Below are 144,179 nucleotides of genomic sequence, written 5' to 3' on the forward strand. Positions count from 1 at the left end.
GAGGCTTCTAAGTCGGTTTTGTAAGCGAAGACCCCATTGAGTGCCAGGTGACAAGGGGGATGGTGGTCAGAACCTACTTCCTTAGGGGCTTCGGGACTGGTCAATCCCTTCCTGCTGGTGCAGGGTCGAGGCAGCGAAGGCGTCCCTGACCTGGGTTCCAACCTCCTCCCTCATACTCCCCTCCCCCACCGCACTCCCACCCCCCGCACCCAGCTCTCACTATCTCCCAGTCGCCCAGCCTCGACCGGATCTCGCGAGATCCGGGCAACTGAGCGCTCGGGGCCTTTTCAAATCGGGATCCGTTACCGCTTCCCCGGCCGCCGCCATTGTCGCGCTCGGAGCCCCTCAGCGCAGGCGGCCGAGGCGGAGCCAGCGGCGGCGGGATGGCGGACGCTGACAAGCCCGAGGTGGTCGGGGCCGCTGGCGACGACAGCCCTCATCAGCTGCCCGCAGAGTCTCAGGGCGAACCGCGGCGAGAATCGCTCCCCCCGGAGCCGGAGAAGCAGCCTCCTCAGCACAGCAGTAGCTCCAATGGCGTTAAAATGTATTGTCTTTTCCTCCGGGGGCCGGGGCGAGGTGGGGGGCGGGGAGGCGGCCTGGGGGCCCGGAGCCGAACTGGGCCTGGATGGGGAACACCCGCCCTCCGGCCCCGGTCCGCCCCTGGGCCGTCGGCGGCGCGAGGAGCAGGTGCAGCGGGCCGCTCCTAGGCCCTTCGCTGCCTGCCGGGCCCCGCGGTTCGCGGCCCGGGAGTCGAGATGGGGGCCGCGGCTCGCGCCCCTGCCGGGTTTGTTTGCCCTAACTTCGCCTGGAAAACCGTTGAGCAAAGCTCGGTGACCGCCATGGTTTGCAGGAAAATGATCCCCCTATTAAAGGCCAGTAGTTAGTGTTCATCACTAGGGAGTATCTAGGGATGACATCATCGGACATTTCCTCTTAACCACATACGACAAATTTAAAAGGAATATCTCCTCTCTCCGGCCCCATCCCGAGTTTTTCAAGTGTACTGACTGTCGTTGTTTTCAGAAGTGTATATTCATTTCTGAAATGTTTTGTACCGAGAGGAAGTTTAATAATGTGTAGTTATTGACTCCATTGTGTTAACATGGAGTTGACTCGAGGTGCTTTAAAGGGGAAATGTGCTTCCCTGCCCACCTGGTGATGTTTGTCAGTTGTGCAGGCTATTTTAAAAAAACCTCAGTGTTTGGTGGCCTTAATTTTGGTAAATAAACAATGGTAAAATAAGATTTTTTTTAAATTGAAGAAAACCCACTACTATAAGGTTGAGTCTATCATTAGTATCTGTAAAGAATTGAGTTGACTCAACTCCACCACAGTTTCAGTTTATAAGAATGATACAGAGGCATGTTATGCTCCCCTCTTGTCATGTGGGGTGATATGAAGTTAAGCATTTATTTTCATATGCCTAGCTCTTTAAATCTGAAGTTGTAAGTACGCTAATAATTTAATGAAAACGCCCTTTTCCTTCTCTCAGATTGCACATATAAGGTAAATTCTGACTTTTTTCTTTTGTATGAAAATGTTTGAAATAGTATGATCCTACCTGGGCCAATCTGTGTTGGGGTTGATTGCAGATTAGATGGGATAGGTTTCTCCAGCTTCATTATTACAGCCTGGCTCTTAAGTGGGTTTGAATAGGCAGTATCTTCTGGACAGAATAGAGATGGCAGGTGTAAGAGATTGCAACTTTTGAATTTGTTTCTGCAAAGAAAGAAGGCAGGCACCTTGAGATATCAAGAAGTGAGTGAATCTCTTTCTCCACGTCTGCCTAAGTGTGGACTGTCAGGTGCTTGCATTAAAAATAGAATTGAAAAACAATAAACAGTAAACTTAACAAGTTGGCACCCAATATTTTTGGGTTCTGCCTTCATACATTTAACCAATGGTGAATTGAAAATATTACTCTCCTCCACAGAAATGTTTTGTCTGTATTGAACATATAACTTTTCTGGACATTATTCTTTGGACATTATTCCCTGAACAGTATACATCCTATACAACTGTTTACATTATATTAGGTATTTTAAGTAATCTAGAGATGATTTAAAGTATATGGGAGGTTTGTATAACTTACATACAATACAGTGCCATTTTATATAAGAGACTTGAGCAGCTCTGGACTTTTTAATCTCTTGGGGTAGAGTCAGGTCCTAGATCCAGGCCCACTTGGATACTGACGAATGACAGCTTAACATGGGTGTGCTACCCTTTTCTTCTTAAAAAACAAAACAACAACAACAACAACAACAACAAAAAACCCTTGAATTACAGAGAGTAGCACTAAAAATAGAATTGAAAAAAATCTTACACTTGGGTAAGATTAGTGTAGTGTTGGTACCAGTGAAGCTGACTTCTAAATCTCCATTAGATAAAGAACTCTAATCCTTTTTAAAGTCTATTGAAGGATAGGAAAAGAGAGGGGAGAGGTGGGAAAAAGAAGCTTTTTCTAATTTAGGAAGAGGAATAAAATAAGATAAAGTACAGGAAGTACAGGCCAATTTGTTCTATTTCTTTATTTTGTCGTGTTGGAAATTGAACTCGGAGCTCTCAACATGTTAGACAAGTTCTCTTCTACCGAGCCACATCCCCAATGCACTCTAAGGGATTTCTTGTAGTGTCTATTCCATAAGAAGGTATGATGGTCCAGCATGAATCATTCACACTTAACAACCAGAGATCTCAATCTCTGAACCAGTAGGATTTGTTAACAACCCACTACCATGTTTTTAATGATAGAATTTCTTATGTTGTTGATAAAAATGACCAATATTGCCTTATATCTGTTTAGAAAGGAGAGTGCCATTTGTCATCAGGATTTAAATGACTTTTGCTTCAGTTAATTCATGGTCATTGAGGGTAGAGACTATGTCTTATATACCTATGTACCTCAAAATCTTACATTTGGAAAGTTCCAGTGAATATTTGTTGAAGAAATGCAGAAATGAACCTTTACGATCATGGAACTCATAGAGAGGATTTAAATGGCATGTTTACATCTTTAAAGAAGAATTTGAAGTTATGTTTCCCTAGATTTATTCTTTTCCTTTATGCCAAATGATGCAAGCTTTTTTTTTTCTTAAAAGTGAATGGAAGGTAAACACTGATATTGTTAACATTGATTGTTATAACTCTTTATTATGTATATATTATTAATAAAACCTGGAAGTATATGGAGATTTGAGAGTTATTAAAGAACTTATAAAATATTAGGCATTAGGGCAAAGTGAAGTGTTTGCCAGTAGAATAACAATTTTTATCATATTAGGATTAAAGATTAGAACTGGGATTAGTTTTTTCTACCTTTATTTAAATATAATTGAAAAAATAAAAATTGTATTTAATGATGTTTTGATATACTATGAATACATTGTAAAATGGTTACCACAAATTAACATATCCATTACCTCATATAGTTAGCATTGTGTGTGTGTGTGGAGGGGATAAGAAAACATATAATCTACTCAGCAAATTTCAAGTGTATAGCAAATATATTATTATTAGCTATTATCACTCTATACTAGGTCTCCAGAATTTATTTATTTATCTTATAACTGAAAGTTTGTATCCTTAGACCAACATGTCTTATTTTCACCCATCCCCTGATGTCTGGAAACCATCCCTTTACTCTCTATTTCTATGAGTTAAGGTTTTTAGATTGCACATATAAGTGACGGTCATGCAGTATTTGTCTTTCTGTGTCTGGATTAATATCATTTAGCATAATGTCCTCCAGGACATAATATTCATCGAGATTGTTGCCAATGACAAAATTTTCTTTTTAAAGCCTGAATAATTCATTTGTGTGTGTATATGTGTGTGTTTACACACACATTCTTTAGCCATTCATTCATTAGAAATACAACACTTTGGGCTGGGGATGTGGCTCAAGCGGTAGCGCACTCGCCTGGCATGCGTGCGGCCTAGGTTCGATCCTCAGCACCACATACAAACAAGGATGTTGTGTCCGCCGATAACTAAAAAATAGATATTGAAATTCTCTCTCTCTCTCCCTCTCTTAAAAAAACAAAACAAAACAAAACAAAACAAAACACAACACTTAGGTTGTTTCCAAATCTGGCTATTGTGAATAGTGTAGTGAACATGAAAGTGCAGATAACTCTTCAAGGCAGTGATTTTTTTTTTTTTTCTGTGTATAGGGTTACTGGGTATTGAACTTAGGGGGACACAACCACTGTGCTACATCCCCAGCTCTATTTTGTATTTTATGTAGAGACAGGGTCTTACTGAGTTGCTTAGTGCCTTGTTGTTGCTAAGACTGGCTTTGAACTCTTGTTTCAGCCTCCTGAGCCTCTGGGATTATAGGCGGGCGCCATCTAAGGCTAAGACAGTGATTTTTATTTTCTTTGGATAAATACTCTGACATGTATGTAATTGCTAGGTCATCTGATAGTTTTATTGCTTACTTTTTGAGAAACTTTCATACCGTTTTTTCCATAATGATTTTACCAGTACACATTCCCACCAGTAGTGTATAACTTTCTCTCTTCCCATCCTTGCCAGTATGCATCATCTTTTGACATCTTAATAATAGTCTTCCTAACAGGTTATGTGATGCCTCATTGTGGTTTTGAATTGTATTCCCCTGATCATTAGTGTTGTTGAGCACCTTTTCATATACCTTTTAGTCATTTGCATGTCATCTTTGGAAGATTAATCTGTTTAGGTTCTTTATCCACTTTTTAATTAGGTTGTTTTTTGACGTTTATGTTTTGCTATTGAGTTGTATGAGCTCCTTATGTTTTTGATACTGCTCTTTAATAAATGGTTTGTGAATACTTTTTCCCATTCAGTAGATTGCCTTTTTGTTTTGTTGATTGTTTCCTTTGCTGGTCAGAAACTTTTTTGTTTGATGTAGTCCACTTGTTTATTTTTGCCTTTATTGCCTGGACTTTTGGTGTCATACCCAGAAAAGTCATTGTTAAGGCCAGTGTTATGGAGTGTTTTTCCCCTCTGTATTTTCTTGAGTTACATGGTTTCAGCTGTTATGTTTAAGTTTTCAATCTAGTTGGTTTGATGATTTTCATGTTTGTTCTAAGATAAGGATTCAGTTCCATTTCATTGAATACGGATATCGTCTTTTCTTAGCACTATTTATCGAAGAGACTCTCTTTTCCTCAGTGTCAAGTATTAGTTGACTGTATGTTTGCATATATTTCTGAGCTTTCTATAATCTTCCATTGATTTGTATGTATGTTTTTATGTCAGTATCTTATTGTTTTGATTACTCTGGCTTCATAATATAATTTAAATTAGGAAGTGTGATGTCTCCAGTTTTGTTGTTGTTCAAGATTGCTTTAGCTACTTAGGATCTTTTGTAGTTCCATATACATTTGAGATATTTTTTTCTATTTCTGTGAAAAATAGCGTTAGAATTTTAATAGGATTGCATTGAATTGATAGGTCATTTTGGATAATATGGACATATTTCTAACATCAGTTCTTCTGGTCCATGAACACAGAGTATCTATCCATTTATTAGTGTTGTCTTCAGTTTCTTTCATCATTGTTTTATGGTTTTCAGTGTCTTTCATTGCCTTGGTTAAATTTATTCCTAGGTGTTTTTTTGTTTTTCGGTGCTATTATAAATGGGATGTGCTGTTAATTTTTTGATAGTTTATTGTTGATGTATAGAGAGGCACATTCATTTTGGTATGTCGGTCTTGTATCCTATAATTTTACTGAATTAATTTTGGTGGACCCCTATTAATACATATTAATTATACAAGTTAATAGGTTTCACTGTGACATTTCCATACATGCATGCATCATACATTCATATGTCCACTCTCCCTTTTCCCCTGACTCCCTAACTGGTCCCTTTCCCATTGCCTAATAGTTTCTCTTCTACTTTTAGCATCTTTTTTCTTTTCTTTTTTCAAGGGCCACCGGGGATTGAACTCAGGGGCACACAACCACTGAGCCACATTCCCAGCCCTATTTTGTATTTTATGTAGAGACAGGGTTGCTTAGCACCTCGCTGTTGCTGAGGCTGGCTTTGAACTCGGAATCTTCCTGTCTCAGCCACCTGATCACTAGGATTACGGGTGTGCCCCACGATGCCCAGCTCTTTTTTCTTTCTTTTTGGTGAACTCTTTAATGGTTTTCTGTATATAAGATCACATTATTAGCAAACAGAGATAATTTTGTTTTTTACTTTCCAATTTGGATGCCTTTTGTTTTTCTTGCCTAATTGCTCTGGCCAGGACTTTTAATAATAAAAAGTTGAATAGTAGTGGTGAGAGCAGGCATCTTTTTCCTATTCCTGGTTTTAGAGGAAAGTTTGAAATTTGTAAAGTTCTTTTCCCAGATCTATTGAGGTGATCATTTTTTTTTTTTACCTTCACTTTGTTAATGTGTTATACCATGCTTACTGATTTGCATATGTTTATCCAGTCTTACATCCTTCTAATGTGCTATTGAATTCAGTTTGCTAGCATTTTGTTCAGGATTTTTGCACCTGTGTTCATCAGGGATATTGGCCTATAATTCTCTTTGTCTGACTTTGGTACACAGTAATGTTGGCCTTATAAAATGATTTGAAAGAGTTCTCTCATTCTGGTTTTTTGAAATAGTTTTTTTTAGTGTTTGGTAGAATTTTCCCATGAAGCTCTCATGTCCTAGACTTTTCACCGATGGGAGATTTTGAGTACTGATTCAGTCTCCCAGTCTTCCTTCTTTTTATTGGTGGATTGGGATGTCTGTTTCTTCAAGATTTGTTTTTGGTAAGTTGTCTGTTTCTAGGAATTTATTCATTCTAGATTTCCTCGTGGATAATTGGTCATAATAGGTTTGTATTGTCCTTTGTAGTTCTATGTGGTCAGTTGTAATTTCTCTTCTGTTTGATGTTGATTCTTCTCTTTTTTCGTTAGTGTCTGACTTAATATTTGTCAGTTTATCTTTTTTTAAAAAATAACTTTTAGTTTTGTTGATCTTCTATTTTTCTAATATATTTATTTATGCTTTGATGTTTGTTATTTCCTTCCTTTTATTAACTCTGTGGTTAGTTAATTTTTAATTCCTTAGGTGAAGTTAGATTGTTTTGAGATCTTTCTTTTTTTCTGTATATAGGCTTTTATCATTATGAATTTCCCTCTGGTGTTTGTCCTAGAACTGGGATTAATTCTGGATCTCATTATAGCATTATGCTTTTAAAATCACATATTAGTACTATGTTTCTACATTCAGTGTTAGATATTAAATTTTTTCAGAAATTTGTTATTATTTGGGAAGGAATAATTTAGTCTTAAAGAGCAGATAAATTTTTGTTTATTCTGGAGTCTTTTAATTATATTAAGAAGGAGGGGCTTGCAAAAGTGAATAGCTTGAGAATTAGAACATGGAATTCTGGAAATATTCTGGTAGCATCATTTCACTTTTTTTTTTTTAACTGTCTTTCTGTAGTGTATTTATGGCATAAAATTCAGGACTGGTATAATTATGGCTTAGTTTCTTAATCAAATCATCGTTCTAGCCCCTAAACTGGTATGCCTTCCATAGATAATTTATGTGTTGCAGATGAACAGCTTAGAGGTATTTTAAAGATGCTACAAATTGGGGGGAAATTACCGAAATTGCTCTCTTTGGCCATCCTTTAAGTAAATATTTTAAAGAAGAGATATAATATTACTACTTTTAAAATGGAATTGTTAGATTATTGTAAGCAAATGTTTACCACATTTATTAACCTCCACCTAGAACAGAACATTATATATCAGAACTTCATGCATTTTCACAATTGATTTCCTTCAGGAAGAAAATAGGGGGAGGGATATTTATCTAGAGATTTTATGGATAACTGCTCTCCTGAACAGAAATTTAATTATTTTAAAAACATACATTGAATTCAGCCTAAGCCTGTTGTGTAATTGGTCCTTTGGGGGATTAAAATGAAGGGGTTGTTGTTTCTTCTGTACCCAGGAACCAGAGAATAGACTTTTAACCTCTCACTATCATTTTCAGAATGCCACTGTGTTCTGACAGGGAGGTACTTTTCTGGAGTTGAACAGTTAAGAAGACCTTCTAAGTATTGCCATTGCTTACCCCCCCCCCCCCATTTTTACTGTCGAATTATAGTTGTACATAATGGTGGGATTTATTGTTATAAATTTGTACACACATACAATTGTATTATAATTCAGCCAATATTATTTCCCCCTCCCACCTTTCTTTTTCTTATTCTTCTCTATCATCTACATATGAGAGAAAAGATATGTAGGTCATGCTATTTCTGATGAGGGAATATGTTTGACAGTGAAGATATCCCTATCAAGGTCTGAAAAGGTGTCAAAATATGTTTGGTACTAATGTGTCTTTTTTGATTTTAGCAACTTTTCTGGTAGACCATTTGTGGTGGATTTTTTTTCCAGTACTGGGGGATTGAACCCCGAGATGCTTTACCACTGAGGTACACTCCTGGCTCTCCCCCACCCCCCCCCATTTTGAGACAGGGTCTCACTAATTGGTGAGGATGGCCTCAAACTTGCCAACCTTCTTTCTCAGTCTTCTGAGTTGCTGGGATTACAGGTGTGCGCCATCATACGTGGTTCTTGGAAATTTTTATTAGTATGTTTATAAAAAGTGCTTTAAAATTGATGTTTTGTTAATTAAATTATTTTAAATTCATCAGAGTAATGCCTTAAAAGAAATTTATTGTATTGTAACTTCTGTAAAAAAGATCCTTTTGAAAAGTAAATTGCATTTTAAAATATAAATCCAGATTTATATCTATAGGGTTTGTCTTAAGTATAAACCTATATGTTAAGTTTGATATGTAGCATCATAATAGTTGCATTGTGATTATAATCTCATAAATGAAATGCTTTTCCAGGTAGGCCTCATGAAAAAGATTTATCAGTCTCGCACATTTTGCATTCAGTGACTGCCTCTTTCCTCTACCCTATGCCCTCATCGTAGGTAATCTTACTAATAAAAAAAATAATTCTATGAAGTGCCTATTCTATTTTATTGCTTAAAACCCAGAAAAATTTTTAACATGAAGATATTAGGATACTTTATAAATTTTCTGCTTATCAGAGTTGGGAATAGAAAAATTTTGAATCTCAAGTGAATGTATAATATGTATATGTGTAGATATATAGCATAGCTATACATTTAGAGGAAGGTGAAATGGGAAGAAATTGTTAACCTTTAAGAGGTAAACTTTTCCAGTATCAATTTTAGAGTTTTTAACGAAGGCAGAAAGTTAATTTTTTATTAAAAGTGGCAGTTTTATATACTGTAGAATCACCCCCCCCACAGTGTCCAATAACACTTTATTAAGTATAAGTACATGGAGAGGAAAACTGAGTGATTTGAATGATTGTAGCTATTTACTGTGTGCCAAACCCTTGCTTTGAAAAGTCTTGGGTAATATCAAAGCTGTCAGGCTCACTTTCTAGTTGCTTTGCTAAGGTCTAGCTTAGTGGAAAGTTTTATGAAATGATAAATATGAATTATTTAATATAGACTTCCATTCTTAGAAGCACAAATGAGGGTGTTTTTTGTTTTGTTTTGTTTTTAAAATTCTTAGGGAGAATGATGAATCAGTGAAAGAAGAAAAATCTGACTTAAAAGAAAAATCTTCAGGAAATAAGAAGGCCAATAGATTTCATCCTTATTCAAAAGACAAGAATTTGGGCACTGGAGAAAAGAAGGGTCCAAATCGTAACAGAGTTTTCATTAGCAACATCCCGTATGACATGAAATGGCAAGCTATTAAAGATCTAATGAGAGAAAAAGGTAATTATCTCTGAAATAACCCACTGCTGGATGATCTTCATGTAGGAAGGGGAAGAAACTATGCAAAACTTTTTTATTCCTCTTAGCCACACAGACTCAAAAAAATTGATTTTTATTTCTTGATGTATGAATTAATCTTTTCCTCTTCTTTCACTTGACACAATTTCATTACACGATAGTATGGATAAAAGTATTTTTTTTTTTTTTGATATTTTAGTGGGATAGTAGTGAGCCAGCATTTGCATGCCATCAAGAATTTTGTTAAAGCGATTGCTTTGTCTAGTTGAAGTTTTTATAGATTTTTAAAGGATTATTGCATTAGTTAAGTAATACATTTAGAGTGTTAATGTATGAATAATAAGGTCTGATTATTTTTTTTCCAAAAGCTGTTTTGTTATTATCTTGATGGAGTCTGGAATCTGGCTGTGGAATTCATTTTGTTTGCATTGTCACGACTGCCATGATGCTGTCTTTGCAGTTCTATATTAAAATTGCGTTACTGCTGTTGCAGTTTTGTTTTCAGAATAATCTGAAAACCTTCATCTTATATACATGGTTGATTTTGGGGAAAAATAACTTTAATACTTGATCTTGTAAAAGATAGTTCTGTTATCTCTTGAAAAATTGAGTTTCAACAGTCCTGCAAATTATGTACTTGGCTTTGAGGCTGATCTCTTTAATAAATTAAAAAAAAATTGCATTGGTGTATTATCTGTTGTAAGGTGACAACTATTTGATTGGTTTTATTCATTGACTTTATTTAGAAAGTGTGTGGCTTGCTGTGAAGCATGACTTGTAAATTTAGTTTACTGATGGCAAACATGATTGAAGACATTCAGGTAGAAAGTCACCTTAAAACAGTTGTTGTGTGTAGGCTGATCAAAGTTATTTGAAAAGTGCCAATGTTGATGTTTTTTTTTAATATGATAGGCTAAGGGGCCATTTGTATGTATATGTGCATTTGTTCACCAACTATATCATGCTGGCCAAAATATGATCTGTAGTATGAATTAGGTTAATATGGTTGTTAGCTTTTTTTAGAGAATGTGGATGATGTACATTTCTGAAAATCAGTCAAATTTACATAGCCATTTGAGGAGGTATGTTGGTCTGGTTTTGATTGTTGGTGAATAATAGGTGCTTTTCTGTAGAGTTGTGCACAGGTGTGCAGTAAAGCAAGATATTGGTGTTTAAATGTATTGTTTCTTGGTATCTTCCTTTTGTATGTCTTATGTAGTTGGTGAGGTTACATACGTGGAGCTCTTTAAGGATGCGGAAGGAAAATCAAGGGTAAGTGCTGTGGGCAATATCTGCTTGAGGTGTAAAAGTTCCTCAGCAGTTTACTTTTTGTATAATACTTGTACCAGTTTTTGGAAACTTAAGTTTCATTTTGTTTTACTTTATTATGCAAGATTTGAGGCTTTATACTAGCAAGTTTGACACCTGTACCAACCAAACTAGCTGCCTGGAAGGGATGGGTTTTGTAAATGCTCATAAAGGGCATTCACTTTTCTAATGCTCTTAAGGTAATGCTTCTTCCTAGTCAATAAGATTTTAATATAGGATTTTTTTGTTGTATTTTGATGTCTTCAAGGATCTTTTAAAACTCACTGAATTGATAATATTCCCTAAGAGATTTATGAGAGACCTATAGCTAAAAGGTGTTAATTCAGAATGTATTTTTGAAACTTATTGAAAAGCTTAACTTGGTAGCCTACAGGACTATATAAGAGGCAGTGTTCTGCCAATCAGTATGAATGCTGTTGATGATTAAATCGATAGAGAAGGATTTGGTTGATAGTAGATTTTGATTTTTAGCAACAAGAGTGCAATGTATAGAAGAATACAGTGAAAAGTCCTTAACAGTGTTTAACTATATTAGCATAAACCAGTTTGAATACATGAGAAATAAAAACTTTGTCATTACAATCAAATGGAATTTTGAACAGTAATGACAAGGAATTGTTTTTAAAAAAAATGATTCTCTTCAGCATAGGTGATTTTTAAAAAAATATTTATAACTGGTTACTATTGTGTACAGCCAGTTTTAATCTAATAGAGAACTTTACTAAAATTATTATTTATTTTCGATTTTGATGTGATTAGATTTGAAAAATATATTATGCCCAGTGTTTCTATTGAAAATATTTGTGACTATGTCAGGTCATATACATGGGAAACTGGAGTTCCTCAAATTACTGTTGATTAATTTGTACAGGGATACTAGTTTTAACTTTTAAGAAAAGTCCTCTGGAAGTAAAAATGTACTCCAAGTTTTTACATGTATTCTGTTATTTCAATAGTTAGACTTAAAAATTTACAGAAAATTTATGATCACTTGCCTGGTGGTTAAAAAGATGAAAAGTGATTGCATTATTGATTATTTTTGGTAACTTAAATGTTAGAATCTGCTATTAACTTCATCTACTGATTGAAAACTTTTTTTCTTTTGCATATATTGACAAATCTACCTGGATATAGGGTTGTGGGTAAGAATTTTTTTTTTTTTTAAGTATCTTAAGTCAAATTAAACTTCTTATTGGAAGCAAATCTTAGTACATAAACATTTCTTATAATTTTTTTCCCCATTAAGTGTTGTTGAATTCAAAGATGAAGAATTTGTAAAGAAAGCACTAGAAACTATGAACAAATATGATCTTAGTGGAAGACCCCTTAATATTAAAGAGGTAAGATTCCTTATATTTGAAATTTGAACATTTGACTATATGATCATGCTTTCTTTGAATTTTCATTTTTGATAATGTATTTGTAATGTAAGCATAAATGCTTATTAAAGCATTATCTGTTAATAGTAGTCTTACTTGTATATGACTTCTTTTTGCCCTTAAGTAGGTACCTGTATTTGATTTATTCCAAGTTGTTACAGAGGTGCATAATTTTAGAAGAATTAAAGACTCACAAATTTAAGCATGACAGACTTTAGGTGCTGACTTTAATTGATTTAGATATTTTCAGTTTTTAGATTCTGTTGTTTGAGAAATAGAATAGATATTTTTGTAGTTGACAGTGAAATCTTGCTTAATAATGCATACATTATGGATTTGAATAAAATTGTTATTCACTTTTTAAAATGTTTTTATTAGTGCATTATAGATATACATAATAGTGAGGATCATTTGACATAATCACATATATGTATAGTGTAATTTGCTCCATTTTGGTTTCCAAACACTCCTTCCTCTACTCCACTGGCCTTCCCCACATCTATTTATTGTTTTTATAAATTAGTACTTTATAGATATATGTAAAGGTGAAATTCATTGTGTTACATTCACATATGTGCACAACCTTATTGTGCTGTTCTTTTTTTTTTTTTTTTCGTAAAAGGGATTGAGCTCAGGGGTTAACGACTACTGAGCCATATCCCAAGCCCTGTTTTGTATTTTATTTAGAGTCAGGGTCTCACTAAGTTGCTTAGGGCCTCACTAAGTTGCTGAGGTTGGCTTTGAACTCACAATCCTTCTGCCTCAGCCTCCTAAGCCGCTGGGATTACAGGTGCACCATCGTTCCAGCATGGTATTCATTTTAATAAATTTATTTAGAGATTTAAATTCAAGAGGAGTTATAATTCTATTATTGAAACCTGAACTACAACCCTAAAGTGGAAGTGTTCTTTTGTATAGAATTTAGCAGTATAAGTAAGTTGAGGAAAGAGTAAGCAAAAGATACATTAAAATACTACTTAGTTAGATGTAAGTGACCTTGAGAATAATTAGCTCCAACAATTAATATATGTAAATTATTTAATTAATATTAGCTATTTCTTATACTTGTGATATTATTATATAAAGCCCTTAATGCAGTGTTCAGAATACTTAACTATCTCATAAATATTAGCTGTAAAATTAATGATTGTTATTAATCCCGTCCAGGACTCATTGTTCTCTTTTTTTGTTTTCTGTTTTTGGTTTCCTGTTCTTGAGTATGATCATAGATTGAAATTAAAGGCCATGCTATCAACTATATGTGTATCTCATGTCCCTTTATTGGAATTAGCTTCAATATTCTGAAACTGTTTAAGCCTAAGGGTTATTATTTAATTTTTTTTTTTTTTTGGACAGGGATGTGGACAATTGATAGAGAAGGTTTAGATTTTGTAGTTTGTGCCAGCCATTTATTTGGTGGCTCTTTTGCATAAGTCAGTCTCAGTGCTTCAGAATTGTTAGCATCCTAAATAATTTTCCTCAATTTGGTGTTTGATTTTTCACTATCTCTTCTGGAGACAAATACTGGAATCTCGGTGTCTTCTGCTTTTAATTGGAAAAAAAAAGTATTTTGAATGCTAAAGTGAGACCATATTATTGTGTTCTTATAAATTTTAGCATATTGTAGATCCTCTATATTTCAGATCCCAAAATAGAATTATATGGTCCAAGTTGATGTAGAATGCCTTTATTTTTAAATATTTTTCAGAGGAAAAAATGGTCAAATTTGGCCTCACTAAGTGATGGGGGATTTATTTAATTAAATTTTTTTGGATTAAAATCACTAAAGGCAATCCCTTTTCTGGGAATATCTAATTTACCATGGGTGCTTGGGGTAAGTGATTAGAATTACTACTGGAATGGAAGTCCAAGAAAAGTATATATCCATGCTCCTTAAAAAAATCTAAAAATTACTTTTTTCCATTTAATTAAATAGAGATTAGTTGCAGTTGTAAATGTATTTATAGACCCTCTATTAGGTAGACAATAGCAATTAGTGATCGGCAGGAGGACAACAAGAGGAAAAGAGGAATAAAAACCAAGTTATAAATAGTAGGTGATTTGTTTTATATATACACCTATATATAAAAGACAAAATATAGCCATATGTTTTATTTATGTTAAGCCCAAGCAACCTAACTGTAATAGTTCAAGAAGCATCTTCCTTCCTGTTTTTTTATCCCATATAAATAACCACTATTTTAAGTTTTGTTTTTGTGTATATTTTTGCATCTTCAAACCTGAAACATTTTCTAACTTAAGTCTTATTAGCATTGTTTGATAACATATCTTTACTTTTGTAATCTTTTTTTATTTTTTAGTAGTGAAGTAGTTTATTGTAAGCCAGGAAAATTTTATTCTTGCATTTACTTTCTGGCCATCTTAGGGAATTTGTTAAAGTCATCCAACTTTGTTTTTATTAATATTTTCAGAGTGAGGCCAGCAGAGTAGAATTGATGGTCGTTTAACATAATTATTTGTCATTGCAGATGGTTATCTATCAGTGTGTTCATGTGTTTTTTTTGTTTTTTTTTTTGTTTGTTTTTTTGTTTGTTTGGGGTATGTATTGTTTGCATCCTACCTAGAGGGATGAGTGAGAAGTATTTTTAAACTTCTTGTTTTGTTTTACAATGGATATTACTCTTATAAAATTAATGAATTTAAAGAAAAGTTTTCTATCATTCTTCACTGGACACTAGCCTTCTTTTACCTCTCCCTTGCTCCTGTCTCAGATCATAATTGTTGTTGAGGAAGATAAGAGGTTAGAAGGTGGATACTTGTATTTTGTTCAGTAATGAAATTTGTCAGTTATAATACTCTCCCACCCTGAGTTTTGTTCTGTTACACTACTGAAAGTCTTGTTTTGTAAGTCTGTTCCACTACTGAAAGTTTTGGATTGTCAATTTGACATTCCATTGGTCATCCAGTGGTGAGACTTCACCATGATTGCAGTTTGGAAAGAAAAGAATCATAGTAAGTATTTTGCTTCTCTTTGAGTTATGTGCATTTATGTGTATGATGTGTATATGTCATACTTGTACACTAGAATGAGGACAAAATTAAACTAATTTCAAGTTCTTAAGTGACTTTAGTGCTTGGAAAGAAGTATTTAATTGCCATTCCTGGAGACTGAAATCTTTTGTCTGTCCACAGGTTTTTATGGGACTCAGTTCTCTGGATGAGAAAACAAAACAAAAATCTCACTTCTCAAGAGGGTCAATAATTTGAGGGTTAGCTAATGTCAAATTTGAAGTTGTTATTTTAATTCTGTAGATTTACTGATATATTTAGTGGCATTTAACATTCAATGTGTGTTATAGGATCCTGATGGAGAAAATGCTCGTAGGGCATTGCAACGAACAGGAGGATCATTTCCAGGAGGACATGTCCCTGATATGGGATCGGGGTTGATGAATTTACCACCTTCCATTCTCAATAATCCAAACATTCCTCCTGAGGTTATCAGTAATTTGCAGGCTGGTAGACTTGGTTCTACAATTTTTGTTGCTAATGTAAGTTTTAGTCTAAAATTTTATTGTTCAGATGCATAGTTCCATTTATGAAATTGTTTAATTAGATGAGTGGTTTATAGAACATTTTGCTTATTTTTAACTAAAGTAAATGAAGTTAATTATTTTAAGCTCAAATCCAGTTTAAGTCTACATGTGTGTGATTAGTCTAAATACAATTTAGAGTTTTTTACACAGAGAACTGTGGAATTTATAATCATTTGAGCATTTCTTGAAATTATGTACTTTAATTATATGCCTTTTTATTCATATTGGTAAATGGATTTCATTCTTTTGGCCTTGATATTTGTGAATGTGCATGTCACAGTTGGTTTTTTGTTATAAGCTCTTGAAAGTCAGTGACATGGACAATAATTCCCAAATCTGAATTTCTCCTGGTAAAAGTAGATGTGCAAGTTCATATGTAGAAAGCAGGATTGAGCAGTTGAGAGACAATTTTGGGAATTAAAATAATAAGAATATGGAATAATGTAGATGTGACTGAACTGATTTTTAAGCAACTCGTGTTTTATTTGAACATTATTGGTCTACTATTGAATGTGAATTATAGTTATTTATAGTTTGGAGAGTTTAGAAAAGATTATTTTGTATATATAAATGGGGAAAGAGATTTATTAGGTGTGTAACTTTATACAATTTTATGTTAAGCTTGACTTCAAAGTTGGTTGGAAGAAGCTAAAGGAAGTGTTCAGCATAGCTGGAACTGTAAAACGGGCAGATATTAAAGAAGACAAAGATGGAAAGAGCAGAGGAATGGGCACTGTCACTTTTGAGCAAGCAATTGAAGCAGTTCAAGCAATTTGTATCCTGATTTATACTTAGCATTGTTTAATGAAGTTGGAGAAGCTTGATACTGTTTTGTGGGGGTTATGGAATTTAAGGTTGTTTAGCTTAGAAATTTGTTAGACTTTAGTCTCCAGCTCATAAAATATTTACTATGTCCAACTACTAAAGTCACTCTTAAAACTTGAATTAGCCATATTGTACAGGACTGGTGTGAACTTTTTTCTGCTTTCCCTTTCTACCAACTAATTGTATGTATATACACATGCTTTTGACAGTTATGTACTACATTGTACATTAATGCAGTTGATTTAGATGAAGCCTTATTAATTTTCTTTTTCAATTAAAAGAATATATTATTTATAAAAATAAAAGAATTAGAGTTTTCTTTGTGTGGAAGAGACTAGTATGAATAAATATTAAAGACATTAAAACGTTAGAGCTAGTTGGAGACTCCTTTAATAATATAATTAGTTTGTATTTAAGAATAATTTTACAGTCATCTGTCTTTCCTTGACTGAACCAACAGCTATGTTCAATGGGCAGTTTTTATTTGATAGACCTATGCATGTGAAAATGGTGAGTTCTTATATATCACTTTAAACCTTCAACATTTTAAAATCTTTTATCTGCTATCCTCAACATTACAGTCCTTATTTTGCAATATATTAATCATATAATAAACTTTTTTGCAATTAGGATGACAAGTCTGTCCCTCATGAAGACTACCGTTCACATGATAGTAAAACACCACAATTACCACGTAAGTAAAAGGAATTATTTAGAAACAACATACTCCATTGTTTTTCAGTTTTATTATGTACTAATCAAAACTTGGTTTTGGGGCCTACATCCATATTGTTCCCTTGGGATTAGTTTAGAGTTTTAGAGATTAGTTTGGTGAAATTGAGTAGGAGGACAGAATATAATGTTATGGTCCTTTTTTTTTTTTTCTTATTTGGTAGTGTTTCCTGATAAGCAGTGCATATTAAAATATTTGTTAAGTTTATGCATGTGAAAGAAAAAAACTCTTCTGTAATATTACCATGTTACCACTCAGCCACAAAAATATTACCTTTTTAAAATGTTTTGTTCCACTCTTTCCTTTTTGTGTATATTTTTTTATATAGTCGAACTACTGTATAATTTTTTTGTTGTTTAACAATAAGGTATAAGCATTTTTTCATGAAAATTCTTGCCAAATGTTTTTATTGACTGTTAATCTGTTATATAGATTCTCTATAACTGCTTTACTGTTATATATTTTGTCTGCTTTGGCTTTTATTTCTCTTAATAACTAACAGAGTAGCATGTGCCTTTTTGTATACAGATCTTTGATATGCTTTTGGTTACTTCCTTAAGATAGGTATCTTTTAAGTAAATTTATAGGTGTTTAGTTCAAGACATGCCCATCGATTACTGTTATCCAGTTGTTTTCCAAAGGATTATAAAACAATAGTGTAATGTACTTAACATCTTGTGTCTTAATGCCCTACTTGAACAATGGGGATATTAATGCTGTAGTACTTTCTTCAGGGGGTAGCATAGGTAGCATGTGAGTTAATATATATAAAGCACTTAGAATAGTTTTGATACAAGGTAAGTGCTCAATAAATACTAACTATTGTTCTTATTTTTCACTACACCTTCTATGGTTATTTTTAATATAAAATATTTACAATAAAATTATTCTTGTGACTGTTAGATGCTTTGTGTGTGGTACTGGGGATTGTATCCAGGGCATCGAACATACTAAGCAAGTGCTCTACCACTGAATAACACCCATAGCCCTTGATTTTTTTTTTTTTAAACTAAATAAAATTTTTTAAAGCTTAGAATCTCCCTCCTCCCTAATTTCCTTCCAACATACATCTTGCCCAAAGGAAATAACTTAGGAATGCCATGATTATCATTTAGATTTTTATAATTTGTCTACAAATTTATATATTCATAATGCATAGAATTGTTTTGTTGGATTTAAAATTTAGTGTGATTTTTGGTGCTATTGATACGGAAGACTAAGATAAAATATTGTTTCTTTTTGGTAGTTTTATCAGCTGTATGTATTATTAAACCTGTTTTTTTTTTTGTTTGGAATTGTTTTTGAGATTTTTTTATTAATAGATATAGCTCTAGAGTCTTCACTTTAATTGCTAATACTGCATTTTATACATTTTTCTGCTTTTTAGATTATTCTAATTTTTAATGATTAGAAATAAGAGAGTTGGGGAGTGCTTGCTTTTTTTTTTTCCTGGTAGATTTACCTGTTCTTAGTATTTGCTAGAAATTATGAGTAAAACTTTCTGGCCTTCATATATGTTTGGGGGAAGATTTTTTAACTACAGGTCATATTTTCTGTTTCTTCTTAAGTCAGTTTTGGTAATTTCTATTTTTCTTAGGATTTTTTTCCATTTTAAAGTTTACTGATCTAAAATTGTCTCTTAAAAGTTTTGCTATATCCATAGTTCTGGGTCCTTTTGAATTCTGAAGATTTATAATTTCTCTTTTTCTGTGTCAGTTTTACTAGAAGTTTGTCATTTTCAGTTAGTATTTTTAAAAAGCAGAGTTTTTAGTATGTTTAATTTCTCATCTTAGCTTTATTGTTTCCTTTCTTATAATTTTTAGGGGTTTATTCTTTTATCCTAACTAATTAAGTTGAAGGCTTGATTCAGTAATTTTTAGCCTCTCTTTTCTAATATAAGTAGTTAGAATTATAAATTTAGTTATTGTACCAGTTCTGCGTGGACTATTTTTATAATAGTTCAATTTTTAAAGTATTTAAAAATTAGCACTATGACTTTTGTGGGAGAGGGGTGCCAAAGATCGAATTCAGGGGCACTCAACCACTGAGCCACCTCCTCAGCCCTATTTTGTATTATTTAGAGACAGGGTGTCACTGAGTTGCTTAGCACCTTGGTTTGCTGAGGCTAGCTTTGAACTCACGATTCTCCTGTCTCAGCCTCCAGCTGCTGAGATTACAGGCGTTTGCCACCATGTCCAGTAGTGCAGCACTGTGGCTTCTTGAGTCATTTGAAAATAAGATTTTTGAATTTCCAAATGCATGAGTTCTTTTTTTAAAAAAATCTTATTAATTTATAACCTCAGTGTGGTGAGAGAGCATGGTCTATATGATTGTGATTCTTTGAAATTAATTTGGACTTATATTATGAATGGCCTATCATGTGGCACATTTTTATAAATATTCCAGGTGAGTACAGTGTTCTATGTCCATTAAGTCAAGTTTGTTAATTTAATTGTCTCAAGTCCTTACGGGTAATATTATCTGCTTGTGCTAGCAATTACTGAAAGATGTTTGTCATAAAATTCTCTCATTAGGATGACAGTTGTCTTTTTTTTTTTTTTTTAATGTTTTGAAGCTAATTTAGTAGGTCCTTTCAAGATTAGAACTGATAATATTTTCTTAGTGAATTAATTTATCATTATAGCAATTTTTATCTTTAGTAATTACCTTTAAGTCCTCTAAGGTAAGTACAACAGTTTTGTTACGTATTTGTTATCTTTTTCTTGCTCTTTTATTATTTACTGTGTTAGATATACCCTTTATAAGCAGTATTATATTTAGGATTTGATTTTTTAAAATATTAGTTTGAAAGTCTGTCTATGAAATTGAATAGTTTAAATTATTCACATTCATTTGGATTAATTTTCATTATCTTATTTTGTGTTCTGTTTTACAAATAAGTAATTTTTCTCCTATTTTTTTAAAGTGGTTATTCTAGATATTTTAATGTTATCTATATAAAGCTGAAATTAGTTTAACTATTCTCTAAGTTGTGGAATAACCTTAGAATACTTTATACTTTACTTGTAATCATTTTGCTATTGAATTATATGCTATTGTTGCTCAGTATTTTCATTATATTTCTTTTTTTTCCCCTTAATCCAACAAATTAGACATTTTCCCCCCTATTTTCTTGTCTCCTCATTGCTCTGTTTTCACAGACCCTTTTTCCCTTTGAAGTGTATATTTTACAAGTTCTTTCAGAGAGGATCAGTTGTTACTAAGTCCTCTCAATTTTGATTTGCCTGTAAATGTCTTCCAAGATAGTTGAAGATTGATAGTTATTTTCCCTTAGCACTTTAAAAAATTTTCCAGTCTTGTTTCCATTGCTACTCTTAAGTTAGCTATCTGTTGAATTATCTTTTCTTTTTGGGTGATGTATGCTCTTTATGGAGATGATTTTTAAGATCTTGGTTTTCAGTTGGCAGTTTTACGACATTGTGGGTCTGGATTAGGATTTGTTGGGCTTTCCCAATCACAGCATTAAGTTTTTAAAAAGTAAATTCTGGACAATTCTCAGCCACGTGTCTTTTGAGTATTACCCTTTCTTTATCCCTTTATAGGGCAGTCCTTCCCCCAAGTTTACCTAGTCAGTCAGGTGTCATCTTTTAAGATCCTTGTTTTGTGTAAGGGCTTCCAATTCACTTCTCCATTTTTGGTATTCTTCTATTTGTTTAGATCAAAAATGTCCTATTGTGTTCATACTTTAATATTAAATCTATTCTTTTAGGGACTTAAATTTTTATATACTGTTTTTTATTAATATAATGTGAACTCAGATATTGACAGAATCCCTTTCTTTTCATTAAGCTAATTATTATGAGGGAGGGTACATTCCAGGTTTGTTTTGTCTCTACCTTCCTCTCTTCTACTCTTTCTTTGTTCAAATTACTGTAACTTGGCATGTGGCATCCTCCTCATTTCCCGTGCCTCAGATAGTCTTATTATTATTTTTTAAAATATTTTTTAGTTGTTGATGGACCTTTTTTTTAAAAGAAAAATTTTGTGTATGGTGCTGAAAATTGAACTCGGTGCCTCATGCATGCTAGGCAAGCGTGCTACCACTGAGCCATAACCCCAGCCTCTGGTAGTCTTTACTTTTTGATAAAACAGTTTCCCAGATTCATTCTGATTTTTCTTATTCCAAAGAAATGGGACAGGGCTATCTTTAAGAAGTCCTGGTTCCTTTTAGTGAAGAATGACATTAGAGATGAAAAGATGGTGTGTGGATAGGCATTGATGAGGGTGAGATGTGCTGTTGATTTCAGGTAGACCATTTTTTAGGGATTGAATGGGAAAAGAATAATTTTCCCCATTTTGATCTTTACAATTTAATATGATATGCTTCTGTACTCTAATTTTAAAAAATTAAATAGAGCATATGGTTTTCTCAGACCCCAAGGCTTAGTAATTGCTACTTTTGACTTAGCAAGAATGTTTTAAAACCATATCAAGATTTAGTGGAATAAAGCAATCCCCATCCAAATGTTATTAGTATTGTTGTTTATAAGGTCATCAAATTATACTTCATAAAGTGAATTTTCAATTATTTTAAGAGATGTAGTAGAAAAAATCCTGGATTTAAAGAAAGAAGACTTTAATTCTAGTCTTAGCTTAATCATGTTGCTAAATGAAAATGATAAGTAACTTAAAATTTTAAAAAATTGCTAGTCTGTGGATAATAGATGTAAAAACACTTTAAATACCATGTACACGTAAATAAATATTTATGTTGAAGATAAAACCAGGTAATATTTGCTTTATTCAATATTTTGCTTTCATGGTATTTTACTTTTTTTATTGCTAAGATTTTTAAGTACTTATACAAATTTGGACAAGATGCTCATTTTCAGTATGCCATTTATAAAGTGATATTATTAAAAAATTCTTATGGCATTTTGTTATTCCTATGTTCATAAAATATTTCTCATTAATAAATGATAAATGGCTGGGGATATAGCTCAGTTGGTAGAGTGCTTGCCTCACATGAATCAAGGCCCTGAGTTCAATCCCCAGCAGCACAGAAAATGAATGAATGAATGAATGAATGAATGATATAGTAGTCAAGGCTTCAGTATGCGCTTTTCTAAATGAAACAGAACCAGAGCTCTTATTTACAAATTTGCAAAATTTTAGAAATACTACTATAGGTGTACAGCTGTTTTTGAATTTTGTGTGTGTATGTGTGTACATATGTGTGTATATATGTATATTTATACAGGCACACACACACACATACATATGTATGTAATATTCTTTTCTTTTGGTGGGGGTAGGGTACCAGGGGTTGAACTCAGGGGCACTTAACCACTGAGCCACATCCCCAGCCCTATTTTGTATTTTATTTAGAGACAGGGTCTCACTGAGTTGTTTAATACCTTGTTTTTGCTGAGGCTAGCTTTGAACTACTGATCCTCCTGTGCTGCTGAGACTATAGGAGTGCACTACTCTACCTGGCTTACATGTAATATTCTTATTTGTGTTTTAGGTGGTCTTGGAGGTATTGGAATGGGACTTGGTCCAGGTGGACAGCCTATTAGTGCTAGCCAATTGAACATAGGTGGTGTAATGGGAAATTTAGGTCCAAGTGGTGAGTATTCTTTATTTCTTTTTAAATGATACATTTGCTATATTATAGCTTACATTTACTGGTTTGTCATAATGTTTATAGGACTCCTCTAGAGCTATTTAGGATGTCATTTCAGTGTGAAAAAGAAATGAGACCTTGAGAGCAGTTAACGTGCAAGAGGGTAGGCAAAGTTCAGGAGTGCTTCTCTGGGACTAGTCATGTTATAACTAGCTTTTTAGCACTATGGATATTGAAATATGTTGAAGGCAGAAGGAGAGTTCTCAACATAGTGCTATGTGTATTCTGGGTATCTGGGTATCCTTTTTTTTTGCAAGTGCAGTTTAAATTTGTTTATTTAGTTAGGAAGGTCACCTTTTCAGTAGCTCTTTGATTGCTTTATTTGGGCTAACTTATGTTTGTTTTTAAAGATTGGTCTTCAAATTTTTTGGTATCAGACCCTTTTATGCTTTTAAAATTTGTCAAAACCCCCCAGGTGATTTTGTTTATGTGGTTATGTTTCTCAATATTTACTATAAAACCTAGAAATTATAAAAATTTACATATTTGTTTAAAATAGCAATAATTAACCCTGACTGTAAACTTAACCTTAAAGATTACATTTACTATATATAATACATACAAAAATATAATATAGCACATATTTAACAAACTATTTCCAGTAAAAAAAAAAAAGCGAGAAAAGTGGTATTTTTGTTGTGCATGTTTAGCTTAGTATAAGACAGCCATGCTATTCTATCTACTTCTGCATTGTTTGCTGATATATATCATCTAGTCTCTAGATATTTACACCTATCTTACGCACATGAGAGAATGAGAGTAAAATTAATCAAATGATGTCAGTATTTGATGACTGAAGTGGTTTTGACCTGTTGGACCCTTGGAGGTCCCCATATTATACTTAACAGTATTACTTTTTTATTTGATGGACGTACAATTGCTGTTAAATTCCTACTTTTGATGACATGATAAAATTACACTTTAAATTATAAGGGTAGGTATAATAATCATTCTGATCCAGATTTTCTCCTTTACCCTTAGACTATCATACCCTCACCTTCTTAAATACACACTATTTGTATTCTTTAATTTTTTTACTCTATTAACTATTTTCTTTAGAGGAGTCCTTACTTCCTCACCTGATCTCTAAAGCTATGGTAATATTTCTGTGTTATGAAAAAGTAAATGATTGCTCATTTATGAATAAACTGCATATTGTAGGTGTGATCACTGAATTTTGGTTTCTTGTCTATTGTTCAAAGAGGCCTTTTGGGAGACCTATGATTAGATATCTACTCTGGCATAGCACTTTCCATCTCTTTGTATCAGGCTCCTTCCCTAGAGTTCCATTGTGACTAGACTAGTGATATCTGTTTTGCTATATAATACATTTTGTCACTCTTAGTCATAGAAATAAGATCCACTGAAAGTACATACTGTGTATTTTATTTGAGGTATGGGAATGGATGGTCCAGGTTTTGGAGGAATGAATAGAATTGGAGGAGGTATGTATAAGTATTTGTTTTTTGCATGTTCCCATCACCACTTTTTAGAAACTAGAAACTTTGTTGAGAATTCTAAGAAGAAAAGTCACAATTTATTTTTGGCTCATATCCTAAAGGATGCGAGAAGAAATTGAGTCAGGTGTATACTTAAGAGAAGGCAATCTATTAAATGAAGTAACTAAATGAAGTAGCTATACAAAGTAGGGTGGATAAAGAGCTTATAGGTGAGACTTGACATTTATAAACTGTACCTTTCAGCTATATAACTGACAGTCAAATTTTAGAATTAATCTTTATTTCATAGGAATTGGGTTTGGTGGTCTGGAAGCAATGAATAGCATGGGAGGATTTGGTGGAGTTGGCCGAATGGGAGGTAGGTAAATATATATAGAAGGATGTGTATACTATTTTACTTTTACTTATTATTGAAATCCCCCCCCTCCCTTCTTCACTTAGGAATGGGTGCTATAGATGTCTTCAGAAGGCATATGGGCACTAGGGGATAAGGACAGGCATGACAGGAATGGGGATTGTATGTGTGGTGTGTGAGGTAAGTTGGGTAAATCATAGACTATTTTGTATTTATGACTTTTGCTTTTTTCAGTTTAGTTTAGATATGTTCCTGAATGGTTTGCCATGCATTGATGTTCTTGAAAAAGAGTTAATTTGTTGCACAATCTTTTCAGAGCTATACCGTGGCGCAATGACTAGTAGCATGGAGCGAGATTTTGGACGTGGTGATATTGGAATAAATCGAGGCTTTGGAGATTCCTTTGGTAGACTTGGTAGGGCTGGCTGAATACTTCCTTTTCCTTTTTTCAGGTTATATTTTAAGAAATGGGGGTTCTCTTCATTTTTTGTGAAAAATCAGAAGTTTATAATGTTCCATATAATTTATTGCCTGAAGAAAACACTCTAGGGATTTTAATGTACTAGATCTCTTTTCAGTATCTTACATATTTAGAATCTATTTCTGAAATACTTTTTTATACTTTTCAGTTATTGTGTGTTTTCTGAGAGCTTAGTACCTTATGAATTTTAAAATATGATTATTTAAATTAATTAGTATATTATCTTTCCATCCTTGTTTAGGCAGTGCAATGATTGGAGGGTTTGCAGGAAGAATAGGAGCTTCTAACATGGGTCCAGTAGGATCTGGAATAAGTAGGTTTAAATTTTACTTGAGTGCTTACAAAGAGTTGTGATTATAGTATAGTAATACTTTGTTCTTATGTTTATATGCTGCTTGTAATTTGAGAAACGTTAATAATTAATGAGCTAATAATAAGCCTCTCTGATCACTGTTTGAAATTTGTAAATTAACTGTTTAAATTTTACTTCTTTGATGTCTCCAAATTAACTATAAGCCAGTCCAAGAATCATCTTTACACCTAAGGAATATGAGTTTTTCTCTGATTGTGTATCAGGAGCAGCTTTTGGTTTAGTGACAACCTTATTTGCATTTTATTTTCTGTAGCAGCTATTAGTGACTACCTTATTTTATCTATAAACATCTTGTGTGTTTTGGTAGATGCAGACATAATACTTTTAGAGACCTCCTGGGGTTGAGGGATAAGGTTTAAGGAGTTATTATTTCTTCTTTTCTTAAACCTTTTCCCATGATAGAATCAAGAATTCTAGCAATACTGGAGAATGCTGAATGTCTCCCATCTGTTTAAACTACCATATTTTAGGCCTTATAGTAAGCCTTAACACATGGCACGTGGCTTAGTTTTTGTTGTTTTATTTATTTATTTATTTTTATATGGAATGCTTCACACATTTTTATGTCATTTTTGCATAGGGACCGTACAAATTGTTTTGTTCCAATTTTAGTTTATGTGCTGTCAAAGCATGCACTTTTTTTTTTTTTTTTTTTAAGGTGCTGGGGACCAACCCCAGGGCCTTGTGATTGCTAGGTAATTGATCTACCACAGACACACACCTCAACCTTTATTGTTTGAGATGGGGTTTCACCTAGTTGTCCAGGCTAACCTCCATATTGGGATCCTCCTACCTCAATGTCCTGAGTGCTGGAATTATAGGCATGTACCACTGCACCCAGCAAAGGCTTAGTTTTTTAACTGTATTGCTGCCTGAACCTTCCCTACTTTATTGACTTTCTTTAATTGATTAAATTTCACAAGCAGAAAATACAATTTACTAGACCTATTCTGAGAGAATTCTAAAGACCTGTTAGCTAAACACATTTAATTCATTGTACTTTCTTCTCATTTTATTTATTTTTTTCATCATTTTTGTAGCTTTGGCCCTTTTTCTGTTAATTGTAACATCTTTACCTTCTTCTTTTATCTCAGTCTTTTACTTCTGTTTCCCTAATTTTTATACTTGCTACTAACTGAAAAAAGTAGTCAATTTGAAGGGTGATATTTTTACATCTTTCATGTGTTAGATACAAGAAAGAAAAGATAAGTTTTAAGAATGAATATGAGTAGAATATTCAGTGAATAAAGTCAATGCTTAAAAATGAAGAAGGAATGAACCGGGAGCTAAATTCTCAAGCTTTGGTTAAAAGGAAACAATGCCATTTCTTGTTCTCACCACGTTTTGTATAATAGTGAAATTGAAAGTTTTTCTGTATTGAAATTTGAATTGATATTAAAAGAATGATTATATGGGAAACAGGTGAAGATACTGAGATGAAAAAGTTAAAATTATGTAGGAGAGTATGATAAGACATATGCTGGAATTATAATAATTGAACTTATCTACTTAAATCTTTGTTCTAAGTTGTTATTAGTATGATTGGAAAGTAAAAATAAGGAGTAAGAATAATATCTAATAAAGCAATAGAATATTTACATGATACTTTTATGATCAGAATATAATTTTATAGAGATATATGTAAATATATTTATATGGTAGTTAGAATTAAGATTTCTCAACTAACCAGATATATATACCAAGTTAAATTCTATTTCTTTGAAAATTGTTATATTGTCTGTATGAAAATAATTTTGTATATTATCTAATTATGTAAATGAATTTTTTTCTTCCCTTTTTACTCATAAATGATTCTCTCCTTTTCCCTTCCTTTCTCCTCCTGCTTTTGTTTTTGAAACAAAAACACAAAACTCTTAAATCCTCCCTGCCCTTCTTGAAAATCCAGGTGGTGGAATGGGTGGCATGAACAGTGTGACTGGAGGAATGGGGATGGGACTAGACCGCATGAGTTCCAGCTTTGATAGAATGGGACCAGGTATAGGAGCTATACTGGAAAGGAGCATCGATATGGATCGAGGATTTTTATCGGGGCCAATGGGAAGCGGAATGAGAGACAGAATAGGCTCCAAAGGCAACCAGATATTTGTCAGAAATGTAAGCAAATAAATGTAAAGGATACTTAAAATTCTTTTTTCCCCTGTATATGTGTTACTAATACCTCTTTTCATTCTAGCTGCCTTTTGACTTGACTTGGCAGAAACTCAAAGAGAAATTCAGTCAGTGTGGTAAGTATGCTAATGATGTAGATATGTTGATATTTATTGTGAAGGAAAAAATTGTTTTGAAACTTTTGAACATTGTATTAAGTCCTTTACTTGACCTAGTATCTATTCCTGAATAGTATGGATAGTTAGTATCTATTCCTGAATAGTATGGATAGCTAGTATCTATTCCTGAATAGTATGGATAGTGTGCCAGGTCTAACTTGATTTCAAATAAATGAATTATTTTCCTTTCTTCTGACTTAAACAAGTAAAAATTAGACTGGTAAATACTGAAGTTTAGAGAATAGCCTGTTATCCTGTCAGTAAATCTTTTTTTCTTCTTCTTCTTCTTTTTTTTTTTAGTTACCCAATTTTAAAAAGTTGAATATAGGGGTTGGGGGTTTTAGCTCAGTGGTAGAGTGCTTGCCTCTCATGTGTTAGGCACCGAGTTTAATCCTCAGCACACCTAAAAATAAATAAATAAAGGGAGTGTATCCATCTACAACTAAAAAAAATTTTTAAAAATGTTGAAAATGTATCATTGATTACATTAAAAGTTTTTTCCTCATGAAATATATTAATAAGCAGTGTATTAATTTCCTTCTTTAAGAGTAGAGTCAGAATGACCCACTCAGATGCTGATATCCAGTTGATATGTAGAGATATGTGAGAGCCATTCTGTACACACTATTTCTACAAGACACAAGACACTTAGCTGGTAGTATTGAATCCAGTGCTAGTAATGCTGTAAATACCATATGTTCTGGTGGCTCTTTTGTAAATCATTCTTGGCTATAATGACACTACCTATCCAACCTTAATGTATTCCTTAAGCCTGTAGAAGATTAGATGGCTTATTACTTTTAAAAGAGAGCCTTTTATATACCATACTTATTTTTGCCATCAAATCTTAATTGATAAAATTATCATTTTTTTGTAAATTATGATGAACGAATTAGTGCAGTTGGCAAAAGAAATAGATTTCCTGATGTTACATGGAATCCCAGAATATATAGTCCTAATAGTAAGATATATAGGTAGCAAATAATGATGAAAAGGGCTAAATATTTGAAGTATATCTTTAATTTTTTTAAGGCCACAAAGGGACAAGTTTAGTGTTCTTCCATAAAAATAGCCTTTGTGAGCTACTTTCAGAGATAATAGTATCTACTGGATTCTTGATCTAACTTTTTTACAGCTTTTATTGTTTGTTCACTTTTTTTTCCATTGTAGATGGAGATCTTAAGGGCAAGAACTGTCATCTTTTTATCCTAGCACCTTTCATTGCCTCTGTACATATATTAAGAGTTTATGAAATGTTTTATAAGAAAAGAATTCTGAGAAGATCTTTCACTTATTAATTATTTATTCATTCACTCTTTAAGCCTGAAAATATTATATTTTTGGCAGTCTGCTAGGCACTTTGAAGGTGAACAAAGTCAGATACCCCAGTCCTCAGAACATACAGTGTGAATTGTTTAGGATGTTCGGTTGGCTCCCTTTGTTAGTTGTCCTTTTATTTTGGACTAATTTAAAATTTATGGATGGGAAACTTAATATTTATTTTCATAAAAAAGTTGTTAAGAACAAATCAACTAGTAAATACAGCCAAGAGAAAGCAAAATACTAAAGTTCTTTCAAGGTGTTCATAGTTTTTAGGAGTAAGTACATCTATCAGAATGAGTAAGTAGCATGTGGCCATGAATCCTATAGACCACAGTGACATGAACATATTAGGGCCTTAGTGTTATGAGGAGCAATGGCAGCAGGTATAGGTAATCTCTGTTCTTGTATTTTCAGGAAAAGCAAAACAAAACAAAAAAACTCCAAATAAGACATCTTAAACATAGACATGAGTAATAAGATAAAGAGCAAAGCCAGGCAAAGAAATGACAGTGAAAATGTGAGCAGTATTGAGGTGACTGTTCTTTATCCTTTATAGACACATGTTCTTTTGTTTTAATTTTTTAAAATTTATTTTTATTTTTGCATTACAATTCTTAATACACCATTATACCATAATTTATCATATCTCTGATTATATATAAGGTAACACATGTTCTTTTGATGTCAGGTATAAGCAAGGCTAGGCTTCCAGAAAACTTTAGGGCTTTTGGTGGGCTTCTGGTTGGAGTGGCATTTTTTTTTCTTCCTGTGACCAAAGGTCATAATATATGTTAAAGATGTTTGCTTTTGCTCAAATACATTCAATTAAATATTTATGTATATATGATGTTTGTGTCAGAATAAATTTCTATAATGGTAAACCTTTTGGAAAATAATTGAAAGGGTTGGCAAGGATTTGACCTATGACACTTCCTATCCTTGAACCTAAGGTTGCCTGATTTGGATTTAGAAAAAGCAAAATCATATTACTGTAGGTGGCACAGTACAGAGGAAGAAACAAGGATGGGAAAAATTGATCTACATAATCTTTTTTTTTTTTTAAAGAGAGAGGAGAGAGAGAGAAATTTTTAATATTATTTTTCAGTTTTCAGTGGACACAACATCTTTATTTTATTTTTATGTGGTGCTGAGGATCGAACCCAGGGCCCTGTGCATGCCAGGCGAGCGCATTACCGCTTGAGCCACATCCCCAGCCTGTACATAATCCTTTTATCAAGAATGAGACTAATTTTCTGTGCAGTATTGCAAATTGTTTTGTTATTCTATTATACCACATTAATAGATCAAGGGTATTAGTAATACCTTAATTATTATTTCAGAAAACTTATTAAGTCAATAATAGATAAAGCAGATTTTGTGATGGAGTGGCATTGTTTTGACATGAGGTCAGCAATTGAAAGACATTTCCTGAAAGGACAAACTATCCAAATCTACATTAAAAAATTTTTGTACAGAATTTTGTTTATATAGAATAGTGGTTATAAATGATTATTTTTTATATCATTTTTTAAAACTCTGTTATTTTTTGTTTGTTTGTTTTAATTGTAGATGGACAGCATGCCTTTATTTTGTTTATTTTTTTTATACAGTGGTAAGGTTCAAACCCAGGGCCTCACACATGCTTGACAAGCAACTCTGCCACTAAGCTATAGCTTCAGCCCTTAACTCTATTCTTACATCCCTTTTTTGATTAGTCTGTATGTAAGACTAATGATTTTTACATTTTCAATTCTTTTGTAAAAGCTTCTGACATTTCTATTTTATAGTAAGCTGATACTATACTTATAAATTTCCTATCATCTCCTCTATTTTTAACCTTAAATTGTATTGATAGCAAAGAAAATAAGTTATGATTATGTGGAAACAAATATACAGATACTGACAAATATAGATATTACCCATCTTGTTTGAATTGAACCATCCTTTTTTTTTTTGTTCTTTCTCTTTTTCTTCTTTTATATGAGAAGTTTCTTTTAACTTGCCTCAAGCCAATAATGGCCTTTTTGACATTAAAAGGCAGATTATTTGTTGTTGTTGTTTTCTTGAGTTTTGGGTGAATAAGTTTATACTTTTGCTTGCTTCTGAAAAACAGGTTAGTGGTATTCTATGCATCTCTCCCAAAGAATATCTTCCAGTAAATGAATCTACTGGCAAGCCCCTCTGCTATTAAAATGTCTCTAGTAGTTAATTCTCTTTGATGGAGCAATTATAAAGGCTGAGGAAATATTATATTATGGGTTGTATTACCCTCAATATATAATTTTCTCAGCTTTTATAATTCAGGAAAAGTTTTCAGATCTTATATTTAACAAGAGGAGAAATAAATAAGTATAATGGCTGTTTCCCAGTTCTTCCTCCTAATTCCAGTAAGCCCCTAAAAGGTGATGTTTTTGAGCACAGGCTAGTAAGACACACATTATTTTGTAGTAAAATCTCTTTTTATCCTGCCTTATGTAACATGCATTTAAGGAAATGCATAAGAAAGTGGAGTATATTTAGAGTTGGACCTCACATTAGTTTGGTTTGTGCACATTGTTCAGTTCTTGTTCAGTTAATGAGGTCAAATAGGTAGTTTTTCAAACTTGCTCCTTTGTTGTTTATATGCTTCTTTGGCTCAGTATGATGCAGTACTCTTAAAATTTTAGACTTGCAATACAGGGAAGGCTCATTCTCAATTTTTCTTTCTAGAAACCATGTAAACAAATATAACTTTGTTTTATAGATTTTCATTGTGTAACATTTCTACTATTAGTGTGCTGGTTAACTGCATAGAATGGTGACTTGTGGTAGGTTTTATTGACTACAACATTTACTTTTTTCAGAATGTTAGTGGATTTTGTAAAATAATAGTAATAACAATCCAATAATAGTAAAAATAATAATAAGTAAAGAAAATTCATTGGTGGAAGCACTTTTTTTTGTTGTGAAGAAACACCCAATTCTTTTTTTTTTTTGGTCCCTTATATCGTAATTATGCTTTCTTACAGAAGAATATCTGATTTTGTTGTTTTCTCCTGTGGTTATGTTATAGCTTTATTTATTCAGATTTTGTTGAACTATTTGCTCATTTATAGCTGCTTTAATTTGATCTATATTTAGATATGCTCTTATCAGGAATTCTGAAAGTATACTGACGTTAATAGATTGGGTTAAATAAAGTAGAAGTTTCTTTTAATGTAAGATAAATAATATCTAGAACTACTGTATATAACAGCAATGAGTTTAATCGTGTTATTGATTTCTCTAGGCATACTATTTTGTCCTACACTCTTATTAAAAGTATCAGTTTTATTTTTGTTGAGTCCTTAGAGCATTTAAAAAGTTAGGACTGATTTCAATTGATTATTTGAAAATAATTTTTTCTTTTGAATTAATTAACTTTGGAAAATACCTCAATTAGCATTTTTATAACAGTAGAAAGAAACTTGGAAAACTTAACATTTCTGCTTCTATCTTACTGGGATTTTTTGGGGGTATTCTAAACTGTGACACAAGTATCTGTAGGTCATGCTATATAGCTTTAATATCCAAACTGTAAAAAATTTCAGGTATCTTAGCTGAGGGGTCTTGTCATCTAGAAAGGCTGAAGATCATTATGAGGTCATTGTGTGGTTCCTAAACTTGAGGGACATAGTTTAAGAGAATTGTTTAAAAAGAGTCTTGTCCTGGAGATGGAGAGACAGATTATGCAAAAAATACTACTCATTTTCCTTTGAAGTTTTTAAGATTTCTTCCTTGATTGAACCCTACTATTGCTTAAAAATTTGTGTGAAGTTCTTAGAAAAACCCTTAATTTTTAGATAAAATTAGAATAAAGAAGAACCTTTAATCTTAAAGCCCTTAAATTCTCTACAATCCATTTCAAAATCACTATAAAATACTGCCATTTACCAAGGTGTGCTTCTGTAATTAGACTTGCTTTTTTTCAATTACCAGCTTTCAAGGTGTCATAAGGACTGTGGAAATAGTACTACATCTTAAAGAGATCTTCATATATATGTAGATATATGTTTATTTCAATTTATGTGTGAGTGTATATATATATATGTAGATGTATACATATATCTATTACATTTATCTCCTAGTTTAATTTTGTGTTTACTAGAAAGTGTGGTTACTATTTTTTTTACAATCATTTTTTTTAATTGGTTGTTCACAACATTACAAAGCTCTTGACATATCATATTTTATACATTAGATTGAAGTGGGTTATGAACTCCCAATTTTTACCCCAAATGCAGATTGCAGAATCACGTCGGTTACACATCCACAATTTACATAATGCTCTATTAGTAACTGTTGTAAGAAATTTTTTTTCATGTTATCAGTTGTACAGTAAATATTATTTGGACCTACTTTAACCATTAAAACATGATTTCTCTAGATAGTAGTTTTGTTTTATCAAAACTTTGAGGGCACATTAAGAATTATCTGACCTGTGTTATGGTTTTAGCTTGGTGTAACAATTATCATTTGTTACATATCTATCATCATAGACCATTTAATTAGTGCCAAGAAGATGAGCAACTGACAACCAGTGGTTTTAAAAGGAAATGCAATAATATGGGGTAGATAAAAAAAACAACAACAAAAGTAAAAAAGTAATTCAGGATGCTACAGATAGGAGATAATTCAGATCAAGATTTCAACAAGAAAATAGTCTTAACCATGTATTAAGATTAAAAATTGATTCTCTCATCTAAAAAGGGATCATGCAAGTGTTTGACAGGCCTTTTTTTAAAAAACAAAAACAAAAAAAACCCTTTACTCTTCTTTAATTTTTGCCCCTTTTTAGAGCTAAATTTATCTGGCTGTATGTTTTTTTGCCAGATTAAAATTAACTCATTCTGACCTACCAGGTATAATATTTGAAGTCCCCTAGTTTGATTTGTTTTGACATATGCATCTTGAGAGGAGGGAAATATTATTGTAGTCACATCCTAAATTTAAGACCTGTTTGGATTGGGTCATCATGACTCCCAAGTTTGCCTCAATATAGTCTTACTTTACATTTTTTATTTATGTATAGTTATTAATAATTCAGTATTCTGGTTTCAATTACAGATTTCATGTTTGCTTTGTATTTGGATAAAGGATATGAATTTATTTCAAATGCCACTTAAAAAAATATTTTCAGTTGTAGATGGACACAGCACCTTTATGTTTTTGTCTTTATATGGTACTAATGATCACCCACTGCCCCACGGGTGCTAGGGAAGCACTCTAATGCTGAGCTACAACTCTAATATTGTACTCAAATGTCACTTTTTAGAATTAGCAGTCATATTAACTGTGTAAGGAACAATTGTGAAATGTCTGATTTTTCTTATATTTTGAGAAACTGCTCTGAGGTTCTTTCTTCTTTGTGTTATTAACATCATTGTTTTTACCTTTGTTAATTTGAATCAGTGTTCTCTTTCATAACTGCTTCCATAACACATATGATGCCATACTTAAGATTTTTGAGTCCAAACTGTGTTAGTGAATAGATGGCTTTGGTATTGCTGTAAAAGAACAGATTTGGTGGGGCTTTTTGTGGCCTGATAGAAATTAGATTTTCAGCATTCACTCTTATTTCCAAGAGATGAAGAAGCAAAGTGAAGATAAAGAGAAGGATGATTAGGGATACTGGACAGTGAGAAACTCTATTCTAAAGATAATTTTGATTAAATATATGTTTGGGGTCATGGTGAGTTAATATTTCAAGCTAACTAGTCTTTATTACTATAAAATTAATACTAGAAGCTAGGAATTTAATACAAATAAAACATATTAAGTCCTAAGGAAATTTATCTCAATTCCAACTTTATATATATTAATATATATGTACATTAGTATACATATGTTCATTACTCTATATGAATTGTATTCATAATATAAAATATATATGTACATTAGTATACATATGTTCATTACTCTATATGAATTGTATTCATAATATAAAATATTATGATAATTTCTTTATGAATTGTATTCATAATACAAAATAATCTCATGTTTTATTGTTTTTATAACATTAATGTTTTAAGCCACGTTACTCATTACTTCATTGGCTATTAGGAATTTCAAATATGTATAGTAAAATGGAACCCATTTAAACTGACTAGTAATTCTGTAACTTTTCTTTTACAGGTCATGTAATGTTTGCAGAAATAAAAATGGAGAATGGAAAGTCAAAAGGTTGTGGAACGGTCAGATTTGACTCCCCAGAATCAGCTGAAAAAGCCTGCAGAATAATGAATGGCATAAAAATCAGTGGTAGAGAAATTGATGTTCGCTTGGATCGTAATGCATAATTTCAAACCACGGTTGGAACATTCCTTCATCTGTTTTGCTGACTCTACTAGTAAAAGTAATTTTTTTAGTAATACTGTATGCTTACAAAAGCTGTAAAAATGAACTTTTAAAATTCCCACCAGCTTTTAACAGTATAATGTTAAAAATATACTGTGATTTTTGTTAATCTCAAGTTTGGGTTTCCTAAAGACAGCAAGTCTGGTCATTCAGTTTAAATGAATGGTTATACTGTTTTTAATGAAATAAGCCATTTTCTTGTTGTTTTCAGTATGACATAGTAGTGTTTGTTCTAGTTTCCCCAGCCTTTATCAACTTATTGTAAGGTAAATGATAAATGGTTTTTTCATAACTTGTGTTTTATAATATGTATTTGTTCATGAAAAGAAAGGGCTCAGACAAATTAGGATGTGATTTTGGTTGGTTTTAAATTGCTTTTCTGTGGTGATAAAGAATTACTATTAAGTAAGTTTTAGATTCTGAAATTTAGGATGTTTTTATTTGACTTAAATGAAGAAATGGGTTTTTCCTTCTCTACCACCCCCACCATTCACATTTTCCACATTAACACTATTAAGAATAATCAATCTCCACAGCCCCTTATTTTATTATTTCCAATAATTCCAAGTTCATATAGAACTGATAATGAAGCAAGCCCAATGTATAATAACAGGCAGACAGCTCCCAACCTTCTGTCTAATTTCCAACCATTAAAGTGAACTGCTAAAAAAAGAAAAATAATGGAAATGTTAAGAGAAATGGTTATGTAAGTGAGTCCTTTGCTGTTTACTTCAACAGGAGCTGACTCACTTATAAAAGCAGTTTTAATAAGCCAGGGAACACCTAGGCATAGCATATCAAACACATTGGATCCTACAATGTTAGACATAGCCATGTCTCCTTTACCTGCAAAAGAAAAGCATGTTGTTAAAATGTGCATATAATACTGTTTTATTAATAATCTTCATAAGAAAAAAACACTGGATACTTTTTTGTTGTTGGTAGTTTTGGAAAATTGTTAGAGCAAGTCTTATTGAATTTGTATTTTTAAATTTTTCTTGGGTTAGTATTTAAGTTTAACATTTATTTAATAATGATTATCTTTATTTATTAAACCATTTTCAATAAGATATGTAGCTTACTCGTTGCTTTTCATTTTAATTTAGTTAATTACCATTTAATGCACAATTCAGTTAAGTCATTTGGGGAATTAGATTGAATGAAATTAATTTGCTGTGATATAATAAACTTGTCCCTTGAGTCAATTTTTTTTTTCTTCAAAAGTATGTTACTGAAGAAATAAATATTTTTCACATTACCTTGACTCAAGTGTATTTAGCTAAGCTTAAAGAAAGGGCACTGCAGTTTCCAGGTCTTACCTTTTCTTGCAACCAGCACACTTGCAACTGTATCTGGTATGCTTGTTCCTGCTGCTAATAGAGTAAGGCCCATTACTGTGTCTGGAATTTCTAGTGTTTCCCCTGTAAGACACCATAGATATTATAAGTTATAAATCTTACAGATGAACTAACCACTCTCTTAGATATTTCAGATATTTCCTCTTTGTTCAGAAACAAAATAGGCATGTTTAGATTTCTGAATCAATGTGTAATTACTTAGTTTTTAGCTAGCAAAATATTTGAATTGGGTTGGTAATTTGGGTAACCCAGGTAGTACAGATTTTTAATGACATTTGTAAAGATATTTAGCAGCCGCAATTTTACCAATGAGAAATGTTCGTTCCCCATTTGGTATTTTTATAGAAGTTGTAGATGCTCACTGTTATTGGGGTTGTTGTTTACTTAATATATGCTAATGAGACTGATCATTTTCTTTTTTTAAAAAATATTTTCTTAACATAGTGAGTTAAGCCAACTCTCAATTTGAGCTACAAATGAGTAAACATGTATGTATTTTAAAAGTCCTACTTTAAACATATACCTTAATTTGGTGTTTTCTTTTGGAAAGTCCAACAATCTTAGAAGAAAACAAAAACTTTTTGTTTTTGAGTCTAACATATAGTCCCAACTCATTAATAATTTCATTATATTTGATGTCAGCTTAACATTTTTTCAGGAATGTGCTCGTTCTGGGTAACAGAACCAAAGGGTAGTTAAAATGAAAAACAGAAAGGGACATGTAACCAACTGAAAACACAGTTTAGAATATTTTTTCTGTATTTCCTCCCCCCCCAATAATGCTAGTTAAAATAACTTAATTATAAAGTAGTCTATTTCTTGCATGTTCATTTTCTTGGTATTGGAATTGGTTGTTAATTTTTGTTATTAGTGTTGCTTGGGTTCAGATGTACATAAATAACACTGTTATTTATAATCTTGGGCTGTTCTGTGATCTCTTACTTGGTTTTGCTTTTTTCCTGTTTTTCTATTATCAAATATGTTCTGACTGAGAAAATTTGGATAGATTTAATATGTAAGATATTTGGACTTTTTCATTTTCTTCATTAAAAAAAGAAAAAGAAATATTCTGCTTTTTCCTAACATACTATTTTAAGAAGTCTATTAATTTGGAAAAGTCAGGGTCAGCAAATTTTGGGGGTGGAAGAGCCAGATAGTAATTATTGAAACTATCAGGCTATATGTTTTCTGTTGCAGTTATTCATTTCCACCAGTGTAGTGTAAAAGCAGTTATAGATGACATGTAAAGAATGGGCCTGAATGCTTTCAGTAAAATTTTACTAATAAAAATAGGCTGGGTGATTTTGGCAAACAGGCAATAGTTTGTTTACCTTTCCTATCAGTCAATTCAGGTTAACTTTTCTTTTTTCTTTCTTTCTTTCTTTCTTTTTTTTTTTTTTTAAGAGAAATTTCTAATATTTTGTCTGTTTATATTCAGTTCTTTATTTGGGAACTAGAGCAGATTATTTCTGAGCAGTAATAGTTAAATCTTAACCATGGAAATAGTAGAAACCTAAAATGAAACTTTATTTTATACTCTTTTCTGTCACTTTATTTTTAAAAGCAAAATGAAATGTAATCTAGTTAAATAGCACTCATCATTTTCTCAAAACAGTGGCTCTTTATTCTATTTTTCATTATGGAATAGAATTCAATATATTTTATTGTGAATTCCTTGTAATGTGATTTAATTATTAGCATAATAGATATCTTGTGAATTTGGTTTCATTTATAAGATAATTTCTTGGACTATACCCCAAGCTATATAGTAGTAAGAATATAATTAATACATAAGCTGGAACTCACAAAACCTGAATGATCTTGTTGTTGTATTAATATTTAATCTCTCTGTAAATAGCACTAATATTAGTCTTGCCGAAAAAGAAGTGTGCTTCCTATACTACTTGAAGTGAACCTATGTAATTTGTTTTTACATGAAATTATTTTCTTGTGCTGTTATACTTAAGATACATACCAGTTATTGTGACCATCCATACCAGGATATATGTAAATGCAGATATCCATAGTGCAGACATGAAAAAGGTTATGACAAAGTAGTTTTTCCAAAACTTTCTTCTGCAGTCTGGTGTTGTTAGAAAAAGTAATGTAGTAATAGGAAGGGATAATACCCAAAAAATTCTTTTTAAGTCTGCTTCAGGCATGTTGAAAACACTTGGTGGATCTGTTGTGGAAAAATTAAACAATTTTGAGTTTTCTCAAATGGCCAATTACATTGGAAATGCCCATTTAGAAAGCAATATTGAAATAAATTAGCTGTATCAGTTTCTAAAAGGCTATTTAAAACATTTGAATACCTCATTACTGATATTGCTGGCAAAAAGAAACTAATTGAAAGTTGAGGGCAGACAGTGTAAGATGTGATACTCAGCATTTCTTGATTTAAGGCCTTAAATCCATCAAAATTTCCTGGACCATTTGCTAAATATGTCAGAAACAATGTTTATGAAGGGGGAATTGGACATCTCTTGATTGTCTATATTAAGGATTGTCCTCAGGGACATTTTTTGGGGGATTAACTGGCTTCTATCCCTGCTATTTCATTTGCCTCTCTTTCTAATATTGATCTTGCTTCTGGCCTGCCTTATGATAATGCTTACTTAGGGAGTATAAAATAATTATAGAATAATCTTATTGAGTTGTATATTCTAATTCTTATTTTAAATTGGTTTTTGGGCCCATTTTGTAACTTATTTTATTAAATTTGGACTTGACCACAGTTCCTAGGAAGAACCTTAGAAAGGGAAGAGAGAGAGAGAGAGAGAGAGAGAGAGAGAGAGAGAGAGAGAGAGAGATATGGGCGAGAGAGAGAGAAGGAGCTAGTAAATAATCTACAGTGTAACTTTTAACATTTGACTATGTTCTTTTTGTCAGTTTGTTTTAAGTTAGTGGAGGGTAAGGATAACAATATATTGGATAAAAATGAGAATTTCACTTTGGAATTGTTTAAAATTTGTATGGCATTTACAAAATAATGTACTCATTGGGGCAAACTGCATTAAAACTAATGCTAGTAAAACAACTTCAAAATGTTTACCAAGCTTCAACCAATATGGCATTAGGTATTATTAGATATAATTTCAATGTAATAAAAGAATCTGGACTTGTTCTTTTGAGTTTCTTGTTATAAAACTTTAAGTTAGAGGTGTATATTTCTTGTACCTTGAAGACTAGAAACTAATTTTTGTAAAAAGGGGAAGAAGTCACATTGTATTTTTTTAAATGTTAGAATAGGCCCTTTAATCACTTAATTAAAATTACAATCTGTTTTGTACAACCCCTTTTTAAACAGTATCTTGAATTTGTGGCCATAGCTGATTTTAACTGTAAGCAAAACGTGTGTGTGTGTGTGTGTGTGTGTGTGTGTGTGTATTTTCCCTCCAACCTTAATGTTTTGCTAACTGTGCTTCACATGACACATTTAAACCTCAATGGTTTTTCCCCTCTTCCAAACCAGCCCTTTTTTCTGAATTGCCCTTTTTTTTGAAAGAGTGATCTCAGTCAAGATAAAAATCTTGGAATTGTCTTTGTTCCTTTTTTTGGCCCTTGTTGCTAAATCTTAAAATTCCTTTACATTGTCTCACATTTATTACCTTTCATCTTCATCGTCCTCTATGTAGGCATCTATTAAGCATGTCAGGATGTTATAATAACCTCTCAAAGATCTCCCTGTCTCATATCTCAGATACCAGTTTTTCTGTGAATATTATTTCAGGATAATATTACTAAAGTACATTTCTAATAATTTCCCACCTCACAAACCTCCCAAGGTACAGTGATTACACTAGCATGTAAAACTCGTCCTACTCCATTCTTCATCCTACCCCATACGTTTCTACTCACCTTTCCTCTGCTTCCTTACTGTGCATTTACTGACTGGGCTCCATTTATGTTAGTACTCAATCAGGCCTTTTACTAATGTTGTTTTCTTGGCCTCAGTTCATAGAATATACTTTACTTATCTCTATATCACTTATGTAATAAAGGTTTTAGTAGTTATTAATTCTGGTTATAACATCAAGTCATTGAGTTAAAAAATCTTACTTGTCCAACAAGCAGTTTAAATGCTTTTATACTTTGCGTTAATTTCCTATCTAGCTTCACTGAATTTTATACAGTCTGTCCAATTTATGAACCGTGGTTATTTTTTATCTCCTTGTGGTATTTATTCCTTCATGTTATAGCTTTTTTGGTGGAGAGATTGTTATTTAATAATGGAAACTCCCTAAGGCTGGGACTTTCTTTTCATATTCTCTGAATCTCCAATGTCTTTTATATAACAAGTACATAATACTTGCTAAATTAAAATGAAATTCTTAGATTTTTCTAGTGGAAAGATTTACTAGTGAGCAGAATGTAGTTATTACCTTCAGAAACCTGACTAAGACCATGTAAACTTATAGAAAGCTGGGAATAACCAGAATCTTCATGAAATATTCCACTATCAGTTCTTGATTGCCGATGAATGAACAATTGGCCCTCATCTTCCCATTCCATCAGTGTCTGTTGTTCACTTCTCTCTTCTAGAGCGTTGGCAAGACAAGTACAGCGACTGCATTTCTTTATAATATATTGGTTAATTTTAATGTCGAAACACAGGACCAAAACATATAATCCATATATCAAAAGTAGTAAAGTTCCTTCATACCTATAAATTAAAGAGGAGAAATTTGTGCTTTTAAATTAAAAGAAGTCATTTTAGAGCTAATAACTTTTGGTCAGTATCTTTTGATAATTTTCTAACAAAAGCAGCATAAGAATAATCACAGATACTAGATATATTTTTGTAGATTTTCCCCAAACTTGGTTAGAATGTTATAAATTCATGGATAAAATTCTTGATACTTTTCTGTATTTAAAAAGGAGTATAAATCCATTTTCTACATTTGTAGATTCCTTCCAAATGTTAGGCGTAAAAAGTGCCTTGAAAATTATCACTGGAGAGTTTTAGAATAAAACTAACGAATACTGAGCATTTTCCACCTCAGTTCATTGACAGTATGTTTCCCTCAAATATATAGTAACTGTAAAAGAATATAACATTTGTTAATTTATTTGAAATGTCCCAAATTAAATTTTCTGGCATAGGAACTTTGGCTGGGGCTTTTCAATTTGTTATGCAGAAATTTTGGGGGGGCAGGGGGTGAATTTGGCTTATACTCACAAGAAAATATAGTCTCTAAAAATAAGTACTGTTTCCTGCTTAACTGTAATTACTAATGCCATCACACTTGAACCTTGCATTTACTTTTTATTATTTCGTAGACAGTGAATCTCTTTGCTACCACTGAAGGAACAGAGTTCCTGGTATCCCTAAAAGAGGGAATATTCCTTAGCTTGGATAGTTTCACAGTCCCTTTCCTTTGAAGAAAACTGCTGAATTCCAGAGGATGTTATTATACTAGCTGTCTTTGGGAGAGCGACAGATATCAGGATGGTTAACTTGGAAATTCTCTTCCCTATTAGATTTTTAAGTTTCTTGATAGCAGATATCATGTACTGCTGCTAAATTGAGTACTCCAGAGGAGTACCATTAACCTTGTTTTGTATTTTTTCTTGTGCTTTCTGGGAGTTACACTATGTACATGTGTGGCCATGTGTTTTACATTTCTTTTATGATGCCTAGATAATAATAAATACCCAGTAGATGCCTGTGCTTATTTGAAAAAGTTTATAGCTGTCCAGTAAGTCACTTTTCCCCCCATTTTCTTGTACCAGTTAGGCATAGAGAGATTATAGGGAAACAAATAATTTTTAATATTGACACCTAAACATTGTTGGTTCTTGAAGGAAGAAGGCTAAATGAACATTGGAGAGAAATTTGAAGGAATACAGAAATTTTTACTTTCTCTATCATCTTCCTCCAATCTGTTGTGACCACTACCAATTCTTACTAAAGCAATAACCTAGTAGAAGAAAAAGCCAAAAGTTGGGGCTTTTTTCAGACAACAAAACTTGAGGTGATTGATGAACATCAGCCAATGGGAGAACAAAGAGTGGTGGTCTTCAGCCAATGGGAGAACAAAGAGTGGTGGTCTTCAGTGACTAGTGAGTGAAACAGGGAGGTTATGATGTGACCAAAAAGAAGTTGCAAAATAGTGAGGAGAACCCATCAGCAGTTGTGATGAGGAAATTAGCCCAGAGACTCACTGGAAAATAGTGTAGAAGTAGCAGATAAATGAGAAGTGACTGACATGACATTTCTAAAAAAATATTACTGAAGCATCAGATTTCATGAAGTTCTCTTTGTAATTATGTTTTACTTAAGAGTAACAATTATTTCAAGCTTACCAGTAAACTTGGTTGTCAAATATTATGCCAAAAACTGCTGCTACACTAATTGCATATGCTGCACAGTCTCTGAAAAGGGGCCAACATGATAGCGTTGAAACCTGTAAAATGATAGTTTGATTTACTGTTTCCATTATGGTGTAAGTAATTCAATTATAATGCTTAGTTTTATAAAACTAAAGCTGTTTGTTTATTTGTAGTAAAATATTGTTACCTTTTGCATATTGCTTAGAGAGAAAGGAATTTTAAAGAAAAATTGTTTCTAAACCTACACTGACTTTCATAAATTTGAGCAAGAGCTATTTGTGGGTTAACTAAATTGAATAAATGTTTTTCTACTGATTAATAAATTTGATTGAATGCATTACTATTGCCTTGTTGTTCATCCTATACAATAAACTTGGTTTTAGAACTTGTCAAGACAATTTTATTGAATAAAGTTTTCTTACATACCACATTAGATAGCAAGCCACAGGCTGCACAGATGCCAAGGAGATTATAAATTGCAGATCCAAGAATGGTACTAATGCCAATATCACCCTTTGTGATAAATACACCTACGAACAAGATTGTGTACGTTAGTGTTAACTTAAAAGGAATAAAATGCTGAGTTAGCAAAAAGTCTTAGGAGCAATATTTACCTAGGAAAGCAGTAACTAATTCAGGAGCTGAGCTACCCGCTGCCATGAAAGTTGCGCCTGCAACATCCTGAGACAATCCAAGGGCTGAAGATAAATGAAATTATTATTATGCCTGGTAAAGTGACAAATGAAAGAGCCTTAAACTGTAGCTTCACATAAGACTAATATTGATTTAAGCTGCAGGTTATAAATTATCTATATTCACGTTATAAAATAGAAGGATCCAGTGTTGTGCATTTTTTATGAATACATTAATTCTATAGAAGAAAGAAGATTGGGAGATTATTAGGAGGAAATGTATTGCTACTCAGGTTTGGGCTCATTTCCAATCCAGAAAAGACTCCTTTCTAGCTAAAAGCCTGTAGGTGAGTAGCAGCAACAAGACTGGGTGGTACCAGGAATTGAACCAAGGGTACACTATAGCCAAACACCTCTAACCTTTTTTAGTTTTTTGTTTTTAAACATGGTCCTGCTAAATTGCTCATGCTGACTTAAAACTTGGGATCCTCCTGCCTTAGCTTCCCAAGTTGCTAGGATTATAGATGTGTGCCATGCCTGACCATAAGATTTTTTTTTTTTTTAAATCAGCTTGAAAAGATCAAACTTGAAAGAAGATCAAAGACATTAGTAGTTGTTAAGATCTGTAAATGAAGCTTAGTTGAGCTTGTTCGCAAATTTGCAATATTAACATTGTCTAATTATAAATGAGAGGATATTAGTTAACTAAAAGCCCAACAAATAAGATTTAATACAGTTTAAGTATAGTGTATTGATTTGAAAAATACTTGTTAAAACTTTTAGCAATATAGGAAAATACTTATCATTTGGAAATTTTATGTGTATCTTCCAAACCTAAAAGCATGTAAGTGTATTAACAATTGACAGAAGAAGAGTTAAAGCCATTTTTGGTCTTACTGTGGTAAGAAAAAAGAGAAAGCCATAATGAAGAAACATGCCTCCTTTGCTTTGGGAATGCTAGGATAATGCTTTATAGATAAAACTAAAAACTAGTCAGTGCTAGCTGTAAATTATCTTCCTAGGTTACAAAGTTGGTGTCAAAACTAGAATTCAGATTTTTTACTCTTGTAAATTCTTGTTGGTGACTCTTGATGATGTTAACTTTTGTTTATTAAACCTGTAGTTATTGACAGTTAAGTTTTCCTGGAGCTCAGATTCTGGTGTGCTTAGTTCAGTCCCTATCACCTGTTACCTGCTCACAGGTCCACGTCATTTCTTTACTTCTTTGCTAGACATTAACTTTTAACTGTATAGATTCTTTTTTGTTTGTTTCTTGGTGTGGTAGATTGAAATGTATAAAAAAACAAAACAAAACTATAAATTTCCACTCCACATGCTTTTCTAGAAACTTTACCATTTAAAAAAAAAAAGCAAGAAAGTTAAAGTATGTCCTGTTGAACCTGAATGTGCCTTTATGACTGCTTTGACTAATACGGAATAGCCATGGCAGAGCCATAATATTTGAGGCTTGGACATTAGATGTGATAAAATTTCCTCAGTGTCCTCATGAGATTTACTTTACAGCCCTAAGCCTCCACATAAGTCCTTGAATTCATACACTGGAGTGACCTCATGAAGAGTCCATATAAAAATAGAGGTTTCATCCCCAATTTGTTATCTTCCCAGCCTAAGCACCAGATGTGAGCTTTCCAGATGATTCCAGACCCAACTGGAATTGCATGAGAGACCCTGAGAAGAACCACCTAGCTGAGCCCAGTAAACTCCCAGAACTGAGGGGCAGTAAAAATGATTTAAGCCATTAGTATTAGGGTGATTTCTTAAGCAGCAATAAGTAATCACTTGGCTGTTGTTAATTTGTTACATTTGCCAGGTACCTATTGTGCCAGATGCTTTTTTATGTGGTAGGAATATGGCATTGAACAAAACAAATGTCCCTGCTCTCATGAAGTTTTAATACTAGGGGAGAGAAACAAGACAAGCTACGTATGTATTCTTTTAGGGATAAGTAGCAAGGAGTAAAGACAGGGTAAGCTGAAAACTAGCCAGTGTCATTGAGGAAGGATTGAAAATTAAATTGGGTAACTCCAAGAAAGATTGAACTAAGAAGTTAAAAGATTTTGAAGTGAGGAAGCTAGCCACTTACATGCCATGATAGAGTATGCTAGGCAGAGTAAGTAGCTTCAAAGGTTCTAAGGTTGAATCTATCCTATGTGTTCAAAACAGATCAGTGTCTGGAAGGAAGAGTTTGAAGAGAGAACAAGTGGTGAGAGTGAAGGTAACTGGTAGAACATGTAAGGCCTTGTGGATCTGAGTGTAGACTTTTATTGTGAAATCTGTGGAAAGTCATGCATATACTACCTGCTGATGATACCAGCTCCATTCTTAAATTTTATTTCTTGGGATTATTTGGTTTCAGAGGCTCACACAGTTTTAGTCTGAGCTGTTTCATCATCTGATAAACTTACATTGTGAAAGGCTCTTTCAGGATAGTTGGAATTATCTAATCTAGACCTTCACTATTTTTGCCTTTGACTATGTTACTTGGTAAACATTTAACTGTAGTTACTAATAAAGGGAGGGAAGTAATTATTTATGTAGTATATTTTACATTTCATAGCATTTATTTTACTAGTAGGGTGATTATATACTTGTCAGCCATATATAATGCCTATATACAGTTGACCCTTCATTTCCATAGGTTTATATCCACATTCAACCAACCATCTGTGGAACAGACACAGTCAAAGAAAAACTGCATCTGTGGCGGGATTTTTTGGTCAATATTCCCTAAATAATAAATATACTGTAATAACTATTTTGTATTAGGTATTATAAGTGATTTCTAAAGTACTCAGAAAAATGTATATAAGTTATATGTAAATACTGTACTATTTTATCTTATATAAGGGGCTTGAGTATCCTCAGATTTTGTTATCGGAGGGATCCTAAAACCAATTGTCCGTGGATACTGAGGGGATGACCGTGTTTATCTTATATGTGTATAATCTCTCTAATCAGTATGTGTATATCACACATACAAATGCATACATTGTTATTACAATTCTTTGATGTGTAGTATGACCAACTGGCCATAAAATTTTAAAACAGGATAAAAAGACAGAGATTGCTTTGTGATTAATTTCTTTTTCTTTTTTGGAAGTAAAATCTTATGTATGGTATATGATTCATTCTCATCCATATTGTCAACTATCTTTAGATGTGAGTGGTGGAATTTTCATTTTACAGACAAACATGTCCAGGGTAGATCAATTGCCTAGAAGGCATGAGGCCCTGGGTCTACTTCCTAGCACTGCAAAAGATTGTGTGTGTGAATTAGGGAGAAAGACAAAGAGAAATGGAGAGAGAGAGCAAGCCTGAATGACGTGTCAAAGGAGGTTACAGCATTCTAGATGGTCTGTTGGCTATTATATTTGTGTGTTAGCTTTTTGTTATGACCAAAATACCTGACAAGAACAACTTCTAGGGGGAAAATTTATTTCATACTCCTGGTTTCAGAAGATCAGCTCGGGGTCAGCTGATTCTATTCTTCTGAGCCTGAGGTGAGATGGAACATGGTGGAAAGGCATGGCAGAGAAAAGCTGCTCAGCTTATGGCAGCCAGGAAAAATGGGGAGAGAAGGCAGGGAGGGGTTGTGGGGGAGAAGAAGGAGGAGGAGGGAGGAGAGTAGGAGAGAAGAGAAGAGCCAGGAACAAGGCCATGCCCACAGTGACCTACTTCCTGTAGCCATACCTTACCTGCCTAGTTACCACCACACAGTAGCCCATTCAGATTTATAATCAAATGAATTAATTCACTGATGAGGTTACAGCTCTTGTAATTCATTTTTTTTTTTTTAAATGTAGAGACAGGGTCTCACTGGGTTGCTTAGCACCATGCTTTTGCTGAGGCTGGCATTGAACTCTATCCTCCTGCCTCAGCCTCCCAAGCTGCTAGGATTACAGGCATGCACCACTACGCCTGGCTATAATTCAATCTTTTCACCTCTGAACATTGCTGCATTGCCTAACACATGAGTTCTTCAGTGTACATTTTTAGAACCAAACCATAACAGATTGTTCAATGACAGTTTGGTGGTTGAGTGCATTTTGGTGGTTGTGTGCATCTTACAGTTTCTACTGAAAATCTGAGATCAGTTTTTACTAAACATATGAAAATGTATGAATTAAAGGAAAGAAATTAAGTTATGTCTCAGCTTCAAATACAAAAATAGGTATGGATGTGTGTGTTTTAAAGAGTGAAAAAATAAATTATAAGAAATGCTTGGAGCTGAGGACCCTTGATTTCAAAAGGGTCCTGGAAGGAAAGTAAATCAGTCAGGGACAGTTGGACGGGGTGGTGCAGTCTTGTAATCCCAACTATTTGGGAGGTTGAGGCAAGAGTACTGCAAGTTTGAGGCTTGCATGGGTAATTTAGCAAGACACTGTCTCAAATTTTTTAAAGCACTGGGAATGAGGACTTGGGTTGTGGCCCTGTGGTAGACCCCTTGCCTAGCATATGTGAGACACTGGGTTCGATTCTCAGAACCACGTATAAATAAATAAAGAATAAAGGACCATCAACAACTAAAAAATATATATTTTTTAAAAAGCACTGGGGATGTAGCTCAGTGGCAGGGTGCTTGTCTAGCAAGTGGGAAGCCCTGGTTTCAATTTTTGGTACCATTAAAAATAAGCAAAAAGTCACATGGATAGTAAGGATCTTAAATGTAGGGAGATAGGGCGTAAACCCTGAGCCTATTGATTCTAAGTCGTATGTTATTTTTATTTCGCCACAGAAATCTAATGTAAGAATTGTGCTTAGGCAGGCCAATTATAACCTAGTGGGTGATTGAACTATTATTTTTTTCCTATTTTGTATCTTGGGTTCCATAATTGCCTCTATTCATTCTTTTCTAGGGGGAAAACAGGAGTCAGGAATACTTTGGAAGTTTTCTAGCATATTCCAGAGAATTTATAAATTTAGTGTTACTGGTTATAATCGTGAATTGTCTTCCCACATCAATTCAAGGCTAGATAATTTGTGGATGAAATTGAGAAATAAGATATTTTATTTTGAAGTAATAGTCCAAAGTTGGTGCAGTTAAAGACTGGCTAATCTTTGTTTAATGCTAGCTGAAAAGTGCTTCATTAGAAAAATTCAATTTCAAGAGAGAAAAGGTGATCTATTGGGTCATTGCAAGACAGGAAAATAGGTGACCCTTTAGAACATTTTCAGGCTCAAAAGGCAGTAAGAATAAAGATTGTTTCTCTTCACTAGGCTCTAATTGAATTATGAAAGGAAAGGTTCTGTATAGATGGATGAATAAAACTTCAAAGATATTTTAACAAATTATATCTTAAGGTTCTAAGAATATTTTGTAAAATGGTTTATACCTTTGAACTTTAGAATAGATTGGCTTTGTCTTCCTCGACCTTTGGATAGCATTTTTCTCTGCTATAGTTTATTATTAAGTATAAATTGTTCTGTTTTTTCCCTCCATGACTATTATTCTCTTTTCTTCCCCTTCTTTTAATGTAAAAAGAATAATCCCATTTCCTTTAAGATATAGTATATATAGTTTTCTGTATAGATTTAGTTACCGACATGATGTTTATATAAGGTACAACTTCATGGTAATGGGCTGATTCTTAAAATTCATCAGACATTCTCTTAGGTGTGTTCTGTTCTGTAATGCTGTATTGGAAAGTTTATAACAGTTTTTGAAAATATCTTTCTATATGATATAGTAGAAAAAATATTAAACTAAAATGAAGATGTAAATTCTGGCCTTGCCAGTGATTTGATATGAGATTTTAGTTAAGTCATTTAGACAAGCCTCATATTTTGCCATCTGTAAAACTAGAAGGTTGTATTACACAATCTTTAGGTGATTGTCTAATTTTTTTCAATCTTTGCTCAAAATGTAGAATATGAATTCTATGCCTTAAAACTATGCCTTCTGTTGTTTATTGCTAATTAAATTCCATTTATGATTAAAAAATCTAATCTTACATTATTGATAATTTGAAAAATGAACAGTAAAAATGGAGGAAGGGTCATTTATACTATTAACCATTGTATTTTAAATACTGCTATAATGTATTTCTAGTCCTTTTTATATTACACATTTTGATATAATCATAGACTACACACAATTTGGTGTCTTCTGGCACAATTTTAAAAAGTCTGCAAATGTTCATGCTCTTTAAATGAATTAGAATATTGAAAACACAAGTCATTCAACTCCAGTGACCTTGATGTATAGTTATGCTGAATAATTCTATTTAGGGTCCAAATAAAGTGTGACAACGAAACAGATTTTTTAATGATTGGCAGAACTGGTTTTGAAATTAATTTCAAGTATATTTCTTTGGATCTTTTTTTGTAAGATCATTGGTACAAATACTTGGCTTCTCAATAATATATAACTATGTGTGTACATATACAAATATATGCACACCCTATATCTCTGGCATTTTTAACAATAAATAAAATAATTTGATTAACATATTTATCACGTCATATTTTATGTGAGCTATGCAGGAAGGAATTCTGAAACACCATATAATGCTTTTAAAGATGAGTCCACTGAAAAAGAAGGCCCTCCTACCCACAATCCAACAGCTATAACATTACAATGGATTCATACCTATCCCACTTCTGCTTTTGCTCAATCATATAAAGCACCCAGAATACACTTTGTCTCCAGTTGTCACTGAAAACTTGATCTTTTTGACACTAAAATGCTTTTATTTTTATTTTTTGGCAACATGATTAATATATAGCATAATGATTAATACATAACTATTATCATTATTATTACTAGCTCTGAATATTTTGGTAATATACCTGACTACTTAGCACTTAGATCCATACTCCTTGTATAGATTCAGATGCAGTGCAAAGGGACTACTATATAGATCAGAGAAAAAAGAACAACAAAGAGAATGAAATGCTCTTAGGATGCTGAGTGCCCATGTAGCATTGAAGAAGCACTATTAGAATCTTTGTTCTGTGGGAAAGCTTTTGCCTCTGTAAATATCAGGAGGATTAAGAATCAAACAATCCCCTGAAACTGTAGGCTATCCAAATGCCATACCCATAGAATTATTTGACTCTCAACTTTATCAATTTAGAATCAATTCTACCTGGAATTGAAACTTATATTTCTTTCTTATTGCCTGTTTTTGAAACACACAGTAAAACACAAAGGCACACATTAGTCAAAGCACAGGGAGTGAAAATATTTTTAATAAAAAAGTAAATATTTAAGTATGTTTTCCTCAAATCTTATTAAAATAATTTTCACTTAAAACATGTTATAATTAAAAGTTATCAGCATGGTAGAAAGATTAGAATTTCCAATTGAATAGCATTTTAGTGAAACATTTAAAAAGAAAACTTTTATAACTCACTTATTTTGGGCTGTGTCAAGTGACTAATCTTAAAGGATTTTCAGAGTTTTCTGTAGAGATGTCTTAAAAAAAAAAATTTAAAAAGCAGCCCCAAATCCTTATTCAGTACCTTTGGGCCACCCATTACCTATCAAAAGGATGTTGTTCTTTGTACTGAACTTAAGTGTTTCTAAAAATGAACATTTTACAGAGAATGATACATAGCAGTTCTATTTGAGCTTTAAGTTAATGCAGTTTATATTTTAAATATATATTAGTTTCTACTTAAATATAATTTAAAGTATCACTTTTTGAACAATTAAAGTTTGCTAAAAATGGAATAAAATGATATGGATACTAATGCAAGAGAAATGAAAGTAACTTTAAACAGAATATTCCAGAGATATTTAAGATGTAGTGTTAAGTGACCACATGAATTATTAGATAGAATAAAGGGCTTTATAAGCTTACTTCTTACTTTGTGAAATAGTACTTGCTTTCATGTGTCTTAAACTGGGTTTTCAAACTTTTGCAGATTCACAATGGATTTGGTATTTGTTCCAAACATATTCATATTGACCTTGATCATTTACCTTCTCTATTTTCATCTCTCCTGGAGAAAGCTTTTTAGCCTTTGTAGTCTTGTTCTTACATGATGGTGAACATTCAGTGATGTTTTCTTCTACGCTGGTAACATGTATAAGCAATTTACTTGTATTTCCTCATGTACTTGGCACAAAGCTCTAGGAACTAAGAACCATAATTACCTTTTTCATAGCTGGCATAACTGAGGCAGTGAGAAGTTAGGCACTTACCCAAGATCACAGAGCTAGGATTTGAACCCTGTTAGGCACTTTCAGGCATTTCATAGAGTAATACACTACTAGAGCACATGACGGTGTGTCCCCTCCAGCTCTCCAAAGATTCTCCACATTATCACAGGTGATTCAGCAAGCACATCATCGCAAAGATTTAGAAAGTATATGAAAAATGCCATGCCATCAGTACCACAGATGACTGACTACAAGATAATATGACCACCTTCACAAACCAAGTATGAGAATCTTAGACAAAGTTTTCAGAAGTCAGGCTCATGTGAATAACCTTTTCATCCTTGTTATTTGGAATCCTTAGTGTACTCTCTGGCTATCTGGTTCCTTACAGTATCCACTGACTAAGAGTCTAGAGGAGCACAATTGGTAGGAATGAGGACGATCCCCTTAGGGTTTTTCCTTACTCCATTGCCTACCTCTATCTCCCTTGGCTCTATCTTGGTCTTCTATAAAGTTCCTTTCTGATTGTATCTTTTACCTCCTTTCCCCAAATCTTATTTCTAACCACAGAAGCTATTAGTCTTTTCTCCAAAGATAAAATGGTGTGAACAACTCGAGTGTGATATATTTTTTCCCTATATAATATGGATTAATTTCACTTTTGCCCTCTGCGTTTAAAGAATCACCATTAGCTTTCTTTTGTACAGAACCTAAATGGAAAAAAAAAAAAAGCAGCAACAGAAAACAGAATTGGAAGAAAAGGGTATTGTAAACAATAGCATTTTGTTATAATGGTTTCACACAATTAAGATGATGGAAAATAGTCTGCCTAGCAGAGATGTGCGCCTGCTATACCACGGTTGGAGTGTGAAGGAGAGGTGGTGTGATTTTTTTTTTTTGATTATTAATAGAATAAGGAGAAGGAAAAAATTCTTGCTGGAAGCCCCTGTGGCAGCAGTGCAAAGAGAAATTGACAGACAACTAGTTAGCAGTGAAGAAGGATAGAGCACTTGTGTGACTAAGCTGGGGCCCTGCTAGGGTGTCAGCAAGAACTTCTGCCCTCCACTGTTTTCAGCTCATGGAGATTCCAGTGCTGATCCTCTTCTAGTCTGGCCTTGCTGAAAGATCCTACTTAACTGCTGACAAAATGAGCCATTGTGGTGGTTGAGGAGAGAGTAATGAGGTGGTGATAAGGCTGAGTGGGATGGGAGCCTGTTAATTCTTCCATTTTATTATTGATTGAAACTGAGAATATGTACTCCCACAGGAAATTATTGCATCATATATAATGATTAGGTTTCACAGTACTAAGATCTCATGTGCATTTTGGGCAAAATATTTAGGCCTAGGAACCTAATTTACAACCCTGTTCAAGTTGCCAAAAGTCTAAACTGATTCCTGTAAATAATTCAGTGTATTCTCTTTATTTTGTAATGTACTTCCTCTGTAGTTACAATGTTTATTTGATATATGTTTTTGTCAAAACTATCAGTGCCCTTGGGAAGAAAATCCCTTGTTAGGTTGTTCAAATAGAACAGGTCTTCTGAAACAACTATTTTACAGAGGCTAATCTCAAACAAGGATGTGTAAAATTATATCACATAGCAGTTGAGCTCATGCTTGAGTTTTGACACTAGAGAGATGAGGGCTCTGCTGCATATTGGCTGTGTGTCTTGAGAAATTACCCATCCTTTTAGCCTTGCTTAGCTCATTAGTAAAATCAATGTACTATTTCTTATTTTGTAAGATTTTTGTGAAGGCTAAGGGAAACCATAATCTGTTCACATATATATGCGTACACAACATGTTAGGTCTTCTGTAATTGTATCATAATACATAAAAGACTAATAACACTCCAGTAAATTGGGGAACTCTTCAGTAAACTGTATTGAAGATTAATAATTATTAGGTGACAAAATGAATGAAACTATTATGACTCTCGTCAAGGAACTATGGGGAAATGAGACATATTTGTAGAATTCTGAAGTGAGTTTCTATGGATGTAAACAAATTGTAGAGGTAATGTTTGTTTTTTTTTTTTTTTGAGGTAATGTTTGTTATTGCTGATGTCATAATTTTAATGAGGCCATGCTAGACCTTGGAAAGAGAAATGACAGAATTAATGTATAGGCATTTAAAAATTAATTGAGCTAGCACTATTTCTATTTCATTTTGTTCCTAGAATTTTAGGTATTCAAAAACCAGGGTCAATTCTTATTGGCTAAAGAAGATTTGGAAGTGGCATGGGTATCCATCAATCACACATTCATAATAGCTACTATATTTTATGCAGTGATTTGCTTGAGAAATGCATATTTGCTATTTGTGCTTCATAGTAATTCACATGTGGTATGGTGAAAATCATTTTATAGACAAATAATTTAATGAAGATTATTTGAAGACATAGCTATGTTTCAATGTAGTAGTTTCTTCTGCAGGATTAGAAAAGTTTTTTTTTTCAATTTTACTACTTCTAAATCAAATTTTATAAATAAAATTCTTAATGGATTTGTTCATTCAGTTCTGTCATTGTTGAGTGTAGTCATTGTTTAGAATTCATATAATACACTGAAATTTAAATTCCTGAGTTGTGTATGATTAACATTTAAAATTTTTACTTTAAAAAATATCTAATGTGTTGTACTGATACAAGAATAAACAAATAGGTTATTAGAAATGAGTTGGGATTATAGAAAAGTATATGCATACTCAGCACACATATACATACACTCACACTTATATTCTATAGCAAGAGAAGTTTTTAGTGGAAGAAATAAATAGGAAAAAACTATAAGAAAAAGAAAATATGACAATTTTTGGAAACTAGGATTAAAAAGATCTAAGTATAAAACCAAAAAAGAATCATAAAAGATATATACAAATTTAAAATATTTATAAAACACACAAAATATAAAAGGAAACAACAAACCATGAAAAAATCATCTGATGTAAAATTGTATTAGAAAAAATTTATATATGTGTGTAATGTATATATGTATATATATTTTTTTTTTCTTGAAATATCAATAAGAAAAAGACAAATACTCTTCTCTAATAGAACATGGGCAAAACCCCCACAAAAGCGAGATCATGAATGTCAGTAAATATATAAAATATTCACCTCACAAATATAAATTTTATAAGGTAAAATTTTAGCTTAATTGACAAAGATATTAAAAATGATATTCATTGTTTTCTGGAATGTATGTTATGCATTATGAAGGCTTAAATAGGCACACCTTTTGTGGAATACATTTTGACAATATAGATCAGAAATCTTAAACTATGTAGAGCTCTGCCTCCTAATCAGAAAATGATTAGAGAATTCAGAGAATTTATATAAGTATAGGCATAACATTGTTTAAAATAAAAGGAAATTTATAACAAATCAAAGTCTTCAAAGAGATTAATAGTTTTACAATGATAAATTTCTACTGGGTGTCTACAATAAGTAAAAACCACGTTTGGTGCTCACATCATTCATAGAAATCATGGACTGTAATGCTACCATTGAAAATCATGTTTTTGAAATATCATGTGAAGAAAAGACCCCAAACTTTCTCTCTCTCTCTCTCTCTCTCTCTCTCTCTCTCTCTCTCTGTGTGTGTGTGTGTGTGTGTGTGTGTTTAGAAAGATTGAAAAGATTGAAAGGAAATACTTTACACCAAACAGTAATTGTGAAGATCTTGGGGTAATGGAAATATACCTTTTATTTGATTTTACCTTTTATTTCTATTTCTCTTGCATTTATCTAAGTAAAAACAAATAGAGATGTCAGTGTAAACTGTAGTACCATTTTACAGTCTTTCCCTGTATAAAGAAATGGTATGTAGCAGGATGAGCAGATGCACATGTGTCCGTGTGTGTGTGTGTGTGTGTGTGTGTGTTTGTGTTTGTGTTTGATGTGTTTGTGATGATGATGTTGTTTTTGTGCAGTCCTGTGAATTTGGAATAGGAAACTCATCCCTTTTCTATGACGTAAACATGCTCAACATATTAAACTAACAAAACAGTAGACAGAGATGGGAAATGCTGGTAATTTTATATAAGGTATGAAACATCACTGATATCCTGATTTTAGATACTAGTACCTAATGAATATCTACACTCAAAATTCTGGACAATGTATACTGCTGGAGGAATTGAACTCAGGGGCTTGGACTAGCTGATCTTATTTTCAGAAGCCAATAATGAAATCTACTTTTTTTAAAAAAATATTTTTTAGTTGTACACAGACCTTTATTTTGTTTATTTATTTTTATGTTGTTCTGAGGATTGAACCCAGGGCCTCTCATGTGTTAATCGAGCACTCTACCACTAAGCCGCAACCCCAGCCCCATGAAATCTACTTTTTAATAACTGAATTCACATTATTTGATGCCTGAGGTCAGGTAACATAGGATGCAGGATTTGTTTATTGGTTCTTAAATAACAGTTCATTTTATTAATGGCAGTATGCTGGGAAAGGAAGAGGAGGAAGGGTAGTCTGTAATTACTTCTTTTTAGTACCAGGAAATGAACTCAGGGGCACTCGAGCACTGAACCACATCCCCAGTCCTATTTTGTATTTATTAGAAACAGGGTGTCACTGAGTTGCTTAGCACCTCTCTCAATTGCTGAGGCTGGCTTTGAACTCATGATCCACCTCTCAAGCTCCTGGGATTACAGGCGTGTGCCACCATACCTGGCTTACTTTGTTTATCTTTTAAGAAGTTATAATGGCCTTAGAGTAAAAATGAAAAACGTTTTCTTAAGTATAAAATAGTAAATATTAGGAGATCCATTTATTTGTAGTACACACCAAGTTCATAGATGTGAAAGCCTGGAACAGGCTTTGTTATAACAGCCAGCCAGGCAGTGTATTAGACAAACAGGAAGTTTTTGTAGATAGGCTGTGTAATAATAACTGCTGGGTATTAACTCTGCTTCTCTGCTGCATGTAACTACTGATAGAAACCACATTTGGCTAGTTCCTTAGAAAGCAGAACCCTGTGACACAGAAGTCAGTGCTCTGCAACCATTTGAGACTGACAGAACCGTAGCCATGTCTGTGAGACACAATTTTTCTGGAAGGTCATAAGGGAGTTTTCTGGCCACTTACATTCACTGATGATTTCCAGGGAGGGCAGAAAGTACTCATCACAGACGATGGACACGGCCATGAACATGTAAAGGATAATCAGGAAGTAGATTATGATACCTCCATCTGCACGCTCCTGTTTGGTGAAAAACCCTTCGGGAAACTCGGACGATGGAGAAACAACACATTGAGTGCTATTTCCTGAGAAGGATAAGGAGGTGAAAATTTGAAGAATGTTGGAGTCACACATCTCAAGTCTACCAAGAGCATTTCCTTATGAAAACTGGAATATCTGGGTGGAATTTTTAAGAATCCAGTGAAAAATGCATAAAACATCTCTGAATATGTTGTAGCTGTGCATCCTTAGAAAATTAGTCTTTGGATTGGAAAGAAATCCTTTGAAGAAATAAACTGATGATGGTGGAAGAATTAAAAAGTGGAAATTATTAAATCACTCCTCCATGTCTCTTTCTAAAAGGGAAAACTGAACCTCTCTCCCTCCTCAAGTAGAAACCATGCTTCTGATGAATAAATATTTCTAATAAGTGTACAATTTCATTTTCTTATTTCAGAGCCCCCGTTGTCCCCAGGCTTCCAAGACTCCTCCACTGTTGCCAAGAGTGTTTTTAGGATGAAAGCTTTGTGTTTTTGTTTTTTTCACGATGAAGTCTCCAACAATAAAAACTAGAGGCTTGCTTACTTTTTGATCTCTGTGAATTACTTCGGGGCTATCTTTGAGAACTTATTGGAGGGATCAGAACATTTGATATCCCTCTAAATATTAAAAATCAGAGCAAATATAGCAGGAAGCATAAGCAAAAGTGAATCAAGAAAGCATTTTCCTCCCTATCCCTTCATGCAGTGTGGTAGCAGAAGCAGCAGGGGTAGCTGACCCCAATGTCCACCTACCTGTGGCTCTTGGGAGACGCTGGGGCAGGGAGGCCCCTGGGAGAGGCTGGTGTGCAGTGGCCCAGATGATGCCGAGCAGCAGGGCCCTTCTTGCCCATGTCGAGCCCCCTTTTGTCTGCATTTCTGCAGCGCGCTTTCAGCAGTATGCAGCTTTAGGAAGGGAGAAAGGGAGGATTATGCTGAATCATGTGAGGAATCTCCTTCCTGCCCAATGCCTGCCCAGGGCACATCTCAGCAAGGCCAGCACAGGGAGCCAACCAAGCTTCTCTGACCAGGGGACCCAAGCCCCAGGGAGGCTGGAGTAGGTAGAAGGGAGAGCAGATAAAGATTGTCTACAGCTGCTCCTGTGGCTCACAGTCTCTTGAGGGCAGATCCAGGCAGCCTGTACTTTATGAAAGTACACATTTTTATTTAATATTTCCATATTGGTGGTGCTTTTGTCTTTCTGTAGGTTTTTAAAGGCCTGGTTTGCAACTGCTTACTTCTCTCCTGCCGCTTCTCCTAGAAGTTGTTGGGATTGCTATATATACATTCTTTGTCTAGTTTGGCACCTTTTTGTCTTTGTTTTGGCCTCTCATCCTCACTTTTGATTAGGGCTAGAGGCAGGAAAGTCAGGAGGTGTCTGTAAGAATTTCGCCAAGAAATGATGGTAGCTTGAATGACAACAGTGGCCGCGGGGATGGAGAGAAGCTCATAGCTTTAAGAACTATTAAGGAGACAGAGTAGATGCTACTTGATCATTGACTGATTGTGTTTCTGCCAAAGGGAGCTATCTAAAACACAATTTGGACAAGCCAGGTAGACTACTAGATTATTGTCCTCTCTACTCCGGCATTTCTAAGGCTTGCCTAGATGTTAAGAACTTGGGTAGTGTAGTAACCTGAGGCTAATAACACAGGCTGTGGATTCAGACAGCATGGCTTGAATTCTAGCAATGTTATTTGCTAGCTATGTGACATTGGGCAAATTATTTGACTTCTCTGCTTCTCTGCTCCAGTGTCTGCAAAACAGGGACCACTTTGTTTGGAGTGTGGTGAATGCACACAAATGAATGCATTTAATGTGCTTAAAACAGTTTCTGCCACCAGTATCTGTTTATCAATCAATTACTCAATCATTATAACTCTTAATTGGAATAAAAGCTTTTTTGGTCATAAAGGAATTTTGTAATTTTGCAACTTTTGCAGATAAAATTCAAAAACTGATGTGCTTGCTAAGTTTTAGATTTAGAAAATGGGTATATCAGGTGAAAAGGAGGAAGCTACTTCCTGATGTTTGTGGTCTCCGGTGGGTCAAAGGGTGTTCTCAAAACACACTTTCGTTTTGCTAGGAATTTCTTACCCCTTTCAACTTCTCTGAAACTCATTTCTAGGAACTAGTTATCCAGATGTGTGGTGTGGTGGTGAAGCTAGGACAATGAGTCGTAAAAGCGAAGTCCCGTAATAGTGACTCCCTGAGCTCCCAAAAAACAAGCTGAGTCCCATTGTCACCGTTCACAGAAGCAGCACCTGGACTGCTGGATTGTGGCCTCTGTGCCAGCTGTGGCTAAAATAAGGCAAGAGGCCACTTAGTTTTGTGCTGGGTGGCTGTGTCTTTTGGGCCTCTCCTCTTCCCACACACAGTACTTCAGTAAATTCATACAATTAAATATCACACAAATAAAATGTCAACTACAGCAAAATTCCACACCACAGTGAAAACTTCTGTTGTACCTTGTCAACTATGAAAGGGAGAAGGTATCAGAACTTATGATCCAATAACAGAAGTTCATTTGCACACAATAGGTGCTCAATCAACATTTGTAGCTTGCTGATGTTGTAATGGTTTATGAAAACACAATCCTAGAACATAGTCTAAACAAACTATCCGATTAAATATGGATTTACCAAGAAAAGAGAATGCATGAGGCTAAATTGAGTTGCTTTACATGTTCTTCATTTTGCAAAAGGATCTTAAGAACCTGTAAAATAAAACACAGACTTAAAGAAGTCACAAAAATGTACAGTTTTTATATTATTATTTTATAAGATGAATGTCCTATAAAAGCTCCACTTAAAGAAACAGGACTTTCACAGCTACTCTAGATGCCCCTTCATGTGCCTCAGTCTTAGCTCCTCCATTTCTCAAAAGTAACCTCTCTCAAGTGTGTGTGTATGTGTGTGTGTGTGTGTGTGAGAGAGAGAGAGAGAGAGAGAGTCTAACAGCGTACCTTTCATTGGGTGCCTCCTTAGAATGCTATAGCTAGTCTTCCTTAATATCTTTTAAGTCTCTTTTAGACTATAGATCTCCTCTCTTCCCTCTTTTTATAATTTAGCTGTTGAAAACCCCAGAGCATTTGATCTGTGCATTTCCCCACAGTCCTGATTTTAACAATCATGTCCTTGTGGCATAATTCAATATGCTCCCATGTTTACCATACTTTTGTAAAGTGGCAACTAGCTGTGGAGATTTTATCAGACTCAGTTCGATCCCTTCAGCAGACTGTAGGTGGTGTGTTCTTTCACAGAAAAGCACACCATGCCTGCTTTGTATGATGTGAGCAAATGTGCATGCTCATTACCTATCTGGAGTAATTCCTGGGGGCTGCAAAATGGTGGCTTTCTAATATTATAATTTCTTCTTTGTTTATTAGTTAGAATATTTTGCAAAGAGATGATTTCTTTTTTGTAGTACTAGGGATTGATCCCAGGGGTGCTTTACCACTGAGCTACATTCCCAATCTTTTCTATTTTTGTTTTTCAAACAGGAACTCAGTTGCTCAGGTTGGCCTCAAACTTGTGATCCTCCTGACTCAGCCTCCCAAATTGCTGGGATTACAGGTGTGTGCCGCTGCACTGGCTTCAAAGAGAGGATTTCTATCATTTACTGTTTGGATACCTAGAAGCACCCAATTTCTATAAGATAGATAAGAACCATGCTTGATTCTTTTCAGTTATTTATCAAATTTTAAGACAATTAATTGGTTCTCTCTTTTCCTCCAAAAATAACCAATTGGATTAGAAAGTTATTATGAATTAATATACTTATATTTTATGAGTTCCAATAAATTGCAATTATTATCCTGTTTTTGAAGCTCAGACTGTCTCATCTTCAGCCTCTGGGAGCCTCTTCAAAGTGACTTTTGTGCATCTCAACATGATCTTTATTGTCTTTGTTAGCTTCTTCATCACTTGGTATAAAAAGATATTCCAGACTTATTCTGTTTCTCCAAAATGCTTCTTTAATTTTTTCAAGTGGAAAGCATTCCAAGACCACAGTCTAAGTATCTGAGTTGCTAGAGATGCTCATTGTTACTGGTTGGTCACTTTCTGTCTGTCCACGTCTCTCTCTCTCTCTCTCTCTCTCTCTCTCTCTCTCTCTCTCTCTCTCACACACACACACACACACACACACACACATCCCTCTTAATAAAATAACTCAAGGGTTCATATGATATTTCTCATTCAAATTCAGAGCTATAGTTTTTATTTTAAATTAAAGTTTTTCTATATTAACTCTTTATCTCATTTCTTTTATACCAAGGATTCTGGATCTCAAGAACACACACACACACACACACACAAAAAAAAAAAAAATAGAATTAAAGTGTCTGATATTTCATAATTGCTCATTTATGTGTCTCATATTACCTGTATAATAACCTAAACATAACAATACAGATATTGTCACCACCAAATTACTGAGAAGAGTTAAACATTTTTGCATATGCTCTTCCCTTTTCTCTCTATTCTTATTAAAATCTATAGTCTACCTGCATTGTCTAAGCATATAGTCATTAATGTACTGTTTTTCTCTTTTAGGCTTCCTTTTGGTCTTGGTTCTATAGGTCTACATGTATGTTTAATACTCACCACTAGTCCTTGGATGGATGTTTCTTAAGATATTTTCATGTATGAACCTATTTTCTAGTGGAACAATCATCCCTGAGTTCTTTCATGTTGATAACAACTTGTCCATGGTCTTTATACTTGAAGAGCAACTTTTTTTTTTTTTTTTTTAAAGAGAGAGTGAGAGAGAGAGGGGGACAGAGAGAGAGAGAGAGAATTTTAACATTTATTTATTTTTTCTTAGTTCTCGGCGGACACAACATCTTTGTTGGTATGTGGTGCTGCTGAGGATCGAACCCGGGCCGCACGCATGCTAGGCGAGCGCGCTACCGCTTGAGCCACCTCCCCAGCCCCTTGAAGAGCAACTTTGCTGTATATGAAACCATTGGCTCCCCCTTTTTCCTTTGAATATCTTAAATATGTTCCTCCATTTTCTTCTACCATAAACTATTATTGTTGACAAGTTGATAATTATCTTTCTTCCCCTTACCTGAGGGTATCTAGATACCTCTTCTTTAAAGTTAGTCAATTGTACTAGACATATCATTGTGTTGATCATTCTGGATGAGTATTCTTTTTTTAATATTTATTTTTTAGTTGTAGCTGGACACAATACCTTTATTTTATTTATTTTTATGTGGTGCTGAGGATCAAAACCCAGGACCTCAAACATGCTAAGTGAGCACCCCACTGCGGAGCCACAACCCCAGACCTGGATGAATATTCTTAAGTATGTCATTTACTCTTTCACTGTGTCATCTCAAGTCTCTAAATTCCAGGACTGTTGTCATGAATTATTATTTTTAGTATTGATTCTGTTCCCTTTCTTTGGATTTTTTCTTTAAGAGATTTCCACGATTGCTATGTTAAATTTCCTTTGAGTATCTTCAAAATTGTAAGTTGGTCACAAATTCTTTTATCTTTCTTCATTTCTTTTTTAATTAAAAATAAAAAGTTTTCTCTTCCTATGTCTCTTAAATTGTCATCTGTTTTGTTTATTGCTTTTGTCTCCTTCTAGTTTAATATTCAGTTTTGAGATTTATTTCCCCTTTGGTATCTAATTTTTTTCCTGAATGTGACTACTTCATTTCTGAGTTTTTTTCCTAATTCTGATTGATGTTGTTCTTTACATCTGCATGATTTCCACAACGTCTTTTAGATTTTACAAGGTTACAGTTTTGATCTGATCCATGAGCATGTCTTCCCAGCATGCTCTTTTGAAGGAATGTTGTTCTGACCCTTATTTCTCATTTATTGTGTCAATAACTTTGTGTAGGATTTGACATCTTCACATTTCTTTTCTTGTTATTGCATGAAATTAATTTTTCCTGAACTTTTAGGAGGAGGTCTTGTTCACTCCAGCTCTTTTTCAATTTGCAGAGCTCCCCCTTCTATTGTTTTTCTTGTCATGTTAAAAAATAATGTGCTTGTTTTCTAAGATTTCCTGGCTCTGTTCTACATCTGTAGACACTCTTTTTACTCCCTCTGTCTCTATTTTCCTTATCCTGCTCAGATTTTATTCCATCACTTGCTTCACTATGTCGTTTCAGATTCTATTTCTTGAGCCTTGTGCTGGAAGAATCAGGCTGATTAGTTTTGAGAGTTCATGTGACTCAGAGCTTACCGTGACCCTTGTATTCTCCCACTGTTGGCATGAGTTAACTTTTAAAAAAGTTTTAACTACTGTTCTCAAATTGTTCTATTATATTTAAGCAAATACCTCTCATCCCTTTTGGAGTCTCTAGTTCTCATATCAGTCAGATTCCCTGTGCATTTCTTGTACTTTCTCCCACAAAGGAGCTGACACCATGCATGTTTGGTATTATGAGTGTGATTTGTCCCTCCTTATTTGCATTTGAGTTCCATAGAGATAACTTGATACATTGCATTTTAAATGTTGTTGATGTGTCCGGTTTTGCTACATTTTGTTTGCTCCTATGCTAAGATTTGTTGAGATTGAAAAACTAGGCCACTGCTGTCTCCATCTTCAAAAGCTTTTTCTTTTAACCAAAGGGATTCATAGTTGTATCCTTTATCTAGGAAATTCTTTTAGAACATTGAATATATGGTTTGCTTTACAAAAACTGTTTACATACAACCAGTAGGAAACCCATCTATTATGTAAAGTTGTACACAGTCAAATTGTTATATAGGTTCATGCTGAGACCAAACAAAACAAAACTGTGAATGTATTGGATATTTGAGCTTGGGAAAACCACTTGTTAGGACATCCTTTTTCTCATTTGGAAAATGAAAGGCCTTGGCTGAACAAATTCTTTATTCTTTTCCTTATTAGCACTTGATAGTATTAAACTCCATAAAGCTCTGAGTGGTTTGTACTAAAAATGGAAAGACAAAAAGAAAAAGAAGCACCAGCATAAGATATTTTAAAAAATAGCCAAGTGAGTTTACCATTAAAATCAGTGCAGATGATTATTGCATTGTGATCAAGTTATAGCTGTTTATTCTTTTAAGAAACAAAATCTTCAGACTTATCTTCAGCTCTCTCTTGCTCACTGACCATTTTCAGATTAACAGTCTTATCCCAGATACCTGGTCCTCTGTGATTACACAGCACTTGTTACAACCTGGAAATCAAAGCTAAGTATTGAAGGTTTACTAAGGACGAGTTGTTCATATGCATTATTCAAGGCAGTTTCCCACCAACTCAAAGGAACAGAGGAGTAGTTCTCACTGGTTTCTTAACAGAAGTACCTGATGGCTTTTAAAATTACTGATGATCTGGTGCTTACGCAAACTAATTCAATTGAAATCTATGGGGGTGCCTGGACATAGGTAATGTTAGGAGGGCGGAGACTTCCTATTCTTGCTTTTACATGATGTATTGAATCAATTGCCTAAGATTTAAGGTTACATAGTTCCTATGTAACAGAGTCAAGATGTGACTTGTCAAAGGCCTCTCTAATGCTAAAGTACATGACCATGCTTAAACACCCAGTTGAGCAAACTCTTTGGCATGTGTTTAATGAGGGTAAAACCATGTCAACTAATATTCTGTTTGCACTTCCAGTATTCACCGCAGTGCCAGGCACATGCGGGCATCCAACAGATATTGTTGAATGAATGGATGAACAGAAGAATGAAATAGATAATGTATTTCACATTGAATTTTCCTTAAAAACATCCACAGGACCTGTGAGAATACATCAGGTCTGACTTTTTGTCTCATCCAAAATGCTATCTGTCCAGTGCTCCAGGCACTTTTTGAGTTGTCCCCCAACCCAGTGGCACAGTTAGCTCTCCAGCTCCACCTGCTGATGCATCAAGTAGATACCGGACTTCCCCAGCTTTCTGTTGGAGGGAATATAGGAAAATACACCAATAGAAGCCCTGTAAAATCTGCCATTTTAAAAGACATTTTGAGTCTTACATGCAATGCTGATTACCTCTGCTCTTTATTATATATAGCCAATCCCCCAGACACAGGTTTTCAAGGCCAAGGACTCTGAGGACAGAAGAAGGTAAAGGAAGCAGAAAACTATGGCTGCTCCCATGCTCCAGCTTGTTAATATTAACTATTTATTTAAATTCTTATTGGAATACATAATATAAATATATGGAAACACATATATTTTTCCACTGCTTTTTGCAATTTAAACATGCAGATCCAATTCCCATGGGTAACCTGAAATAAGGTGAGTAATTTTCACCATGTCATGAACAACTTGAGAAAACTGAAGTAGAGTGAGCATTGAATGTAAATGCATTGTTATATGGAGACTTTGGTGACTATTGCTGATTCCCTTCAGTGGATTGCCCTCAGGCTCTTGAGTCTGAGAGCAGTTTGGGCATCAGGATGACTAGAAGCTTTAGCTCAGTCTTCTCATCTTCTTCATTTTTTTTTTTTTTTTGTCTCTAACCATCACATGAGTTGCTACTCCAGCCTTAGCCATGGCTCTGAGTTGAGAGACGTTGTACTCAATGTTTTATTTGTTCCCAGACTCTCATCCTTCATGGAAATTACTGCTAAAGTCGAGCCTGAAACCAGGGTTGAGAACGGATACAAAGCCTGTGTGGACATCCCCAATTTTCAACCCAGTTTCAGTTGGTCTCACTGCTCTTCTGTGTGGGTCTGAGTAATTAACAATTATTTAAAACATTTCCAATTCCTACAAAGCCTTCAGAATCTTCTCAAGGTCTGTGCTTTTTTTTTTCTCTCTTTTATTGGAGGACATAGTCCAGTCTTCTGAATATATATGAGAGTTCAAGTTATTGGCTAGTGTTCAAGTTTTGTAGATCAAATATTATTTAAAATAACACTGTAGAGTGAAAACAATTGTAGAATTAGCCAAACCTGGGTTAACTTTTCCTTCCTCTATTTTTTCTGAAATAGTAAATGGGGATATCACCACATACTTTTTGATTATGATTAAAGACCTAGAACTTTAAGTTTTAGATATTAGCCCTTTTCCCTCAGCACTTTAACTCCAGGAGAGCTTCGCTTATGTTACTAGAACTTGGCAGAGCATTTAGCTCTCAGTGAAATTGAACACACTGGGCAGATCATCAGCTGGGGATTTTCATTAGCTATGTTCACACAAAATGGAATTTGTCATTTTTGATACTTGTTTCTTCCACTTCTTTGGAGCTAGCCTTCCTCGGCCTTAGTTCTCAGAGTTTAAATGAAAGCCTTTCATGAGTGCTTCAGTATGCAGTAGTTCAATGAGGGATCTGGAAAAGGCCTGCCTCCAGCTTGGCTTTACAGTCTTCTCCTCCTGCTCTATTTCACTGGGGTGTCCAGAGAGGGTGGCAAATGAGAACAAGAAGCGGAGGGGCCCTGACACGATAGAGCGTGGAGATTTATTTTCTTCACTTTCATATAATAAACCCCCTCAGGGTCTGAGTTAGCATCATCATTTTTCCTTAGTCTGTGGTGTGAAGGCTGCCATCCCTGTGTGGGGAGATTGATGTCTCCTTTACTCTAAATAATCGGGATGAAGGAATTCATCAGAGATTCCTCAGATTTTGCTGGGCTTAGAATTTCTGCCCTAGGCTTGGAAATCAAGAGTCATAGAGCTCATTAGGACTGAACAGAAGAGAATCTGGTCCTGAGGAGAGAAGGCCCGAAAAGGCTTTGTAATTCTCTTCACGCTGGGATAGGCTGTCCAAATTACTTCAGTTACCGGGAAATTCTTCCATAGCAATCAGAGATGAAAGTTGTCATATCTCCATGCTTGTGGAGGGATACGGAAATGCAGAAGTAGGGGAGCTGGCCAGAAAGATGTCCATTTGGCCACTGTAATCTGAGCAACTTGGTACAGACAGCATGTCACGCAGTCCAGGACTATTTCTGGGAGTAGGACTACAGTCACTCTTGGCAAGTCCATCTTGAAGGCATGGCCTGCAGAGGTCTTTGCAAAAAGAGTCCTTGTGTTCCAGACAGTTGGGATGCTCAGTCAGCTTTATTTTGGGTTAGATTCCCAAAGAACTAAAGCTATTTTACTTCTTTCTTTAACTTGAGGATACACAGGTTCCCCCTTTTGTCCTTCACGTCTTCATTTTCCAATTCTTCCTCAAACTGGAAGGACACTTTGGAATATAAGCCCTCCAGATCCCCTGGAGAATGGAATATTTCCCCAGCAGTCAGAGTGATGGTAGCCCACAGCCTCCAATTCCTAGTCCTTTCATGGGCTGCCTGGGCTGCAGAATGTTACTCCCTAGGTCACATCCACAGAGCTGCCAGGAGCAAGGGAAGGTAGGGACAAAAAGCCCCCCTGACACAGAGCTCCCTGCTGAGGCTTCCTTAGACTTCCCTCCAAGGTTGGTTTCTCCTACTTCCCAATCCTGCTTCCTCCTGCTTCCTCCTGCTTCCTCTCACAGGTGCCAAACCCTAGTATACATCTCGAAGCTCCCCTTCTGGCTCCGTGATGGCTTTGGAAGAACCTAACTTGGATGACTCAGTCTCAGTGAGGGATCTAGCCCCGGACCTGGGCAGAGTTCTGTGCTCAGATCTCTGGACTTTACTCTTGATAATGTCAACAGTAAGTCTGAGACTTAGAAAATACTTTTTTCTTTCAACAAATCTTGGCTTTCAAAACTGTTGTCCTCTAGGGATTAGAAGAAAAAAGTGAATTTGAAACTCAAAGTGAGGAGTGGCTGTTTTGTTCTAGGCTAGGTTCTCGCCAATGACCCATGGAAATGAGATGAACTGGGTTTAAAAGAGCTGGCTGCAACATTGAGCTAAGAAAGTGGCCCAAAACCACGTGACACAGAGGTAAGTTTTTCAGATTAAGAGAGGGACAGCTCTGCAACCTTAAGGGCCAGCTTCCATGCTGAAAAGGGAGTGTGAGCCCATGTTTATAGCAAAGATATCAGAGGGGGATAAAGTTTCAGGGGTGGAGTCTTGCTTCATGATGTCTCATGGTCAGCAGATCGATTAACCTCTTGGTGAGTCATACCCATCTCAGGTGCTGTGTGGGATCTTAGGCAGAGCTAGCGGCAGAGGTGCATCTGCATCACGGGTTCAATCCTTGAAAGGGAGTTCACAGAGCCAGGCCTATCCCCCTCAAGAGGCTACTATGTGCAACAAAATCCACACACAGCCCACAGACAACTTGTGACACCAAGTCTGCCCTTAACTTGGAGTAATAAATGCCATTGATTCAATGAGCGAGTAGCCACAAGGCAAAAGGAAATGAAAAAAAAAAAAAGGTTGGAAAGCATAGATATCTATATAAGTTTTGCAATCTCTGGGCACCAGGCAAAGACTGGTTGGTTTTGATGGATAAGCACTGTCCTTCAGCCATGTTGCACTGAACCTCTGGACTGGCCTCAGCAGACTTCACTGTTCCTGGTGGTTTGGGAGGCTGGGATGCGTAAAGGGGAAGAATCGGCAGCTGTGATGGTAATCTAGCTGCAGTCTTTTTATTTCAGTGCCTCTCTATCGTGTACCATATTTTCTCAACTTCTTTCAACTTACAGGCTTGTTTTTGAGGCTCTGGAGGATCCTTAATCCTGCAGCCTGCAGATATTTCCTCCTGGATACAAAGGGAACAAGAAGTTCAGTTTCAGAGGTCAGCCTCTCTTTTAATGCCTTCTGTGCTTGCCTTCTGTTGGATGGCACACCATTCATCTGCCTGCTCAAGGACTTGTGATCATGTCGCCAGAGGAAGTGGCCACCAAGGAACCTTCTTGGATTCCTTCCTGAAAGAATGTGGCTTAACTGCACCATCCAGCATTCCCAGGGTTCCTACACCTTAGCACACTCAGCTTCCTCTGAGGTTGGTTTCGCCAACAGAAACATGAGGGGAGCTGCCATGAAGAGAGTCTGCCAGCTGGCTGTGCTTCATGGGTCCAGATCTTTGGGTGCCCAGTTGACTAAAGCAGAGCTAAGCAGTTCTAGTTTTCAGTAGATCTACTCCCTGAAGACTCTCTGTTTTCTTTTTTAAAATGTACACGTTATTTGGTCCTTTCCCACGACCAAGCAGAAGTACCTAAAACAAATATTATTAACATAAGTATATTTTTAAGCAACTACTATGAGCCATGCCCTGTTCTAAGTCTTTACAAGTATTACTATGTTTAATTCTCACAAGAACTCTTCAGAGAAGTTGGCTGTGGATATGTACCAGGAGAGAGGCACAGAGAGGAGTCAAGTGAGAGGCATCCATTCTGGTTCAGCAGAACTCTTCATAAAGTGCTAATGACATTTTTTTTTTTTCAGTTGCTGAGAAACTGTTCACAGAGTACCTCTTGTGTTATGGTTTAGATGTGGTAGCCCCCAAAAGCTCATGTGTGAGACACTGTGAGGGGGTTCAGAGGGGAAATGATTAGGTTGTGAAAACCTTAAATAAATCAATGAATTGACCCACTGATGGGATTACTGACTAATGGCTGGAGGCAGTTGGGTGTGGCTGGAGGAAGTGGTTCATTGAGAGTGTGCTATGGGGACACCTATTTTGTATCTGGACAGTGGAGTCTCTCTTTCTCTGCTTCCTCATCACCATGTGAGCTGCTTTCCTCTGCCACACTTTCCCACTGTGATGTCCTGACTCACCTCGAGGTCCAAGGAATGGAGCCAGCTGTCTATGAATTGAGACCTCTCAAACTGTGAGCCCCTAAATAAACTTTTCCTCCTCTACAACTGTGCTGGTAGTGTCTCTTAATCTTAGCGGTAAAAAAGCTGACTAAAACGTGTAGTATGCCAGGTATGCTACCAGTGATGGGGGACAGAGTGCTGAACAGACATGTCCCTGCACCGATGGAAGTCAAGGAAGGTCATAGCATGTGTTGTTGATGGGCAATACCTCCTACTTTGGGGTGTCCTCCACCTCCAAAAATTTAAAATCAAACCCTCTTCTGCCCAAATTCTACTTAAAGGCTCACTTGGGAAAAAACAGTTTTCTGGAAAATTTCTAAAGGACATATTCTATGCATCCCATCATCTTTCCAAGTTCCCAGTCTCAGTGAATGACACCACCTTGGTTGTCATCCTTGACTCCAATCCTCCTCTCCCATCTCTTATCTCATCGGTCAATAACCAAGTCCAGTTAGCTCCACTTCTTACATGCCTTGAGTCAATTCACTCCTCTCCATGCCCATTGCCACCATCAGCTGCCATCCAGAGTTCTGTAACAAACCTGGGCTTTGCCCTGTCACCTCCCTAGCCATGACACTTTTTTGAGCCTCATAAATAAAGATGTTTTCCTATTTGTTCATTTTTTCTTTCAACTTTAGCACCTATACATAAAAGGTGTGGCATCTGTTACTTAAGAATGATATACTTTTTGCTTTATCTGCTTAGCTTTTCCTGGTTTGTCAACTTGATGATTTCCTCTTGTGGCTTCTTTTTCTAGAATCTTTTAGAAAATACAGTGCTAAAATGTGTTTCTCTAAAGTTCAGCTGGGCGAGATGTGTGGGATCCACCCTACAGCCCACTGTCCTTTCACACCTGTGTGTCAAGTGGGCAGTTGAATGCAGGAGTACATAGCTCAGAAGTATGGCACATAAACTTCAGAGAGGATCATGGAGGTGGGTAGGAGAACACCCAGAGGAAGGTGGTATTGCCAGAACAGGAGGGAGAAGTCAAAGGTTAGGGTGAAATACAAATCAACCCATTACATCTGGCAACACAGAGATCAGGGGCGTCCTTAACAGAGCAGTTTCAATGGAGTCCTGTGGGCAGAAATAAAATTGAAATAAACTCTTAGGAAGAAGTGGAGATTTTTAAAAGCTGTATATGAAAGAGAAATTGAATAGCAAGCAGCTGGGGGGAATATTGACTGAGGGAGGTGATTTTTTGTTTGTTGTGTCTGTTTTTTTTTTTACCATGGAAAATTCTAAAGCATGTTTACACATTGGTGAGAATGATCCAGTAATGAAAAATTAATAAAACATGTGGCCAAGAGACAGGAATCCTGAAAGTGTTGGGAACCAGAGGTCTAGAGGAGATGGGCCTGTCTTGGAGGAGCTGAAATTGGGGAGGGAGGGAGAGAGGTCTAGATGAAGGTAACTTAGATTTGGTGTGGAGAAAGATGCATGCATTCTTGCCTGATGGCATCTATTTTTAAAAATCATAATAAACATTTGAAAATAATTTTTCATTCATATTGAAGGGGATTTGAGGAAGGAGAATATAGAAGGTATAAAATAATCATTTTGAGATTGGAAAAGATAATGTATTAGAAAAACATAAAAGGAAAATCTATGGATTTGTTTGGGTTTTTATCATGAATTTAAAGTGAAATCGGTCAGCAGGATCGTGTGTATGTTTTTCCCCTAGTAATATTCAGCTTATCAAATCCAATGTGGACAATCTGGGTTTAGGCAGGCTGGGTTTTAGTCTGGGCAAGAGTGAGAGAAGGAGGGGGAAAGGAGGAGAAATATTTGAGGAAGTAATTATAAGGATAAAACAAACCACCTACATGAATAAGAAAGACAATTTAAAATGAAGCGCTGCTTGGTGGCTAATGAGAAAGAGGTGAGTGGTTTGCTGATTTCAGGTTGTGTCAATGAGCCGGAGCTAGAAGAGGAGGTGAGGTCAGAACTTAGGTTTTGTAAAGCAGATTTCTGGAGGTGGTGCTGATTTCAGTAAGAGAAAGGTAATATGTGCCAGTAAAACAAGATAAGCTACCATGAGGTGAAGGGAAGAGCAACTGGACCAGAGAAAGCCATGGAGCTGAAGACCCAGGGTATACACATGGCCTGCCGCTATGCACACATCTCAATGTTTTGTACTTGTTGATCTATCTTTATCAGAAGTCTGTTCTCTGCTGGAAGGGACTACATTTGTCTTGTTGCTGCTTTCTCCCCAATGCCCAGGATAATACCTAACCCATAAAAAACTATTGACTGAGTGAACAAATAAGTCCATTCTTTAAAAAATTCTACAAGTTATTCCTGAATCAAGAGCTGCGTACTGGGACTCCATCGTCTCGACTCCACACGGACAACTTCTGTGAATGGCCTTTGGGTAATGACATTTACTGCTGCTGTGGATGCAGTTAGAAGCACTCCCGTTGAACTCATTTTGATATTTAGCATAGGAGGTTGCTGGGGAAGTAGCTCACTCCCTTGCACAATAGTCCCTTCATTAACACCCACAAGGGAAATTTTTTCTAGGTTTCATTGCTAGAAGTCCTGTGATTCTACAAGTAAGATGATTCTGTGAGTCTCACGAGTAAATATGTTTTTTTCTTTGCTTTGCTCATCAGCTATAGCTTTGTGGTCCAGGATTAAGTACAGTCAAGTTCCAGAAAAATTTGATATCTTTTTTTTTTTAAATAATTGGACTTTGTTTTATCTGATTATCTTTTCCTGACTTCCTCACATTGGTGATTTCTCCTTGTGCTTCCTTTTTTTGTTCTAGAATCTGATTTTCTCAAAGGTAAATGCTGAAGTATTTTTCTAAGATTTGGATGGGTGGCATGTTCTTTTGATGTTCTGTTGACCTCCACTTTCTCTGGCACAAGTTTCTATTATTTTATAAACCACAATAGTGATGATACAGGCTATGACCATTTTTAAAGTACAACATGTTTCCAAAGAGTTATTCAGCTAATCTTTTTGGAGTTTAACTTAGAATTTCTACAATACATAGTGTTAAACATGCCACATATTTTAGGTTTAGTTCTCACAGGAAGTGAAAGCACATCTGGTCATTCATGAATTAAATCAAAGACCACTATCTGAGCCTCTATTCATTCAATCAAGAAACTTTATATTTTTTTTAAAGCAGATATTTGCTTAGTCAAATAATTTAAGATGTTTAAAAACAACAAGCAACCTGGGGACTCTCTAAGAAACACAAATGCAATAAGGAAGCCAGAGATCAAGATGACAAATACTGACAGCGGCTACTGCAGACAGAGAAGAATGAGTGGGAACAAGAAGACAAGTGAAACTCTATAGAACTAATCACAAAATCTAGATGGTTTAAAAGCAATGAAAGGGAAAACAGAGGAAATGTATTACAGCCATGAGGTCGACAACGCACGATACTAGAGAGTCATTAAACACATTGAATAAGTACATTAAAGACTGTCATTATGGGAAGGTTTGTACCAGAACACTAGTTGAGACACAATATTTTACAAGGGTTGTTCTCGGCAGATACAAGTGCAAAGTCTGCAAGGACAGAGAGTGATACATGAGCATGGCTCAGCTGGAGCGCCTGCTCCTGAATGGAGTCAAGACCAAATCATCACCTGTGCTTTCGTGAGGGATGACTGTGTGCTTCTTTCTCCAAAGTTTGGTCACTAAATTTACTAAGTGTCTCCCTATGGAAAGAATAAAATTGTTAATTGTGTTTCCCATGAAATGTATGAATAAGCAGATAAAATGCAAAAAAATTCTATTAACAACTGTAAAAATCTTCTGGAACAGCATAAGTTATGTTGGTACAGGTTCATTTTACATTTTTTTTAAGAGAGAGAGAGAGAGAGAGAGAGAGAGAGAGAGAGAGAGAGAGAGAGAGAGAATCTTTTTTTGTTTGTTTTTTTGTAGATGGACACAATACAATGCCTTTATTTTTATGTGGTGCTGAGAATTGAACTCGGGTTGTGCCCGTGCTAGGCGAGTGCTCTACCACTGAGCCACAATCCCAGCCCCATTTTACATATTTTTATAAGTTACCTCAAATATTTTCTTGGGAAAAGCTGGGTTATTTGTTAAAAAGCATAAAAGATGACCACATAAAGTCATATTTTCACTACTGGATTTAAAAAACAGCTGGTAATGCAATGCTTATCATTAGCATATTAGAACTATTATCTATCATACATTGTGTGCTTCTAATATTTTAAGCAAAATGCCAGACATTTTTTGTGCATTATTTATTTAATCCCATAGCCATCTGATGGTAGATGAAATTACCATCTCCATTCATTCATTCATTCACTCATTCAACAACTGATTGCGTTCCAAATATGTCCTGGCCACTCTTGAGTGAATGAGACAAAAACCTTGTTCTCTTAGTGCTTTGCTACAAGCAGAGGACAAAAAAAACCAAATAATCTTACAGAATATTGGTAGTCATAAGTGCCAGGAGGAAGGTAAAGCTGCCCAAGGAGATGATGGAGAGTGACAATAAGTGCCACTTTAGACAGAGTAGCCTGGGCCTGCTTCTCTGAGGAGATAACATATGAGAAAAGATGTGCGGATGGTAAGAGAGTGAGGCAGTTTATACAAGAGGTAACAAAACTCAAAAAATGTAACTTGCCAAGGGTTACACAAATAGAAAATGGCAAAAACTGAAATTAAAACTCAGGGGCTTCAGACATCCTGGACTAATTCCACTCTGGCCTAGAGGGCAGTTTTGAATGTAGAATCCCAATTCCTGGAATTCTACCTTAACCAAATCAGAACTTGCTTCCTGCTGATGCCCAGTGGTCTTGCTATGGCAGCCACATTGTGACGAGGCTGCAATTTCATCATAAATAAGATAAACATGTCTTTGAGGAGGACAAATTTGAAAACCAGCTGAGAATAGGTTTTGCTGTGTAAAAATAATAAGAGGGGAGCGTCTTGGGGAATGGTGTTGAGCAGTGTAATGCACTTCTAAAGTCTTACTCAATGATGAGCCCAAAGAATATTCATGTTGCTTAAGAATCATTCACGTGTGTCCTTAGCCTGAGTTCTACACAACAGAGTTAACTCCAGTAGAAACATGTTTCCCTTTAATCTCCTCTCATTTATTGTGCTGTAGTCACTGCTGGAAGGGAATGTGAAGACCCTGCCTACTTTGCATTCACCAGCCCACCTTTGATCAAAGGACCCCATGACCCAGTGCCAAAGGGCTGATCCCATTGCACTGTGTGTCTGGACAGGATTTAATCACCTCCTTCCTTAGTCCAAGGATGAAAAATGGTAGCTAGTGCTTGTTCATAAGGAGGAGGAGTATGCTATTGAGAGAAGCCTAGATTTGAGATAAGCCCCAGTTGAAACCTGGGTCTTAGAAGTGCAAAATGAATCTTCAAGTGGATTTGAGCAAATCTGTGAGGTTTTTGGAGATGCCACAGATGTACTTGGAGAAACTGTAACCTGTTCTTTCACTTACTCAGTGCACATTTATCAAGTACTTATTAAGCATCTTTAATATGAATAGTACATGTAACCCAGGAGATACAGTGAGCTTATGGTCTTATGGGAGAGACAGACATGAACAAGATCGTTGTATGCAGTGTCATAAATGTAAAAGAGGCATAAACATGGTGATGTGTTTGGGCTGGGGATGTGGCTCGGGCGGTAGCGCACTCACCTAGCATGCGTCCGGCACAGGTTCGATCCTCAGCACCACATACAAAGATGTTGTGTCCGCCGAGAACTAAAAAATAAATATTAAAAAATTCTCTCTCTCTCTCTCTTTAAAAAAAATAGTTAAAAAAAAACATGATGATGTGGGAAGAACAGAGTGAGCATTGGGGAATCCAAATATGTTTCGCAGAAGTGGTGCCATTGGGGGTGGATCTTCAAGAATGAGGAGAATCTGTCAGATCATATGCTGAGATAGAGGGAACAGCAGTTCAAAGACTCAGAAAATTCAGAACTGACCCTGCTTTCTCAGGAAAGATCACCGAAGCATGAAGATGCCCTAAAGGGAAATAGAGGATGGATGGATGGAAAGGAGGCTGGGCCAGAGGAAGGACCAAGAACTTTTTCTCTTCCTCTGTGGAGTGGAACCATAGATTTTGGAACAGAGGGACCTTAGAGAATATCTAGTTAATAAAGAATGTGATGCACAGAGGGTGGGTTTGTCATATTTCTGTTACTGTAACAAAATGCTTGAGAAAATCAACTTAAAGGAAGAAAGATTTATTTTGGATCATGGTTTCAGGGATCTGAAGAAATCCCTCAGAGGGGCCAAGTAGTAAAGAGAGAGGGAGGAAGGTGCCAGGGTTTTACATCCCCTTCAAAGCCACTCCCCTGATGACCTAACTTGCTTTCAGTAGGCCATTCCCCTTCAAGCTTCCATCATTTCCCAATATCACCACAAACTGGTAATTAAACCTTTAACATATGGGCCTTTAGGGGACATTTAAGATGCAAATCACAGAAGATGGTGACTTGATAAACAATATTTTTAAAAATAAAATATGATTTAGAAGTTATTGCCAAATGAGCATTTCCTGAGGACTTATGTCTTGATTAAACATGTATACATATTGTTTATCAACACAAACACTTTGTTCATGGGTGTGCTTCTGTGCAGAATGATAGACAATGTGTTTTAAGAGCTATTTTTATAGTTATAAGAAGCTGGGTCTGTCAGTGATATGACTACATAGCATTAAGATTAATGTTTTGGACATTCACCCACACAACACAGGTGGGAGTATAATTTAGAATGGCTTTTCTGTATATTGGAAGAACAATTTGGCAATGTACCTCTAAATAACCTATGAAATCTGAACAGTTTTGACCTCAAATTTCTTTCAAAAGAATTTGTCCTAAAGGAATGGCCAGAAATATATCTAGAGTATATTCATTTATTATAGTATTGTTAATAATGTCAAAAAACTGGAGATAACCTTATATTTTCTAATAAAATCATTATGGTACAATGGAGTGCTCTGTAGATGTTAAAATGATTAAATAGAAGTTTATTTGTTTTTGTGCAAATATATTTCTAAATTTAAAATAGGCTAGAAAATTATATATACAATGACCATGTTTTTCTAAAAGTTAGATATATTTTCTATTTATATGTGTGCATGAAAAAATTCTAGGCAAATACATACAAAGATATGAATAGTAGTTATTACCAGGTGATAGGATAATAGGTAATTCTTCATTTTTACTGTTGGCTTATCTACATAATTTCTAAGATTTTTGTTTAACAATAAGCACATATTAGTGAATTACTTGTGCAATACAAAGTTATGTTACATTATTTCCCCACACATGTACAGATTGGCTGGTTGCCTGTTCACCAAACCTATTTAAGGATCTTCTGTTGTTCCATTCAGGACCATTTGGCTAACAACCAGAGGGAAAAGAAAGATAAAGTTTGGGGACCATATGTTAGGGTTGGAAAACTTTTGCCTTGTGTAGGCTGTATCTGTGATGGGAAAGATAAGCTAGGTTTATCTCCACTCCCTTTTGGAAAGCACTAATCTTTAGATTAAACATGGTTGGCCAACTTCCAGAATTTCCATTTCTTAAGTAACTGAGTGGTATAATAAATTGGATAATAGCATCTGTTACTTTTCAATCATCTTTGCTGCGTGAAACTTTCACTCAGACTCCTGGATTATCTTTCAAAGGCGATTTGATTTTCATATTCTGCTCATACAGATAGAAAAAAATCTGGGTGGCAGCCATTCCTCTCAGAAGGAGTTGCTTATCTGGATTTGCCTATTATTTTGACTCTCTGTTCAAGTGGATGTCACTCAAACCTAGTGTCTATTTTGAACACTTTTAGTAAGGGTTATAACTTGGGTTTTTATGAAAATGGTAAATTGAATGTTGAGAAAGAATCGAATCACCATTCACTGTTCTTGTGTACGCACTTTAGGCAGGGAAGGACAGGGGCAGCGATCCTGCCCTCTTTTCTCCCTTCCTCTCTAGGATACTTTGAGATCATCTTTTGCTAAACTAGCTTTAGTCCAAATTGGTTTCTTTTCTGTATGTCTCATGTTGCTCTTATCTGAAAAGGTCTGATCTGCCCTGGGATATCTGCATGCTGGTTATGTCTTTATTACAGAGACTTTGCAGCAAAACAAAATATCAAGATATTATTAATTGGTGTGCATATTTCACTGTTTTTTCTTCTTCCTTGTTTCATGGAGGCAAGGTTATTTATATTTTCTGAAAATACAAATTTTTCCTGGAAATTTTTGTAGGGCAAAGAAGAGAAGCTGCCAGAGAGTTCATGTCCCCAGTGAACTCATCAAAGAGATGGTGTTGGATGAAGAAGAGTGTGGGGGACAAGGAGGGAGCAGGAGAGCCTCAATATTAAAAAGGGCATTGGGGCTGCCCAGTCCAGAGAACCACTGGGGTCTACCCGCATCCTAGGGAGGCACTTACAAGGGCAAAGGCTGCTAGAGCCTCTGGGCAAGATGGGCTTGGGTGCTGTGCTTTGGGATAGTCAGACTTTGAGGGACCATGTTAAGCCTTGAAGGTGTCAGAAGAAGTCACCAGAGAATTGGGGAACTGCCCTATTTTCAGGGTTCCTTGTGAATCTTCTAGAGGGCAGAAGAAGTGTTGGCATAAAGTCAGAGGTCACGTATCCCCAAACCTGAATGACACCAGCTTTGAGGTTGATTTGAGTTGATGAAAAGGAAACAAAGAAAGCAATATTTCTGGCTCTGATGTCACTCGCTCTGAGTCTATCACACACATTTTTTTTTTTAGGCTTTGTTTCCCATCAATATTCCTCCACATGCTGCCTATGGTCATATAGATTTCCGACTTTTGTGGCTCTAAGAAGAGATTGATTGGACAGCTGCATTCCTTCTGTGAGGATTAGTAATTCTGAGACCAGAAGCTGAAATTTTAAGGGTTGTGGTTTTAAGGGCCATGGTTATTGATGGGGTATGTAACCTCCACGTGTGGGAAAAGTCACTTCCAGGTTGGAGCTAAGAATAGAGAATGCATTTTTTGTAGCACCATGAATTTTCCCACATCACTTTATTAAACGTCACCACTCCCCTCCAGAAGCTCCAGCTGTAATGGTTTCCTGGCTTGGGAACAAACAATCCATTTTTAGTCACACTCCTCAAAACTATGCCATTGATTATTCTTTGGGTTACGTCCTGGTTTTAAAGTTGTGGTAATGTAATCTCACCACGTCTAAGTCATTTTAAGTTTGGGTCTCATAGTTGCTGAGAGTCATAATGATAGCACGACATGAAAATGGACATGGGTTACAAACTGTGGGTGAGAAATATAGGCAAGAGCCCTGACCTCAGGTTCTTGACAGTCCAGAGGAAGAGTCAGAACACACTCAAAACAACCATAGCACACAGATAACCTTACCACAAGGCAGGAGCTAACAAGGTCTCTAACAAGATATGAAGCATTTTGAGTGTTTAAAGAAGAGATCATCTATTTCTAGACAAAACATGTATAATAAAGTAGTTTTGAATAGTGGGTAGGATTTGGATAGGTAGAAGTATGGATAGGAAATCTCAATGTCTATTTTTGATGAAGTATTGAAACTAAAGCTTGTGGCGTTGATTCTTAAGACATCCCCTGGGCAATCCCCTCCACCATATATTTCCATCATACCTTAAGTCTGAGTTTGAGGTAGTCTAGAACAAGATGAAGTTGTGCTCCATTTCTTTTTAGGAGAGTCTGAATTTCATTTATTTTTCCTTTTAATTCTTTTCACTGAAGATTTAACCAAGACAATGTTCTAAGTCCAGGCATTCCCTAAGGATCCAGGATGATGGAATGTGGAGGCTGGAGACCTCCTTATCCCTTGGAATGAAACTGCACTCATCCTCCTAGTTTGCCTGTGCTGAAGAGCAGTGTCAGTGGAGTAGAGCAGAGAGAGGAGGGGACAGAAGACAGTCTATGTCTCCAGTGGATTCTTGCTGTGGTTTGAAGGTCTGTGTCCTTCTGAGATTCATGGAACCTAAAACCCAATGTGATAGCACCAAGAGGTGTAATCTTTAAGAGGAGATTAAGTCATGAGGACCATCATGACTGGGATTAGTACCCTTATAAAAGGGTTTAAATGGAGCTTTGCCCTTCCATTTTCTGCCACATCAGGACAGGGTGTTCGTCCCTTCTGCAATGTGAGGTAGCAGCAACTAGGATGCATATTGGAAGCAGCCTCACAAGATAATGAGTCTGCCAATCCCTTGTTCTTGAACTTCCCAGTCTTCATAACTTAAGGAATACATTTTGGTTCTTAAAAATTACCCAATTTCAGGTATTTTGTTATAGGAGCATAAATAGGTTAAGCCAATACTAAACATGAAACCACAGGTAGAATGAGGCAGGTAAGGGTGGGGAATGGAGTAATCAATAGAAAATTTCTCTCCATGCATAGACTATTAATGACCATCACAAAATAGAGAAGGTACCTGAACAGACAAGGTCTCAGATAAACTAGCAATGAGCCAGTCTGCCATATTATAATGTAAATATAATAACTAATATTTTTTTGAGTGCTCATTTGCTGCCAAGTTCTTTAAAATACATTATCTTATTTACTCTACATAACTATCCCAAGAGAGAGTTACAACTGTTACCCCTAGATTACAAATGAGAAACATAGGCAGAAAAGTTAAGAAAATTGGCCAAGGTTATTGATTAATATCTAGTGTAGCATTAAAGTCTCATCCCAGTGTTTCTAAGTTTAATTCTTATGCCAGACTCACTGATTTCAACAGAAAGGATCAGGGGTGCACATAGAGTATTTAAACAGAAAGAATCAGGGGTGCACTTAGTGTTCCCAGAGTTCTCGTAGGTAAAGGAATTGTCGCTTACTTTTCTTGCATCAGAAGATAATTTAATGACTGGCATTAGGACAAAGCAGTGGCAGTACTCACAGAAATCATGTCTCGAATTTCCCCAGACAATTTCTCTTTTATCTTCTGCCATCAAGAGGGTGGTGACTAGACAGTGGCATCTTAACAAAAGCATCAATAATGAATTAAAATAGCTTTCTGATGGAAAAACTATTGATGGCCTATAAAAAGAGTAACATTCTTATCACCTACCTGGAGTTGACTAAAGAGACCAAATGAAACAAATTTGCAGCATGCTCTTTTGCAGCTTCTGAAAAATAAATAAGCTAATAAACCACTATTGTGAGGTTGTTGGTTATGTGTCTTGAGTTACAGGACTGTATTATGTATTCAACAATTAGGAAACATGAGCTTGAATATCTAAATATGTCTTTGCTTCTCAGACACATATTTTGATAATTCTTCAGCCTTCTAAAGAAGGAATAATTTTGAATCTATATCCTGTGTTCAATTGCTATTTACAAGTTCATAGCCAATTCTGGATTCCACCTCCAATATAACAAATAGAAAACACTTCTAAGAGAACCATCTAATTTGATGTTGATAAAGCTATGACCCCCAAACACTGGAATTAATGAGAATTTTAGCTTTATACCCTCCTGGGCTTGATGTGTAGTACTCTCTGGGACCCCAAATGCACAGCATATGCTAAGGACATACAGTAAAGAAAACCTGTTTATATTTTGATGAAAAGGTAATTCATGCACACAATACAAAATGCAAAGAGCATTTGTCATATATACTGAAAAATGAGGGTCTCTCTCTCCATCCCTAAGCCACTGTCACCATTGTTTCCTTTCCTGTGTCACATGACATCTTGATTCAGGTGATTTGATGTCAGAATACTTTTGACTTGATTGAGAAACAAACCATTAAATGTTCACCTTTTAGAGTCACCCAGTAATGCCTATGCACAGTGCGTGGTGATACTCCCTTCTAATCTGTTCTTTCTCTGCCACAGCTCTGATCTTCACCTCACTACAGAGAAGGTGGTAGAAGTTAGAGATATTGTGAGGCTCCGTGAAGGGCAAGATGAATGAGGAATCCAAGACAGGCAGGGGTGAGAAAGGAGTAAGAATCAGGATCATGTATTGGGCCATTTAATTTTTAAGGTCCAATTTTTAAAACTCAAATTGGCTGTTTCATAATGTCCTGTTTTATTTATGCAAAGCTTTAGTGACAGCCCTCAGATGAGCTTGGAATCTGATTAGAATTGGTTGCCTAAGGTAACCTAACAGGAGCTCATGACTAAACCCTGATGGTGAGAAATTCCGGAGGGCCCTTGGCAGCAGTGGGCTCGAGCTGCTGCCCCATGCTAAGCAGAAGAACAAGGGGAACGCAGGAGGCTGCTGAAGGATGAGCTCACAGACTTCACTGAAGGTCTTCACTGCCCACAGGCCAAGAGTATCTCTGAAACACCTTGCTCACTGCATGTTCTCCCACACCCCAAATCTAGCTCTGATTAATTGCAATGTGGTGTAGTGAAAATAAAAGTGTATAATATATGATCACATTTTCCAGAGGGACAAGAAAAGATGACCGTGCCAGTAGGAGAACAGGATGAGTGCAGGCATAGAGGAGGGATAGACTCCTATGTGTTTGTTTAATGGACAGTCGGGATGTGGGTGAGAAATTTGGAGCAGCCCATCTATCTGGAAGAAATTTGGGCTTCATATGCACTGGAGAGAGGAGACTTGTTCCATTTGAATCAGCACAGGATTGTGTCAGAGTTTGGAATGACGTCTTTGGTCACAGAGTGGAAGCTTTGGAGAGAGAAGTCAGAGTTGTCTGCTTCCACCATGCCTACTGACCAAGAGCCCCAAATGTCACGCTAACAAGAATCCAGGAATATAATTAAAATACTCCTTCATCATCTCTCACCAGAGACATAAAGGATTTTTAATGCTAGTTGTCTTATATGATATTAGACTTAAGAAATCCATTTGACCTGGTACATGACTATCAGGAGGCCAGAACTCAGGCACTTTGGGACTTTATGTTATGTCTTTATTTTATCTTTTTAGATCTTTGTGGCAAGAAGTTAGTTAATTTCTGTGATTGGACAGATCAAAATTGCCGTGTACAGGTAGATTTTCCATACCTTAAATAGGACAAAAACATGCCTATGCAGTAGTATGGGCATGGTAACAATGTCAAGATCTGGGAGGAGGTGGCCAATACTGGACCCTGTAGTGACACTAACTCACCCCTTTTAGCCCATGCTGGCGGGACTCAGCTCTCCCAGCCAGGCATGTGAGGATGGTGACAGTGACAAGGTGTTTAGCTCCTTTATGGTGGGTGATAGAGCATGCTGAGGAGAAGTGTGACTTTCTTACACTTGAATTCTAAGAATTTCAAGTTGAACAATACAAATAAGAAAAGATGAGTGAGAAGCAGTAAAACAGACCTCAAGTTGGCTTGCAGTGATCTGAGCCATGTGGGTCATTCAAGTGACTGCAAACATTTGCTGATCACAAGATACACAAGATAGAGATGAGGGGAATAAAACACACATTCTGCCCTCCAACAACTTTCCACCTTAGGGGAAACAGACAGGAAGCCAAATCATTGTAAGATAGGATAGACGAACATAAGTGGTAAACAAGTACAAATAAGATGAATAATTCAGGATAATAAAAAATTAAGATTTGGGGAGGAAATTGAAGTACTTTAGAATGATGATAATAATTGAGCTAAGACTTGAAAAAAGAAAAAATGAAAAACTGGAGGGTAAAGAAGAAACTCTAGACAAAGCAAAGAGAATGAATAGAACCCTGGCCCCTGAACATGCGTGCTGTGATTTGGAAGTGAGACTTCCTCCTTGCAGCGGGTGTTGAGGGAGAGGAGATTGGACAGGCTGCCTGCAGGAAGAAACACAAGAGCCTTTATTGCCAAACTAAGCAGCTGGACCTCATCTGAAGGCAACAAGGGACCACTGCAGGATTTTGAGGAGAGGGACGTGAGAGAAAGCAAGGGTTGTACAAACCAGGAGGCCAAAGGAATGGGGGGAAGGAGAATGACTAGGTCTCATTTATTTTCTTGATAATAGCTAAAATGGCTAACATATATTGCATTTAATGTCAGGCACCGATCTAAGATTGTTTTGTTGTTTAATGTTCACTACAAGCAAAAGATCACATAGCTAAAAAGAATAGAACCAGAGTGTATACCTGGATCTTCTAGTCTCAGAAACTATGTGTTTTAGTGAGCCTTTTTCATTGCTGTGACTAAAAGATCTGACCAGAACAATTTTAAAGGAGGGAAAGTTTATTTGAGGGTTCACCATTTCAAAGGTCTCAGTCCATATACAGCCAGCTCCGTCACGGCAGAGGGAAACAGCTCAAATGATGATCAGAAAGCAGAGAGAAAGCCCTCTACTTGCCAGATACAAATATATATATCCCAAAGGCATGCCCCAATTCCCACCTCCTGAGCCACATCCTACCACCTCAGTTACCACTCAATTAATCCTTAACAGGGAATTAATCACTGATGGGGGTAAGACTCTTACAACCCAATCACTTTTCTGAATTGTCTTGCATGGTCTCACATGTGAGCCTTTGGGGGTTACCTCACATCCAAACCACAACACTATGTTTTTATCTTCAGGAATTCAGTGCTCTGCCCGGTAAATGTTTGTTGAATTAATATGCATTTGAATAAATGGAACCATCTTGGATTTAGACAGTATAGTCAGGAACACCCCAACATCAAATATAACTAATACATCTGAAATTTACCTATGCAACCTGAAGTAACTGAAAAAAACAAAAAGAACCAGGCTGGTGCCAGAACTCTAAGTAGGGTATAGCCTCTGCTCTTTAATGAGTAAGAGAAGGCAGACAACTGGATTCAAATCTAAAATCTGTAGGGTGGGACAACAAGCTGTAGACCCAGGGAAGAGAAGGGCTAATGTTGCAGGTCAAGTTGGAAGACCATCTGCTATAGAAGTCTCTCTTGTTTGGGGAAGTCAGTCTTTTGCTCTATTCAAACCTTCCACTGATTGGATGTGACCCATCCAAAACATCCGGAATAATGTTTGATCAAATATCTAGGACACATGGTCTAGCCAAATTGATATACAAAATTAACTCTCATGGAGACTCAGGCACAGAGTCCTGTGGGAGATAGGGATGGGAGTGATGTGCCTGGGGCTGAGGAGTGCTAAGGATGGCTGAGACCACTACAGGCTGGGAGACAGGTGAGGTTGCCTTCTCCCTGAGACACACTGGAACAAATGCACCATCAATGACTTCATTTTGGACTTCTTGCTTGAATGAAGTATATTTCTGTTAACAAGTATATTTCTGCTCTTTTAAACTATCTGCTTATGGCAATTTGTTACAGCAAACCTAGGAGAATAATATATAACTAAGCACTGCAGAGACAAAGCAGTAGGAACTGGAGCCTGATGTGCTTCTAAGAGCAGTTGGAGTATTCACAATGCCAGGTGCTGAAGAGCTTTGTGTGAGCACTGTGGAGAATCAGGGAGGGAAAAGATAGACCTAGATGTGCAGTTTCCTGGGCACACCACACACAAAATCCAAGGGTAAGCCACACACTGAAAATGCAACAGGTATGACAGAAAAACAGGGGTTCAGATCCTTAAATATGAAGAGCTGTTACAAAAAGTCAATAAGAAAAAATATGAAATGTCTATTGGAAAAGTGAATAAAGTTGAGAAGTAATCAATATACAGAAAGAATGACAAATGACCACTGAATAGCCACCTGGTTGATCTGAGCTCATAGTTCATGTTGCCCTTTTAAATTTGTACTCAGGATTTGCTTTTTCAAGTGCATGCCAGGCACATCTATTTAGAAGCCCATCACGGGGGACCAGAAAGAAGGCCTCTATTGGGCCAGATGCAGTAAAGGCTGGTTCTATGCAACTTAGTCCATCAGTGGAGACATGCTTCTGTACAACATGGTGTCCCCAAATCTAGAACATGGAGCAAAGGAAATGTGAAAGCAAAATCAGTTGACTAATCAAGACATAAGTGTCTGTGGGAGACCTAATTTGTCTTTAGCACTGTAAGGAGCACAAAAATCCCATGGAGAAATAATAGGACAACAATTCAAGGGGGAATGAACTATCTGGCCTAAATTATGTCAGTGGTTTCCAGTTCTGGCAGCACATTAGAATCCCTGGAGAGCATTTTTAAAATAGAGATGCCTACTAGAATGTGCACTATTTGTAAGAGCTCCAAACTGGAAACTATCCAAATGGACATCCATGGTAGTATGGATAAATAATTATGGATTATTCACATAATGGAGTACCATTCAGCAATGAGAACAGAAGATCGACAATTACACACAGCAATGTAGATAAATCAAGTGTTTAGTGAAAGAAATCAGATTGAAAAAGAGTCACCCTTAAACATGCCATAGTTGGGTAAGATTTTAATGATAGGGAGACTGGGCACAGAGTATACAGTTACTGTCTGCATTTTTTTTTTCTGGAAAACTATTCTAACATTTAAAATTTTCAATAAGTGTTAACAAGTCATAGTGGCTGGGGCTGTGGTGCATGCTTGAAATCTCAGTGACTCATGAGGCTCAGGCATGACCCCAAGTTTGAGGCCAGCCTCAGCAATTTAACAACACCCTCAGGACTGGGGATGTGGGGATATAACGTAGTGGTAAAGTGCCCCTGAGTTCAACTCCTAGTACCCCCCAAAACAAAACACAACAAAAAGTCATACTGTATGATTGCTTTTACATTAGCTACAAAAATAAACAGAATTAATCTATTTTGTTAAAAATCAGGATAGTTACCTTGGGAAGGATGAGGACTGGTTGGGCAATCCAGGGACTCTGGGGTGTGGTAATGTTCTGTGCTTCAATCTGTGTGCTAGACCCATGGGTGCGTCCCATTGTAAAGATGCACTGGGCTGAGCACTGATGTGCCCCTTTCTGCACTTGTATTTTATTTTAATAAAAAATTAAAAGGTATTCTGATGTCCAGTCCTACCTAGACTAAGCAAATTAGATTTTAGAGGGAGGTCCTGGCATTAGTATTTTTTTAACACCCTAGATTATTCCAATGCACACCTGGGATATTGTACCTCTGCTTTTTTGTCCTGTAGGCTGTGAGAGGAACCAAGAACCAGTCCAGGCTGTGAGTCTACACTTCCTTTCCACAGGAGGCAGGACCTGTGTGGATCCTCAAAGCCTGCAAGGGATTGACGAGGCCAGCAGGACTCCATAATTAATGAGCATCTTCAGCTCAGAAAACATTCAATTTTCAATTCTCATTTTCTGTGTTTCTGTTGGTGGCTACATTTCTTTCCTTGGCAACTTAATTCCCTATATTAAATGCTATTGTTGTATGTTGGTCCCTTAGGGTCAAAATTTTTGAACATTGTATCACCAGTCTTTATGTAAATTGAAAGAATTAAAAAGCAATTAGTCCCAGGCACCCTAAGCATTATATTTTATCTAATTTGTACTCTTTCTTGTATTTCTATGTCAGACTCGGTAAGCCTTCAAGAAAGCCTAGATAAAATAAATGAGTAGAGAAACAAACGCCAACATTTAGGTTGATGGCAGAAGCACTCAGTAAGTAGCCTTAGAGATCAACTCCTCATATAAGACACATGAGCATGAGGGAAGACAGGCTTCTTAGGGGCAAGGATTAATGGATTCCAGGCCTGTGGCTGGGCCATGTCCTCTGCGTGAGTATGTGCTGCCCTGCACGATTCTTTATTGGTCCAGGCAGCAGATTCAATGGTAAGTTCCTTACTTAGAAGGGAGAGGGGAGCTGTAGAATAGCTGTAGAATATCTGTTGGGAACACTTAGGAATTTGTACCTGGCATTTTCATTCAGACAGCCCTTACTTCCTTGGACTTATTCTGGGTTACAATAATACAATGAAACTCATAATGACTGACGTTTATTGAGAGGTCACATGATGCCAGGCACTTTCTATGAATTTTCATTTTTAATTCCCAGTTCAATCTTATGAACTCCCACTTAACAGATGAGAAACTTGATGCCCAAGATTAATAACTTGTCAAGGTCGCACTACTTGTCAGAAGCAGGGTCAGTTATGTCAAAGCAGTAGAGTCCTTAGACCATTCTTTTACTGTGGTGGTGAACTGGTTAATAATGGGATGGATGATATGACCTTATAATTGATCCTTATAACCCTCGCCTCCTGTCCTTCCCACACTAGATTCATTCCCACTTGGTATGGCCATTTGTCACCTTGCCCCTTCTACCTCTGTCTTTCTTTTTGCACCTCCCGACGTTCACATTTAATCTGAGGGGGTTGTTTCTCCTTCTCTCTCCGCTTCTCATCTCTAGAAGAGTGGATGACAAATTAAGTCATGCTAAGATGTTTGAAATCTGCTGTGTAATTTCTCTCAGGTGATTGGGCTTGAAGAGGAACTCCACAGGTGGACAATACTCATCACCAGAGGTGCTCATCAAAGTGGCTGAAGCTAAGCCGGGGGTCGGTACACTACGGCCTGCAGGCCAAATCCTGTTTGGGTAAAATAAAGCTGGCAACCACACAGTCTCACCTATGATTGCTTGGGCACCAGCAGGGCAGGGTGGAGGCCCTTGAAGGCTTTCCCTGCCTGGGCTGCACAGGAAGGCGCTGCCTGCCCCGAGTTTACTGCAGGAGAACCTCTTGGGCACAACTTGGTGCAAGGGCACTCCATAAGTTCCAATCTTCTGTGCGTCGCAGCCCCTTTTGTGGGTGAATTCTGGGTAGGAGGGTCACTCTGAAATCACATCCCATGGGTCATCACTGCTCATGGTGAATGGCGGTGGCAACAATCCTCACTGAATATTCATTGGCACTTTGTCCAGTGGAAGAGTGACAAGCTTCCTCCCAGAAACAAATGATGTGTTATTCATTTTGCAGTGAGTGTTTCCTGGTTTGAAAGCAGCAGGGCCCTAGCTGGGGTGGGGGGTGTCATTTCTGTGCCAGGAAAGGTGAGCAGGCAGGTGGGGATGGTGTCTCCACGCCACAGACACAGGACAGTTATGTGACCCGAGTGTTGTTTCCTTTGCCAGACACAGATTCTCTTTATTAATATGTTCAAAATATCCAAACTGGAAATTAATCTTGAAACACCTGAAGTCAACTGCAGCATCTGCTTCTTTATTTGTTTTGCTTAGGACCATCATCTATCAACTAGCCTTGTTTCCCACTGGTCAGGGGCTCCGATGGTGTAGTATTGTTGTAGTCAATATCAAATGGTGTGGCTGCAGAGGGACTGCCTCTAGCTCCATTCCAGGAAACCAGTGCAGGCAAATCCTCAGCCCCTCCACAAGTTCTCTTTTCTCTGGTTTGGGGGAAACAGGGGTCTTGCATTTGTGGGCCATTCTACCTAGAGGTTCTATCTCCCTCCCTAGAGGGAACCCTTAAGTACTATGATTTCACCTTTTCTCCTAGATGATTTTGGAGGTCTTATCGTCTCAGGTGCCCACAAGACTGGTATCTCACTCTGTGCCTCTCACCATCCTCAGTCAGTCTAGGTTCTGTGAAATTCATCGTGTGTGGAGATTCAGAATTAAGAAGAAATTGGCCCTGATGCCTGGGTTCCCTAGAAGGCAGAGCTTGTGGACAAGCTTATTGTATATCTTTATTCTCAGGAGCAGGAGCGATAGCTGTGGGTGAGACAGGAAGGAGGAGAGGTTATAGATGTCGTAGAGCTACCCTCCTCCACATGAGCTGGATTGCTCCATCTCATGAGACCATTTTCCAGGACATATAGACTGGGTCTCAGGATAGTCCACCTTGAGGAGACAAAGAGAGAAAAATGTATCTACAAGCACCCGTTATTCCCAGCAGCTCCTGAAAGGTTAATGCCACAGATTCTTAATTACTTGTGAGTTCTGGATGCATGCACAGCCTCTGAATGAAGTCTTTTGGAGTCCCAGGTCTCAGAGGTATAGGGACAGCATCTCTGTGCTCTGTCTCTGCCCTCAGTGCTCTCTGTATCCACACATATCTTGGCTCTCGAGGGCAGCACCTGTACAAAAGCTTGAGGCTTTTGAAGCACGGAAGACCTGCATGCCAGAGAGTTGGCATCTCTTGAGAGCTGAGAGGGACACATTCTTTGTCCCTTGGTTGAATGAACTATGAAGCACATGCTGTAGTCTCCCAGAGGCTTTTTGTTAAATGGTGTCTACTCAGCTGTATCCACCACAATGACCTGTTCATTAACACAACCTTTATTGGTTTTATTCTCATCACTGTCTCACTTTCTTTCTCCCTTATCCATGTTCCTAAGACACCACCAAATTATAATCTCAGGATCTGCATCTGGGAGAATGTACCCAAAGTCAACAGAGAGGCCCCTGTGGAGGTGAGAGGGGTACAGAACAGGCATGCTGTGCGTACTGCACGTGTGTGAAGGTGCTCAGAGGCATGAAGAGATGGTTGAAGGCTGCTGGGGCATCAGGCAGCTGAGACCTAGGGGATCCAAGGTGTTGCGGGGGAGTGTCTGATCCACCTGGAAAAAGTTATAGTTCATTGATTTTAAGATGATCTTAATGCCTGAATTAAGTGTTTACCATGTGCAGTGATTATGCTAAACACAACAAGTGGATCACTGCCTCTAAACCTTACCACTTGTAAAATGGGTACTATTATCATTATCCACATTCACAAATGAGAAAACTAAAGCCCAGAAAGATGAGGTAAGGCCTAAAGGAATATAGCAGGAAAGGGTGGAACCAGAATGTGAGTCTCAAGCAGCTGGCATTTTTTAGTTGTTTGTTCAGGATGATGTGTCCTTGCCACTACTATTTTATTGTTATTATTATTACTTGTGGTGCTGGGGATTGAACCTAGGGTTTTCCACATGCTAGGCAAGTATTCTACCACTGAGATGTATCCCCATCCCTTGCAAACTAAGTTGCTGTGTCTGGCCTCAACTAGTCCATCCTCAGCCTCCCGAGTGGCTGGGACTACTGGCATGTACCACTGAGCCTGGCAGCCATTACTACTTACATGGCTGTCAGGGCCAATTGGGATTCCTGTTTATTAACCTCTTCCAGACTCAGCCCCTTAGTTGAGTGTGTGAGTGTGAGTGCCTGTCTTGTGAACTGGTGGAGGGGAAAGATTAAAACAGAGACCACTTTCCTTAAAATGGTATCCAAAGAAATAATCCTCCACTGTTTACAATCAAAGCAGAAACTGGGCCTGAGTGTTGGGTCTTGGTTTGGGTCTTTTTCCAGGTCTAGAGGCTGTTTCTAAATTAAACTCTAACTTACTGGCCATCAAAAAAATCACAGAGCATAACAACTTTTTGGTGAGTTAAGTGTAAATGAGTCAGAGGCAGAGAGATTAAATTTTCCCTCAAATACACATGGGTTAAAAAAAAAATTATAGTCTCCAGAGAGGTTGGCTCCTTGAGGACAGAGTTTTTGCCAAGTCAGCACATTGGAGAAAGAGTTTGTGAGTCTCTGCCAAACCCCAAGCACCACTGGCCTCCTGGCCTCAGCTTCTTGCTGAACCCAGGAGGAATCCATCTTCCTAAATCCTTGCTGTCTGTCAGAACTGAGGGCCCATTTCTGTGCAAATGATTCACTGTTATAATTTGTGCCACCTCCTCACGGTCTCAGGGACTTTTTGTATTTTACATCAATTCCTATGTAGTATTTCAACAAGTCTCTTTTCCTCCCCCGTCTGTTTCCCTGCTGCCCTTCCACCATCTCTTTGCCAACAGATTCAAAACAGGAGTCTGTGACAGGCTTTCTTTGAGTCTAGCCCTGAATCTCACTCTGCCTCTGGCAATATATTTCTGACAGGTGCAGAGCAGGTAGGAGAAATGACAGCATCATGCAGAATGCAAGCAAATATGGTACTCCGAACCATCATTTCTCCTGCCTGCATTCCTTTGGGTTACAGTGAAATCACCTTTGGGGACAGTTTTTGTTCTTTTATTTGAACAAAGAATTCACTGTGGATATCATTCATTCTTCACTTCCTTTGGTAACAATGCAACAATTAAAAATGGATTAGTATGATTTTGAACACCTTGATGCTTCTCATTCTGAGTGTTTATGGTAAAAATTAATTCCCATTGCAGTGCAGCTATAAGTGAGAGTGCAGTAGGACCATTACAGCGTCCCTGCATGGGGGCTGTAGAGGGCAGAGGGACAGCATTTGCACACACAAGCTGCTTGGTGCATGAAAACAGAGTGTCAATTGGATCACTTAGCTTTAATTTGTTCAATTGCAGGCAATTCTAGTTTTCATGATGGATGAAATGAATAACCCAAAGCCAGGCACATAGACCTTTTCTCTTTGCGTTTTAATGCCAATTGATAGTTTCCAAAAACAGAGTCCCCTGGTACTTGGAGGTTCTTTTGATTTTGGCTTGGGGTTTTAGGAAGGTCCAGAGTATTGTTATCTCTCATAAGCACTTTGCTGAACATACAGATAATGCCTCAAGAAAGTTCCACTTGTGGTACCTATGGCATTCTACCTGGGACATTCCAGAGGGCTTGTCCATTGAGGCAATTTTTTCTGTGGGTCCTAGAAGGTGGTTGGATCTGAGAGCAGAACAGATTTCGGAGAAGATGCACATCAACCTGTCAAACGTTCTGCTGGTTGGTGGCATATGCTGGCTGAGAATAGTGCCCACGGAACAGCCTGCATACAGCTCATGAAAGGACTCTGAAGTACAGCTGCCCTGACACTGAGCTGTGTGCGTGGAAGCCATGGTAAAGTTGAACAGCAGATGGAAAACTCCTCCGAACCTTTTATTGGCCATATGTCACTTTTGAGTGTTGGCCAACAAAGTACATTTGCAGCTTAATATATAATGATTTAAACAGCAAAAAAAAGAGCAGCTGCCCTTTGATTTCTGATGCCATTCCTTCAGGCTCCCCTAGCTTGAACCTGGAGCTACTTTCTTTAACCCTGTGCTGTCTCCCTGCATCTTCACCAGGTGGCACCATCTTCAGAGTTACAGTGCTGGCTCTCTGCAGTTAAGTCAGTACATTTCCCTCTTGCTTCTTTGTTGTGGGCTGAAGCTTCTAGATTTTTTTTTTTTGTCATTATGCTTTCAATTTGATAGGACATGCTACAAAGCACAAGACTTCAGTATTTCTGTACTTCTTCCTGCTTGATGTTTCTCTTCCTTTCCCCCCCACAAATCTCTTGTGACTACAGAGCCTTGCCTTTGTTTTGGGGGCGCCTGGATTGGCCATCTGCTCAGCCCACAATTATCCTTGGAGTGGACTGTGGGAGGGCTTCTCATTCTGATTTATGAGGACATGACTTGGGAGGGAGCTCCCCTAGAAAAACTTCACTCTCTTGTTGTCAGAATCATCTAGAAGGAAATGATTGATGTGGGGAATAAGGAAAACAGGCCACCTTCTGGCTCTTTATTTTCTTTTGGCTCTTCTATTCTGCAGTTGAAGTGCCAAGTCTCCACATCCAGCTGCCATGGGCATGCTCTGGCTGAGTGCTTGAGGCCTCCTGGAAGGAGAGATGCCTTGTGTTAAAGTGAGTGGTATGTGGTTGTTTCTGGGGTCAGTCAGCCAGGAAAAGAGTGAGAATCATGTGACTTTAAACCTGCATGCCTGCCAACCACTAACTTGAGAATTTAGTTTATGAATATTTGATTGTCAATGTTGTATGATCGTAAAATCACTTTACGGTTGTCATTCTAACCAAATCCAACTCGGTTTTCCTATGTATTAATTCCTGAAAAATTCAGCCACCTCCCCAATGTTATTCAAAAGACTTTGAACAGCATTGTGAATAAAAATTACAACAGTTACATCAAACTCAGTGATTTCTAGAACATCTGGAGCAAAGCATATTAAATGGGGAGTAAAAGGCACATTCATCATGGAGTTTGGTTTTGTTTTCTGATTGTATGAAGAGAGGAAGTAAAGAGACATCTTTCCTGGAGGGCTTTTAGTTATCTGTTCCTGGCTAGACTGGACCCCTTGCAGAAGAATTATAGCTCTGGGTTTTGTATTTGTAGGAGAGGGTTCTCTTTTTAGGTCTAAGATTTTGTCCTATGGCAACTTCACTTTGGGGAATTTATTCTACAGCCAAATCCGCTGTGTGAAACAACAGGTGTATGTGGTTAACTGCTCCAGTATCATCTATAAACAGGAGACTGGAAACAACCCAAATGCTCATCAGTGGAGAACAAAGTTATAATATTTCCATACACCAGAATGCAGCTGTTAGAGGAACAAGATGGTCTCTGCACACCAAGAGGGAAAGAGCTCCAAGACATCTGTTAGTGAAAATCGGGTGTAGAACAGAGTGTGCGGTGCACTCCCTTTCAGCTTGTATACTATTTATTTATATTCACAAAAAAAAACCTTGGAAGGACACATAAGAGAATAGTCTGAGGGGACAGCAAGAACAGGTCAGAGGAGGAAATAATCTACTTCTTTGCCTCTTAGAATCTGGCCTTTATAGCCACCATTCTGAGAAAAAACTTTCCCCACTGGCTTACCTCTAATGTCAAGTGCCAAAGCCCCAATATCCTTGATGTCCTTGTCTATTGTGCATATACTCCTTCAGAGTGAGGCACCTCCAGAGTAGTACAATTAGAACAGCTTCTCAGCAGCTGGAGTGCTGGGGAGGGAGCTAGGATTTCTGAGTGTCTGCTGTCTTTGCAGAGGTTATCTCTCTTAATCATTACAGTGGCCTGTGAGAGAGGTACTATTATCATCTCCATTTTCCAGGCGAGGAAACGGAGACTCAAAGAATTTAAGTAGCTTGCTTCAAGTAATTTAAATCCTAGGTGATGGAATCATGATTTGATGATTAGACCACATACTAGTCTCTAATGCAAAGTCACCAGAGCATTTGTCCATGAGAAATAGAGCAATGCTTTCACTCACCCCTTCTGTCTTCTCTTCTCTTGGATTCTGCATTGGCCTGTTTCTTTCACACTCTCACTCTCATGTGCAAACCCCTTTTGTGGTTTCTTCTCCTTCTTATCAAACAAGGGTGTCTTCAAGGTTCTGCCCTTGCCTTCCTACTTCCCACCTTCTACAAGGAGTTTGGACTCTCACCGAATGGATTCACCTCCTAAGCGGATATTCACATATTCGGACATTCATTTTTACCTAGACATCTTCCTGATATCTCAGGGCCAACATTTCTCAAACCAAATGCATCATATTTCCACTTACAGTTTGGTTCATCTCTTTGTATTCCTTTTCTGATAATTGCATTTGCCCTAAACTTCCCATCCCTTAAACTCATATCCTAACTCCTTTAGTGGGTCTTCTGTCTTTTCATCAGACAAGGTGCACTCTTTGTTTGAAGAGAAGAAAGAAGTTCAAAACTTTAGAGTAGATTTTTGTAGTCTTTTTTGGTCCTTTTCTCCCCATGTCCAGCAACTAAAAATTCTGCTTCTTCTGGCTTCTACTGCTTCCACAGAGTTCATTCCATTTTTCTGGGAAGTGATTTCTCTACTATCATGCCATCTCCAGGGTGGGTCATCTCTTACCTAATGAATAATGCTCACCTGGTATGGCACCCATGAGATCCATGTGAGAAAAACTTTCAAATGCTGATGAGGAACACAAAAAGGTCTTCATAAGTGGAAAATCCAAAAGCACAAGTTATTTTAAAGCTGCTAATCTTATTAAATTAATCTATAAATTTAATGGGGTCTTGATTAAAAAAATAACAACAGGGCTTTTTAAGTATATTTTTAATAACCAGACAAGCTGATATGAGAGTTCTAATGGAAAAATAAATATACTAGAATATCCAGGGAAAATTCCGAAGAGGAGTAATACAAAGAGAGAATCAACCCTAACATATTAATATTATTATAAAGTGATGGTCATTGTGTAGCTTATATTTGTGCATGAAAAAATGAACAGAAAATAGGATAAAATCAGAAATTGATCTCCATATTATGATGACTTAGTGCTTGATGAAGGTTGAATATCTTTATCAGAGTAGAATAATTTTAAAATACAATAAATAAGTTTGGGTTGCCATCTGGAAAATAATTAAGTTGTATTTCTCATATCTCATTCTACAAAAGTAAGTGCCAGATGGACTATCAACATGAAAGCTAAACTATCAAGTTTCTAGGGAAAAATTTTTAACGGTCTCGGAGTAGAGAAGGCCTTTTGTAAGCATGATAAAATTCAGGAGCTATAAAAGAAAAGATTAATAAGTGTGGCTCTAAAAATCAAACATTTCTGCCTGGTAGGAAATACTATAAAATAAGGTCAAAAGACAAATAAGAAATAGAGAAAAATATTTGTAACAAATACATCAGATGAAGGGCTAAATTTGTTATAATATAAAGAACTTCTAGAAATCAATAGCAAAAATATCAGCACTCAAATAAAAATTGGCAAAGGACATGAACCAATAGCTTACAAAAGGAAATGTGAGTGGTATTTAGATACTTGAGAGGATTCCTAGGTTCCACACAATAAACATATAATTTTTTTTTTACTTCTTCTTTCCACGTTTTTTTTACTGGTACATTATGTTTGTACATAATGATGGTATTTGCCATAACATATGCATTCATGCACACGATACAACAATGTAATTTGGCCAATTTCACTTCCCAGAACTTCTTTCCTCCCTCCTATCCTTGCACACCTTGGTCCCTTTCTTGTAGAGTTTTCCCTTTAATTTCCATGAGCTCCTGCCTTCCCTTTTCCTTTTTTCTCTCTAGCTTCTCTATATAAGAGAAAACATGAGACCCTTGACCTTCTGGGTTTGACTTATTTTGCTTAACATATAGTCTCAAGTTCCATCTATTTTCCTGCAAATGACATATTTTTCTTTAAGTCTAAATAAAACTACATTGTGTATATATGCCACATCTTATTTATCCATTCATCCACTGATGGCACACATGCTAGGCTGATTCCATAGTTTGGTTTTTGTGAATTATGCTGCTAGAAACATGGATATACATGTGTCACTGAAGTATGATGACTTTAATTTTTCAGGAATTAAATACTGAGGAATTAATACCAAGGAGTGGTATAGCTGGGTCATATGGTGGTTCTTGCCTAGTCTTTTGAGGAAACTCTATACTGATTTCCACAGTGGCTGTACTACTTACAATCCCATCAACAGTGTAAAAGTGTTCCTTTTCCCCCCAAATCCTCGCCAGCATTTATTATTGTCTATATTCTCAATGACTGCCATTCTGAATGGCGTGACATAAAATCTCAGTGTATTTTTAATTTGCATTTCCCTAATTGCTAATGATGTTGAACATTTTTTTCATATATTTCATAGCTATTTGTATTTCTTCTTTTGAGAAGTGGCTATTTAATTTATTTGCCCATTTATTAACTGGGTTATTTGTTTATTTTGGTGTTAAGTTTTTTGAGTTCTTTATGTATTCTAGATATGAATCCTGTCAGAAGAGTAGCTAGCAAAGATTTTCTCCCATTTTATAGGTTCTCTCTTCACATTCTTAATGTTTTTCATTGCTATACAGAAGCTTTTTAACTTTTTGCCATCCCATTTTTTTAAAAAATAATTTTTAGTTGTAGATGGACACAATTCCTTTATTTAATTTTATGTGGTGTTAAGGATCGAACCCAGTGCCTCACACATGCTAGGCAAGTGTTCTACCACTGAGCCACAACCTCAGCCCAAGTGCCATCCCATTTTTTAACCCTTGGCATTACTTCCTGAGTTTTAGGTGTCCTATTGAGAAAGTTGTTGTCTATGCCTATATGCTGGAGTGTCGACCCTACGTTTTCTTCTAGTTGCATAGTTTTTGGTCTAATTCCTAGGTCTTTGATCCATTTTGAGTAGATTTTTGTAGATGCATGTAAATTAAATCTTCATTTTTTAGTTAACAGCTAAAGATTTAAAAAATTTATTTTTGGCTACCTACTTTTGACAGATGTGTGGTGAAATAGACATTCATATATATATTTTAGGGATGTAAATTATAACTTCCAAAGAGGGCAATTTCAGAATATCTTTTAAATTTTAAAACATCTGTGCCCTTTCACAGTTACATGTTTGGGAATTTTCCTTACAATTATGTCAAACTTGTGCCTGAAGAAATATATAAGGATATTCACTGTAGCACTGAGTCCAATAACATGTTTTATTATCTCACCAAAAAAAAAAAAAAAAAGAAAAAGAAAAGAAGAAAAGAAAGAAAGAATTAATAAAGCATGGAGCCCGCCGGAGCCCACCATGCTTGCCCTGTCCTAGAAATGTCCTAATTTCTTCTCATCAATTTTAAAATGTTTGTAATCTGGCACAACATACCTTTGCTCTCCTGTATCTTGCTTTTCTCTAATACTCCTAGCACTCTGGCCAAAAAAACTGCATTGTTTGCTCTGTATGTTCCCATCTCCATCTCTTTGTACTGATGCTGATACCTGACCTGCCGTCTTCCCAATCTTTTTCCTTGACTTCATCTGGATGAATCCTAACCTGCTCATGTGCTGCCTCCTTCTGAAGACATCCTTGAACCCTCTACAACTCTTTATCTCCGGGTAAAAATCTCTACCTGCTCTCACCTTGACATGACACTTCTGCCACAGTAATTTGGGGGTAGTCTCAGAAACAATAGTGATATTTTGATTCTCTTCCTTTGATGCAAATTGCTTTAATACAACCTACACAGATAACGTTAACTTACATTTTCTCTCAAAAATGAAAATATGTTCATTGGTTCTTCCCTGATTGCATAAGTAATATGAATGTACTTTAAAAATGGAAAACCTCAGAGCTCATTCCCATGTACGTACTTATGTGTGATGTGTGCATTTATGTTTACAATAGAATAAGTGAAAAATAAATTTCCTAAAGTATATTTCTCAAAGACACACACACACACACATACACCATGTTGTCAATTATATATATCAACTCCCAAACGGGCCAAATCCTCTCCTTTGTGCTAATAGTATTGTGTATCTTTCTTAGAATCATTCCAGACTCCACACAGGCAGGGACATGTCTGGCATTGCTCTCTATTGTGACCTAAGTGCCTTGCACATAACTCTTTCCACATCCTATGTTCTCAATTATATCTATATTTAGATATAGATCTATAGATATAGATATCTATAATATATCAGTTATATATTATATTGGTATATATCTATAGATATGTAAAATCATATCAATTATATCAATATATATAAATTATATAATATATAAAAATTGATATATTACAATATATTTATATAATATATTATAACATTATATTATATGTTATAATATTATATTATCAATTATATATATATATTCAATTATATAAGATGTGGCAAGAGCTATGTACTAGTCACTTAGGACAGTATGGAGAGCAATGCCAGACATGTCCCTGCCTGTGTGGAGTCTGGCATGATACACAGTATTATGAGAGAGACACAGTACCGTTATCACAAAGGAGAGGATTTGGCCCATTGGGAGTTCAAGGGTGACTTCTTAAAGGAAGTATCGTCTCAGGTAAGGCCTGAAGGTTAAGTGTGATCAGACTTGACTACATCTATAGTCATATAAATGTCATTGGGCAGGGGTGGAAGAAAGCTTGCCTGGTTGGCGTGAAAAAGAGGGAGAGATTGAGTGGTGAGGCTGAAGTTGGGTAGGCAGCATACCACAGTGCATTTGGAGGTCTTTTTAAGGATATTATTATTTGTTTTTACCAGTAAGCAGGGGTTGGGGATCATATTTGTGTTTAGAAAGGAGAACATTGGATGAGTAGAGAGAACTGATGAGCAGAGGCAAGAATAAAGACAGGTTGACAAGTTAGAAGACTGTTGTAGTAGTCCAAGTGACAAATGACAATGCTTAAACTACTCTGAATTACAACCTGGGACCAGGATAGTCAAGGCAGAAGTATAAGAGAACCGATGATTTTATGATTTCACCAATTCATATAGCTACAGAAGTGGATATCATTACCAATGATTGCCCTTTGCCAATGCAAGAGGGGGTGTGTGTGCATTTGTACAGTACATATCTTATACATAATATATAGTAAAAATATATGATTTATAGTATTATATAATAATTAATACAAGATTTGTAATATTGTACATGTATTTTTCCTTTCTTTGATAATAATTGTGATTGGATATCTTCTTTTATGTCATCAACTATTTCATTTTAATTTTTTTCTTTTGAAACATCTGTACATATCCTTTGTCTATTTTCTCATTGAATTGTATGCTTTTTTTCTTTCTAGAATGCAGTCAGGGATCCTATACTGTATTGCGTTATCATGCCTTTGTGTCTTCACTGATTGAAGACAGTTTCTCAGGAGTATATCATCTTTTAATTAAATATTCAAATAAACTAGTATTATATTGTTGCAAGGCAGAACTTAGTGAGACTCCAATTGCAAAATCAAGGCAAACTTAAACCAATTTAAAAAAACCAAACGATTGGCAATCTGTGATATATAATGCAAATATTTTCCCTGTCTTTTGCTTATTTGTTAATTTTGTCTAAATTTGTGTGCATGCATGTGTGTGTGTGTGTGTGTGTGTGTGTGTGTGTGTGTGTGTGAGATAGCATAGTCAAATTAATATTATTTCTGGCTTTAGTATGATACTTATTGTAACTCAAGGTTACAATGAGTTATCCTCTATCATTTTTACAACCACATATTTTCAGGTTATATCAAAGAAGATGTGAAACAGACATCTTTGTCCTATTCATTCTCTCCACCCCCACCTTTACCAGATGGGGCCATAAAAAGCAGTGCTGAGATGGTGATCCTGATATTAAATCAGCATGCTAAAACTGGCCATGTCAGAATGTCTTGGATTACTTCTAACTGCTTTAACTTTGCACTCACCCAGGGAACTGATCAAGGTTTTCCTACCAATTGCTATCAGATCCCAAGTTTCTTGAAGGTGGGAACCGCATCGATTTCATTTTGTGCAATACAAATGTAGGTGGGCCCCCTTGACAGCCTCTGCCAACATAACATTTCAGTTTGTTATTCCCACCCCCCAATACAAACTCTCAACACAGTGATAAAACAGGTTTTTTTCCCCCCTCAGTTTTACGAGGTAGTTATTGGAAGTGAGGGTCCATCATAAAACATACAGTAAGACAATCAGATTTCTACATTGGGTAGTATTTCTACCCACTCTCTTTTCTCTTCTCTTCACCTTCTCTCTAGGAGAGTAAAAAAACCTATTTAACAAAACATAAGCCACCCCCTCCCCCAGCCAAGAAAGCCTGATAATGACTGCATATTTTTTCTCAATCTTCCCTTAAGGGTTTCATTTCAACACAGCTGTATCCTCTGACATTTTAATCAGGAAACTTTGGGTATGGCAGTGAGTCGGTAAGTGCTGTGGGAATCAATCGATTGGGTGGCAACCCTGTTCTTCTACTTGACTTATGCAGTGATTTAGTTGGAACCTAGGATGTAAAAATAATACCTCCTTCTCCATTTCCTCTTTGTTTTGTTTTAGGGAGAGAATTTGGAAACCCACCACCATCTTATACGCCACCTGGTCAAGTTAATTATAAAAAGGATCCATCTTAAATTCTCACTAAAGGGCTTAGGTACTGAAACAGCATTTTCTAAAGTGGTCCCTTTAGCACAGAGGACAATATTGGTGCATGTAAGCAGATGCTAGGCCTGAGCTGAAAATGAGGATTTCACCTTTCTGAGCTGGGTGGCCAGACAGATCCAGATCCATTCGGGGTAAAGTCATCAGTCCCCACGTGAGAAGTCCATTTCATCTTGGAAGAGTGAAAAGAAAAAAAGAGTTGAGATGTTTGGGCAACACTGGACAAAATCCACGTGAAAGATTTCTGTATAAGAATAAAGCTATTTTCACACAGGTGAACAAACAAGAGTAAGTTAGCTTCTTGGCTTCAGCTGACCTGATGAACTGGGTTAAAAGAGTAGCCATGGGACATCTGAATGTCCCCTGAGCACCAGTGAACAAGATGGGAGTCAAGAGCTAGTGATTAGGGGACTGATGCTGTTTTGGTTTAGATGTGAGGGGTCCCCCAAAAGCTCCTGTTTGAGACAATACAAGAAGTTTCAGAGGAGAAGTGATTGGGTTGTGTGAATCAATCCCCTGATGGGATTAACTGAGTGGTAACTGAAGGCAGGTGGGGTTTGGCTCGAGGAGGTGGGGCTTTGGGGGCATGGCTTTGTGTACATATTTGTATCTCGCCAGTGGAGATCTCTCTCTGCTTCCTGATCATCATGTGAGTCTTTTCCCTCTGCCACACTCTTCTTCCATGATGGTCAGCATCACCTTGAGCCCTGAGGAGTGCAGTCTGCTGTCTATCGATTAAGATATCTGAAACCATGAGCCCCCAAGTAAACTTTTCCTCTTCTACAGTTGTTCTGGTTGTGTCCTGTTAGTCACAGCAGCAAAAACGCTAACAGATGTCCTAGCACCTAAATCTAGCCTAATCGTCCAGTGGAGTCATTTCCCCTATTTTCCTCTCCTCTTTCATTTCCTAATATCCCACCCTACTTCCTGAGGCTTTTCTCAGCTTTAATTCACCTATAACAACCTTATCTGAGATGAAACTATCTCTTGTTGGCAATGTGATCTTGGGCAGTCACTGTTTGTCTCTTAGCCTCAGTTTCTTCAACTGAAAAAAAAAGAAAAGAATGAGAGAGAACATGGATAGAGCAACCAGCAGACCACCAGAAAATCAGTAGATGCACTGTGATTCATATTGAGAGACCATGATTTTCCAGCTATTTATGTAGGTAAGGCTTCCTCTTTCTCCTGGCCTGTTGAAGAGGAGACGTTTTTGAGCATTAGAGAAATAAGGAGCATGTTTTTCCCTGACTCTTTGCCACAGTAGAGTTCTTGGAACAGAGATTTCTTGCCGTTTTGGAAGCCTGGCTGATGACTCCCTGGTATCTCTTCAAATGCTGCAGCCGGTGAGTTATGGCTTCCGCTGACCTCTCTGCAGGGTGGGACAACGGGCAGGCAGCAGCTGTGCAACTACAGTAAAGAGCCAGCAGAATCAAAGCTGCAGCTGGGTTAATGATGCTGTGGTGTTGGGGTGGCTGTCTTGAGGACGATAAAAAGAAAAAGAAGGTAAAATAAGAAAAAAAAGATCCCAAATCCCCAAACAAAGACAGATGTTTTGACTTAGGAAGAGCATGAAGAGATAGTTTAGAAATTTGTTTTCTGATCGGCAAATAAATACTTAATTGGGTAAAATAACTTAAAAGATATATTTATATCAAAATTAATACAGAGAGGCAATAAAAGCTTAGTCCTCTCTATTCGTCTATTTCTCCTTTTTTATTTTCCTCTCTCCTCCTCTAATACAAAATTTCTCTCTCCTCATAATTATTCCTCAGGCTTAGCTGAGCTGGCCCAGTGATACGGTAAATGTGTTTTGTAAATGGGAATCTTGGAAATTCCACCCCTCAACTTATGCTGCTACATGTACTTGAATCTGGCCGCTGCAGAGACCTCAGTCAATTTAAATGTGAGTTGAGCACGCTAATGTCGTAAGGGGAGAACAATTATCGCCGGCATTTGCGGAATACTGCAAAGAGCTTTAGACTGGGATTCAAAAGATGTGGGCTTCCGTTCTGAATTGGCCCTTCACTGAGGTATGTCTTTGGGAAAATAACTCAACTTCTTGAACTCCACTTTCTGCTGTTTCTTCCTCTTCCAAACCTGAGGCTTGGGCAGGGCTGCTGTGTATGTTCGATGCCCATTCAGGGGCAAGTAGGAGTAGAAATCCAGCCTTTGATTCCTTTGCCAAGACTCTGCCTGCCCAGAGGGGGTGACTTTTTGAAATAGGCACATGGCCTATGTGCCAGCCATGGTCCCTGAGTGTGAGCCTGAGCAAAGGACCACCCTGAAGTGAGCAGAAATCAACAGAGAAAGCATTTCAGAGAGCCTGGGAGGTAAACGATGCTGAGAGGCAGATGGTGCAGCTACGGTTGCAGGACCATCAAGACTGACTGAAAGATATGAAAGTCTGCAGGAATCAATATGGAAGAGTTTAGGAGAGGGCAGAGGAGGCAGAGCATCCAGCGGGAGGGAATCCAGGAAGTCTGCAGAAGACAGGGAGTATTTTTTCCTCCAAATGTCAAGGTGACTTGGAGTATAGCCCAGCCTCAATTCAATGATAAAACTTAGAGAGACCAGATGGGGAGGGCCATGCATCCCCACTGACCTAAGGAGTTATGAGATGCTGTTTTGGCTCAAGTGGATGGGGAGGGGTTGGGTTATAGGGAGCTGCAGTGGGGACCAGGCTGGGAGGAGGGGGAAATGTGGCTAGAACAAGAGAATGAAAGAGGCTCAGAGCCTATGCTTTTAGATGATAAATAGTGGCTATGTATCTATTTCTACATAGTCAACTAGTTTGTTTCTTAGAGTGTCCACTCCCTATAGCAAAGTGGTTTGCCTTGTGCCTGACCAAATCTAGTTGGCCTTCCTTGGGTATGAGGGTATCCTGGGTGGAGAGATGCTGGAGACGTGATAGGGAAAATGGAAAGCTCACGAAGGTGTTACAAGTAAGAAACGCCTCTGTACTCTGAATCCCTTCAGTCTTGTTTGTTTTAGAGAGAGAGACAAATTCAGATCTGGAAGAGAAGTGCAGGGAATGTGACTGTGAGTGTGTGTGTGTGTGTGTGTGTGTGTGTGTGTGTGTGTTTTAATAACAATGACTGTAGAGAATGAGGCTGGGAAGAGAGGGGCAAATTCTAGACTTACTACTAGAAGTCTTTAGCAGGGACAAGAGGTATCTGAAGAGAAGGTTGGAAGCAAATAAAAAAAAAAAAAAACAGAAACAAAGAGAAGAAAAAGAAACCTCTTTCCAAATACATTTAGACCATTTAGCTCTGGGAGAGATTCCATTTGAAGAATCCACAGGAATGAATCAGTGAAAGCTTGGGTGGAAGCACTGTGGGTTTGGAGGAAGCATCTGGACTTGGGATGGGAAGGACTGTGGGTTGCCTGTGGAGCTCAGTCAGACTGGCCTGTTAGGGTTACAATTCAGACTGACTCCATCCATGCTGGGCCAAACCTGAGGTGTGAAAACCCCTATTATGGCTGTTAGTATACACTGCACCCTGGACTTTTCCAAAATGTGCCAAATAGGCTTTTGTGGGGAACTTAAAGTATCAGAGAGAGAGAGAGAGAGAGAGAGAGAGAGAGAGAGAGAGAGAGACAGACAGACAGACAGACAGACAGACAGAGAGATGTAGAGCTGGGCAGCAATCCTGCTTTATCAGGATTGGAGACTAAGTAAGACAAAGTGAGGAGGCATGAGGAGTTTTGCCAAGCAGTGAAAATGGTTCTAGATTAAGATGATTGGGTCTGGTCCTTCTTTGGCAGCTGACTTTACTTACCCAAGAGGTTCCTTGGTCTTTAAGGTTCTTTTTGGTTCTCTGAGACTGAGATAAACCTTATGCCGCTCTACTTGATACCTGAGGCTCAGTCTTCATGAAATGTCAAAGGCTTGAACATATTGGTGTAATCACACCTGGGTGTCCTAATCCTCCAATGTCAGGGTTTGATGCACCATCCCCAAAGCCCCTGCCCCTTGGACATGCACACCACACCATTCCAGGTTGTGGAAGCCATTGCTAGTGCAACACCTAGTACTTACACACTCAGGAAGCCTGACACATCCCTGTTAGGCAGAAATCATTGTCTTATTTAGTAAATGAGAAATTTAGAGTTTGGCAAAGGTAAATGGCCTGCCTGAGCTCACAGCCCCTCGGAACCAAACTGGACTGCGTTTTCCCTACTATACGTTAATTTCCCTGATTAAGTCCATCTCCATATTCAGTTTTGGAATTTCCCTCATTATTTCTTCAAACTCCCAAATTATTTCATAAAACAGAATTCTGTTCTTCATAGTGAACTCTCAGAACTTCTTGGAAATACTGGTAACTGGAACAGTTTCACTCACAGAAACTCACCTTTTGACAGACACTGTCAAATTAAGATTGGTAAACCAGAAAAAAAAAATCAACTAAAATTGTATTATTTTCTGTCTTTAAATCTATCACAAAACCAAAAAACTCCAATGAACTAGAAAAATCTCTCTACAAAAATCATTAAGTTAAAAATAAACTTTAAAAATTGACAAGGCAATCAACAAGAATAATAGAAAATTTAAGACCTTCAGACTAGAGCAGTAATTGTATTATTGATCTGAAGGATTAAGGCAAAGAGAAGACACTTGGGGATAGAATATGACTAAGATTGCTGCCCTTTGGTTAGGAAATCTGGAGTATGATGGGTGAAGATTTTGGACCTCAGAAAAAGGCCACTTTCTGGCTTCCCCTGAAATGAAGAAATTTGTTCAACAGACTATTCCCCAAAGCAGTTTTGCTAGCAATTTATAATATGAGCATATGATAAAAGTGCTATGAATAGCTTTACAAAAGCAAGTGATGGCTTTGTCCTTGAGGCCAGAATTTAGGTCCCGACCATGTTTGTGTCCTTAGAGTACCCGGACTCAGTAAGCATTTGTTGAATGAATGAGGCAAATATTGCACAAAAAACACCCTCTGATATTCTTAAATGAAAGGATATGGGGTGAGGGAGAAATAGTCGTTTACCACCTATTCACAGCCTTAAAACAACCCTGGGGAACTATGCTGTGTCCTATTTTGCTGTGAATAATCATATAGAGAAGGAGTCCTTTTATTGAGAGGCAGCAAGAAAGAGATGCCATTGACAGTCCTGGCTAGTATGTAGGTTCTAGAGTTGTGGACTCACAACTCCCCTGGGGACATCTGGCATGCCTCTTACCTTACATACTGCCACCAGCCTCTGGTGGCCTGGCTGGGCTGTCTCAGATTCTTCATTTCAGAGCCTAGAAATTCAGGCATCATTTGATTTCTATCATAGTCCTTTGGGTTTTCCCTCCCAAATCATAAATTACTCTGTGTAAAGTACACTGAAGTAGGCTTTTAGCTTCCTCTTGAGAGTAGACTCTATTCACTCATTTGTTCAACGTACAGTAATGATAATTGACCAGGAGCCAGACACTCTGCACTGAAGATCTAGCCCTGAACAGTTCGGACACTTTCTCCTGTATAGAATTTGTATGCTAGGCCCTGGCAGAAGGACTCTGGTGGGATGAGATCCACTGTGACTGGGCAGGCTTCGTAATAGGAGAGGACACAAGAGCAGGTTTGGAAAGTCCAGGTGACATGGTGAAGAACCTTACTCTCAACAATTTTAAGATTATCCATATTATGTTTATATGGCTTTGGGGACCTTTATATTCTGATTAGCCTGTGTACTGGGTCACTGGTGCAGATGGTCACCTTGGGGGGGGGGTAGAAATCACTTCAGCCTATTCCTGTGTGGCCCTTGTGCCTTTGCCCTGCTTCTCTGCAGAGCTGAACTGAATTGACTTCTGATACCCTCTGAAATATTTGGGTTAAGACTTAGGGATAACGTTCTACTAACTTGATTTCAAATTGTGCCCTGATGTGAGCCTGTGCCTGGATACCTTCTGTGTACAGAGCTGTATAGTATGGCTAGCTGTGAAGCACCACAGTTTATATGTTCCTGGGGCTCCTAGGGCCTCTTTTAGGGACCGAGGTAAAGTGAGGCCCTTCTCTGTCTGTGAGCACTGTGAGGAAGCTCTTGTGAACTCAGAGCCTAGAAATTCAGGCATCATTTGATTTGTGAAGCAGAGAGCTTTTGACCCCTTTGTCTAGGCTTTCTGCTTTTGGGGAAAGGTATGGCCCCACCAAGGCTCATTGCCTTCTTTGTTTTATTTTTTTACTTGTTATTTTTAGATATACATGACAATAGAGTGTATTATACATACATGGAGTATAACATTCTAATTAGGATCCCATTCTTGTGGTTGTACATGATATGGAGTTACACTGGTTGTGTATTCATATATGAATATAGGAAAGTTATGTCCCATTCATTCTATTGCCTTTCCGATTCCCATCCCCCTTTCTTGAACATGCAGGAATGAGCTTAGAGAGATACCACACAACCCTCCCAACATGTCTAGTGAGAAGAACTGGCAAATATGTGCCTCAGAAGTTCTGTATGATTGCACCTGAATTCTGGGATAACTCTAGCCAAATCGCCAGTTTTACTTTTAGAACCCCTTGGTCTGACCTGGATCATTAGAACTAGTTTGAAAGGATGGCTTTATAGCTTAACCAGCTCCCAAGGGGCTTGGGTCATTTGGCCAAAGATTTGAGAATTGCAAGAGATTGTTTTATCAACTACCAAAATAATCAAACTAATTCTTTGAAGCTACTTAACATCCATTATGAAGCAAGGTGAGATTTTAAATATAGAAAAGAGTCAAAATAAAGAACTGGTTGTTGGTGGTAGGGGACCATAGGGAGAGTGAAAATTTCCCACAAGATTTGCTTTTGCCATAACAATAATTTATTTTGGAGATCTTTGTCTATTTCATCCTGTCTTCTTGCCCAATTATATATGCACTACCTTCCCCATACCTAGAACCCTGCTTTCCTTTTCCCCTTTTCTCACCCCTCTCTTGAAGTGGGGAGGCAAACAACCAAGACACAAAGGAACAAAGCCAAATTCAACAAAACATTAATGGAATATTCATTCCAAATGAGATTTTTTAAAGAGGCACTTTAAATGCAGCAAAGAACTAAGCACTCACATCAATGTTCCTGTAAGCAGAAAATAAAATCTACAAATAAAGTTTTAGTGGAAGGTGTATCATTTTATTTCATTAATATTCATAATCTGAACCCACATGTGCAATTTCAGAGACTTTCATGAGACAATTTTGGTTGTAGGAAACAAGCAACAGCCCTAGACCAGTCTAATAAACATTCAAAACATCACCCACACTGGGCACAGGTGTTTCGAGATTGCTGCCTGTGCTGATATTTTTGTAGGCTAGAGTTCCAACCATCATCATAATTTGTGCTCTGACTTTGCCTCCTAGTTGCCACCGGAATTAAAATGGGGGCAATTTTTCTTGTCTCTGTGTTGGAGGGAATGTGTGGAGCTCCTCCTAGCAACATACCTGTCTTCCGATTTTCCATATTTGTGGTTGGAACGACGCTCACCCCAGCCTTCCTTCACTGTTCAAGGGTACGTTAATTCTGAAGAAAGGTGGTTGACCATCTCCTCTTTTCTACTCCACTCTCTGTTCCAGTCTCTGACTCACAGCTCAAGCACTCATGAGACCTTCCAACTTGAGCTTCAGTGACTTCCTCTGAGCAGGTGCAAGGTGGTTAGACAAAGAACATATTCTTTCCAGAACCAGCGGGTGTTTTATTTTTCAACTAACTGGCCTGGCTTTCTAGATGAAATGATAGCTTATATGTGCACTGTGCATATAAGTCATCATTTTATTCAACCTTCACAACGGTATTCCTTTTCACCTCTGAGGCATTGAGAAGCAACTTTTTTATTTTATAGGCTCCCAACACTGAGCTTTTGTTCCCAAGGTCAGGGTTGCTCCCTCATTCCACAGCTGCTCTAAAGATAAACTGAGAATCATTATGAATTCCCAAGGGAATTACTTCCACATTTAAAATTACTTATGGTCAAGTGGGGGTGAGACAGCAGAAGAGGATATCCAAGTTAGAGAGAAGGGGAAGGAACCCAAGGGAAAGGCAAAGACTTCAACAGAACAAACTTGAAAGGGATAAAATCCTAAAGAAATCCTGGGGGCAGAGACCACAGAAGTTGTAGCTGAGAAACTGGAGAAGTGTCCGACCCAGATAAGTAGGGTTTGGATTAATCTCTAGATTCTGGCTGGCTGCTTAATTCTTAGACTGTTTGATGTCAGGTCTGCACAATCAATTGGCCTAAGGAGATAAGGGACCTGTTTAGATTAACATCAAAAAGGAAAAAAAAATAGCACATCCTTGGGTGGAAGCACTAGTTTTTCTCAGCAAATAGGGAAGGTAGATTGAAGGGGAGGATGCTGGACAACTCTGTCACCTTCCACCTTTGTCCCTGGACACCCCACTGGACTCCTTGGGCCAAAGCTTCCTCCTGTCATACTGCTTTGCAGGGTGGATTGAGAGGGTGAAGTGAGCTGATGTAGAAAGCACTGTGCCTCCCTCCAGAGGGCCCCACAGAGTGCAGGGGATAAGCCTGGCCTTGTCATTCTCCAGAGGACTCCAATCTCAAGGAGCAGAGCAGTGCAAAGCACAGGCTTTGGAGACAGCATCAGGCATGACACATACTTCCCGTCCTCGCCAAAACAATCTGTGTACCTTAAGCAAGGACCTTAACTTCTCTATGCCTCAGTTTTTCCTTCTGTAAAATGAGAAAAGTTGGGCTGATATGGATCAAATGAGAAATACTTATGGCATTTACAAAGTGCCTGGCACATAGTCTGTATTCGGCAGATGGCAGGAAAGTCACTGGGATTCCCACTGCTGCTAGATTTTCTGCTCGCCTTCTAACCAGGCTTCTTGAGCCAATTTTGCTGTGGGGGACTGGACACAATTTAGCATGAAGACTCCTCAACTACTCCGTTCTCTGGCCACATATTCTTCTGTGACCATCAAGTCCCCTGCTTTCTCATCTTTGTGTGAGGAACTGCTGTCACCTCTGGGCACTTGGTAGACATCCTGGGTTCTGGCTGTACTCAGCTCTCCCTACTACCTCCAAAGCTCTGTCTTCCCCTTTCATGACTAGGTCTTCCCAATCAATGTCAGACATTTCTTCTTCTTTAGTCTTCTACTCCCCTTCCTCTTTATCCAGTAGAATTTCTCATGCAGCAGAGTTAGCCATGGTTGTCTTCTCTTTAGTCTTCTCGGCTCACTGGCAATCTCATCTGAGCTAGAAGTCAGATTCCAATGGTGAGAAACTAGAGATCTAGAACACCTGAGTGACCACCTGGGGTTTCCTCATCTGTGATGACTGGGGATAGGTGACAAAATAATCTTATTCCTTTACCAGTCACATATTGCACTCACATTCATACTCTTTGGATGTGTGATACATCTTGGACCCACACCCTTTGGCAAACTCCTCTCCTCTCCACACCTTGTTCCAGCCTTGTCTTTGTGTTTCATTTAGTTTTCCCTGAACTGGTCTGTTGCTACTCTGAATTCTCTCCATCTCTGCCCACACAGGATGTGGGTCCCCTCTCCACTGCCTTTGCCCAGGGTTGGAAATAGCCTGATTGTGACCAATGTCTGTGGTCAGGTTGCCCAACCAAAATGGTGGGGGTCATGAGGCATTGTTGCCCTTGCTGCTCATGGGAGAGAATTCTGTCTGCACTCTGACACACTGCAATGACAAAGAAGTCAGACATGAGGCTTGGAGTCATAGTCTAACCCCAAATGGAAGATCTCCCTGGAGACACAGGAACTAGCTGAATGGCAGCCAAGTGACAAACAGTCTTGAGTTTCTGCTGCTGCCTTTGCCATCCTTTGGGGATCCTGCACATTTAAGTGTGTTGTTTGACCCACCTTTTAGCAGATCCTGTCTCCCTCTCAGCCCCTCCTGTTCCCTGTCCCTGTTGCAATGAGGATGAGGTTGGGGAGGCTGGCAGTGGTGGAGTAGGGATGTATTGTGGCTTTTGGAGTGTGCTGTTTATCACCCTGTTATGGCACAGGAAGCCCCAGGCTTGGAGCTATGGCTGGGGAAGGTCATCTGCCTTCCCATGTTGTCTGTTTCCCAAGAGTAAAGGGAGGGAGAAGGCACCAGTGACGGTGTTATCCCTGAGACTATTCATTAACTCATTATAGATTCTATTCTTTCTCTAATCATCAAAGCTGACTTTTTTTTAAAGAACAGATATATGATTTATACTTTAATGTATTCTTTTACCCAGTGGACATCCTCTGCCTGGGGCCTTGGGGCAGAGGCGCTGGGAATGAGGATGGGTGGAGTAGCTGAGACAAGCCCATGGCTTACACAGTGTCGGGGTGGTGCAGGCCTCTGAGAATGGCTCTTCAATAGATTAGGCAACTCTCTCATAAGGAAAATGAAGGCCATGGAGGTGCTACTAAAAACTATGAAGGGCTCAGAAAATCTTCCTTGGCTATCGTACCTAGGGGAGGTATCATGGTAGAGGTAAATCTAGAGTTGGCTTTGGAGGACAGGTGGGCCCTGGTAATCATACTGGAGAGGTGGACACTCTAAGTGGAGTCAGCCTAAGCAGATGTGGGAGATGGAAAGTGCTGGCATGCTGGGGAAGTACACAGAGCTTGCTTTGGCTAAAGCCTGGGGCTTTGAATGGGAATAATGAGTGAAAAGCCTGAGTTTGGCCAAGACCAGTCTGCAGAGGCTTGGCCTCAGAGACACAGGCAGGGGTTTCTACTTGATTTGGTCCCATACAGAACCACTGGAGGCTCTTCTTTCATAGATGGCTGAGTGAGCATGACAATAAACCGTGCTTTGAGAAGCTGAACCTCGCCTTCTAGGACAGGTAGACCATCAACATGACAGCCTGGGAGGAAAAGGTGGTGGAGTGGGAACAGAAATGAGAATGTGAGATACCAAGAGTGATATAGAGGGAGACCCTGAAGGATCTGGCAACTTGACTGGGACTTTTTTTTTTTTTGAAGGAAGTAGAGAAAGATATGAAAGATAGGTGAAATATTAGAAAGTCATTTAGTGCATCTGTCTACTGATTCCTGTTGACTAGAAACCTCCTTAGTTCAACATCCACAGACATTTATTATGCATACTGTGTATCTTGTGTAAGAATAAACAATACAGGAAGAGTAAATTGAACAAAACATAGACCTTGCTCCAAATGAAAAAAGAGATTTAGAGGACATCTTAGGTTGGGCATCCCACACTATTCCCTTTGGAAAGAAAATCAGAGATGGTTGAGTGTTTTATTTAATATCCTCTCTGATATTAAATAAAAGTACAGATGAGAGAAGGGTTCCGGGTCTACTCATATATCTGTTGGGCTTTGACTTTTGGCAAAAATATATCCTTGGGAAGGTGACTTTAATTACTCACTGTCCATAGTCTGGATAATTTAGAAATTTTATTTAACTTTGTTTCACTCATTAATTATTTCTTTTTATCCTAACATGGGGCATATCTCAAGGAGTCACCGTGTAAAGAAGGGACTGTCCCTGAGCCCCCAAGACATCTCAGCTCTTAAGGATAATCTGAGGAGCACAAAAAGAACTGCAGGGGGCGAGTAAGGAAGAGAAGCAAGGATGTGGGTCTGGGAGGAAGGTCTTGTGCTTCACAGGGTTTTGGAAAGCACTTGAGAAGGGTCTTTGTAAGAAAGAGGGCATTTAAGCTAGAATTTGGACAGCATAGGATTTCAAAAGGTAGAAAGGGGAGTGAGGGAAGGGATCCTAGTGAGAGCAGCAGGCAGAGTGGAGGTAGAGGGGACAGAACTAGGAGGCAAGTCTGGTGATGTTTCCTCACCGCATTCTGAAGGAGAATAGGCCTAGCATGGCCTTGTTTATAGCCAGTGTTTGTTTTGTTTTGTTAATGAAATAAAAAATAATAGTTGGAAATCTAATTAGGTGGTTCAGAAGTTGTGGTTTAGTTGTTTTTATTTATACAATGTTCTGAGCCTCTTCTTAGGGTTAGAAGACATCCTGGCCTTTGATTAGTGATTTCTCCATCCCAACCCGGAAATATGTCTTTTGGGATTTTGAGTTTTGGCAATAATATATCCTTGGGAAGGTGACTTTAATTACTCTCTGCCCAAGAGGTAGAAAACACGCGGCTTCCTTTATGGTGTCTTTATGGACATTGCCATGTGTAGGTGACAGGACATATAGAGAACCATTGACATCACCAAGTTCTGTGAAGGTTTTCATGGGAAAGCAAATGCTGAAAGGCAGGGTCAGGCCAAAATGAGTCTTTTGTGTTCTTTTGCTTCATAATTCTGGGTCTTCCTTCTCTTTCAGAGTTGTTGATTCCTCAGAGTGCAACTAGAATATTATGACAGTAGTGTCTTTTTCACTCTAAATAAAAGGACAAGAAAGACCACCCAAGATGAAGAGGGACAGTTAACCAACATAACTGTCAGTAGTAAATTGCCAGTAATTCTGAACTATGTTTTCCTGGTAGTGTTATGTGCTAGTATGATTAAAATAAATATAAGAATAGATTTTTTTTTTTGGTTGTTGTTATTTTCTTTTTGGCAGGGCATGGTAGGGTGATGGTGGTTGGAGTTGGGTAGTTGCTTGTCAAAACAAGAAGGATTTGAGAATCAGATCCTAGACATGTCTCCAGGCAAGGAGTCAGCTTGGTGCCTGCCTGCATTAGTTTCCTGGGGCTGATGTAACAAATTACCACAACTAGTGGTTTAAAAATAACAGAAATTTATTTTCTCTAAAGTTTTGGAGAACAAAGTTCAAAATCAAGGTGTTCCTAGGGCTGCATTCCCCGTCAGGAAGATGAACTTTCTCTGTCTTTTCCAGCTCTTGCCAACTCCAGCATTGAGCATCTTCAGGATGCCTAACTCTAACCTCTACATCTGTATGACTTGTCCCTCTTCCCTGCATGTCTCTGTGTCGGAAATCTCCTTCTATCTTTCTCTAGAAGGACAACTGTCTCTGTGCATAGTACCCACCCACACTAAATCCAGGATAATCTCTGAGATCTTTAGTTTAATTCCATCTCCAGAAATACTTTCCAATGAAGAAGGTAGGATCCAGGGATTAGCACATACACATATTTTCTCAACCCATGGCACTGAAGATCCATCCTCTCCTGGCATGAGGATATTCAATATCCTGTATTTTCAATAAATCTTTGTCAATGGACTTGTTAGTCTATAGACAGTGGAGCAAGGCTGGACCCGATTCAGTGCCAGGAGACAGGAGGTTGTCATGAGTCTTACCAAGCGAGTGGCACTTGGACTAAAAGGAGTTATGTATTTACTGGAGAGATTATAAATTCATTTTACTAAGCACAGTATGGTCTGAAACTTTATTAATAGCTTTCCTGATAGACTCTGAGGATGTGAAGGAGAGATCCTCAAAGAAAGTCAGCCATATGATCTATTTTGTCATTTAAATTAGACTTTGGTATTTCTTTTTATTTATATTTTTCTTAAATTTTTAAAAAATGGATCTAGTCAGACACTTGAAACTCTCAAAACTCCAAAATACTGGTATTACAGAATTTTAAAAGTACCTTTTAAATCAAGTCTTTCTAAAATAAATGGCAGGTAGTCCAGTAAATAACACACGTTTAAGTAGAATCACGCCATGGAGGTCACAGTCCCCTTTTTATTTTAATGGGGTGATTGAGTCATAGAATAGCCAGGGCCATAAACATGAAGTCAGCTCCTGAAACAATAACTGCATAGCCCCTGTTCTCTCTCACTGGCTGGGAAACAGCCGCCCACAGGTTCCTGCCACTCTTCTCCAGTGTTTGAGATGGTGTTGGGGAAATTGCCGGGTGAGAACTGACTCACCGGAAATGTTCTCCTTTCTAGAGTAAACAGCAAGAATGAAATCATGTCAGCACCATTTACCAATTTTATTTTTAATTGGCTAATATGCCTTTGATCACTGAAGGGGAAATAAGTGAATGAGGGCTGGCTCGAGCTTAAGGACCTGCATTATTACCTTGCACATTCGTTTAGATCATTTTCCACCATCCACCTGAGATGCGGTTATTTATTAGCATAATATGGTTACGGATCTATCTGCAGGGCTTAAAGATGGAAATTGAAACTCTGTGATGATTTAGTTGAAAGTTACTGGAGCATTCATAAAGCTGTCAGAATTACAAGAGAAACCACATTATGGAAACGCCAGCACTAGTTGCTATTAAATGGATATTCAAACATCGTCAGCACTGTTATCCACAGAAAGCTGGTCTAATTTATAAGCTCCTGTACAAGGGGATAATGGTAGCTGCAGGTTCAAAGGAAAGTGGATCATAAGAATGACATTAGGAAGAGTGATCACAGGTTTGGGAACATAAATCAGGAATTAGGACAAAGGATTCTTCCCTGATTTGTTAATTTACTCTCATCTTTAAAAGGTATCTTCACTTAATAAATCATGTTTCTGGTAAACAAAAGATCTGAAAAAGCACAAACTCAACTTGCATTCATTCAACAGTGAGTTGTTGTGTGACATTTTAGTGCCAAGCATAGTTTTAGAGGTGGATATAATATAGACTAGACCAAATTATTTTGTCAATAAATGTCTATGAAGGGGTTGCTGCACAGTAGGCTTATGCTATGGTTGATATTCAGTCAATTCACAATCATATACATTTGTGTTCATATATACATGGAAAATGAGGGATTTTTTTTACCCTACGATTTATTTTTATTTTTTTTAGTCATACATGACAGCAGAATGTATTTTGATATAGAATACATACATGGAATGTACATACATCAATCATATTGTCTATTCTATTCTGCTGCCCTTCCTATCCTCCCTATTCCTCCCCTCCTCTCCCATCCTTTCTCTCTATCCAATCTAATGTGGCACACTTTTTTTCTTTTTCTCATCACAACATCATATAAGTATTCTGTATAACAATGAGGTTCTCCTTCCATCTTCCGTGCAACTCCCCTTCTCCCTCTTTTTACCTCCCACCTTTCTTCCCTATTTAGTGGTAGTCTTCTTCTCATGCTCTTCCTCCCTATCCCATTTTGAGTCACCCACTTCTCTTATCAGAGAAGACATTCGACATTTGTTTTTTAGGGATTGGCTAACTTCACTAAGCATAATCTGCTCTAATGCCATCCATTTGCCTGCAAATGCCATGATCTTGTTATTTTTTAGTGCTGAGTAATATTCCATTGTGTATAAATGCCACATTTTTTAATCCATTCATCTATTGAAGGGCATCTAGGTTGGTTCCACATTCTAGCTATTGTGAATTGTGCTGCTATAAACATTGATGTGGCTGTGTCCCTGTAGTATGCTCTTTTTAGGTCTTCTGGGTATAGTCCGAGAAGGGGAATAGCTGGGTCAAGTGGTGGTTCCATTCCCAGCTTTCCAAGGAATCTCCATACTGCTTTCCAAATTGGCTGTACCAATTTGCAGTCCCACCAGCAATGTATGGGTGTACCTCCCCCACCCCTGCATCCTCGCCAGCACTTATTGTTGTTTGGCTTCCTAATGGCTGCCATTCTTATTGGAGTGAGATGGTATCTTAGAGTAGTTTTAATTTGCATTTCTCTGATTGCTAGAGATGGTGAGCATTTTTTTATGTATTTGTTGATTGATTGTATATCCTCTTCTGAGAAGTTTCTGTTCAAGTCCTTGGTCCATTTGTTAATTGGGTTATTTGCTTTTTTGCTGTTTAACTTTTTGAGTTCTTTGTATACTCTAGAGATTAGAGCTCTATCTGATGTTTGAGGGGTAAAAATTTGTTCCCAGGATGTAGGCTCCCTATTCACCTCACTTATTATTTCTTTTGCTGAGAAAAACTTTTTAGTTTGAATTCGTCCCATTTGTTGATTCTTGGTTTTAACTCTTGTGCTATAGGTGTCTTATTAAGAAATTTGGGGCCTGCCCCCACGTGATGAAGATTAGGACCAACTTTATCTTCTATTAGACGCAGAGTCTCTGGTCTGATTCCTAGCTCCTTGATCCATTTTGAGTTGACTTTTGTGCATGGCAAGAGAAGGAGATTCAATTTCATTTTGTTGCATATGGATTTCCAGTTCTCCCAGCACCATTTGTTGAAGATGCTATCCTTTCTCCAGTGCATGGTTTTAGCACCTTTGTCTAATATAAGGTAGTTGTCATTTTGTGGATTTCTCTCTGTGTCCTCTATTCTGTACCATTGGTCTACCAGCCTGTTTTGGTACCAGTACCATGCTGTTTTTTTTTTACTATTGCTCTGTAGTATAGTTTAAAATCTGGAATTGCTATACCACCAATTTCACTCTTCCTGCTTAAGATTACTTTAGCTATTCTGGGTCTCTTATTGGAAAATGAGGGATTTTTTGAGCTGAGCTCTGACCTGAGTATTCCTGGGAATGCCAAGGTGTCTCCGTTGAGTGTGTTGGTCTCTCTTGGCCATTGTCTGTTGCTGTGCTAGCCAAGTGACAGCTTCTCGACTTGTGTCCCAATGTGTAGAGCAAGTGTTCAGAGGTGAAATCTGGCTCCCATTTTCCTGGCTGCCTTCGTGTCTGCAGCCTCCATGCTGATGGATCTGAAAATCCTTCTTGATGTGATGTTGGTGACCCTGGGATGGTGCCCTGTGGGTGGCAACTGGCTTCATTGCTGTGGAAGTTCTTGCTGGCATGCTGAGGGAAAGGTGGTGGAGCCCTAGTGTTAGCTCCTCTCTTCTTTCAGTTCTCTTTCTGGAGCATGGCTTCATTGTCTCAATGAATCATGCCTTCACCTGTCATGTCTGTATCTGATCTTCTCAGCCCTACATAAACCTAAGGACATCAACTCGTATAAGGGGCAAGGAGAAACTTGCTTCCACTCACTGTGGGCCCCTGAGATCTAGACCCATCAGACTAAAATACTCTGCTATGTACACATGTATCCTTAAAAACAAGATTTTCTGAGAAAATCTAGGGCTGGTAGCCTTGGAAATTCAGCCACTAGGCCAAGACAATGACAGAGTTCAAGGCAGAGCAGCTAGTAATCAATAGAAATATACAGGAAAATGAACCAGGAGCCCATCACAAAAACGAGAAATAAATTTTGGTATAACTCCTATGTTAGAAATGGATTGAAGTTAGGGTACAATAATTAGAAGCATGGTTGTTTGTGTCAAAGACAAAATTAATCTGGCAGAGAACTAAGTGATAAGGGAGAATCATAACTTGCATTTATTCTACCATTTGAGATGTGAACATTGTTGCCCTGCTCTGACACAGACCCTGCATTCAGCATGGGAGATGCAGGGATGAATAAAATCCTTTTCTGCCTTTAAAAAGCTTAGAGTCTCACACAGGGTCATATGGGACACATCTCCTGTTTTTAAATAGTTTGCAAGATAAGAATAACTTTTATAAGTTGTTGAGGGAAAAAAAACCTTAAGATAATAATGTTTCTTGATGTGAAAATTACATGAAATTCAAATTTTAATGTTTATAAAGAAATTTTTATGGGTATACAGCCAAGTACCTTCCGTCATGTGCTATTGCCCATGGTTGTTTTGGATTATAGCAGTAGGGCTGAGTTTGGGACAGAGACTGTATGAATCATTAAGTCTAAAATATTTACTTATCCCTGATCTAAAATGAGGAGCGATAAAATGTCTTATGGTGAAATATGAAGGTAAGGATGTACTCAAGGGTGTTCCTGGGCCATAGAAAAGGGCATTGTAAAAGAGGCATGATCTTCAGGTATAAATTTTGCTTTATTACAAGTCTTCCTGTATGTTTTATTAAAACATTATTTGTTCAAGATATCCTGCATGGGATGGGGTTTAAAAAGTAAAGCTTCCTTAATTTTTATGTTGTCTGAAAGCCATGGTGTAGAGCAGCTTGGCAAGCCTGGGGTTTGGGAGGTTGCCTCATCTCCTGGTTATGGCCAAGGGAAGGGTACACTCTAAGAGTTTCCTGCCTGTTGGGTCCTAGTGTTGAGAGCCACAGCCAAAGGGGCCCCAGCAAACTTCCAGCTGATTGGCTCACCGTGGCCCCAGCAAACTTCCAGCTGCCAGCTGATTGGCTCCTCTGCGGTGATGCTCATTGGGCTGTTTCCCCACCCTTTCAGACCACAGAGCTTCTCATTGGGGGACTCTTTTGGCTCCACCCACATGACCCAGCCAATCGGCCTCAAGAGCAGGAGGAGTGGGGTGGGGTTGAGAGGCTTGTGGGAAGCCGGTGGTGGCAGTTGGGCTCTGAGGGAATTCCTGAGGAGCTCTTTGTGCAGCTTGTGTGTTCTAAAAATAAAGTTCGTTTCTGTTTGTTAAGTGGCTTGTGAATTGTGCCCAGCCAGACTGCGGCATCCTAGGATGGGAGAAGCAAGCCTGTTGCTAATGGAATGGGCTGGGCAGAGATGGGCTGACCTCAGAGGCTTCGTACATGGATCCTCATCCTTATCTGACCCAGGGATTGCCGAGTTAAAAGACAGTTCCAGGGCTTTTGATTCCCAGTTTACTCTTTCACTTTTGTCTTTCTCTGGTGGAAGTGTAAGCTCATGCTTTGATGGGCAAGGACAGGGTGATGGGTCACACAGACTTATTGAGAAGCAGCATAGTAGAGATTATGGGTTAGCATGACTGGATTTGAGTCCCAGCTCTGCCATTTAGCAGCTTTGTGACTTGGGCTAATTTACTTACCTTCTATGCTTCAGTGATTTTTAAATGAGGAAAATAACAACAGCTATCTCATAGGGTCATTGTGAGGATTAAATAAATTAGCCCACGAAAACCATTTAGAATGCCTGACACATAGGTGAAAACATTTACGATGATGATGATCATGACTGATGACTATTGATGGCTATTACTTTTCTCTTTGGAAACACTGGAGTCAACCTTAAACACTGAAGAATCTTGATAGTTTTCCTGTGACTATACTTTCATGAAGGGAATCTTTCTGTTGCTTTCTGTCTGTTTCTGTCTCTTCCTCTCCCTCCCCAATACTCAGCCCCCCCCCACACACACCTCTGTTCAAGTCTTCCTCTGAATTCTGGCTTCTTTTATTGCTATTGCCTTTTTGTCCTACCTCTGTCTTTTTAATCTTCACTCTAACAATCTAGCATATGTGCCCAGGCACTAACTTTGATTGTCAGTCTGAGGGACAGCCTAGTGGTGATGGAATGCTCTCTAGCAACGCCCTGATGTCCCAGTTTCTGTCTTAGAGCATCTGTCAATTCCTCTGCAGCAGAAAAAATGGTGACTACTAAATATTTGTTGGGTTGAATTGAATCCTTTTCCTGCTCTGACAGTGATGAAGATCCCATTCTCAAAAATGTATTGCTTCCTTAAATTAGCTTAGAGCTTGAGAACTGGACAGCTGTCCATTTATTTACATCTAACTACTTGGTACCTTCCATTTGACTGCTTTGCTCTGAAAAAACAGCTTTGAATCTCTGGCTCTTGATTTATACAAGGTATGTGTTATGATTCTTCAGGGAGATTGATCCTTGTCACCATTCCCTGGGAGACTTGCTTTTAGTGTACCCTTACTGGCCTCTTTATCTGTTCCCAGCTAATTTGTTATTGACTCGACTTCCTCCTCTTTCTTGTATTTAGCTGCTTCCTTTAGTTTCAGAGATATTTGCAAAAAGGCTGATTTTGGATTCTAACAGAAGGTGAGTGTTTTAGTTATTTATTTTTGTGCAACAGATGACCCTAAAGTTAGGTGCTTGAAATAACAAACAGTTGCTATCCCACAGTTTCAATGGGCCAGGAAACTGGATGTGATTTAGGTAGGTTATTAGGGCTCAATATCTCTCGCAATACACAATTCAGGGGTTGACAAGAAATAAGTCATCTGAGAGGTTGGAGGACCACTTGCAAAGTCATAAGTGTGGCTGTTGGCTGGAGGCTTCAGTTCCTTGCCATGTTGGCCCTCCACAGACTGCTTACCAGGAACAATTAGCCTCCTCGAAGTCAGCAGGAGAGTGGCCATGATGGAAGTTACAGCTTTTATAATTCTGAATTAGAGGGGACATACATACTATCATTTCTGTAGATTATTGGTCATATAGATCAATACTGCTATAATGTGAAGAGGGGACTCTATAAGAGTCTGAGTTACAGAATGTGGGCCCCTTGGGAGCTATCTTGGAGTTTGACCACCACAGTCTGCCCTCTGGCCTCTAACAAATCACATTTCCACATACAATGCACATTTATTCTTTCTTGAAGATCCCCAGAGTTCCATCTCACTAAAAACATCAACTTGAAATTCAGAATATTATTACCAAAATCAGGATCAGAAGAAGGTGAGGCTCCTTGGCTGTTGTTCCTTAAATACAACCCCTCAGCCACAGCCCCTCTTCAACTCTGAAATGGAAGAAACAAATTCCCACCTGCTACCCACACCATCCAATGGTGAGAAAGACATTCTGTTCATGAAGGGAGAAAACGGGAGACATCAAAGAAGTCACGAATATTTCTGCTAACTGGGCAGTTTCAAATATTCCTTGACTAAGTATTAAAGCCTGGGGATAGTTAGTTCCTCATCATTCTTAGCCATAAGTTTTTGGAGACTTTCTTTGAGTCTTCTTTCTTTCTTTCTTTCTTTTTTTTTTGAATATGTTTTTTATATTAGAATAGTTCCAGGTTTGTAGAAATCTGGGCAAGTCTTTCCTCTTCTCCAAGCCTTGGTTTCCTCATCTTGATTTCTTGGTTGGGAACAACCCTCCAGTATGTTTCACCCACTTGTTTTTTCCAGACTAGAAAACTCCTGAGTTTTCCAGTCACCTTGTTCAGGGTATATTCACTGTCAACCCCTGCTCAGTGTGGAGTTAGGGTCACCTGCCATGTATTCCTCCATCATCTTGTCATACAAACACACACAGTGTATCGGGATGATTTATTTTCTTATCTCTTGCACTTTGAGGGATGGGCTCCAAATCTGTGTGTGTAAGAAGGTATGCTATGGTTCGGATATGGATTGTATGTGTTCCTCAAGAGTTCATGTGTTGAAATTTAATCCCTAAATTTATCAAGAAGGTGGAAACTTAGTCTGGAGTTTAGAAATGGGTCTCTGGGAGGTGATCAGGATGAAATAAATTCATTAGGGTGGAGTCTACAAGATTGAACCCTGGTGACTTTATAAAAGAAGGAGAGAAACCAGAAGATAAATATACACATACACATATACATGCTACCCATTTCTTATTATGTGATGGCCTGTACCTCCTTGGGATTCTGCCAGCAAATAGATCATCATCAGATATGGCCCTTCAGCAATTGGTCCTCCAGAACCATGAACCAAAGTAAACCTCTTCTCTTTAGAAAGTAGACTGCTTCAGGTATTTTATTGTAGACAAGGATTAAGGTAAGATAATTCCTAATAAATTGAATATATTCAAAATTAACTTTTAAGTTTGTAATGATCAGACAGTAACTCTATATATCCATGTAACTACCATCACGATTGGTATACACAACAGTTTCTGCTTCACTTATGCTTTCTATTCCTCCACTTCTAAAATCTGACAATCACCAATCTCTTTTCCATTCCTACAGCTTTCCTTTCCCTGGATGTCATATAAATGGAGCAATACAGAAGACTTTGATTAATCTGTTGTTGTGCATTTCACAAATCATGTCTTTTTATTGCTGAATAATATCCGGCAGTATAGATACACCAAGTTTGTTCATCCATTCACCCATGGAAAGGCATTTGGGTTGATTCCATGAACATAGCTGTTACTGATATTCATGTAACAGACTTTTGTGTAAACATAAATTTTCATTTCTTTTGTCTGAATACTTTGGAGTGGTACATTCAGGCCATGTACTAAATAGTTCAACTTTTTAAGACTGCAAGTTGTTTTCCAGGTATATCATTTTATATCCCCTCAAGCAATACATCAGAGTACCTCTTTCCATGACTCTGTTCCAGGGCTTGGCATTGTCCGTAGTTTTTAAAAACCTTTTAGTAGATGTGTAATAGAATTTCATATGGTTTTAATTTACATTTCCTTAATGATGGTGAACATATTTTCATGTGCTTATTTGTTATCCATATATTCCTCTTGTTGAAGCATCTGTTCAGCTTTTCTGCCCATTTAAAATTTTTGTTTATATCTTACTGTTGAGTTTTGAGTGTTCTTTATATATTCTGAATACAGCACTTTCTTAGTGATATATTTAAAATATTTTCCCTGGTCTGTAGCTTGTCTTTTCATTGTTTTGATGAAGTCAAATTTCTTTCTTTCTTTCTTTTTTAAAATGAATTGTCTGTTTATAGAGTTATATCCATGAACTTTTTGCCTACAGGTTTTTCCTATATCCTAAATCCTGTATAATTTACATTTATATGTGCTATTTTGAATTATTTTTGTTTAAGATGTGAGTTTTTTTGTTTTTTATTTTGCTTAAGGTTTTTTTTTTTTTTTTTTTTTTTTTGCACGTGGTTCATTTTTTTTCTTTCTGGGTGTAGAAGTCCATTTGTTCTAACACCAATCACTGCAAAGACCAACCTTTCATTATTGAATTATCTTTGTGTCTTTCCAAAAAATAAGCTAGCTACATTTCTGGATGCTCTATTCTGTTTATTTTATCTGGTGTCCATCTTACCACAATTATTACTTGATCCTGGTAACTATAGATTTATAGCAAAGCTTATAGCTTCATAGTATGTGTGTCCGAATTTATTCTTTTTTTTCCTTCAAAATTATTTTGGTTGTTTTATTTCCTTTGCCTAGTATGTAAATTTTAGAATCAGCTCATTTGTAACAAAAATACTTTTGGGATTTCGTTGCAATTGTATTAAATCTATAGAGCAATTTGAATTTTCTAATCTACATGCTGTGTCTTTTATTCCTTAGTTTCTTTTATCAGTATTTTGTAGTTTTCAGCTTATGCATTTTATTATATTTGAACATAAGGATTTCATTTGTAAAAGGAATTATTGCAAATGGTATTTAAAAATTTCAGTTCTCAATAACTGTTTATCACCTATATAGAGAAATATAATTGATTTCTTTTTTGTGGCCTTGTATACTGAGGATTTGCTCTATTTATTTCCTAGTTTTTTTCCTATCAACTATATAGCAATTTGATCATCCAAGAATAAAGTATATGTCTTCCTTTTCCATTTACATGACTTTTTTTCTTGTCTTATTGTATTGGCTAGAATATCCATCAGAATGTTGAATGGGGGTAGTAAAATTAGCCATCTTTGCTTTGTTCCCAATCTTTAGAGGTGTGGTGGTTAATTTTGTGTATCACTTTCACTGGACCATGGGACGCCCAGATAGCTGATTAAAAATATTTCTGAATGTGTCTGTGAGAGTATTTCTGGAACACTCTCACATTAACATTTGAATTGGTGGACTAAGAAGGATAGGCTTCTCTCTACAGTGTGGGTGGGCATTAGGCAGTATATTGAGGACCTGAATAGATTACAAAAGCTAAGGAAAGATGAATATGTTCTCCCTCTGCCTGATTGCTTGAACTGGGACAACAAATTTCCACCCTTATCGCTCTCAGTTCTCAGGTCTTCATACTTGGACTGGAATGTACATGATTGATTTTTTGACTCTTAAGTCTTTGAACTATACCAATGGCTTTCCTAAGTCTCTAGAATGGAGACATATTGGAGATACATTAAAGTCTCCTATTGGTCTGTTCTTTGGAAGAACTCTAACACAAGGGGGAAAGCATTTAGTTTTTCTCAATTCAATGTGATGCTAGCTGTAGTTTTATAATATGTCATTCTATTCCTAGTTTACTGAGAATTTTTATCATTAATGTATATAGAATTTTGTGCGAACCTGTTCTGTATCAATCAATGCAAAACTGTGGTTTTATTTCTTTGTTAATATGGTGAATAATACTGACTGATTTTAGGATGTGGAACTAACCTTTATTATTCCCATAATAAACCCAACTCGATCGTGGTGTGTTATAATTACCACTGTGATAATATTACTGGATTTGACTTGATAAAATTTTGTTAGAATTTTTGTATCTGTATATATGAGAGAGACGGGGCTATAGTTTTCTTGCATCATTTTTAGAATTTGGTATCTTTGATTTTTGTTTTGGCTGGCCTGATAAGATGAATTGGGAAGTATTTTCTTCTGTTTTTGTTAAAGATTCTGTAGAATCTGCATGATTTCTCTTTTTAAGTGTCTGGTAGAACACTAATGAAACCATCTGGATCTTTTTCTAAAGATTTTTAACATTAACTGAGTAGTTGTAGAATGTTTTGGGTTATCGTTTTCATTATAGGTAAGTTTGGGTAGTTGGTAACATTGAAAGAATTGGTTTGTTTAATCTAAATTGCTGAATTATGTACATACAGTTGTTTGTAGGATGTCCTTATTATCTTTTTAATGAATAAGGAGATGTGATTAGATATTCCCTCTTTGTTCTTGATATTATTCATTATTATATCCTTTTTGTCTGTCCAGGGACTTATCAGTTCCATTTATTTGGTTGGTTTCATTGATTTTTCTCTTTTTAGATTTATTAATTTTTCTTCTTTATTATTCCCTCCTTTCTACTTGTCTTGAATTTATATTGTTCTTCTTATGCTTCACTTTTTTAAGGGGCAATCTTAGATGTTTAATTTGACACCCTTCTCCTATTCTAATATTAACAATGTTATAAATCTCTCTCTAAACACTGCATTAGTTATATCCCACACATTTTGATATGTTGTATTTTTATTTTTGTTCAATTCAAAATATTTTCTAATTTTCCCTGAGACTTTCTCTTTGACACATGGATTAATTAAAAGTATATGGTTTAATATCCAAGCATTTGGAGGCTTCCTAATTTTCTTTCTGTTACCTATTTATATTTTAATTCTGTTAGTAGAAGAGAGCTTACTCTATATGATTTCCATTCTTTTAAATTTGTAGATGCTTGTTTTCTGACCCAAGATATGATCTATCTTTTTTAAAAAATATTTATTTATTTATGTATCATTAGTTTTAGGTGGATACATTAGTTTGTTTTTATGTGGTGTCGAGGATTGAACCCAGTGCTTCACATATGCTAGGCGAGCACTCTACCACTGAGCCACAACCCCAGCCCCATATGATTTAATTTGGTGAATGTTTCATGTGCATTTAAAAACAGTAAGAATTCTGCTGTTGTTGGGTGGGGCATTCTATAAATATCTGCTATGTCAGATTGGTTGATGGTGTTGTTCAGTTCTATATTCTTGCTGTTCTTTGCATATAAATTACTGAGAGGACTATGAAATTTCCAAGTACAATTGTAGATTTGCCCCTTTTTTCCTTTTCCTTCTTTATCTTTTGGTTTCAGAGTTTCAAGCTGTGGTGTTAGACAAATATCAGTGAGGATAGTATTGTCAGATTTAGCAAAAACAATAACAGCAGCAGCAGCAACAACAACAACACAAGTCCAAGATGTCCATTAAAAGAGAATTTTATATAAAGAATAAATTTTAGTGTAATTATGCCTCATTTTATATTTTGTATAATGAATAAATTTTAGTGTAATTATGTCTGGCAATTTAGGACTAATATGTCTTCATAGTGAGTGACCCTTATATCAACACACAATATCTCTATTCCTGGTATTTTCTTTGACCTGATGTTGACTTTATTTGATGTTAATAGTCACTCTGGTTTTCTTTTCCAGTCTCCAGCTTTCTTTCAATTAGTGTTTTCAAGGTTCAGGAAGACCAATTAAAAGACATTGTCAGATTTTAAAACAACAGCAACAACAAATAATTACTATCTACTAGAAACTCATTTCAAATATAATGATATTGATTATATTATTTGCCAAACACTACTCAGTTTAAGCAAACAGTCACTGTGTTATCATTGGTTCTGCCAGGTAGTACAGGAGGAAATTGGATTTTGGTAATGATATAACTATTATTTAATGTTACGTGATGGGTAAATAATGAAATCAGCCTGTAAAACTTAATCTAGCTCCAAACACTAGGTTACTTTGGTTACTTTGCTTCTGAGCCAGCAGTGGGCAAACTTCTTTTGGTAAAGAGCCAGATAGTAACTAATTTAGGCTTTGCAGTTCATACAGTTTCTTTCACAACTATCCTACTCTGCCTGTAACACAAGCTCAGCTATAGATTATACACAAATGAATGAGTAGAGCTGTGTTCTGATAAAACTTTATGGGTTAGATTGGTCCTTTTGTCCAATGCTATTTACCAAATCCTGCTTTGAGTTATAGGTGGATCCTACAGTTTCTGTTTCCTGTAGGTTGTGTTTATTTCACTCTTGTTTTGGGGGTTCATTCTAGAATGTCATAGCTAGTGATGAAGTTTAATTCACATTTTAAGTAGTTACAGATACCTTGGATCAATCCTACTCCCCTGCTTAAGATTTGTTTCTTTGAGAAGATCTTTTTAGCATTTTTTTCTTTTATTTTGGCTTAGCAGTGATGCAGATAAAAGCATGATACAAAGCCAAAAGAATAGAAAGGGTAATTTGCAAGGATCCAGTGGAATAGGGAGAAAGTGTGGAACACAGACCCGGCTTTCATTAAGCAGCTTGTTTGCTGAAGCTTGAACCTTGAAGATCATCTAATATACATCTGCATGTGATTCCAGCCTATCTCAGCCTTGAAAGCATTATTCAGCTCCTCTTCTGTGCTTCCAGGGCCAGGAGACTCCCAATCCTTAAAGATAGTCCTTTCATCTTCTTTGGAGATGAAATAAGTGGACCACCTTTGTTCTTGAAATGTGCACTTAGTGAACTAAAACATGCTATTGTATAATCTGTTTCTCTTGCCCAGCTCTAGCCCTTGAAGCTGCACAAAGTAAATGTAATTTCTTCTACAAGAGAGTCAAGGATTCTAAATTCATTTTTCACCATAAGGAATAAAAATAACAGATCTCACTAATAATGTCATTGGCTGATGCAAAATATCCAGGAACAAACCTAAAAGAGAAATTTCAGGGTCTATGTGAAAAAACTTCAAATTATTTTTAAGAATATAAGAAAAAATGGAGACAAATGGAAAGACCTATAATAAGACAATATTGCAAACAAATGTTATTCTTGACAAATCGTTAGATGTAATGTAATTCTCATTCATATGCCAACAATTTTGCTTTTTAGAGGGGAATGTTGCACGTTGGGCTTTCTGAGACGTTGTGGTAGCCTGGAGGTACCTTGCAGGATGTTTATTTGGTAATGCTTGTGAGCTGAGGGTGAGGAGAGCAGGGTTGGAAAGAGGGGGAAGGGGGAATCTGCAAAGCAGTCCCAAACAGGATTTTTCCTGTTCCTGTGGGAGCATTGGCACTAGCTCCAACCTTGAAATGGCATTGGGACTGAGGACTGGCCTTAATAGTTTTCCTCCAATCACCAGATGCAGGCAGCCTCTGGAAGGAGGCATGATCAAGGTGAGGTGATTTTCTTTAGTTCAGAGTTCACTGTTGAGAGCCATCTTCCCTTGGTTCTCCCAGCACCTGGGGGGATAAATCTTCATTCCTGAAGGAGGATCTGGGTGGCTTGCCCACAACATCCACCGCATGGAGGAAATGGGACCAAATTTCTATTTGTGGAGTTTACCTGAGATAATAAATATGATAGAATACTTCATACAATTCTGACAAAGAAGAGTGATGTGAAATGTTTTCCTCATATAAGATACTGTGGTATATTATGAAACTAACTATACTCATTTAAAGACTAAATTGTTGGCATAGGACCAGACAGACTCATCAATGGAATAGAAATGCAAGACCAGAACCAGACCTTGCATGTGAAGAGCTTAATTGATAATACAGGTGTCTCAATCTAGAAGAAAGTGAATGTTTATTCAATAAATGGTATTGGGACAAAAATGAAGTTAGATTCCTTAACTCATAAATTACACTAAAGTTAATTTCAAAGACATCAAAAATTTAAATGTAAAATACAACAACAATAATAGTGTTAGAAAAAAATATAATAATGGGGCTAGAGGTGGGCTTTCTAAGAATGACCCAAAGACAGAATCAAAAAAAGAAAAAAGAAAAAACTTCAGATGAGGTTAACATTTCACAATGGCAACAAACTTTTAATAATTCATGAATCCAGCATTGACTGGAAGCTTGTTATCTCTGAGATACTATTATGAGGGCTTGACTTGAGTTGATATCTAGCCCCCAGATCAAGATACTATTATGATGTCTATTTTATAGATGAGGAAACTGAGTTCTAGAAAGGGCAAGTAATGTACCTATGTGCACAGAACAAGAACATAGACAAACCAAGATTTGAGCCCATTCTGTTCAGATTTGTTCTGCTATGAACATATGTGAAAACCAGTGATGACTCAGGAAAATCCCTCACACTATCAATGGTAAAAGGTTACTAACCCTACTTCTAAAAGGTCCATCACAACTCAGTGTTGAATATATAACTACCACATAGAAAATTCAGAACCAAAGGTAAAGAATAACAATATTGACTGAAAAGTATGTGAGGAAAAACTTCAATTTCACCATCTCACTAGTGAAGGGAAATAAAAAGAACGCAAATAATGAGAAAACTTTTTTTTTTTTTTTTGGCTCTTAAGTAAAGATTGAGAAATAAAAGTGTACTGGAATGGCAGGAATGTGGAGAAACAGCCCCTCACACAGCTAGGGAGAATGTCGAGTAGCACACATTTTCCAAAGAGTTATTTGGCAATATTTATCAAAAGCTTTGATCCAGTAACACTACTGATAAAGATCTAACTTAAGAAAATATAAACCATACATGAGCTCCTGCATTTCCTCTGGAGCTATGACAAAATTTTGTTTTTAAAAAGGAATATATTTTAACTACTATTCTGTCATTATTGATGATACCATGTCTAAATTAATCTAGAAAGTTGTTCAGATTTTTTTATTGAGGGAAGAAAGATGTGTACAGTATCACTTTTCTCTCTCCTTTTTTTTTCTTCAAATAGAGCTATAGATATAATAATTTGGAGGGATGAATTTTAAAATGTTAGCAGTAGTTACCTTCAGATGGTGCGTTTATGGGAGATTTTTCTCTTTTTTACTAACCCTTATATTCTTATTTTTCTACCATACTATGTCTGACTCTTGTAATAAAATGCTAATTTTGATACTTGATGCCAGTTTTGAAAACATTTCCTTAATCTTGGAGAATTCTTGGAAATAGGCATCAGCAGTCACATTCTAGCCTAGCATTTTAAATTTCACTAAACTGTTTCAACTTGGTTCTTTTTTTTTTTTGTTTTTTTTTTTTGTTTCGACCTAGTTCCTTTTCTGCTTGGCCTCTTGTATGCTTGCTCCCAGTACCTAGAAAACTTGCTGTGTCATTTGGTAAGGAAAGTAGTCAGAAAACAAAACCACCAATGTAATTTGAGTAGGTATGGGTCAGAATGAATTAGACTGCAGGAAATGGCTTGGGACTGTTTTTCAAGATCTTTACTTTTTTTCAGACTTTTGTATTCAGGAAAGATTGAGAGCCCAAGTGGGAGAGGAAACCTTTCAGGTTCCCAGGGTTTTAAAATGCGGGTCTCGAAGGCCTTAGACTGAGTTTCCTCTGCATGACAGGAACAGAATTTGGTGCAAAATGCAAGCAAATTGCCTTGGCCCAGATATTACCCCTGTGGTCCCTTCCGCCTTCCCAAGTGTCCAGTTCTCCCTTGCCCTTCTCCTTTGTGGAAGGTCTCTCTGCGTTTTCTCTCTCTCTTTTTCTTCCTCCTCCACATTCTCTAAACTGCCAATGCCCTTCAATTTGAACATCTTCCCAGAGAAAAGTAGAATCGGCTAAGGAAGTAAGGACAGAAAATGAGAGTTTATTTTCTATTTTCCGGGCACTGAGTTAGTGAGGTAAATAGCTCAAAAGATGAGTCAAGTTTTCATTTATGTGTTGCTTTGTTTTGCTTATTTTTATATATCTGCTGTCCACTCCCTAACACTATCTCCACACTTCTCCTACCCCCAGGATATTCCTAACTGGGGAACAAGAAGAGGAAAGAATGAGGCCTGTGGTAGTGTTGTTGTGGATACTGTGAGTATAAAAATGGAAAGACGGTATTAAGTATATCCTAAGTAGGTGCCTTAGGATATCAACGTACTTACGGATATCCTTGTCCTTTTCCATGTGGTCATTTGCTCATTCATTTGCTTATTTATTCATTCACCAAGCATTAATTTTATTTCTATATGTGCCAGACACCATACCAGGCCAGAGGATAAGTAGATAAACCTATTTTTAGCTCTTTAGTAACTCATAGCTAAAACCCAGAATTCTCAAACATGGATGTTCATCAAAATTGTTTAGAGACTTGTGTAAGAGTATAGATTTCTGGGCCCCATGTCAAAGCTACTGTGTCCAAATTACCTAGGGGAGGGTTTAGAAACCTGTATTTGAGTCAGATTTCCTAGATAATTCTGTGCTGTCCGTTCTGGGCTGGTAAGGGCTTTGTAATGCATGAAAGAAAATAATGATAACTAGGAACCCATTTGCAGTGGCCAGCCAGCTCTTCCTCTCTCCCTTCCTTCCTACCATTTCTCCTTCAGTGAACACCCCAGTCAAAGATGGTGTTCAGTTTTCTTTTGCTTTGTAACCAGCCACTCAAAAACCTAGTACTTCACACAACAGGAATTTGTTATTTTTCACAATTCTATGGGGGTGACTGGGATCGGCTGGGTGATTCTTCTACTCTGTATAGTGAGGCCAAGGTCAATCAGGAGACTGCATTCAGCAGAGAGGCCCACGAGGTCCCTCATCCTAGAGAGGCACTCCCCAATAGTCTCTCCTCATTCTGTAATTCAGCCCAAATCTCTTCATCACTTGGCAGTTGACCTTCAAGTCAGAAAGAAAGAAGGAGTGAAGCTAAAGCTGACAGTTCTTTGAAGGCTTAGACTCAATACCATTTCTGAGCATTCTATGTATTCCATCAACTAAAACAAGGCACAGGGCCAACTCTGATTTGGAAGGAGGAAAAACAGACTCAACTCTTGTTGACAATAACAGGAAAAAGGTTGTGACCACCTTTAATTCACCAAAAGTTTTTAAAAATCCATGTGAATTTTTGTGCTGATTTATAAGGTCTCCATACTCATTGAATTCACAGATGCCTTCAGGCTAGGGATCTCAGAGATGGTTCTAGAAATCAGTCTGCTTACACCAAGACCTTGGCTAACTACATAAGTGGCCATAAATGAACAATAAAATTTAATAGGTATAGGCTGCAAATGTAAGATGGGTCACTCCATCATGACTACATAAAAAAGAGCTAATGATAAATAATGGACAAACAAGGCTCGAGAATGGAATCTAGTCTTTGTGCCAAAGGCTGCATGCTAGTGGGTATGTCTAGAAACTCTAGGGCACAGCAAAATCATGGATGGAATACTTGCAGCTTTGGCTTTTATAAATAAGAGCCAGGGTTGTTTGAGCTAGAAACAGAAATTCTTTCTTTCTCTTACATGTCCTGTTCTCTGGGAAAGGAGGTATGTGGATGAGTAGAGCTAGGGGCAGAGGAATGACAGTCACCCTTGGTCCCATAGAGCCACAGCTTTGACTGAAAATCAGGCAATATTTCTTCTTGGTTTGAAATGGATGTTCAGCTTGCCCATAGTAAAGCCAAAGTCATTGTGAGGCCCACAAGGCCTGACCTATTCTAGGCTCCCAATTTGACATACTACTTGTTTCCCTGTTTGTATGTTTGTTTTTTCTTTCCCTCCAGCTAACACATTAGCTTCATGAAAGCAGAGGCAATACTTGGTTTCCTGTTGTATCTCCAAGGTTTGTAGCAGTGCTTGGCACCTTGTGGATACTCAGTGAGGGCTTCATGAATAAGCAAACAAGTCTCCTTGTGACACTTGGGAACTGAATGCAAAACCTGGATTATAGTGGGCTTTGCATGAATGCTTATTGAATTGACTTCTTGGCCAGTGGGTTGCAGAGCAACTGGGTTGGGAGACATCAATGTTAAGTCTCTCTCCTGTCTCTGACTTCCTTGTGAGTTAGGCAAGTATTTAGTTTTTCCATGTCTCATTAGGTACTTCCTCTGTAACTCAAAATTAAAAAGAATCATAGATAAGAAAGTGTTTTAGGAAAAACAAAACCAATAACTTCCACATTTTTCTTTTAGAGTCTTCCCTGATGCTCAACATGAGAGTATTAGAGTTCACTCCTAGTTCACTTTTTTGGGTCCTGCTGGTGGGGAAGTACTCTGCCATCTCAGCTCAATGGTCACACTTGAGGAAGTAAGGTAATGCTGGAACTCACAGAGGTAAAGAGGGGACAAAGCAGAGAGAGGACAAAGTCTCTGACACTAGGAGGTGTAGGTTTTTATCACTGTCCAAGTGGATTAGAACACTTCAGGAATACCTAGGCAGAGATTTAGTGGAGATTTGAATCCCTCTTCTGGTTGAAATTGTGGTTATTTTCCAAAAATGATAATAAACATAACAAGAAGGTGTATTTAGTTGCCAAATTACTCACGTTGGAACTCCATTTCACTATGTGTTAGATGTGAGGCCACAGGCCAATTACTTAGTATTTCTAAATTTCAGTTTTACCTTCTATAGAATGGGGATTTGAAAAACTACCTATCTTGCTAGGCTGTTAGGAAGATTTGATGAAATAGTTCATGCAAAGTGGCTGGAACATATCCATGGTTATTATTATCATTATGATGACTAGCATCCAGAGGAGAAGTAGAGTCGTAACAGTAGTCCCAGGTCTACCATTTAGTAATTTAAATCTCCTGAGTCTCGTTTTCCATTTGACAAAATGGGACAGTAATCTACATTAAAAAGCTGTCATCCCAAGCTTGCTTTGTAAGTCACATGTTGATATAGGTCAAAGAAGACGGTAAATGGCTAAACATTATCCAGATGTTATCCTTTCGCCCTGGCTTGGGCCCTCATTGTCTTCAGTCCCTCAGTTGCAGAATCAGATCTTCCTGCAGACCTGAGGGTCCAGGACCTTTGTTCCAGATGTAGGAGAAACACAACCCATTCTCTTGTCAGTCTTTCATGGAGGACCCTGGAGGCCACAATAGAGGGACATACTTTAAGAGCTACCACTGTAGATCCAACTAAAGGTCGTCAAAACCATCAACAAAGAAGGTTGTCAAATTTTTCTCCCTGAGGTCTTTAAAAATGTGTCTTTCCTGAAAATGGAGTCTGAATTACATGACCTCTCAAGATGCATCTCATTAAGATTCCAGGTCACTCCCTGAGTTTGTCTGGCCTCGCTTTTGGAAAGTAAGTCCTTTCAGTAATTAAATATCTGAAGGCTGTAGGCATTTATTATCTTAAGCATTAATTCTGAAGACAGATCAGGGGATTGTGCAATTTCAAATCATTTTGGTAAGTGGTCACTTGGTTATTATCCAGCTGATGGAATTAGAAAAATCTTTGAACTCCATCTTTGTTCATATCCCTGTTCTTAGGGTTTCTGTGCTTAAAGATCTTTGATTAACTTGCTGTGCAATGCTCTGGTGAATTTCCTCTGTAGGCATGTCTGTCTTTTCTGTGATACAGGGAACTCCTTAGGGGCTAGATGACTATCTTGTCCTTGTGTGTCTCTCACTGTCACTATTCAGGGCATTAAGAGTACACAGTAAGTTACGTTGGTTGTTGTTGTTATTAAACAAATGAATGTATTTTCAGAGGAGTGAGTCAATTGACCATGGCTAAATTTACGATCATTACTAAAAAATTTTCAGTATACATATGGAATTTTCTTTGTGATTGTCTGTCATACGTTAACAAAATAAATGATAAACATTTTCAGGTAGACTTTTCTGGTGGTTCTGAACTGTATTTTAATGAAATTAAGTCCATTTCTGGTATTTGCAGAAGTAATTTCATCAAGAGGTTTATCCACAAAAGGTTGACTAGGGTTATTTTTTTCAGATCACTCAATAGATACAACAAAGAAGTTTCCCCGTCCTGTTGTTAGTAATGAAAATGGGGCTAAAATTCATGTTCTGTGTTTGTGTCTTCGACTTGATCCATGAAAAAAAAAATGTAAACATCCAGCAAAAATTGACTTGCTGAGTATGAAATATTTTTCTCGGCCTGGAATTTCTTGAGAAAGGGTGGCACAAGGTCTGAATCCTGATTCTGACTTGGTTTAGCACTGTGGACCCCAGTTCTTTATGGACACACTGGGAGATGGCATGGAGAGGGTAGCTCTAATGATCTTTGACTCAATGATGTTTGACTCAATGCTAGGTCTCAGGTAACACACAGCAAGAGAGTGGACAGAGGAAGGACCTGAGGCACAACTCCCTGGAGAGCTGTTGCTCACATTGCCAAATGCAGAGAAGTGCCAGGGATCTGTATGTTGCTGGGTAGGTTCATGGCTAGGAGTTACCGTGATTTAGTACACCAATTCAGATGAAAAACTGAACAGGATTCTTTCCTTGAACTCTCTGCTCATTAGTTTCACCCCTTTATGTAGGTTAACATTTCTCAGTCTCATTGTAAAATGATAATATTTACATTTCACTGAGAAATGGAAATAAAAATGTCCTTACAGCAAAATAAACCTATAGGGTTATAGAAAGAACTAAAATGATGCGATATGTAAGAAGCATCTGATATATATAGAAAGGGCTTAAAAGTATTGGTTGCTAATGTGGTGGGAAAGGATGGCGATGATGATAATCATGAGTCACTGCAAGAGACAAGGATGTCAGTTTCCTTATCTGCCTCAGGTTGCTGAGAGGATTAAATGAGTGCATTTTTGTAAAGAGTTTAGCAGAGTACCTGTCACATAGTCAGTGCGACTGAGGTGTTAATTTTAAAAATAATATGTAAATAAGTTTCCCACTTCCGTTGCATAAAATCAATTGAGAAGAAAGGTGTTTGCTGCCACTTAGATTTTTTTTTTTTTGAGCAATGTCATTCGGTTTCATGATCAGAAAGGGGCAATTTATTACCTCCTGAATGTGCTACGGTCCCCGAAGATGACAGGTTTCCTCGCAGAGTACTGACCACCAAGTAATTCTTCCTTTTCTTTGGTCCTCATGCTCTGCCCCTTTTGGGCTCTTTTGTGTTGTGTTCCTTTTCTGGGTTGCTTTGCATGGTATTCAAGCCACTTTCCCTCTGCTGTGATCTTCCCCCTCACATCTGCTCTTATCCCCCGCTTTGCTGCTACCCCACATGAGTCATGAGGTCGCTCTGACAGAGGTGCAACTGTTCTTTGGCAATCAAAGGGCTTCTCATGCCCTGCTCGAAGTCATATGGTAATGCTGCAAATGCCAGCTCAGATGCCAGCCAAGAGCAGAACCCCCTTTCATCTCTGCCTTTTGAAGACATCCTTTGTAGGGGTCCCCTCATGAATCCTGTCTTGACATGGAGTGCATTTTTACCCATTTGTCTTGCTTTCCACTCCCATTTTCCACCTAGGAGGGGAATGGAAAGTTGAATCTGTGAGAAAACTCCTTTCTGCTCAGTGGAGAGAGCCTCCTGGGAATTCCTACCACTAACTTGGACATAGAAATGAGATTTCCGGTGGGCTTGTCACTTCCAACGGATGGTGCAGGAGGCTGCATCAGTTTTCATTTGTGTTCTTACAGGTCCTCTTGGAATTACCCCCAAAAGATCATGGGCTTGTCTCTAAAATCAGTGGGTTTTCTCTTTAGAAGTTTATGAATCTGAGTTAGGGGCATCATGTCAGATCCCAATGTTTCAAGTGTTTTAATCTGGTTTGCTGTGAACCACTGTAGATATCCTGAGCTTGGAACTTGTTTGGATAGTATCTCGATTTCTGGGGTAACCTGTCCTTCTGGCAGGGATTTGTAAAGAGCTTTCCTCTCATATAAGTAAATACCCCAGAACAAGATCAAGTTTCCCTCTAACTCCTGGTGTTTAACCCATCATTTTTAGTTGTTTACATCCAGCCTAGAAGATCTAAAATCGATGTGGTAATGTGGGAGAAATGAACTGTCTTAATTCCAGAACTGAGCTGATGTCTTCCTAGGATGGGTCCTTGTGAGAAGGTGGAGCCTAGGTAATTAAGTGGAGCCTGGAAGAGGGACTTCAGCCTTTTGTCTTATTCTAGTTCTCACAAGTTTTGTTCCTTGTCTAGGTATGTCACTGAGAAATTCAGTAACCATCAGAGGAGCAATAGCTCATTTCTACTTTTCCAGGTCTAACCCCAAATGTAGGTCTAGAATTTCTTTTGAGTACCTACTCTGTGCAAACACATTATCTCTAAGCTTTATAAGAACTCCGTAGAGTATATTGTCCTAGTTCTTCAGGTAAAGAAACTGAGGCTCAAAGCCTCAAGTTACTTAGCCAAGCACAACATATGTTAGTTTCAAAATATGGCCACAGTAGTATCTCCCGCCACATAGGCTCATCCAGAATCTTGCCAAATTCCCATCCAGAGGTGAAGTCCATTTTTTCTTCCCTTGATACTTGGTAGGTATTTAGGGTTTTTCCAAGAAGGAGAATGTTGTGGAAACAATGTTGCATGACTTAGATTATATCAATAAAAGGTGACATTTTCCATTTAACTCTTTCTCTCTTTGGGAATATTTCCCACTAAAGTGGACACTGTGTTGTAAGGAAGCTCATGGCATAGGGAAAGACCATATGGAGATGTTCTGCTCCAGAGTCACAGGTAAGGTCCCAGCTAACAACAAGCACCAACTGTCAAACCTTAGGATAATATAGCCCTGTCTTGAGCCTTGCAGAGACAAGATAGGCTGACCCTGCCAGGTCCTGCCCAAATGATAGATATGTAAGCATAATAAATGTTGAACTGAAATACCAAGCTTGATATATGTGTTTTATAGCGAGAAAACCAAAACACCCAGCTTCTGTAGCTGGTCAATGGGTGATCCAGTTTCAAACTTGGATCTGTGACTTTTCCACAGTAGTCTGGTTCAGCTGCCCTAAATCCTTATTCTCCCGAGCCTTGTTCCTGTCCTTCAGCCTAGGACCCAGGGACAGTCTGCCTCTCCTTACTGTATGCTCTGGTTTGAATGTGATCCCTCACTTGGCATATCAGTAAACATAACTTCTTTATTAGTTATTTCACAATGCCTCATTTTTTTTTTTACTTGGGTCATTAGACAGGAAAGATGCTTATTTATCTTGTTGGCTGTTTTCCTCTGTGGCTTTGTGTAAAGGCACTTCTATTTCTTGTGGAAGGTGAGGCCAATTCTTCTGAACATGCATGGCCTGGTGGGAAGGACCCCCTTCCAACCTGGCCAGAAATTTGGGCATTTCCAAAGTTCAGCTGACCCTTACTTTGGCTATATCAGCTGTTCTGCTAAGTAAGAGCTTTTGGTTTCACTGTTAATTGTTTGGAGTGTGTGTGAACCAAAATTCATTTTGTAAGACACTTGAGAAAATTTGATATCTTTCCATAAGGACTCAGGGGAGCCAATGGACAAACAGCATAAAAGATTGGGGAAATCTCACTGCTTCAATAAAGACAATAGGGGAGCATAAAGCACTGGAAAATTCAGGGTGGTGGCTCATCCTGCCAGTTACCACACAGGATTGAACCCCAGAAGAACTTTAGTCAAAACTTATTAACAGGTAATGGCCCAGGAGTAGAGCAACTCCCCAGAGGTGGAACCACCTAGAGGGATGTATGAGCATGTGGCTCAATCATCTTGTGTCCCTGATCACCTAGGTCATTTGATTTTGGGGGCCCATCAATTAATTTAGATTATTCTAACAGAATGGCTTGGATTTTCCATCTTTGCAATTAACTTTCTATTCAATTTTTTTTTCCCTTGAAGAAAAGCTGAAGTAGACAGGTAGCTGTGACAAAGCAATGTATATTTAGAAGTGCCATTGCTGGAACTAGCTGAGTGTCAGAAACTGTAGGAAACATATAATTATTCAGTCTGTCTCATGTCTGAGGAGCCCTATTGGGTGTGATGGCTAAATTAGTTTTATGATATTATTTCTGGCTTTGGTTCAGGTGACTCTGGGAACCCCAGAAGGCACACAAACCCTCTGCCGTCTCTCTATTTCAGGATCTATCCTTGCTATGCAGGAACAAATGTGGTATCAACAGGAAATATAAATTGAAAAGCTCCCCTTGGCCCTTTGTGTACCTCCTGGCCTTTTATATCAGTTACTTGATTTCTATCACTTATCTGTCATGCTCTTGAAGGCTTTGCTGTTTCAATGTGCTGTTTAGAGGCTTTAATGCCTCCTCTGTTGAAGCCCATTCCCTCAGAGCTGGTGTTAATGAGGTCCCACGAAGTGCTGCTACATTTCGCAGCACAATTTCAATTGCCCAGAGAGATGGATGGCATGAGATAGGCAAAGAGCTGCCTTCAAATAGGTTTGGAGAACAGGATCACCAGGTCTGCTGAATGGAATCCAATCAGAGGGCGCTCTGGGGTAGTGGGGTGGGACGAATGACACCTTTGACCAATAAATAAATAAATAAATAAATGAATGAATGAATGAATGAATGAATGAAAGAAAGAAAGAAAGAAAGAAAGAAAGGGAGAGAAAAATCAGAAGAGAAATGCCAGTTTTCCAAATGGAAACTGGGAGTAGAGGGGCACTGCATTTGATCAAATCAAGGCACCACATTGCCTTGGTTTTCTAATATTTTAGGGGGCAATTTCTATCTGACATTGCACAGGATCTTGATTGCGGTGTTTCCTGAGCAAAGAAACTTTCCTTTGCACGTTTTGGGTTCCAGGATTAATCTCAGGTCTGATGATGGTCTGATGATGGCTGGTTAAAAAGAAAAATGTATAGAAGTTGGTGATCATGCCTCTGTCCCTCTGCTGTCAGCTTGCATCTCATGGCAGCTCTTTGCTGATAAAAAGTTGGCAGTAGGATTTCACTTTGTACACACATACACACATACCCACTCACTCTTGACCACTGGAAGACGGTGTTAGATGAAGGTATCCTTGTTATTTTCTTAAAAGTAAAAATTGCACTAAAAGGTACATAGCACATCAGAGGGTTCTTTGAAACACTTTGCCTCTCTGCCTCAACGTTCTGTGCATTTCTAAGCAGGGAGAGCTCAGACAACTTCAGGGAAAAAGAAAATCTATCCAATGCCTTTAGATTTTAGCCAGTGAGGTTCTTCTCCTTCTTGGACAGTTCTCAAGTAAGTGATTTCCCATTTGATGGAAGTGTGAACTAATGACTGGAAGAGTCAGACAACGTGGGTATAAATCTGGACTGCTCCATTTACTTAGCATGGGACCTTAGGCATTTTAATTAACATTGTGGAGATTTAGTTCCCTCAACTATAAAATGGGGTACTTAACATTGTGATGGTGTTGCTAAGGACTGGTAAGATAATGCATATAACTGTGTCACCCAGTGCATGTCAACTCACAAGAGCTCAATAATCATTACCAATTTATAACAACAACAATAACTGCCTGCTGTATTGGCCACAGTGGCACATAAGAGGAAGCAGTTTTGGAGGTGAAGCCTGAGATCATGCACTATTAGCAAGAAAAAGACACTGAAGTATCAACTTCACCAAAAACAACCTGATTTAGAATACAAGGCTTAATAATTATGGAGTACCTCATAGACAGGTGTACATTAAAACACTTGAGATAGATATAAGATATGACTAAATGAATTAGGTAATTTATGTTTTCAAAATGCCTGTAATGGGAGAATGGTCAGCAGGGGATTGGGCTAGGCTTGCTTTATTTATTTTTTTATTTATGTATTTATTTATTTATTTAGTGGCACTGGGGATTAAACTTGAGTGGTGCTTAACCACTGAACCACATTCCCAACCCTTTTAATTTTTTTTTAAATTTTGAGACAGGTTCTCATTAAATTGCCAAGGGCCTTGCTAAGGTGCTGAGGCTGGCCTTGAATTTGCAATACTCCTACCTCAGCCTCCTGAGCTGCTAGGATTACAAGTGAGTGCCACTATGCATGGCTTATTATTTTTATAATTGAAATGAATAACCAAGAGAGAGAAGGTACAACCTGCACATCACTCTAGGACCTGCGGTGGATGTGTTTGCTCTGCAGTGGCGGTGACCACCTGCTTTCACTGCAGAGTGGTACTGAACTTTTGGAGTAGCAAGAGGTTAGATTCTGGGATCATGGTCCCTGGCACTGGGAGTCATTGATTGTTGCAAATTGGGTTGCTCTTGCTCTATGGATACAACACAGTGTAGATGCAGAGTGTATTGAATAAAGGGGTCGCCCTTTGGCAGTGTATCCACTCATCACTCATTTGTTCAAGACCTGAGCACCTGCTTATGCTAAGGACTTACATTTCCCAATTCACATGGTCTGCACTCTCCCTTGCCTCACCTCCACTCGTGGTGAGCAATGCAGCCATTTGGTAACCACCAGAACCAGACACCTAGGTATGCCCTCTGCTTTTCGCTTTCCCTTGCTTCCCCATTCCCAGAGAAAACTTCTCATTGACTTTCCCCTTTTTAATCTACTCCTCTCCTCCAGCACATGTTGCCTTTTCCATGTTTGGCTTTCTAAGGTGATGTCCTATGTGACCTCCTTTAGAGACTCTCCTGCCTAGAGCCTCTTACCTCCTTCCACCAGAACAGTCACCCAGAAATGCACTGTTTTTACTTTCCACTTAAATCCTTCAAAGGCCTCTCCCAGAGTGAGGGCAAGTCCTGGCCTGGAAGGCCATTCCTTCACGACCTCAGCCTCATCCCCCCTCACTCCCTCTGTCCTTCTTTAGGGCCGCTGGCACTGCATGCACCATCCTGCTTCTGCATCTAACCAGATCATCTTTCCCCTGCCCTGTCTACCAGGAAAATGCCTGCATTTCCTTCTAGATTTCTCTCAGACACCCCTCCTCTGGAAAGCCTTTCTTCTCTTCATTGCTTCTATGCGATTTCTTATTACACTCTCCATCATCACCCTTCTCTAAATATTCCTCCAGCATTGAACTAAGCACATTGGACTGTGATGACTGGTGTTCGACCCTATCATCCACATTAGGAAGACAAGGTCAGCCACCATGTGTCTGGTATTGCAATAAGAATTTAGGAAATTCATTAGGGAAATCATTTGGAGAAAAAGTACACTGCAGGTATTCTCTTTGAAAATTACGTTTCCTCCAGAATGCCCTCCGATGATTGGTGTGCCTATAAAGAATGTTTCCTGGCTATGAGTAGTGAAGGTGATGGCTTCCCTGTTGTCCTACCCTAAGTAGCGAGATGCTTCTTAGAGTCAGAGAAGGGACAAAGATTCTTTACGATAGAGTGGTCAGATCCTAGAGGGCAGCCAATTAGAAAGGTTGTGGGGATCTGTAGTCCACATCCATTCCCTCATCAGCAAGGAAGTACAAGTCAGGGATGAAACCAGGAGGGTACCTGTAGGAGCAGAAGGTAAGAGTAGAAAAGAAAAAGGAGAGACAATGACATGGAAACACAGGGCCAAACAAGATGTAGACAAGGCGGCCAGGAGTGATGGCCCGTGCCTGTACTCCCATCTATTCCAGAGGCTGAGGCAGGAGGACTGCATGTTTGGATCCAGCCTCAGCAACTTAAAAGGAACCTGCCTATAAATAAATAAATAAATAAATAAATAAATAAATAAATACACAAATAAATAAATAAATAAATGAGCTGGGGAGGTAGATAAGTGATAAAGTGTCCCTGGGCTCAATCCCCAGTACAAAAAAAAGACTGTAGCACAATAGACACTTCACCACAGCTTTGAGACAGCAGCAAGTTGAGTTTTTAAATCTGACTGGTACATCTCATACTCCCTTTCCTTTCCATCTCCCAGGGGAAGGGACTTCATCATATTGTCATTTCATCTTGTTTTTTTTTTTTTTTCCTTTTGAATTATTTTTTAGAGCAGTTTTCAGTTCACAGTCAAATTGAGTGGAAAGTATAGAGATGCTAAAGTTTAGATAAATGTCCCCCCAAAGCCCGTGTGTGAAAGCCTGGATGGCCAGCCTGGTGCTGTTGGGAAGTGGTGGAACCTATAAAAGAGATGCCCTAGAGGAAGGAAGTGTGGATGGGAGTACGCTAGTCCCTTCCTGTCTCTGCTTCCTGGCCACCATGAAGTGTGCAGCTTTCTTTACCACGCATAACCACGTGCTCCCCATGGTGATGTGTTACCTTACCACAGGCCCAAAGGTAATGGGGCCAAGTGATGATAGACTGAAACATCAAAATGTGAGCCAAAATAAAAGTTTATTTACCTCAGGTAATGAGTCACAGTGATGGAAACCTCCACCAATACAAGGGATTTCTCAGATATCCCTTGTTCCCACACATAGCCTCCTCTCTGTCAACATCCCATACCACGATAGTTCATTCATGACATGCAGTGACACTACAGTAACCCAAAGTCCGTAGTTTACATTAGAGTTCACTTTGGTGTGGAATGTCCTATAGATATGAATAAATGTATAACAACAGGTATAGGAAATCTTGGTTAATTTCAAGTTCTAGCAATATGAATAAAGCCAATCCTGTGCGGGGTTTTGTGTGGACCTAAGTTTTCAACTCATTGGAGTAAACGCCGAGGATATTAGTGGAAGGATCACAGAGTAAAAGTATGTTTAGCTTTGCAAAGAACTGACAACTGTCTCCCAAACAGGCTACCCCACTTTGCATCCCCTCTGCAACCAGTGAGTCTCCTTTGCTCCACATCTTTACCAGAATTCAGTGCTGTCAGTGTTCTGGATTTTGGCCATGCTGATAGGTATAAAGTGCTATTTGATTGTTCAATTTGCTTTTTCCTAATG

At 37.2% G+C, this 144,179-nt stretch overlaps 2 protein-coding genes and 1 long non-coding RNA gene across 8 annotated transcripts; 2 read left to right on the top strand and 1 right to left on the bottom strand.

The window, feature by feature from the left end:
• Positions 1–247: 247 nt before the first annotated feature.
• On the top strand, positions 248–40,405 carry Myef2 (myelin expression factor 2). 4 transcript variants are annotated; one of them, XM_078049649.1, is made up of 17 exons: positions 250–544; positions 9,569–9,777; positions 11,015–11,067; positions 12,259–12,266; positions 12,371–12,464; positions 15,824–16,015; positions 16,682–16,835; positions 17,346–17,395; positions 17,516–17,579; positions 23,107–23,208; positions 24,660–24,710; positions 25,015–25,083; positions 25,397–25,495; positions 25,803–25,874; positions 27,841–28,049; positions 28,129–28,180; positions 35,699–40,405. In XM_078049649.1, exons 1-17 carry the CDS (start codon positions 384–386, stop codon positions 35,860–35,862), a joined length of 1,803 nt encoding a protein of 600 aa, XP_077905775.1. In that variant the 5' UTR covers positions 250–383; the 3' UTR covers positions 35,863–40,405. The 4 variants fall into 4 exon arrangements, with proteins under 4 accessions (XP_077905778.1, XP_077905777.1, XP_077905776.1 ...); XM_078049651.1 differs by lacking the exon at positions 25,803–25,874 and having other exon boundaries at positions 249–544; XM_078049650.1 differs by lacking the exon at positions 24,660–24,710 and having other exon boundaries at positions 249–544.
• Slc24a5 (solute carrier family 24 member 5) lies at positions 36,331–58,646 on the bottom strand. Of its 3 annotated transcripts, XM_005316531.4 has the most exons (9): positions 58,364–58,645; positions 57,476–57,655; positions 44,229–44,312; positions 44,041–44,144; positions 43,588–43,688; positions 41,664–41,944; positions 39,254–39,460; positions 37,240–37,341; positions 36,331–36,766 (listed from the first exon to the last, which is right to left on the bottom strand). In XM_005316531.4, the coding sequence occupies exons 1-9, from the start codon at positions 58,482–58,484 to the stop codon at positions 36,444–36,446; spliced, it is 1,503 nt and encodes a 500-aa protein (XP_005316588.1). In that variant the 5' UTR covers positions 58,485–58,645; the 3' UTR covers positions 36,331–36,443. The 3 variants fall into 3 exon arrangements, with proteins under 3 accessions (XP_005316588.1, XP_077905774.1, XP_077905773.1); XM_078049648.1 differs by lacking the exon at positions 57,476–57,655 and having other exon boundaries at positions 58,364–58,646; XM_078049647.1 differs by lacking the exon at positions 44,229–44,312 and having other exon boundaries at positions 58,364–58,646.
• A 4,611-nt stretch (positions 58,647–63,257) lies between these two features.
• LOC144377747 (uncharacterized) lies at positions 63,258–70,294 on the top strand. The gene is made up of 2 exons (XR_013438790.1): positions 63,258–68,192; positions 68,322–70,294. It is a non-coding gene; the product is annotated as an uncharacterized LOC144377747 (long non-coding RNA).
• The last annotated feature ends 73,885 nt before the right edge of the window (positions 70,295–144,179 follow it).

This window comes from Ictidomys tridecemlineatus, chromosome 5, assembly GCF_052094955.1.
Source record: "Ictidomys tridecemlineatus isolate mIctTri1 chromosome 5, mIctTri1.hap1, whole genome shotgun sequence".
Lineage (NCBI taxonomy): Eukaryota > Metazoa > Chordata > Mammalia > Rodentia > Sciuridae > Ictidomys > Ictidomys tridecemlineatus.

What these genes read in the sequence shown, in the direction of transcription:
- Myef2 (XM_078049649.1), top strand. Translation starts at nt 384, where the DNA reads ATGGCGGACGCTGACAAGCCCGAGGTGGTCGGGGCCGCTGGCGACGAC. An exon ending in AGATCTAATGAGAGAAAAAG is followed by an intron (nt 9,778 to 11,014) that starts GTAATTATCTCT and finishes TGTCTTATGTAG; the next exon opens with TTGGTGAGGTTACATACGTG. An exon ending in AATGAATAGAATTGGAGGAG is followed by an intron (nt 24,711 to 25,014) that starts GTATGTATAAGT and finishes TTTATTTCATAG; the next exon opens with GAATTGGGTTTGGTGGTCTG.
- Slc24a5 (XM_005316531.4), bottom strand. Translation starts at nt 58,484, where the DNA reads ATGCAGACAAAAGGGGGCTCGACATGGGCAAGAAGGGCCCTGCTGCTC. An exon ending in TCTTAGTCAGGTTTCTGAAG is followed by an intron (nt 39,461 to 41,663) that starts GTAATAACTACA and finishes TTTCCACAACAG; the next exon opens with ATCCACCAAGTGTTTTCAAC. An exon ending in ATGGATGGTCACAATAACTG is followed by an intron (nt 37,342 to 39,253) that starts GTATGTATCTTA and finishes GGTGTCTTACAG; the next exon opens with GGGAAACACTAGAAATTCCA.